This window comes from Equus asinus, chromosome 1 (genome assembly GCF_041296235.1).
Source record: "Equus asinus isolate D_3611 breed Donkey chromosome 1, EquAss-T2T_v2, whole genome shotgun sequence".
NCBI lineage: Eukaryota > Metazoa > Chordata > Mammalia > Perissodactyla > Equidae > Equus > Equus asinus.
In genome coordinates, this window is record NC_091790.1 from 91682421 (window position 1) to 91826599 (window position 144179).

Here is a 144179-nt window from a genome sequence, read left to right on the forward strand (position 1 = left end):
TTACATTGGAAAACAGTTGGGTGTTTCTTAAAAAGTTAAACATAGAGCTACCTATATGACTCCACTTCCACTCCTAGGTATCTACTCAAGAGAAATGAAAACATACATACACATAAAAACTTGTATGTGAATATCCATAGCAGTATTATTCATAATAGCCAAAAAGTGGAAAAAACCCAAATGTCCATCAACTAGAGACAACAGATAAACTAAATGTGGCATATCCATACAAAAGAATATTATTCTGCGATAAAAAGGAATGAAGTACTGATACATTCTACAACATGTATGTGCCTTGAAAGCTAAGTGAAAGAAGCCAGACACCAAAGGTCATGTACTGTATGATCCCACTTATTTGAAATGCTCAGAAAGGCAAATCTATAGAGATAGAAAGTAGATCAGTGGTTGTTGGGGCTAGGGTGGGACAAAAGAGTGAAGGAAAATAGACAGGAAGTTTCTTTTCACAGTGATGGAAATGATTTAAAATAAAATTGTGACGGTTACACAACTCTGTAAATATACCAATAATTGTGAAATTGTACACTTAAAATGAGTGAATTATATGGTACGTAAATTATATGTTGATAAAGCTTCAAGAAAACACATGATGACTAAGTGCAATGCAAGGTCCTAGATTGGGTAAAAACTTGACATAAAGAACATTATGGGGACAATAGGTGAAATATGACTATAAATCGTATATTAGATCCTAATATCCTGTCAAAGCTAAAATTTTCTGCATTTGGCTTTTGGACCATGGTATTATAAGAGAATGTCCTTGCTCTTAGGAAATATATGCTGAAGTATTATTCAGGAGTAGAAGTCATCATATTGCATGTTTGCAATGACCTCTCAAATAGTTCTGGGGGAAAAAATGTTTTTGTGATTAAAATTTGGTGAAATGTTACTAGTGGTGAATTTGGGTGAAGGGTACATGTGAGAATGTTTTTTGTATTATTCTTTCAAGTGTGCTTTAAGATTGAAATTATTTCAAAATAACTTAGAACTTTTAATGAATCTACTCATAAAAATGTTATTGTGTGGAAGTTGAAGACCCCTGAGAATAAATCCATGGACCCCAGGGGGTAAAAATTAAAAGGAATACTTTGTTGAGGTCAAGCTTCTACGTCACAGAACATAGAAGAAAAAACATGACTTTCAAAGGTTTCAAAGAATTTCAGTAGGCTCCTGTTAGCTTTGAATAGAACTAGATTTTCTCCAACATCTCAGTATAAAACTCTTAAAAAATATACCTAAAATACTTGAATGTGCTGATACTTTGGATAAGTTAGTTGCTGTTTAATGATGGAAGATGCTGGGTCTCAGACCTTGCCTGCTTCTTGTCTCTGTCTACACTTAGACAATTGGTGAAATCTCTCCTGTGATGGCAGTAAACACCATTACTCTGCCTGCTACTATCCACAAAATAAAGCCTGCCCAGACCTCTCTCCTGACCTTGAGATACATATACTAACTGCCTATTTAATAGTTCCATTTGGATGTCTAATAATAAGTATTTCTAAAACTGAAATCCTGAACAGCCCTCCCAAAACCCACTCTACCCACAGCCTTCCTCATCTCAAGTGACAGCAACCCCATCCATCGCAGAGTCTATGAAATCCTCTTGTTCTTCACACCCCACATCCAATCCACCAGTAGGGCCTGTTGGTTCTGCTTCCAACATGTCCAGATTCTCCCCACTTCTTAGTGCCTCCACTGCCAGGCCCACTCACAATGTTCAGAGAGAGGCTCATACACACATATCTAAATATTTAAAAGTGATAAATCAAACTAAAAAATCATTAAATAAAAAAAATTCTCTCCTCCTTTCTTGACAAATATGTCTTCCAAATGATATGGAAGTCCAGATTCTATAGAATTCTGGGACTCCCGGAATCTCCGTGATAGAACGTGTCGTTGGGTGTGAGTATGACAGAGGCGGCCCTGGGCCATGACCAGCTCCCCTTCCACCCTGGCTGCGTGTGCACCACGTGGACATCCCAGCCTACACAGCAAGATCCACCCACACATTGTCCAAACAGCTGCCCCTGGCCACCAGCAGTCTCAGGGAATGAACACTGCATGATCTTCCCTGCATTATAATTGTTGCTATGTAAACATTTGTTTCTCTCATTTTATTTCATATGTTGTTTGCTATAGTTTATTTGTTTCTTTTTTCCTTCTTTTTAGTCTTCTTTGAATAGATCAAAATTTCTCTGCTACTTCTGAAAGTTATATAGCTATATGTTCTTTAACTTTTTCTTTTTAAAGATTGGCACTTGAGCTAACATCTGTTGCCAGTCTTCCTTTCTTCTTCTTCTTCTCCCCAAAGCCCCCCAGTACATAGTTGTATATTCTAGTTGTAGGTCCTTTTGATCGGATATGTGGGATGCCACCTCAGCATGGCTTGATGAGCAGTGCTAGGTCCATGCCCAGGATCCGAACCAGTGAAACCCTGGGCTGCTGAAGCGGAGCATGTGAACTTAACTACTCGGTCATGGGGCCAGCCCCTATACATTCTTATTTTATTCTTTTTATATTTACATCTGATTTTCTCAGACTTACACTTAGGCTTTGATTTCCCTACCACTGTTTCAAGATTATCACTATTTATGCCTTTTCTTAGAACTGAAGAACCTTAGCATTCTCTCATGTTGTGTGTGAGTTCAGGGATTTGGGTTTTGGGTGATAGATTTGTGCTCCTAACCTTTGGAATGTGTGTACCAAGAACCCTACACTGTGGGTATGAACACCCCAAGTGCCATGACAGCCTCTAAGCTCCAGGGAAAACTTGTCAGTGCATAGGATGGGGTTCTACCCAGCTCTGACTGGGCCCCAACCTTCCATACCCAGGAAGCAGCACCTGGAAGAGGCCCCCAGCTGGCACTGTGACAAAATACTCAAGTCTATTCCCTAGAGGGGACCCACCGTATTCCCACATCCACCCCCCAAATTGGGATCCAGCCATCTTCTGTCTTCCACCTAATTTTATTAGCTTATTTTAGGAAAAGAGCTTTGCTCTGAATTCATGAACTGCTATGTGTCTCTCCTGGGATCGCCAGAGTTGGGTTGAGGGGAAAGAAGTGGCTACATTCCTTTTATATCTCTTCCACACAAACATTCTATATATTAAAGGCTGTGGCCCAAAGGGTATTGGGAATGGAACTGTTAAACAGTAACACCTCCAAACACCTACTGTCAGTGGGGAGAATTTAATGTCACTATCCAGGAAGTATTATGACAATCTTGTTTTGAGAATGCTATTTCAAAATCAGATTTACTCAAAGGAGATTAAAATGTCCACTCCCCCCGCCGTCAGTAAGATGGAGAAGATACATGGAACAAATGCCCTTGGATTACAGACACCAACATCACCACAGCAACACAGACCCATCTAGTCAGTGACGAACACAGACAGCCAAATTTTGCAGGAACACAAAGCCTTCCTGGTAATGTCGCTGACAAAGCCTACTCTAAATGGATCTTTGAGGAAGGGCAATGCAAAGACTAAGGACATCCTACAAATATTTACAAAATTTTTCAGTTTTCCTAAGTCAAGAGTTGAAACAAACCTCCCAGGTTATACATCCGTCTGGACTGGCAGGATCCTTCCAACTCCTGGAGCTACAGATTGGGAGATCCCAGCAGGCATTGCCAGATAAGCAGCACCTCTTAAAGAATGCTGTCTTTACAAAGTTACTTAGGCTGGGTGTGCCGCACATCATACACACAGTGCCAAAAACAAGCATTAATTAAAGTGGATATGCCATGCAGCATCAAAACAAAAGGTGCTGAGATGAGCAAAATAGGTCTTTATTGTGGAAGTTTGTGGAAGGTATGTACTTGTCTCTTTGTCAATTGTAAGGATGTAGAAAAATAACATAGGAAACAAAGTCTACTGCATAAATGAGAAAGCCTGTTTATGTTGTGATATGCTGTGATATTCAAATCACAGAAAAAAGTTATTAGAAATGGTCACTGCTGAGACCAGTTTGTCTCTGGAGTGACCGTGTACATTGAGGACTCTCATCTGGGTACAGTTAACAGAGAGATAATGGGCACCTGGAGTCAGACACCAGATCCAGGGTTATGCTGGAGCCAGCTCATACTGGCTGGCAAGCGCCAACTGTTAAATATGCAGGAATTTTGTAAGTCAGTCGTTAAACTCTTTACAGCTTGAAATCAGCCATGGTTGAAACATTTACACTATAGAAATCAGCAAATGCTACAAATCAAAGCTTCTTATTTTTTAAATTGAAAAGGCCCATGCTTTCACATGAACCAGTATCTTAGCAATGCTTCCACAATCTTTCTCTCTTAGAAAGAAATGAACTGTAATAAATTTAAGTGAACAATTGGAAACAATTTGGATATGGGGAAGACAGTTTGCCTTTCATCTTGTTTCAAGAACTAAAAGTACACAGTTTGATATTTTTTCACTCACTAAGACTAGATTTATCTATGCATTTTAATTAATTCCAGTAGTCTTTATATCCACAACACTTTATGATGAAACAGATCTACAAATCATCATATTTAAAAATAGTGAATTTTCATTTAATAATTCATATATATATATATAAAGCCTGTTTACACTGCTACACTGCTGTACCAGATTCTGGGAGAAGAAATGCAAAAGTTAAGAGAATTGTTACATCATGACTGCACTTCTCAAGGGATAAGAGAAAGGGAATCCATCCAGCCTGTCACCCTCAGTTTACTCAGTCTATCCAGCACACAACAAAATATCAGGAAAATTTTGGAAAGGTGCCTGGTTATGTGTTCCAGTCTATGGATCTGAGAATTCAAATTTTCTTGTTGAACTGGATTATTAATTGGACTACAAAAGATCCACATTATGCATATTTTTATAGATTATTTCAAAATTATGGTAATAATTTCAACGTAAGGATTAACTAGCCAAAGTTTGGTTTCCTATTATCTCAAAAAAACTTTCCATTCAGGGCTGGCCTGGTCGCGAAGCAGTTAAGTTCACATCCTCTGCTTCAGTGGCCTGGGGTTCCTGGTTCAGATCCTGGGTGTGGACCTATGTACTGTTTATCAAGTCATGCTGTGACAGCATCCCACATAAAAGTAGAGGAAAATGGGCACAGATGTTAGCTCAAGGCCAGTCTTCCTCAGCAAAAAGAGGAGGATTGGCAGTGGATGTTAGCTCAGGGCTAATCTTCCTCAAAAACAAAACAAAACAAAAAAAACCTTTCCATGAATCCTTGATGTGCTTTCAAAGTACATCTAATGGAGAAGGAGCAGAAAAGCAGTAGGCCAGAAAATTGCTGATTTTTATTAGAAGAGAAAGTCTGTCAGCAAACTTGCAGGAAGTACTAGTCACCTTCCTACCAGTCCAGACTCAGCAAGGAGCAGGAGGGCACTGATAGAATATACTGGAAGGCCAGGTTAGGTAATTAGGGGAAAAAAATGAGCCCAGTTAGTAGCTTCTCAGCTGACATGTGAGTCAGTGAAAGAAAGGAATATGCTGTCTTTGACTCACCTGCAGTACGCACACTGCTAAACACTAGGTTGGATTTAAGATGAACAGAAAATGTGGACACAAGAGCAAATACAGGAGTTTTCCCACTTATCTAACAAATTATCCTAGTCAGATAGACCTGGGCTTCAAAAAACCAATACTCAGAGGAAAGATGCAGCCAGTAACATAAGAGAGGAAACAAAGTGGGTTTACAGACTTTAGGCCTGAAGACCCAGATGAAGATGTTGAACAATTATCTGAGCAAGAAAGGCACACATCTTAGACTGAGTGAAGGGCATAGGGACACAGTTATAATCCAAGGGCAACTGCAAGCAGAATTAGGTTAATTATTCAAGTAATTTTATTCTCGGCAGAAATCTCTATATATCAAGTAACATCTGACAGAATGGTCCAAATTTATTCTGGGGAAGAAAAGGGTTTTTTTTTTTTCACGTTGCAAAGGAGAGATGCAGTTAAGTTACTGACGCCCAAAAGAGCAAACACAGAGGTAAAAGGGTTGTTCAGAAAACTTCCTGCTGGGCGCATTCCCCTGCATTGGCTATCACCTGCGTAGGTTACTGTGCTCTGCGGCTGATGAAGAATTCTACTTTGATCTCAAGGGTTCTGTAATTAGTTCAAACTAATCCCAAATTCTGACCTATGACAGGTTTTATCTTTAATGCTAGAGCTGCTTTGGGTTTTATCTCTCTGCTTTTTACATTTTCTTGGCTATTTTAAAGGGAAAGTTAGAAAGAACAAAAAAGATATTATTTCCTGCTCTAGTATTTCCTGGAAGCCCACTATAAATTTTATTTGTTAAGAAATAATAACCTGATTCAGGATGGCTTGGGAGTGTACTTATGTTCAGCATACAGTGTCACAGAGCAAACCAAACTGAAGTTGAGTCCCAGTTTGAAGTGAGGACCTCTCAAGTCACACTATCCTAACTTTCAGATGGTGTTAGGCTCATATACAGGCGGTTGAAGGGAGAAGGAGGTTTTGCTAATGTTACTGATCATTTCCAATCCATGAAGAAACTTACTTTTCTGTATCTTGACTGCCAAAAAACTGACCAAAAGCTCAAAATTTGCAATCTCTATAATAGAGACTGAAGGATATCGCCTTGAGGTGGAGAAGAAAGTGTTAATTCAACAAATTATTGTCAAGTACCTGTTTTGTGACAGTAATTCTGCCAGATGCCAGTTACTTAAATGAAAGAAACATATTTATCTCCTTCAAGGGACTGAGAGACTGGTGAGGGAGACACTTAAAAGGATTATTACAATATAGTCTGTGTTATTACAATACAGCTTAGTGGGAACAATGATAAACATGTACACATAATAGGAGGCTATCTACTCTGCTGTAGAGTAGTCTAGTAGTCAAGTAATTAGACATGGAGAAAATCAATTATTTAATTACTGTAACTCTGTATAGATTTAGAAAGAAAATAATAGACTTAACTTCAAAAATTTCATATACTACCAAAAGCCTCATGGGACTATGGAATACAACCCTACACAGTCTACACCTCGGGAGAAGGTCCTGAGAGAAGTGATATTTTTGTTGAGTTTAAAGTAGGAGTTGGCTGGAGAAGTGAGGGGGAAAATGGTCAGAGGGGAAAGATTAAAAAAAGTGAAGTGGTTAGAAATAGTGTGGCAAGTTGGGGACCACAAGCAGTTCTGTGTTGCTGGCTCACAAAATGAAAGGCATAGGTGGCAATGACAGGCAGGAAAGGGGTAGCAGTGAGAGCCCTGGATGCTCTGGTGAAGCTTGGACTCTCTTCTGTAGGCAATGGCATGGCATAAAAGGTTCTGAGCCAGTCACATTTTCATTTTAAGGTGAGTTCTCAGACACTAATGTGAAGAGCAGACTTAAATGGGACAAGACTTGAGACCTAGAGATTATTTTGGAAGCTGCTGAATTGTCTAGGACTATATATATATGAATCAATATGTAATGGAGCCTACTTATTTTGGATACTTGTTGCTTAGAAACCACTGCAGAGAAGGGGTGAATGCTCTGTCTTCCTTATGTGTCAGTAAGGAGGTGAAGGCACTCTGACGCTAGGATTTAGATAGATTATCCATCTGTGAGCTGGTGGATCCTGACCCCCAGAATGATGTTAGGACTTCAGGAGGAAAAAAAGGCTTTGAGCCAGATACCAAATTTTCCATAAATGCAGCAGAATTACTAGGAATTTGATAAATTGTAGAGGTAAAGAGGGGTGAAAATGTTGGTCATGAGGGTCAAGATTCTCAAAGGAGCAGAAATGTCTATGAGAATGGGCAATAAATGACCTTAAGGTGACACTGAGGATAAAAAAGGTTGACCTCATTTTTTGGCTCTGAGTATGGGAGGCATAACCTTTACTTAAGTTGGCTGCTAGGGACTCATTGTCCTTGGAGAGAGGTGGGTTTCAGTTAAGGCCAGAGTATGTCAGTTACACAAAGAGTTTTATGATGCAGAGGAGTTTGTTTACCACAATTGTGCTTCTAGAGGGAATAGTGAAAATTTCTAATTGCCTGTTTAACAAACTTTCTCTCCATCTTTACATTCTTGAGAGTAGAGATATGAATTTTTATTGTATTCCCACTGCTGAATAGAGTTCCAGACACATAGTAGGCAGTGAGTGAATATTTGCAGGATGAATGAATGGGTGAATCTGTGAATTAAAAGCAATAAGGAGATGAGACTACAGGATAGAAGAGATGTCTACAGGCTTACATTAAGAAAGGAGATCAGAAATGTGAAGCATGGTGGAGATTAATTGGGTCAATATCTTAAACAGAATTAATTTAGCACTGCTTTGGTGTGAGTAAGGAGGAGGTCCATGGAAGGAGACTTTCTCTGCAGGTGCTGAGGCACAGGCAGAGTTCTTGTTGGTTGACAATCCCTAGCTTTCCTTGAAAGCAAGAAGAATCCCAGGGTTCCAGCTTCAGTCTCTGTTCTCAGAGTCATAGTGGGGAAGGGCCGGCCAGTAAATAGGGACTTGGAGCAAAGATGAATCACAAACCACATCCCAGACAAAGGGAGGCTGGGGATCTACAAACACAATGTAGGGCACCAAGTCCAAAGGAGGATAGACTGAAAAAGGAATTTTAAGTAAAGGAAAGCAAAATTGGAATCAGTGGTTTGGGGAGCCAGGAGAGTCTCTTTTGACTAGCACCCCTTTTATAGAGGTCTATGACAATGACTGTAGATGAGGACAGAGTTATTAAAGATGCTGAGCAAGTTCAGACACAGGACAAGTGTATCTGCAATTGTTGGTCCCCTCATAACATCCCTTTTCCAGTAGATTGAGTCCTAGGTCTGGGATTCACATTGTCCGAGTCCATAATCTCTAGAAAACAATACTCTACTCTCTACTCTCTACTGATACTACAGTAAAAATGTGTTGCAGGAAAGGAGGAAGGCTACTAAAGTTAGACAAGGCCCCGGAAGTGTGAGATTCTCATTGAAGAGCCCCCAGAAGTTGTCGTCCAATTTTGGGCATGAGCAGGCATTATGTTAATTACTCAAGAAGATCCAGATGGCATGTCTGAGGACCTGAGGCCAATCAGCAGAATGCCTCTGCTGCTCCTTTTCCAGGAAAACATATAAGGAAACCACACTGGGTTGACTGTAATTGGCGGTGCTAGACTTTTTTTGCAGTAGGAGAGCTGAAACCAGAGCTGGTGGAGAATGAAGTGTTCTTGGTGGGTGAATTAGTGTGTTGTATTTGAATTATGATGTGGCAAGATAGATGGAGAAAGGGCATCACAGGTATTCTTTAGATGCCTGAGTGATAAACTCCACTGGATTTGGGGCAGAGAGATATTAAGTGACCTTGACCAGAGGAAAAATGAGGGTGCTGGTTAGGAAACAGGTATACAGAGGCAGAAGTTCTTGTTGGTAAGTGGTTCAGAAAAGACTGAAGAAATTAATAGGAAGTAGGTGAAATGGTTCAGTGGCCAAACACTCACCTTGGCAAAGAATTCCATCACTACTACTATCAGAAGAGTCATGGTCATACAAGGTGAGTAGATTGAAGACAAAATTAGAGTAGTTATTTCACAGGAGACTAGAAAATGGCAAAATCCAGGACAAAAGCTAGATCCTTACAATTAATCAAAGGGTTCTTTTGAATCTTTTGCCTCAGAATAATGGAAAACAACATATGGAAACAAAATTGTTTTTAAAAAAAGCATGCAAAAACAGAAAATAAGTTTGAATGTTAAGATACATCTTATATCTTCAATTACTTAAATCTATTTGGTCAGCAGTGTTTATGTACTAGGTGGAACTAGGCAGAGGCATGATAGAATGTCTTAAGGATTAGAGTTAAGGCACTCTTGCCTCCATATTGGTATACTAATTTTTTTTTTTTTTTGCTGAGGAAGATTTGCCCTGAGCTAACATCTGTTGCCAATCTTCCTTTTTTTGCTTGAGGAAGATTCACCCTGAGCTAACAGCTATGCCACTCTTCCTCTATTTTGTATGTGGGTAGCTGCCAGAGCACGGCCACCAACGAATAGTGTAGGTCCACAGCCAGGAACTAACCCCTGGCCGCCGAAGTGGAGCGTGCTGAACTTAACCACTAGGCCACAAGGCTGACTGCTGGTATACTTTTTAGTGGGCTGAGTTTATCGGAAATATTTCCTTCCTTCCTTCTTATTTGACTTCCACCTTTCCAACTTATGCAATTTTTTCCATAGTTGATTCATAGCTAAAAACTTTATTTATTTCATTACTTTTATCTCCAATTATTTTTCTTTTATCTGGGTTATCTCCCAACTAAGTTGCCTGACACATAAACATCAATACCATTTTATCTTGCCCACCAAAAATGTTTTGTGGAAGTGGTGAACGTGTTCAACCAGATAGAGCCTAATTAAGAACGTAAAACATCGTCTCCCCATTTATCCTATGTTATCATAATTTAATTAAAGCCATTTCACATTTTATGAGCTATGCTTACACAACATGTAAGAGTCTACTTGGCCTAACTCCTCCTATGAAAGAAATTCAAGAAAAATTTTTTGAGGTCAGCAACTCCTCTTGCCTTTCAGTTCTTAAATCAAAGTCTGAGTAAAGTTCAGGACTGCAGTCACTATAATTCAAATTCATAATTCAAAGGGAGTGAACTAAGTTCAGAGTTCAAAGAATGACTGAGGAAATATTCTAGATCCTATAGATTTCAGATTTCTGGCCATAAACTAAAAACTTTTCAGACTTCTATCCTAAGGTGCCAACTTCTGCCCTTGCAATTGTGAGAAAAAGGCAGGGGCCTTGGAAAAGTTCTCTTTTAAAAACATCCCCTCAACAACTCACACTAACTAAGGAATTCACTGAAGGGTAGATATTTTTTAAATGTTATTATCTTGCCAGTAAGTTTAACCCTGTCAGATATTCCCACCTCAATGTGAATTAATCAATTAGAAATATGTACGAGCTTTCTTTCTGCCTAACAACTGGTTGAGATCCATGAAATCAGAGAAGAGGAGCCTCTGTGGCACCCCAAGAGGACAGACATGGGTGATGGAAGGTTGAGGCCATGGAAGGGCAGCATTCAGCTCCTGAGGGGGAGGGTGAGAGTGATGGGGAAGTGGAAGAAGCGTGCAGAAAGCTGGGGGAGGGGAATGTAATTTTCTATAGTTTGCAATCCTGCTCCAAGGGCCCAGTTGGTCACATATCATAGGACACGTGTGACCTAATATGGGAGTTTGTCATTTTTCTATTGGTATAGTCCCACAATACATCTTTTTGTTGTAGTTGTTTTTTTGGTGAGGAAGATTCACCCTGAGCTAACATCTTTGCCAATCTCTCCTCTATTTTGTATGTGGGATGCCTCCACAGCATGGCTGATGAGTGGAGTACATCCATGCCTGGGATCTGAACCTGTGAATCCAGGCCACAGAAGTGGAGCATGTGGAACTTTAACCATTTGGCCACAGGACTGGCCCCCACAATCCATTGTTCAAAAACCTATGAGAGAACAAAGCTGAATTATCAAAAGCTAAAATGGCATTGAACCTGTCAGCATCCAATGGTCTCAGTGGCCTGCCTGGCTTGTGAAGTATTCTCAAACTCTCCCCCGTGAATCTCTGACTTTACATGGGACTAGGGACACTGCACATCAGCCTTCATCCTGCTGGCAAGAGGACCCCAGGCAAAAATTCAAAATACTGGAACACTGCCCTTACTACTTCTGTATTCCTGATACTTCCCTCCCTCGCCACTCGGGCAAGCTAGGCAGCTTTTGGCCTAGTACCTTCCTGTGTTTTGACCTACATTTCAGTAGTTAGTATCAACCTGGATCAGATGCAAAAGCACGTCCTGCCTGGTACCATGATGCTCACCCAGGGCTGGCCATCCATTTGTTAGCAATCATCTGATTGGCTATTCCCTGAAGCTCGGTTCTTGCCCTGGCCACCCTTGGAAAGGACATACAAACCTAGGTGAGGTAAACCATCCAGATCCTTTCTGGGCAAATATCTCACTCATTCATTCATTCATTTTGAAAACTCTAATTGAACACCAGCTTTATGCCAAGGCTGAGGGATAGAAAGATACACAGACAGTGGTCTCTACCTTGGAAGGTATCACAGCCTTTTATAAAGGCAGCGAAGATTGTAGTGACAATAACCCATATTTAGTTAGTCACTGCAATCTGATGATTCTGGAGGAGGCAGCTGGCATCTTTCCTGATGCTCCCGCACAGATGTTGAGGGCGGGGGATGGTGTGCTGATTAAGGCAAGGAAGTTAATAGAAAGGGAAGACTGCATATTCCAACATTGCTGTAAACTCCACCTCCAGTTCTCAAGACACCATGTAGAAATAGTAAAAGGCAGCCATCTACTTCTGTTGGGAGAAGGGGAGTAGAATTGCAGCTTATTTTAATAATCAGTGTTGGAAAATGGAAAAATAGAGGTTTTTGAATGCCACTGTGGCTTGCATAATTCTGAAAAAACAAAACAAAAAGTTTTGGGACAGTGTTCTGGCATGTTTCCTTAATAACAGTCTTGTTTATGAAGAGTATTTGAGATAAGGCCTAGAGCCTAGAGCAAATAAAAGGAGGAATAAACCTAATTACCTGCATGACTACTAAAACTAGTTTGTATGATGACATTGGCCAAATATATACCCTAATACTACAACACTGCTTCTATAGGAAAATTTAATTTTACCTCTATCAGTTCAAGTACAGGACTTTTTCCAGATGTGTCAATGTAAGGTAATACACTCAGGTACTCAGGCCCAATGTAGCTTCATTGAGACAGAACTCTGCGAAGGACACAGCTTCCTTGGTTCTGCCATCCATGGACACTGGGGAGTACCATGTCCAGATGCCACTGACAATGAAAAAAACTTAACATTGGTGCTCAGCACATGTCTAATTGGGCAGAGTAATACATTCGTGTCCTTTGAAATGGCTATTGTCTTTGTCCAGTGCTTTTCTAGAGGAGAAGGCTGAGTTCTGCTTGGGAAAGAACAGAGAAGGGTGGAAACTCCCGAGGGGACCAGAGCCACCTTCTCAGAGGCAGATCAGTGACCAGTTGTTGTTACTTGAGCTCATCCCTTGGAGGCTTCACTACAATGGCCTACCAAAGAATTTCTGTCAAATACATAATAACTGTCTTGAAAGGCTTCTGATAATCACACTAAACAAGCCTTTTGCAGCTTTCCAGTCATGCATTATTCCTCACTAACGGCTTATTGACTCAAAGGGATGGCATCACAAGCTACTTAATGCAATACTGATGTGAAAAGTAATTTTCTGTTTGGAGAAAAAGCTGAAAACAGATCCTTGAGTTTCTCAGTGAGTCTTGGGTTATACCATTAAGTAACCTCCTTTCTCTAGTAAAGAGAAGTAGCTCTGGGAATTACTGTTTAATCATGTTATACCCAGATTATTTACACAATGATGTAAACACTGAATTTATATGGTGCACTTAACATTTTTCAATATTTTATTATTTCAAGAACATGTTGCCTTGTATATAGCAGAATATCCATAAGCATTTGCATATTAATTGATTATTGAATCAAATTCTTAATTTACATTTTAAAAAGAAACATCCAAGTAGGTTTGCCACTGCTTTAAAAGATATAAATCAGTGTTTCTACGGCCGTGGAAAATTATAATAAAGGTTTTTGTTGTTAGTGTCGTGGAGTCAATTCTGAATCCTAGTGACACTGTGTATAGCAGAGTGGAATCCTGCCTGTCTTTTTGCGCCATCCTCTCACCATTCCATGCTATATCACACAATGCTTGGCTGCTATTCATAGGGTTTTCTTGGGCAGTTTTTTCAGAAATGGGTTGCCAGTTCCTTCTTCCTAGTCTGTCTTAGTCTGGACACTCTGCTGAAAGATGACCCTGCTGGTATATGAAACACCAGTGGCATAACTTTCAGCCTCACAGCAACATAGTTGCTACAGTATGACAACTGGGCCATGGCGGTGAGAGCACCAGATTTTAACCACTAAACCACCATAATAAAGGTGCTAGAAAATGTACTATAACATCTGTAGAGGGTATGTAGAAGGAAATGCCCCTTACAATCAAAATCTCAAAAATATCAATGCAAGGTGGAGACGGCATGACTAAACAAAGCTAACGAAGAAAAGGTATGGAGGCCAGTCAATCATACACTGACCTGCTGTGCGCACCACTGTTGGGGAACATGATTCACTCATATGACAGAGTACTGACAAAATTATTATTGTTGATGTTACTCTCATCTTTATCCACAAAACACACATCAGAGTCTATTAACAAATGGACAGATCGAACAGGGATATCCTAATTAGTACTTTTCAGTGCTTGCACAGAATTGAGGAAGGACAAGTGGCTTCAAATACAACAGAAAATATTCCATTCAATAAAAGTATCTTGAGAAAAATATTAGAGCATCGCTTTCCTGGTTTAGAATATCTTCAAGAAGAAAATTCACATCCATCTGTGATGGTTTGAAAAGAAGAGTCAGCTGGAGGAGGAAAAGAGGTTAAAGGAGTTAATCTCTTCGGGTTCCTCTGGTATTAAAATGACCCTAGTTCTTTTTTAATTGGATTTTTATTAGCGTAGCTTTCAGTGGTAACACACACCTTCCCAAGTTGTGAATAAGCACTCATACAGTAAATATCTTACTCTGCAAAGCGCTGACTCTGGTCCTTGAGAGCAGGAACACTGCCTCAATAGGTGCCCAATAGGTGTCCTGTGAATATAAACTTAGAGGCTTAGGACAGGGTCTTTTCAAAGACCTTGAAACATGGAAATTGTTTACAAAATGCATTGTCTTTGTATATGCACATTTTCAGGGGAGAGGATCAGTCTCAAAGATGACTCTAAACCCACTGCTTTAGGGAATTTTGTCAGAAACATTGTGTTCTAACTGTTTGATGGTTTCCCAAACATCATTAGCTCTTAAACCTGTATGTCTTTGCTGAGGTTGGAAGAACTTCCTAGAACCCTCCATTGTGACCTTTCCCATAAAATATACTCCAGCACCACAAGATAGATGAAAGACTCTCTCTTCTACGCTCATGCAGCATTGTGCTCATTCAGCTATCACGGGATTTACCCATTTTGTGGTGGGATTCATGCATGCTGGGTTCCTGAACAGTTCATAAGCTTCCCTGGCAGGTCCAGCCTCTTATTCCTCTCTTGTGCCCCAGCATTTGGTATAGTTTCTGTAATCGTGGCCAAATAATACAGATCAAATTGAATTGATCCAACTACTCTCCTCTTCCCTCACTTCTTCCACACACAAAACACCTTGATTTCTGATCAACTTGTCACATTCAGGACAAATTCTGGAATTCCCTGTATTTCTTTAAGTTCTTCACACAGTAATTTTTCCTCAGGCTCCCTAGTCTACTACTTAGCGTAATTTTAAGAAAATACAGAAATGGTACAGGATTAAAATGGCCACTAATCTCATATTATCACAAAAGTCAGCTTTGTGTTTACAGTCTGCTTTTCTCTCTCTCGATTATTTGGCATAACTGACTGACCAAATAAAGCACTTTGGAGTATGAAATGATGCAATAACGTTTTATCATGAAACTAGAGGTTAACACTGTAATACATTAACGTTAATGGGACAGAAGTCAGAAGATGAGGACTCTGCCAATGTTTGATACTTTATTAGTATGTAGAAACTAATTAAACTGATTGCATTATTAGCATGGTTCATTATTTCTATGTGCTTTACTCTGACACAGAGGGTGTCAAGTATAAAGTCTGATCTTAAATGGAGGCTTGCAATGACATTTACTTTCCTGACCTGCAGAGCCAAATTAAAGTTTACGTTAGTTCTCCCTTGAAGCCAAAAGAAATATAGGTTTGAGTCAAAATTGCCTTATGATTCTCATATGAGGAGCCCAGGCTGAGTTCATCAAGTCAAGGCGTGTCCCGGGGGCACTGTTCTTAAATATGGAAAACTATTTCCTTATCCAGAGTCAGGCTTCAGCCACAATGAGATTATACTGAGCATCGTAAAAGGAAGAATGGGGTTCTGGTATCTTCAAATGAGAATATCCATCTATAGTACTGCAGTTTTTTTAGTGCCTGGATGTTTGTTTCTATAAAAATAATGGAGAAACTGAGAGTGGGCAATAAACTAAGATGAGTTTAAAAATATCAGTTAGGGAAACTACCAGATAACTTGGGCCTCAGAAAATTAAGGGAGAGTCAGGCATGAAATCAAGGCCCTAAGGAACTTAGTTTCAGGAAAGAACCCAGGAATCTTTCTCAGGAGTTGTAACCACTGGGACCTGGCCAAGAATCAATCTGGCACTAAAAGTCAACTGAAGAAGTGACTCACTTGGCCGAGGGAGAACCGCTGTGTGAGACAGCATGCGCACCATGAGTGCCTTTGGCCCCAAAGAGAAGTGCATGCATCCTCACATCACTTAGTGACAGCACTGGGGGCCTCCCAGGGGAAATGCTTCAGAGGAAAGCTGCAAGAAGAATTTTGAAGTGAAGTTGAGAGGACATAGACAATGCATTGAACACAAAAAAACACATGAAGCCAGAGAACAGCAATATTTGCCTTCTCTCAGGTCAGATCACATCCCATGTTACAGTGGTCGTTCTCATTTAAGGGTTTTAAAAATCAACTTAAAAAAAAATCAACTTCAATCCCTTTTTAGGGTAACGTGACATTTGAGATGTAGAATATATGGGTTATTGAACTCAATTCAAGATTGTTTTAGAAAGTTTCTACTCTGAAGACTTCTTGATTGACAAGTTTTGGAATAAAGTTCATGTGGGGTGTATTTAAGGATTTATCAGAAACGTGATATTTTGAGATTGTTAGAAGGCAACTCTCTCCCACTCCTTGATAATAAGAGATAGGGAAATGCCTACAACAAAATGGGTGGGAATCCTCAGGACCTCTCAATCCCTGGAATCCATCCCAATGCTACTTTTACTATTGTTGCTAGCTCTATTTCTCCTGGCCCTACAGAATAAAACCATCTCTTTTTTGCCTGTGACTGCTTTCGACATTGTTAAAGATGCTTGTCAGGGTCTCTGAGCTTTCTCTTCTTCAATAAAAATACCCGTCGTAACTTCAGTATGTCCTCAAAAGATTCTGAGTCCTTCAATTGTCAAGGCTGCTTTTTTCCTGAATATGCTAGTTTATCAAGATATATTAGGCTCAGAATTTCATACAATATTCCTCAATAAATAAACATGAAAAGCATCAAAGAGCTGGTCTGACATCTGCAGAGAAGAGCAGAACCACTGTGTGTAGATATCTCTACTACTAGTCTGTGATGGGCTAACAGTTAGAGTCATGTGATTGATGCTCATGTGTTTTCTATTAAGTAAAAATCTAATTCATAATCACCAAAAATTGGAAGCTACAAAAATGTCCTCCAATAGGTGAACATTGTGAACAAACTGTGGTACATTCCTACAATGGAGTATTATTCGGCAATTAAAAAAATGAGCTATCAAGCCACAAAAAGACATGGAGGAACCTTAAATGCAAATGCTAAGTAAAAGAAGCCCATCCAAAAAGACTCCACACTATATAATTCTGGCTATATGCCATTCTAAAAAAGGTAAAACTATAGAAACAGTAACAAGATCAGTGGTTGCCAGAGACTGGGTGGAAAGAGGGCTCAACAGGTGAAGTACAGGGGTTTTTAGGGCAGTGAAACTATTGTGTGTGATACTATGATGGTGTATACATGACATAATGCAGTTGTCAAAACCATAGAACTATACAACACAAAGAGTGAACCCTAATGTAAACTATAGATGTTAGTTAATAATAATGTATCAATCTTCGTTTATTGATTGCAACCAATTCTAGATGTTAACAATAAGAAAACATCAAAAAACCCCAAAAAACCAATCCTCAAACAAAACCTAATGTACTTATCTTTTTTTATTAGAAAGGAAATTTAATTATCAATTTTCAAGCATCGTTTTCACGTCCATGTTTTTAATTTTAATTTTTTAAAATTTTTAATTATTTTTATTTTTTTATTGCAGTAACATTGGTTATAACATTATATAGCTTTCAGATGTACATCATAATATATTTTGAATTCTGTGTAGATTACATCATGTTTACCACCCGAAAACTAATTATAGTCCATCCCCTCACATGTGAACCTAATCACCCCTTTTGCCCTCCCCCTTCCCCCTTCCCCTATGGTAACCACCAATCCAATCTCTGTTGCTATGTGTTTGTTTGTCATTGTTTTTATCTTCTACTTATGAGTGAGATCATATGGTATTTGACTTTCTCCCCCTGACTTATTTCACTTACCATAATACCCTCAAGGTTCATCCATGTTGTCACAAATTGCTGGATTTCATAATTTCTTATGGCTGAGTAGTATTCCATTATGTATATATACCACATCTTCTTGATCCATTCGTCCCTTGATGGGCACCTAGGTTGCTTCCAAGTCTTCGTTATTGTGAATTACACTTCAATGAACATAAGGGTGCACGTATCTTTATGCATTTGTGTTTTCAAGTTCTTTGGATAAATACCCAGCAGTGGAATAGCTGGATCATATGGTAGCTCTATTCTTAATTTTCTGAGGACACTCCAGACTGCTTTCCATAGTGGCTGCACCAGTTTGTACTCCCACCAGCAGTGTACAAGGGTTCCCTTCTCTCCACATCCTCTCCAACACTTGTTTCCTATCTTGTTAATTATAGCCATTCTGAGCAGAGTGAGGTGATACCTCATTGTAGTTTTCACTTGCATTTCCCTGATAGCTAATGATGTTGAACATCTTTACATATGCCTGTTGGCCATCCGCGTATCTTCTTTGGAGAAATCTCTGTCCAGATCTTTTGCCCATTTTTTAATTGGATTGTTGGTTTTTTGTTGTTGCTGTTCCTAACACTTTTCATAATCTCTTCTGCAGTGTCACTTAATCCCAATATCCTGTTTTTCTATTAGCTTTTGGATCCAAGGGTAGGCTTTTTATTTAGTCTCTATTAAACTGCACTGTTCATTCACTAGTCTGATAGCTTCTGACCCTGATGTTATCACCCAACATATGCCCTTTTCTCATATAGGTACACGACTGTATGCTATCCAGAAATCTAGGGGATATGTTCTTTATTCACCTATTGGCCATAAATAACAGTGAATTAAACAATTTATTCAACAACTATTTGTTAAGTAACTTGTATGTACAGGTATTATTCTGGGTATCAGTAAATGAAATGGACAATAACCTCTGTTTGTGGAATTTATATTATTGTGTGTAGGGAGACAGACAATAAGCATAACATCATAAATGAGTTACAAAATAGCTTAGAAAATGCTAAATACTATGGGGAAAAAATAGAATGCCCTGAATTTGAGATTGGAAGGAATATGGCAGATTTGATTTAGTGTAAAAAGACTAGTCTGTGATGGGCACATGCAGAGCAAGTAGCCAATGGTGAGAGATGAGGCTGCAGGGATAGCAGGGGCCCAGATCATGCTGGACTGTGCAGGCTGAGGGGAGGCTTTGAACTTTGTGACCCATTTTCCCTCAAAGCAGAAAGCCATTTCATTGTTTCGAATAACAGAGATGAAATGAGCCTTTTGAAAAGAGAATTGACAGGAGGAAGGTAAGAGGAGTTGTGGTGAGGCAAGAACTGACAGTCCAGAAGGGCCACATGGTGGCTTGGATCAGAAGAGTGGCAGAGAAGGGGAAAGCAGTGGGGCACTATGAGGAAGAACTGACATTAGGGATAACTCCTGGTTTCTGACTTGAACAATTAGGCAGATGGGTGGAACAGTCAGTGAGACAGGCAACCCTGAACTAGGAGAAGTAGTCTGGGGCAAGCCTATTGTGTGTGAGGTGCCTCTATGACATCCACAGACTGTGGAAATGACACGTAGGTAGTTAAATCTATGGATTTGCAAATCAGACATGAGGAAGTACAGTCACATACGTTCATTCAACAAGATACGAATTTCAGTCTTTTTTTTTTACATGCCTATAGGACTATCACAAAGCCATGTTAGAGCAGATAAGGAATAGGGTTTTGTGCCACACAGACCTGAGTTGGAATCCTGCTTCCACCACCAGTGAAGTTTTCTTGAGAAGTTTATTTAACTTCTCTGAGCTTTAGCTCCCTCTTCTGCAAGTTGAGGCCATTACTTCTCTGAAGGATTTTTGTCAGGCTTGAAAAAGATAACGTATAAAAACTCCAGCAGATTGGTTTTTTGGAGATAGGAATCCTCAAGTCTCTCTCACCGTCTCTGTCCCTCCCCCCCTTCTCTATTTTTCCTTCTACAATTTCCTATTCTAACTAAGATAACTTTCAAAAAAGGAAATTTGTTCTCACATAACTTGTTCCTAGTGTACCTATATGATCTAGTTGATGACTGACATGTCTCTAAGAATCTGTTCAAGAATTTTTTAACATTGACTATAAGAACGTTGTAGATTTAAGAATGCATCATGTTTTCTTTGGTCAAGCCTTTACCCACATCTGACAGCTCCCATCTGCTACTATCCTTACACAAAATCTAAATGCTCAATAATAGCAATTTGTCATAATGTAAATCAGAGTCACTTGATTTCAATCTAGCTGCACTAGGCAGTTGGGAATTGGCAACACAGCTTTGATGGAAAGACAAGAAAGTGAGAAAAGTGAAACATTGATGGTACTATTGTGAAATGGATGATCATTTTGCTCAGCCAGGATGATAAAGAGTGACTGAGAAACTAGGATAATACTTTCAATGATACAAGGAGCAGTGTTACTTGGAATAAAAGAGAAGGCAAAGAGAAACAATGCTGCACTCAGTGGGATTTGAGTTTATTACTTCAGAGGTGAGATAATCACAGTGCTGGCTTGGCTTAGGGCGTGACCAAGAGAAGAAACTGCCTAAGTGGAACAGAGGTGAAGATTGTCAGGATATAAAAGAAGAATATTTTAAGAAAACTTATAATAAAAGATGAGTATCTCTACCAGCTACCAAAACATACTATAAAATATCATGCTTACAGCAAAGAAATACGGATGAAAAACAGAGAAACATGAGTGAAAAAGCATGGAGAGCCCAGAAATTGACAAAGTTAGTGTGGGATTATGAAACAATGCTGGACAGTGAGTAGGAAACGGCAAAAACTTAATACATGATATTGGATTCAAATTAGACAGTGTTCTAGAAAAACTAAATACATAACTGTATTCAAATAATCTCCAAATACATCAAAGAATATTAGGGAAATCATAGATGAGCTAGGAAGAAGGAAGAATTTGTTAGAACTTTAAAGTGATAATAACATTCTAAGAATTGAAGCAATATAAGATAGAAAAAAATTACAGATACAATTGCATAAAAATGTAAAATTTTTGTAAGCAAACAAAGGGTTAAAATAAAAATGCAACAGAAAATTGGTAACACATACAAGAATGCACACATATAATAAAGCAAATAATATAAACTGGTATAGCCCTAAGGGAAAGTTAAGTGGCTGTGAAAATATTCATATAATTTGGACCAGTATTCTAACACCTAGAAATTTATCCTAAGGAAATAGTTGAAAGGAGAAAAAGCTAGGTACATGGAAGTACTAAATTGCATGATTATCTGCAACTGTAAAATAATAAAACCAAACCACATATCTAACAAGAAGGGAATGGTTAAGGAAATTAGGACAGAGTAGCTTAATGACATATTTAGCTATTAAAATTGTAATTTGGAATATAATGTAATAACATGAAAAGTATTTTAAGTAATATTTGAAGGCTATGGTTACAATTATTTATATGGTTATGAACAAACACTAAAATAGTACACTGAAAACTTACCGCAATTCTTTTAGTGAGTTAGGATTATGGGTGATTTTATTTTTAATTTCATTTAAAAGCTTAAAGTATTGTATGGAAAATTCAAACAGAAGACATGTACTAGGAAGGAAATGTGAGGAAGGACTCCAGGCCTTGCTGAAACCAGATGGTAGGTCACCCTGTCTAAAAGCACAGACTACAAGAGTTCTAGGTTGGGTCTGAGGCCACAAGACCATTTCCTTAACACCTTAGTTTCCTAACCAACACTAGAGTTAATTTGTATTACTCATAGGAAGTAGGTTTACTTAGATGATAGACTTAATTACACCAGATGTGTCTCCTTCTTTATGCATTCCCCCTCCTAGTAACTACATGCCACCAGCATTTTACAGGGAATGATAATTTAGTCAACTCTAAGCCTCTTAAATGCATGAAAACTGACCTTTTCAAAGTTTTGGCTTTGTTTTTAAACTTCCTGAATCTTCCCAAAGCAAAATGGACCCATGAGGACCAACTCTATCAGTACGTCACTTTCTCTGACACCAGACAGAGCAAGATTTCTGTGTTCGTGTTCTTCATTTAAATCTGCTTCCTCCACCACACAATTTGTGGATCTTTTTGATGACGAATCATTAAAAAAGCGAGAAATGAGGAGAAACTAGACTGGAGAAGAAGGAGAAACTGTAGGGAGAACTATGAGAGGCTATTGGTCTATAACAACGCATTGGAATGAGAAGAGGAAGAGGGGATAGGGGTTTGAGGGATGCTTCCGGGGGTGATGTGGCTGTCACGAGAGAGCAGCTCTAGGGTGCAAAGGAACTGGGGACAGAAGGAAGGGACTTTGGAGAAGTGCTGCTATGGGTTTTGAATCTACCTCTTAATGTCCTTTGCAAGATGCATGCATTGATTGGAATGCCTTTTTAATTAGTTTAGTGGCTGAACTGTACTTTTATATAAGAGCTATTAATTTCAGAAAAGGAGACACACAAGGCGTAAGAATTTGAGTGCCTCTCTCCTCCTCAATGGATAAATACTGGAACATCCTAATGCCACTCTGGAGAAGAGGCCTAGGCTGTCTAGTGCCTCTCATCCTGAGAGGATAAAGTTCTTAAGAGCAGGCTCTGTTGAATGGCTCAGGGGAATTTGAGTTGAAGTTTCCCTCTGCTGGATGTTTCTGCCAAAGAAAGAAAGTGAAAGCAGACTCTTCAATATCAGAGTTAAATGATAGAAGATGCCACTAGAACAGTATGTCCATATAGAGAAAGATTGTGCCTCATAGAAATTCCTCTCTGGAGTAAGGCAATGAAAGGTAGATAAAAGGTACTTTTGCCACATTTTCACTCCCAGTTCTCTTAAGGGGTAATATTTAAATATTTATCAACTGCCTAGGGCATAGACACCAATCATTAAAACTAAACAGATATTAACCTTCAGTTGCTGGAAGGAGGAAATGAGGAGGCTAGGGTGACAGAGGCACTGCAAAGGGGTGAGTTTAAAGCAGTGACCATCTACCAACATTTGGAAATATTACAATATTTTAACAAAAGGTATGGCCATATTGGCACTTGCTGATTACCAGCCTTGGTGCTTCCTTTTCTCTCTTCTATTTTTCCCCTTGGTAGCTTCAGCCTCCTTTTGGTTCTTTCTTGGTGCTCTCTAGTTGGATGTGATTCTCTCTTTGTTCATAAGTTACTTCATATGCTTCATATCTTGCGTGAATTTGTATGTGGTGGTGACTGAGATCCTGTAGGTAGACTTGTTAGATGAGAATGAGGCCAAGTGCGCAGTGGTGCAATAACCAATGTGATAGCCTCCATTGCCACATAAACCAAGGTCAGCCCCTGTCATGGGCAGGAAGCCAGAGAGTGTCCATGGTGGCAGAATAGTGTCAATGGGGACATTTCAAATGGGAAGAAGCATTTTATATTAGTGTACAAGTTTAGGTCATCCTTTATAACCACAGCCTACTTGAATCACCAGCAGTGGGTCATCATCAATTCTAGCCCAACAATATTGAGCAAGGAAACCTATCACTCACTTTTTCCAACATGATTCAACCTAGGCAGGAAGCCCAAGTATCAAAGAATATCTCCTTCTGATTTCATACCTGGCCTGGCATGGTTGGTAATGATCTGGATGTGGGCTCCTCAATGTCATCCTCATCCACACCCAGGTTAAGTTGTTTGCCATCTCAACCACAGCCTTGTTGATTTTTGCAACCTCCTCATCCTCGGCAAATCCTTTGAAGTCATGGATGAACCTCTTGAGTATCTTCTTCCAGATGCTATTCATACATTCCTTGGTGACATCACCCTAAGCCCAAGTGAGGTTCCTGATGCAGTCATAGATGTTATAATCTTTCCAGAATTGCAGCAGTGTCTTCTCAGTTGCAGCAACAGCCTGGGCAAAGATCCTTCTCAGGTAGTAGGCCTTAAAAGCTGCTATAACTCCTTGATCCATTGGTTGGAGTTGGTGTCTGGAGGGAGAAACACTGCTTTGATATTGGGATGAAGACCACCAAAAAAAGGAGGAGGTCCAGGAGCATTATGAACACTAAGCAAAATTTTGAAAGGTATGTTATTTTCCAAACAGTACTTCTCCATTTTGCTTGCACAGCAATTCAGGAGGGCATCTTGGAAGAGGAGCTGGGTTATCTATGACTTCTCATTGCTCATGTAGTACACAGGCTGTGTGTTTACTGATATCCTTGAAGGCCTGGGATTTTCACTGTGTCAGATCACAAAGGGTTTCAATTTATAGCCTACAACCTTACCCCCAAGCAAGACTGTTTTTCTGTCCTTGAAAGCCTTGAAACCCAGCATTGACTTGGCCTTGTTATGGATGAAAGTCCTTTCAGGTACCCATTTCCAAAATAGGACAGTTTCATTCATATTGAATATTTGCTCTGGCAAGTAATTTTTCTCCACAATCAGCTTATCTAGAGTTTCCAAAAATTTTTCAGCTGCCTTCACATCAGAACTCGCAGACTCACCACTCACTTTCACATTTTGTAATGAATAATGATTCTTGAATCATTTAAACCACCCAGAACTAGCAGGAAATTCAACATTGTAGTAGAGTCCAGCCTTTTCTTTTGACATCATAAACTTTTTGCTTTGGCTGTAATCATCATGGTGCTGAGAGGGATACGCTTCTGTGTCTGGTCTTCAATCCAGGTCATTAACAGTTTCTCCATGTCTGATACAGTCTTGTTGTCTTCAATGAAGCAGATGCTTTAACAGCTTTTTGTCACTTTGCTCTTATTCTTCAAGATCATAGCTATGGTGGAATGGGACATGCCTCACTGGCAAGCAACAAGCATCCCGATTTTCCACATTTGTAGTCCTTAATCACTTTTAATTTCATTTCCAGATAAATCACTCAGTGTGGACTCTTACTGGCTACATTAGCAGTGGATTTAGTACGCTTAGGAGCCACGATGAACAAAGTAGCAAGAGATTAAATCAAGCACAAGAGAAAGGTGATGCAATCAAGAGATGCGGTAAACATGAGATGTAGGAGGCTATTGTTGGTATAACACAGCACACTGTTTTACAGCATATAGTTTTTTTTTTAAATAAGCAGAAAGTGTATACTCTAAAATAACAATGAAAGTATAGGATACTAAATACATAAACCAGTAACATGGTAGTTTATTATCATTATCAATTATTATGTATTGTACATAATTGTACGTGCTATACTTTATATGACTGGCAGTGCGGCAGGTTGTTTACAGCAGCATCACCACAAACACGTGAATGTGTTGTGCTACGATGTTACAATGGCTATGACATTTCTAAGTGATAGGAATTTTTCAGTTCCATTATAATCTTATGAGATCACCATTGTATATGTGGTCCATTATTGACCAAAATGTCATTACGTGGTCCTTGATTGCATGGTATGGTTATGTAGGACGTTGAGATTTTGGGAAGCTGAAAGAAGGGTATATGGGAACTCTCTGTAGTATTTTCGCAAATTTTGTAAGTCTGAAATTATTTAAAAATAAAAAGTTAAAAAATAAGTAATTTTTTAAAAGACTAAAACATAAACAGCACTGGAAATAAAAGTTAGCTATTGCTACACACACAATAGTTACTTAATGAAGGTGATGATAGAAATCTCCATCAACTATAGTGCTATGGAACAAGGCTGAGAAATCCAATGAGTAGCACACAGAAACTTTGTGCTCTAAAATCAAATAGCTTGACTGACTTGGAAGAAGCATTAACACTTATTCAAGGGACTACTAGTTGTTTGGCTCAACTTCAGGCTAGAATGCAGATGTGATGGCTGTAGCTTCAGTAGGTATAATATAAGAGCCACATGCTGAGAATTATGCTTCAGAAACAAAGCAAAAGGAGGTAGGACCCAGATGACATTGTGGAACTGCCACACCTGCCCCAGACTACCAAATGCAGGCTACTTTCACATGACAGAAAAATAAACTTCTATTTTGTTTAACCTATTGCTACTTGAAATCTTTCTATTTCTATTAGCAGAAGCTAATCCTACCTCTGTTGCCCTCTTGCTCTAGCTCTAAGACACAGGGTGTGACTCAATCAGAAAACTATGCCCCTCCACTCAAGGACTTCTTTCTGAGTGGCTATATACATACCACATCCTCTGACTTCACCTGTACCATTCTCTCTTTATCACCTCCATACCACAATCCTTCAAAGATCATGAGGCCAGGCTTATGGGGATGAGTACATTGCTTTCCTGGAGCTGCAACTATGGCATGCAAAGTCTTGGAACAAAGACAGGAAGAGCCTTTGCATGGTATTCAAGGCCCTTCAAGCTACTCCCACTCCATTCGCTCACACTTCCTCCTTCACTGGTCCTACCCTTGCTGATTGTGCTCCAGACCCACTGTTCAGGTGCTCCAGACCCACTGTTCAGGTGAAAGGCCACAGAGCCTTTGCACACAGTTTCCCTTGCCAGGAACATCCTCTGTTCTACCTTTTCACCTATATAACCTCCTTTATTCTTTAGGTCTCTGATTAAATATCACGTCTTCCTAAAAAAGCCTTCACTGACCTTAGAAGATGGGGTTAGATGCTGCTCTGCTGTGCTAACATCTGAACTTCATTTTACCCCTATCATGACACGTATCACATTGCATTACAAGTACTTGTTTACTTGTCTGTCTACCTCTCTAGAAAGGCATGAGGACAGTATATCCCCAGGACCTAAGAGAATATCTGGAATATAGTGTGATTTCAATAAATAGCTGATGAATGGATGAATGAGAATTTATTAAGATATATGTTGGTCACATTGATAATTTTTTGCCAGTGGTGTAATATTGGATGACCCATAACATCTCTAACCTTCTCTAAGCTGCAGATATTGTTAGCTTTTGTGAGTCCACTCACACCCCACACTGAGCCCAGCTGCAGCACTATTTCATAGCAACAAATTCCCTCAACGAATCCCCTGGGTGAATTCCCAAAGGAGGGGTTGGAATAGGAATGGGCTACATTGATTTTATTAATCTCATCCTCACTGCTTGTATCATCCACTAGAACATGTAAATCAAGTTTACGTACAGCTGTCTCCAATTAAAGCTGTAAGGGAAAAAGAAGCAAGTGTTCCACATCATAAACAGAAACAAATGGAAAATAATGATGCTTTAGAAGAGGTTGATGATTTTAACACCTCCATATCTACACTCATTTACTCAGTACAGCAAATCCTATTTAGTAAAGTAAGACCAAAAAAGTCCTATTAAAGAAGCACACAAAACATTTGCATTTGAATGAGTAAAATTCCAAAACCTCAATAGTGTAAAGAAGCAGCGGAAAAAGTTTTGGACTGGGAGCTGAGCGATCTGGGCTCCAGGCCTGGCTCTCCCATTCAGTAGCTGGGTGACTTTGTCCAACTCAGCAGGTCTGAGCTTGGGCTTCCTCTTTGGTCAATGAAATGTGGGACTAAATGATCTCTAAGATCCTAAACCAAGTCAAAATCTCTCTCACTGTTGTCTCCAGTAAATACAAATGGCAGTTTCTACACATCTTTACCCTCCTCACCTAGCCCACACCCAGGTGCGTCTGGTGGTCTTGGGAGTGGCACCTGAAGGGAAGGTTTATTCATCTATATTTTCCCAGTGCTTCTCTTAAATAGTTGACAGTGGCTGGAAAATGCTTTCAAACCTAGAAGTAACTGGGCAGAGGTGAGAGATGAGTCTCAGACTTTTATGTAAAAACCATCAAAATCTACAAACTTTATTTTTCATGCTCCATGTGGCAAAATCTTTTTTTCATGCAAACAGCATTTTAATAAATGGTCCTGCTGTATCTAAGCTAAGGGTTTCTTGCCTATTATTTCTCTCTATTCCAGACATTCTGGGCTCCTTCAAAAATGGCTGTCAGCACTATTCCATGGCAGATACTGTGTATTTCTTCATGGCACTTCTATTATTATTTCCTTAAAGTTATTTAAAGCTTTTATTGATATTTTACTTTTCAAGTTTATAAGTCCTGTGACCCTAAGTATTAACAGTTATGATTCAATGAGAATCTACCATGTGCAAGTTTCCAGATGGAAACTTTATATACAATATTATTTAACTGTCAAAATGCCCCTTTGAATGAGATATTATCTTCATTTTACAGATAAGGAAACTGAAGCTAAAATCATGTAAGTATCTTGCCCAGAGTCAAACTAGTGGTGGAGCTGAAATCTGAACCAGGTCACTCCAACACTGGCTTTCCACTCATTCCCCCTTCCTTCTGGAGGTCAGGTTCATATCTTCCACTTCTGTGGTTTTTATTCTCCAAATTCTTATACATTCTTTATATACAAGAAATATTTGCTGGCATCATTTGAGTTTATCTCAATACACTTCCCATAATTTCCATATAATCAACTTAGAGCCTTATTAATAGTGGGAAGGTCACACTTCATACAAGAGGCCTAGAGTGGCCTTAAGGTTGCTCCTGAAGAGACTTGAGGATTCAGGACTGCTACCTCTCAGCATCTGTGAACGTGTAGTGACTACTGAGCTTTAGAGAGACCAGACATGAGGTTGAAGTTATTCTGGTGAGAATGAAGATGGAGAGGAAGGAAAAGATAGGAATGATTTTAAGGAAATACATACTACTAAGCTTGATGACTGGATATGGAAAGTGGTAGGAAGTGAGCGGATCGAACAAAGAAAGACCGTATGCTTATAGTTTGGAAAAGTGGATGATGCTCATCGCAACCTTGAAATCAAGAAAATGCAAAAGGATTGGTGGTGGGGACAGAGGAGATGTGGATGAGTTGAGTGTGAGGAACTTGCAGGACAGTTAAACGGAGATGTCAAGTTTCATATGTGGCTACAAAAGTTATTCAAAAGTTTGGCTTGAAGCCTACAGTAAAGTGAAAGTTGAGGCTATGTGATTATATGAGGTTAAAAAAAGTTTGAAGGGTAATAGGAGTAGTGGATTGACTGCAGAATTTCACTACTGATTAGGAGGCTGTTGAAGAAAGTAAAAGAATCATTAAATAGCCCAAGAAGGCACAGGAAGAAAATAGAAAAAAATGCGGAAAAAGGATGTTGATGAGAATTTCAAGGAAAAAGTAGCCAAGGATATAAAATTTAAGACAGTTTAAGATTGTCTTAAACTAATTATTAGGTTAAGAAAATTGCTTTAAAATTATTGCAACAGATTACTTGACTTGTAGAAATACACAGTGAGCTAATTTGTGCAATTTCTCCATTATGTGTCATTGTTTAGTCCCTAAGAGCCCTGAATAACAGATGTTACATTGGTAGAGAAAAATGATTCCAGAAATGGGTCACGGTAGAGAGTGCTAAAGATTTGTTTTGCCTACTTTATAGTTTTCACTGACATTATGAAAATAAATCCTATTAATTTTATAAGTCAATAATATCTATTCCAAGGATTTATAATTATGAAATAAGTAAAACTACAACACTAATTTAAACCCCAGGGAAGTTTCTTATAATGAGTAATCCTCAAGAGATGAATTTGATCAAGTACTTGGTGAGTACTTTACATTGCAGAACTAGTCACTCTCCTCAGGATTTAGCTCATCACAAACTTTTCCTTTACTTTTTAAAATTTTTTAAAATAATTAATAATTTTAATAATTATTTATTTAATTATTTCTTATTTAATTATTAAATCAATTATTTATTTAATTATTAATTATAATAAAAATAATAAATAATTAAATAATTTTAAAATTAAAAAATTTTTAATTTTTTTCTGACTTTGCTAATTTAGAAGCATTCCAAAAATTGATCAGGATGCAGTAAGCATTACCAACATTGACCTTATCATAGTGGAAATGACCTCATTATCACTCTTGCGCCAAAAGCAATCCAGGACAGACTGTGATCTTGGTTTGAGATGAACAAAACAGTCTGAGAATAAAAAAGAGACACTTGGAACATGTCCCCAAAGAATCCCAATCTGTTCCTCTTACAAAAATGATCAAAAAATTTGATTCCAACACCAAAGATTGCACCACTGATTTAAGAGACAGCACAAGTGAAACTGATGGTTAGAATTTTATAAATGAAGTTGTAGACAGCATTAAGTTAGCATGAGTATGTATTTAAAAGCAATGGAAGAATCCCTAATAGCTGGAGTCACATTTGTGATGCCTTGCCCCTGTATCTTCTACTGTCAGTTACATTGCTGCAATAAATTTAGACACCTATCCACCCAGCAAGACATAATATAAATAAGATGAAATTTCAAGTAAATAGGGCCTTTCCTTCTAAATTTCAGTTCCTCTTTACTTAGTTACTTCATCATTACTCATATTATTCTTTCAGTCATTCAACAAACATTTTTTGATTATCTTTCTATGTGCCCAGAACTATTCTAGTGGCAAACAAGACAGAAAATGTCATTGCCTCTATGGTGCTTACATTTTAGTGAGGAGACAAAACCAATGGCCCTGGGTGCTTATGTCCTCCTGCTTTTGGTAGCTTAGCAGAGCTTGTCAGGGAGATCTGAGTTACTTTAACAGGACAGGCTAATTACTAGTTGTCATATTCTGGAGTATCCTCCTTTCCAACAAGGGCATTTCCCCAACCAGGGAACTTATGTAGCCTGGTGGATGCTTCTTGACCCTGCCTCCGTCCCCAAAATACACATCATAAATATATAGAACATCCTGGGGGATTGCCCTTCTTTATTGTACCCTCGCCATAGGACATGCAGACTATCCACACCTCGCTCAAGCTCTAATAAAACAAGAATTAGGAAGATTGTACACGCTCTACTACTTCTCTGAATGAATGTTTTTCTCCAATCAACTCTGTATCTGAACTGCATGGTGTTACAACAAACCAAAAAATAAAGACAATTTCTGATACTGGTAAGTGCTATGAAAGAAACCAAACAGTGCCATGGGATAGAGAGGGACTGAGGCTGGGTGAGGACCACTTTAGTTAGGACAGCCAGAAAGGACCTTTCTGAGGAGACAGAAATAGAATCAAAGCAAGAATGATAAAAAGGAGGCAGCAAAGCAAAGAAAGAACATTCAAGCACAGGAACAGCAAGAGTGGCCAGGTGGATGAAAGGAAGAGTTTGAAATATTTGTGGGACAGTGAGAAATCCAGACCACAGTGATTGAGGGGAGGAGCATTAGGGGTGACTTCAGAGAAGTGATCAGGGGACCTGTAAGGAGATTCCATTTTGTTCTAACCACAATAAGATGCCACAGGAGAAGTTCAAACAAAAGATTAATATAAACTGATAAGCATATTTAAAAGTTTAACTCGTGGGTGTGGAGGAGAATGGCACACACGGACATGATGGAGGCAGGGAAAGCACTCAGGAGTGATCCAGGTGAGAAGGGAAGGGCGGAGGGGCACAGATGTTAGTTTACAGGACTTGTGGGTGAATCGTGACTGGATAGGAGAGGAAGGAAAAAGAAGAATAGATGATTCCGGGGTAGAGATTGTAGTCCTTTTAATAACTGGTACACATGATTACTCAAAATCATGTAAAAGGAACCACAGAGTAAACTAGGAGGCAACAGGAAATGAAGATTAATACAGACTGGAGGGTCCACTGTCAACAGGAGTCAGAAGGCGGTGCTGAAATAGTCCTGGGGCTTGCTGACGCCCCGCGCTGGCTGTAGGCAGCAGCCATCCGGGACGTCCTGGGGAGTCCAGCGAGCTGCTGCTCACTGCAAACAGGCCGCAGTCTTCTCAAACCGAGTTTAACAAAGGGGTCCGTAATAAAGGCTGTGAGCAGCAAGCCCACAGGGCCAGAGTCTCCAGCTGAGTGGACGGTCTGCCACTAGAATTTCCCTCAGAAAGTGGGAAATAATCACCAGATTCCACGTAAAGCACACAGGAGAAATGGGAGCAGCACCCCCCCCCCCAAGCCCTGTGTGCCGGCCTTCCCTCACCTGCTCTCTGCCAGGCCTCCGAAAGAGGGCCGGGGAATGGCCAGTTTCCCCTGGCGTCTGAAGAACAGACCAAAGCTTCCACAGGTTACCGAGGAGCCTGTGGACTACCGCCGGGGGTCGGCGCTGGCCCCCGGCCCGCAGCGCTGCCCCTTCAGCACCGGGCGCCAAGCCGAGGGACGCCCGCGCCGGGAGCCTCGTCACCTCCCTCCTGTTCCAAGGACTGCGGCCGCCCCACTCTTTCCCCTGATCCTCCGAGCAGTACGGTCAGGTTCCTGTCTGAGCTTTCCCCATCCCCGCGGCCCAGATTTCGGTCTGCCCTCAGGGTGAAAGTCATCACCAGGGCCCTCACCCAGCCCCTTCTCTCCCCTGACTTTCTCTGCCCTCCCGAATGGACTTCACTGCCCTCTGGAAAGGACTTTCGCTGCCCTCCAGAATCGGCCTGCTCGCTTCTCTCCACTGGGTCCTCACGTGGTTGTTTTATATGTGGAGTCCAGAGGTTAGAGTTAGCTTCAGGAAAGTTCCATGATAGGAACTACCTTATTACTGACAACGTTCTAAACAGAAAATTCTGAATCAGATAGTTTCAAGAAATGTATTCTTTTCCTTTTCATTCTTTACTTTTGATAGAATGAATGCTTCTTGGTGTTCACTAATAATCTGGTTATAGTCTCCTTTTTGGAAAACCTAGTTGGTTCCTACACTAAAAAGTGTTCCTGGACCGACAACCAAACAATCCCACTGCATTTCCCACGTCGCAGTCGCCTGTGATCGCATTTCTGCTTCTGCACTGCCCTCTAACGGTGACTGTGAAATACAAACAAAAGGACTATATGGAAATGTAAAACACGATTTCCAGAGGTAAGGCACATTTCTCAGCTCCATTGGCGAGTAACAAGTTCTAATAGACATATCTCCCTAATCTCCCTAATAACAAAATATCTTACTGACTGTGAACTATTTACCATTTTGACTTTTGCTAACAATAGGAAAAAAAGCTTAAAAAGAAAAACTTAAAAAGCTTTTGAGATGTTTAAAGTATCTGTGGCATAGTTACTGACTGTAGACAACAATCAAGTATATTAGACAAGAGTCCTGAAAGCATCTGGAAAAGGACAATAACTTGCCCTGAAGGATGAAAGGCTGTCAGGTGAACGTGGGAGAGGGAGAGGGAGGGGGAGAGGGAGGGGGAGGGGGAGGAGGAGGGGGAGAGGAATACACATATGCTTTTTGAAGTACCATTGCCATCTTGTGTCTGTTTTAGATATTTCTGATAATACACAAACCCTTGTTTCTTTTAGCACTTCTAAATGTTCTCTAATAAAAGAAATTCGAAAACATGTTTCAAGGTTCAAACAGGAAAACAGGAATTTTTAAAAAACAACTGTATTGAGGTATGATTTACACTCAATAAAATGCACCCGTTTAATCAGTTCAGTGAGTTTTGAAAATGTATACACACAGGCAGCCACAATCACAATCAAAGATGTGTAACATTTCCATCACCACCCAAAGGGACTCTTGTGCCCCAGGCAACCACTGATCTGCTATCACTATTGTCAATTTGACTTTCTTAGAATTTCATATAAATGAAATTATATAGAATGTTCTCTTTTGTGCCCATGTTCAAGTGTTTTTTGTTTAACATAACATTTTTGAGATCTATTCATGTTGTTGCATCTATTAGTAGTTCAATCATTTTTTCTCATGAGTACTATTCCTTTGTATGAATATACCCCAATTTATTTACCCATTCTCCTGTTGATGGACATTTGGATTGTTTCCAGTTTTTAATTAGTATGAATAAGTTTGCCATGAACATATGTGTATAAGTGTGTACAAACGTTCTCATTTATCTTGGTAAATACCTAGAAGCAGACTGCTGTGGGTCTTAGGGTAAGTAGATGTTTAACTTTATAAAAAGCAGCCTAAGTATTTTCTAAAATGGTCATACCATTTTATATTCCCACAGCAATCAATGAGAGTTCTAGTCGAGCCATATCTGTTAATATTTGGTGTTGACATTCTTTTTAATTTTATCCATTCTGGTGGGTGTGTAGTAGGGGCTCATGATGATTTTAACTTGCATTTTCCTCTTAACTAATAATGTTGAGCATCTTTTCATGTGTTTATTGGTCATCATATATATTCTTTTGTTGAATGTTTAACTTGCTTCCTTACCTTTATAAAATTGGGCTGTCTTCTAATTACTGAGTTACAAGGTTCTTTATATATGCTCTACGTGGGTCTTTTGCCAGATATATGTATTATTAGTATATTTTCCTAGACTGTGCCTTGCCTTTCTCTATTCTTAAGAGTCCTTTGAAGAGTAAACATTTTTAATTTTTATGAAGTCTAAATCATCAATATTTTTTATAGGTATAGCTTTATGTTACCTGTCAAATTTTTGCCTATAGTGAGATCACAAAAATTTTCTGTTTTCTCCTAGAAGTTTTATGGTTTTAATTTTTACGTTTCAGTCGATGGTCCGTTTTGTGTTAATTTTAGTGTATTATATGAGGGTAGTACTGAGGTTTATTTTTTTCCATATGATATCTAATTGTACCAGCACCATTTGGTAAAAAGACCATCCTTTCCCCATTGAATTACCTTGGTGCCTTTCTTGAGTATCAATTGATCATATTTGTGTGGGCCTATTTCTGGCCTTCCGGTTTTGTTCCATTTATCTATTTATCAAAACTTAGACTGGATCTCTTCAAGATGCTGTCATAGGCAGAATCTGAACCCACCTCCTCCCACAAACACAACCAGGTTACAACTATTCTTGGAAAAGTTACCCCAGAGAGAGAACTGAAAACTGGATAAAAAGAACCCCCACAACAAGTGAAGGTCCTGACTGAGGCAGAAGAGGCAGAAATTACTTCTGGAGAGAAAAAAGCCACCTTCGCAAGTGGTGGAGCTTCAGATCCAGCCAGGCGGGAGCCACCCTAAGGTATGCAGCCTTCCCTGGAGAAGTGGTGACCTGAGCTAGGGCACGTTACTGCTATTAGCATCCTTCAGACTCAACACAACTGAGACAAGTGTCATACTATCTGGCTTTGCTGGCTACTAATACAGTGGGGAATATCCCCCAGAAAAGCTATTGACATAAGCAGAGTAAAGCCAGCTCTTAAAGGGCCCACACACAAATCCACCAGTCTCAGAGAGCAACCAAAAATCACCAGAAAGGTGCACAGGCCTTTGGTGAAAAGAGACTCACCCGGTAGGCTCTGAGTGCATCTTGGTGAGAGGTGAGACCTCTCCAGAGACTGAGACATTGGTGACAGCCATTGTTGAGACCTAGTACCGGTGTGCTGACACAGATGCCGACAGACATCATTGGAGTTCTTCCCCTGGCCTGTTAGCCCAGGAGTCTGTCACACACACTAGAGCACAGATTTAATCCAGCTCATCCAGGGCAGGAAGCCCACCCTAGGGACTGGCTCCACCCAACAGCAAGCCCTTGGAAAACTTTTCAGCCTGCAGAGACTGAGTGCCTGGATCCTCTACAGGCAGGCAAGTGTGCCCATCTCTGTGGGCCAGGGCCTGTGTGAAGACCAGGTGAACTGTGAGGGTGTGTTGGTGGAGAGGTGGGGGGCCTCTGCAGTGGGATGACTGGGTATGCTCAGGGGGTTGGCAAGTGTGCATGGGCCAGGACTGTGTGGACCTGTGGGGGGTGGGGCTTATCTGTGGCAGAAAAGCTGTGTTTCAGAAACAGCCAAAAAGGAGATCAGCCCTACCTTCCAAAGCCTGAAACAACTGTGCATTCCTATGCCTGGGGCCAGCCCCACTCAGCTGCAATCCTAAGAGAGCTGACAGTACTCTTGCAGGCCTGAGGCCTACAGCAACTGTAAGCCTATGAGACTAGCAACCAGCTACACTGGGTGCCTACTCATTTAACAGGAAAACTGTAATAGGAGTATGCTATTAGACCTTGCAGCTAATCATGCTGGGGCTCCCCAAATCTGATTTACAAACAGCTGGCCAGGGAGGGAAAGCCTAGACTCCCTGGGTGCCTGCGGTAAGAGCAACCCTGCTGCAGCAGAAGGACAAGAGTAGCCCACACAGGGGTCACTCCTGGATTATTTGGACTGGTGATGGAGGGAAGCACACTGCTGGGCCTCAAAAGGCATATCTTACATAAGGCTACTTCTCCAAGAACAGGAGACATAGTTGAGTCACCTAATACATAGATATAAGCACAGAGAAAGAGGCATAATGAGGAGGCAAAGAAAGACATTCCAAGCAAGGGAACAGGAAAAAACCAGAAAAAGAACTAAATGAAACAGACAGAAGCAATCTACCTAACAAAGAGTTCAAACAAAAACTCATAATGATGCTCATTGATATTGGGAGAAGAATGGATGAACACAGTGAGAATGTTAACAAAGAATTGGAAAATATGAAAAAGAACCAATCAGAAATGAAGAATACAATACTGGAAATGAAAAATTCACTAGAGGGACTCAATAGCAGAGTAGATGATACAGAAGAATGGATCAGTGAACTGGATGAAAGACTAGAGGAAATCACCCAAGCTGAAGAGAAAAAGAAAAAAGAATTAGACAGAATGAGAACAGTCTAAGGGAACTCTGGGACAATATCAAGCACACTAACATTCATATTATAGATGTCCCAGAAGGAGAGGAGAGAGACAAAGGGGCAGAGAATCTACTTGAAGAAATAATAGCTGAAAACTTTCTTAAGGAAGGAAATAGACATCCAAATACAGGAAGCACAGAGAGCAGCAAACAAGATAAGCCCAAAGAGGCCCATGGCAAGACACATTATAATTAAAATGTCCAAAATTAACGATAAAGAGAGAATCCTAAAAGCAGCAAGAGAAAGGAAATAAGTGATATACAAAGGAAAGCCCATAAGGCTATCAGTAGACTTCTCAGTGGAAACCCTACAGAATAGAAGGGAGTGGCATGACTTATTTAAATTGCTGAAAGGAAAAAACATAAAGCCAAGAATACTCTATCCAGCAAGGTTATCATTTAGAATGGAAGGAAAGATACAGTTCTCCACACAAGCAAAAATTAAAGGAGTTTATCACCAGTTCTACAAGAAATGCTGAAGGGACTGTTTAAGTGGGAAAGAGAAGACCACAAATAGGGATAAGAAAATTATGGAAAAAAAAAACCAAAAACAGGCTATAAAATGACTGGTAAAGGGAAAATTATAGTAAAGGTAGCAGATCAATCACCTATGAAGCTATTATAAAGATTAAAAGACAAAAGTACTAAAACTACCTACTCCAATGATAAGAGAGCAATGGATAGACACACACAAAATAATATATTAGATATGATTGGAAAAACATATAATGTGGGAGGAGGGGAGTAAAAGAGTAGAGCTTTTAGAAAGAGGTCTAACTAAAGAGACTATCAACTCAATATAGATTGCTCTATACATAGAATATTATACATGAACCTCATGATAATCACAAACCAGAAACTTCTTATAAATAAACAAATAAGTAAGAAGGAAGAAATCAAACATATTACTAAAGAAAGCCATCAGACCACAAGGGAAGAGAGCAAAAGAAGAAGAAAGGTACAGAGGAGGACTACTAAAACACCCAGAAAAAAAGTAACAAAACAGAAATAAATACATTTTTATCAATAGCTACTTTAAATGTCAATGGACTAAATGTCCAATCAAAAAGCATAGTATGGCCGATTGGATAAAAAAACAAAATCCGTATATAAGTGAGGAGGGGGCGGAGCAAAATGGCGGGGTGAGCTGACCGGGGATTCTCTCCCCTCCAAAATACAACAAAAGATTGGAAGAACTGAATTTCAGAGAACAAAAATAATGCCAGCTCGTTAGAGACCTACAATACCAAGAAGGCGGAGATCATAAACCTTGCTTACACCCTCAGAGGCGCTGGAACGGTAGGAGAGAACATCGCTCCCTCCCCTAGAGTCTGCGATCACTGTGCAGTGGGTCGGGAAGGAGCGGGGGAGGGCCGCGCAACCGGGGGATCATCCAGGACTCCTGCCGCTGATTCAGTGGAGACCCGCTGACGGGGGGAAAGCTTCCATCCGTGGGGACCCCATAAATCAAGGGCCTTGGGAGACCAGAGAACAGAACTGATCTGAACCCAGACTGGCGCGTGTAACAGCCCCACCCCCCCAGCAAAGCCAGTGGGCGCAGCCATCTTGCCCCAAGGCGGAGAGCTCATAACACGCCGCTCTCGACCCCCATCTAGTGGCAACAGGCTGTAACTGCAACTGAATTCTACCATCATGAGAAAAAACCACTCCTCTACCATCCAGCAATTTATAAAAGCCCCAGACCAGAAGGAAAACAATAAAAACACAGAATTAAGTCCTGAGGACTTGGAATTAGGTAAACTAAGTGATAATGAATTCAGAGCAGCTATAATCAAAAAACTCAATGAGGTAGAGAGAAAGATAGAGAAACAAGCCGAGTTCTGGAGTTACTTCACAAAAGAGATTGAAATCATAAAGAAGAATCAAACATAATTACTTGAGATGAAAAACACAATGGACCAGATAAAACAGAATACGGATTCCCTGAATGCCCGTGTAGACAATCTAGAGGAGCAAATCAGCATAATCGAGGACAGACAGGCTGAATGGCGCCAGACAGAGGAAGAAAGAGAACTAAGAATTAAAAAAAATGAGGAAAATCTCCGAGAGATAATGGATTCAATGAGGAGTAAGAACATAAGGATCATAGGAATTCCTGAGAATATGGAAAAGGAAAATGGAGCAGAAAGTATGCTTAACGAAATTATTGAAGAGAACTTCCCAAATCTAGGGATCAACAGAGAAATGTGTGCAGAGGAGGGTTTTAGATCTAGATTTGTCAATGTAAAAAGACCTACTGCAAGGCACATAGTAGTAAAGTTGGCAAATAGGAATGATAAGGAGAGAATACTCAGGGAAGTAAGGAAAAAAAAGAGAATAACCTATAAAGGAGCCCCTATCAGACTGTCAGCAGATTTCTCTACAGAAATCCTACAAGCTAGGAGAGAATGGAGTGATATATTCAAAGCTTTAAAGGATAAGAACCTTCAGCCAAGAATACTCTATCCAGCAAGAATTTCCTTCAGATATGAGGGAGAAATTAAATCTTTTCCAGACAAACAAAAGTTAAGGGAATTTGTAACTAAAAGCCCTCCATTACAAGAAATCCTCAAGAAGGCTCTCATACTTGAAAAGAGAAAAAAGGGAGAAAGGGGACACAAGACACAGACTAGGGAGACCGATGGATAGAACCAGAACAGGATAGCAAATATTCAATTATAGCATTAGGGTAAAGGTAAGGAAACTACCAAAACAAGGATGATCTTAGCACTCTAACTACAAATGAATAAGACGACTTGGAATAAAAAATGAAAATAATTATTTAGGAGGGGAAGAGCAAAGGGTCTAAATCAGTATTGGTCAAGTAGCTAAGAGACCACCAGAGAATAGACTATATTATACACGAGATTCTAAATACAAACTTCAAGGTAGACACTAAAATAAAATACAGAACAGAGTCACAAATCATAAATAAGGAAAAATCTAAGAAACCCAGCATAAGAAATTGCAGTATTAAATGGGTAGTCTAAAGCACACAGGAAAAGAAACACAGGAAAACAAGATAATGAGTGACAGATTGACAGCATTAAGGCCACATGCATCAATAATCACTCTCAATGTGAACGGATTGAACTCTCCAATAAAAAGACACAGAGTGGCAAAATGGATTAAAGAACAAAATCCAACAATTTGTTGCCTCCAGGAAACACACCTCAGCCCCAACGACAAACACAGACTCAGGGTGAAGGGGTGGAGGACAATACTTCAAGCAAATAGCAAGGAAAAAAAGGCAGGTGTTGCAATTCTCATATCAGACCAAGTGGATCTCAAAATAAGACAGGTAAAGAGAGACACAGAGGGACAATATATAATGATCAAAGGGACACTTCATCAAGAAGAAATAATGCTTATAAATATCTATGCACCAACACAGGAGCACCAAGATTCATAAAGCAACTATTAAAAGACCTGAAGGAAGATGTTAATAACAACACAATAATAGTAGGGGACCTCAACACCCCACTCACATCAAGGGACAGATCATCCAAACAGAAAATCAACAAGGAAATAGTGGAGCTGAATGAAAAACTAAAACAATTGGACTTAATAGACATATATAGATCACTCCACCCTGAAGGAGCTGAATACACATTCTTCTCAAGTGCACATGGAACATTCTCTAGGATAGACCATATGTTGGGAAACAAGGCAAGCCTCTACAAATTTAAAAAAATTGAAATAATAACAAGCATCTTCTCAGATCATAGTGCTATAAGGCTAGAAATTAATTACAAGAAAAAAGCTGAGAAAGGCACAAGGATGTGGAGACTAAACAACACACTAATGAACAAGCAATGGATCATTGAAGAAATTAAAGAAGAAATAAAAAAATACCTGGAAACAAATGAAAATGATAGCATGCCATACCAACTCATATGGGATACAGCAAAAGCTGTATTAAGAGGAAAATTCATCGCAATACAGGCACATCTTAACAAACAAGAAAAATCCCAAATAGGCAACCTTAAAGCACACCTAACTGAACTAGAGAAAAAAGAACAAATGAAGCCCCAAGTCAACAGAAGGAGAGAAATAATAAAAATCAGAGGAGAAATAAATACTATTGAAACGAAAAAGGCAGTAGAAAGGATCAATGAAACAAAGAACTGGTTTTTTGAGAAGATAAATAAAATTGACAAACCACTAGCCAGACTTACAAAGAAAAAAAGGGAGAAAGCTCAAATAAACAAAATCAGAAATGAGCGAGGAGAAATAACAACAGACTCTGCAGAAATACAACAGATTATAAGAGAATACTACAAAAAACTATATGCCAACAGAATGGATAACCTAGAGGAAATGGATAAATTCTTGGACTCCTACAATCTCCCAAAGCTCACTCAAGAAGAGGCAGACAATTTGAACAGACCAATCACAAGGAAAGAGAATGAAACAGCAATCAAAAACACCCCAAAGAATAAAACCCCAGGACCAGATGGCTTTCCTGGGGAATTCTACCAAACTTTCAGAGAGGATTTAATACCTATCCTTTTCAAGCTATTCCAAAAAATTAGGGAAGATGGAACACTTCCTAACACATTCTATGAGGCCAACATCACGCTGATACCAAAACCTGACAAGGACACCACAAAAAAAGAGAACTACAGGCCAATATCACTGATGAACATAGATGCAAAAATTCTAAACAAAATTTTGGCAACCAGAATTCAGCAATTCATCAAAAGAATCATACATCAGGATCAGGTGGGATTCATACCAGGGACACAGGGATGGTTCAACATCCGCAAATCAATCAACGTGATACACCACATCAACAAACTGAGGAATAAAAACCACATGATCATCTCAATATATGCAGAGAAGGCATTTGACAAGATCCAACAGCCATTTATGATAAAAACTCTGAACAAATTGGGCACAGAAGGAAACTACCTCAACATAATAAAGGCCATATATGACAAACCCATAGCCAACATCATACTCAATGGGCAAAAACTGAACCCCATCCCCCTGAAAACAGGAACAAGACAAGGATGCCCTCTATCACCACTCTTATTTAACATAGTACTGGAGGTCCTGGCCAGAGCAATCAGGCAAGAAAAAGGAATAAAAGGAATCCAAATAGGGAGGGAAGAAGTGAAACTCTCACTGTTTGCAGACGACATGATCTTATATATAGAAAACCCCAAAGAATCCATTGGAAAACTGTTAGAAGTAATCAACAACTACAGCAAAGTTGCAGGGTATAAAATCAATTTGCATAAATCAGTAGCATTTCTATACTCCAGTAATGAACCAACAGAAAAAGAACTCAAGAACACAATACCATTCACAATCGCAACAAAAAGAATAAAATTCCTTGGGGTAAATTTAACTAAGGAAGTGAAGGACCTACATAATGAAAATTACAAGGCCTTTCTGAGAGAATTGGATGACGACATAAGGAGATGGAAAGACATTCCATGTACATGGATTGGAAGAATAAACATAGTTAAAATGTCCGTTCTACCTAAAGCAATCTAAAGATTCAACACCATCCCAATCAGAATCCCAATGACATTCTTTACAGAATTAGAACAAAGAATCCTAAAATTCATATGGGGCAACAAAAGACCCCGAATTTCTAAAGCAATCCTGAGAACAAAAGAACAAAACGGGAGGCATCACAATCCCTGACTTCAAAACATACTACAAAGCTACAGTAATCAAAACAGCATGGTACTGGTACAAAAAAGGTGCACAGATAAATGGAACAGAATTGAAAGCCCAGAAATAAAACCACGCATCTATGGACAGCTTATCTTTGACAAAGGAGCTGAGGGCATACAATGGAGAAAAGAAAGTCTTTTCACCAAATGGTGCTGGGAAAACTGGAAAGCCACATGTAAAAGAATGAAAATTGACCATTCTTTTTCACCATTCACCAAAATAAACTCAAAATGGATTAAAGACCTAAAGGTGAGACCTAAAACCATAAGGCTTCTGGAAGAAAACGTAGGCAGTACACTCTTTGACATCAGTATTAAAAGGATCTTTTCTGACACCATGCCTTCTCAGAGAAGGGAAACAATAGAAAGAATAAACAAACGGGACTTCATCAGATTAAAGAGCTTCTTCAAGGCAAATGAAAACAGGATTGAATCAAAAAAACAACCTACTAACTGCGAAAAAATATTTGCAAGTCATATATCTGACAAAGGCTTAATATCCGTAATATATAAAGAACTCTCGCAACTCAACAACAAAACATCAAACAACCCGATCAAAAAATGGGCTGGAGACATGAACAGACATTTCTCCAAAGAAGATATACAGATGGCCAATAGGCACATGAAAAGATGCTCATCATCGCTGATCATCAGGGAAATGCAAATCAAAACTACACTAAGATATCACCTTACACCCGTCAGAATGACAAAAATATCTAAAACTAATAGCAACAAATGTTGGAGAGGTTGAGGAGAAAAAGGAACCCTCATACACTGCTGGTGGGAATGCAAACTGGTGCAGCCACTATTGAAAACAGTATGGAGATTCCTCAAAAAATTAAAACTAGAACTACCATACGATCCAGCCATCCCACTACTGGGTATTTATCCAAAGAGCTTGAAGTCAGCAAATTGAAGAGGAGGGGAAGCTTCCTAACTCATTTTACAAAGTCAATATTATCCTGATACCAAAACCAGACAAAGACAACATGCAAAAAAGGAAATTTCAGACCAATATCATTGATGAACATCAATGCAAAAATCCTCAACAGAGGGGCTGGCCCTGTGGCCGAGTGGTTAAATTCGTGTGCTCCGCTGCAGGCAGCCCAGTGTTTCATTGGTTCAAATCCTGGGTGCGGACATGGCACTGCTCATCAAACCACGCTGAGGCAGCATCCCACATGCCACAACTAGAAGGACACACAATGAAGAACATACAACTATGTACCAGGGGGCTTTGGCGAGAAAAAGGAAAAAAATAAAACCTTAAAAAAAATCCTCAACAGAATACTAGCAAATTGAACACAATACATTAAAAAGATCATACACCATGATCAAGTGAGATTTATTCCAATGATGCAGGGATGGTTCAACATGCGCAAATCAATCAACAAAATGAAGAATAAAGATCACAAAATCAGTTCAATAGCTGCAGAGAAAGCATTTGACCAGATATAGCATCCATTTACGAGAAAAACTAAATAAAATGGGGAGAAAGGGAAAACACCTCAACATAATAAAGGCCATATGTGACAAACTCACAGCTAATATCATTCTCAATGGAGAAAAACTGAAAGCAATCACTCTAAGAACAGGAACCAGACAAGGATGCCCACTTTCACCACTCTTACTTAACATAGTATTGGAAGTCCTAGCCAGAGAAATCAGACAAGAAAAAGAAATAAAAGGGATCTAAATTGTAAAAGAAGTGAAACTGTCACAATTTGTAATCGACATGATTTTATATAGAGAACACTCTAAAGAATCCACTAAAAGACTTTTAGAAATAATAAATGAATACAGTAAAGTTGCAGGATCAAAATCAACATACAAAAATCAGTTGTGTTTCTAATGCTAACAACAAAGTAGCAGAAAGAGAAATTAAGAATAAAATCCCATTTACAATACTTAAAATGTCCATATTTCCTAAAGCAATCTATAGATTTAGTGCAATCCCTATCAAAGTTCCAACATTTTTCACAGAAATAGAACAAAGAATCCTAAAATTTATATGGAACAATAAAAGTCCTCAAGTACCCAAAGGAATCCTGAGGAAAAAGAACAATGCTGGAGGTATCACACTCCCTGATTTCAAAATATACTACAAAGCTATAGTAACAAAAACAGCATGGTAGTGGCACAAAAACAGACAAGCAGAGCAATGGAACAGAATCGAGAGCCCAGAAATAAACCCACACATCTATGGACAGCTAATTTTCAACAAGGAAGCCAAGAGCATACAATGGAGAAAGGAAAATCTCTTCAATAAATGCGTTGTGAAAACTGGACAGCCACATGCAAAAGAATGAAAATAGGCCATCATCTTACACTGTGCACAAAACTCAACTCAAAATGGATTAAAGACTTGAATGTAAGGCCTGAAACCATGATACTTCTAGAAGAAAACATATGCAGCATGCTCTTTGACATCAGTCTTAGCAGCATACTTTCAAGTACCATGCCTGACCGGGCAAGTGAAACAAAAGAAAAAATAAACAAATGGACTACATCAGACTAAAAAGCTTCTGCACAGCAAAGGAAACCATCAACAAAAAGAAAAGACAATCTAACAATTGGGACAAGATATTTGCAAACCATATATCAGATAAGGGGTTAATATCCAAAATATACAAAGACCTCATACGTCTCAAGAACAACCAACAACCCAATTAAAAAGTGGGCAAAAGATCTAAGAGAGATTTCTCCAAAGAGGATATATGGATGGCCAACAGGTATATGAAAACATGTTCAACATCATCAACTATCAGGAAAATGCAAATAAAAACTGCAATGAGATATCACCTCACTCCAGTCAGAATGGCTATAATTAACAAGACAGGAAATAGCAAGTGTTGGAGAGGATGTGGAGAGAAGGGAACACTGCTGGTGGGAGTGCAAACTAGTGCAGCTACTATGGAAAACAGTATGGAGTTTCCTCAGAAAATAAAGACTAGATCTACCATATGATCCAGCTATTCCACTGCTGGGCATTTATCCAAAGAACCTGAAAACACAAATGCATAAAGACACATGCACACCTATGTTCATGGCAGCATTATTCACAATAGACAAGACTTGGAAGTAACCTAGGTGCCCATCAAAGGACAACTGGATAAAGAAGGTGTGGTATATATACACAATGGAATACTACTTAGCCATAAGAAATGATGAAATCTGGCCATTTGTGACATAATGGATGGACCTTGAGGGTACTATGCTAAGTGAAATAAGTCATAGCGAAAAAGTCAAATACAATATGATCTCACACATAAATAGAAGATAAAAATAACAACAAACATATAGCAACAAAGATTGGATTGGTAGTTACCAGAGGGGAAGGGCAGAGGGAGGAGGGCGAAAAGGGTAATTAGGCACATGTGTGTGGTGATGGATTGTAAGTAGTCTTTGGGTGGTGAACATGATGTAATCTACACAGAATTCGAAATATATTGCGATGACACCTGAAAGTTATATAATGTTATAATCCAATGTTACTGCAATTAAAAAAAAAAGAAAAAAAGAGAAAGCTAAATATATATTTACTATATGACCCAACCATTCTACTTCTAGGAAATTGAGGGAAATGAAAACACATGTCCACACAAAGTCTACTTCATGAGTGTTCACTGTAGCTTTATCTGTAGTAGTCAAAAGCTCAGACGGGGTGGGGGGTATCCCATTAGCTTATGAATAAATAAGCAATGTGTGAAATATCCAAAAAAAAAAACCTTAGACCAAAATGACACTGTCTTGCTTGCTAAGTCTTAAGGTCCTCCAAGTTTGTCCTCATTTTTAAATTATTTTGGCTATTCTAGGACCTCTGCATTTCCTTACAAATTTTAGGATCAGCTTGTCAAGTTCTACAAAATAGCTAGCTGGAATTTCAATTGGGGTTGGCATTCCATCTATTAATTTGGGGAGAATTAACATCTTAACAATCTTGAGTCTTCTAATCAACGAACATAATATTTTTTATGTCTAATTTTTATCAACAATTTTTTGTAGTTTTCAGTGTATAAGTTTTGAAAATATTTTGTTAAATTTATGCTTAAATATTTCATGATTCTGATGCTAATATATAAATATAATAGTACTTAAAAGTTTTCATTTTTCTAATCTTTCATTATTACTATATAGGAATACAAATGATTTTGTATATTGACTTTGCATACTGTGGCCTTCCAAATTCTCTCATGAGCTCTAACATAATTTTTGGATATTCCTTGGGAATTTCTACACACACAGTCACGTCATTTGCAAATAAAACAAATTAACATTTTTCTTTCCAAAACAAAAAATGCCTTTTACTTCTGTCTTGCTTTTTGTACTGGCTAGTTTGCTAAGGACTTGTACAAAGCTGATGGGAATGGAGCCATATTCTTGATCTTAGGGAAAATGAATTCAGTCTTTTCTCATTAAGTATGATTTTAGCTGTACATTTTTTTAAAAACTGCCCTTTATCAGTTCCCTGTTATTCCTACTTTGATGAAAGATTCTTTTAATGAATGCAGGTTAAATTTTCTCAAATGCACTTTTTCTTTTCCTGAAGCACAAAACATGTTTTCTCCTCCTTTATTCTGTTACTGTTGAATTACATTGATTTTTTTATTTAAAGCCAACCTGGCACTCCTGAGAAAAGAATTCCATTTTGTCATAATATACTATGCTTATTAAACACAGTTAGATTTGATTTTCTAATAGTTCATTAATGACTTTTGCATCTAAGCTCATGAGAGATATTGCTGTGCAATTTTCTTTAAAGTATTTTTCTGGTTTGGGTATCAGAGTGATGTTAGCTTCAAAAATTGAATGGGAAAGGGCTCTGTCTTCTCTATTTTCTGAAACAGTTTGTGCAAATTATTATTATTATAGTCTTTGTTAAAATGTTTGCTAAAATTCACCAGTGAAGACATTTGGACCTGGAGTTTTCCTTGTAGGAAGATTTTTAATTATGAATTCAATTTCTGTGATTTTCTATCAATAATTTTTATCTTGCAAAGAATTTGTCCATTGCTTCTAAGTTATCAAATTTAATGGCATAAATTTGTTTATACTATTCTCTTGTTATCCTTTTAATGTTTGGATTGTAGTGATGTCTTTTCTTTCATTCTTGATATTGGAAATCTGTATTTTCTTTTTTCTTATCAGTTTAGCTATAGATTTGTCAATTTTATTGATTTTCCAAAGAATCCTTTTACTTTCATTGATTTATCTCTATTATCTATTTCAAGGGGCAACAACATTTTCCATAAAGGGCCAGATAATATATATTTTAGGTTTGCAGGCTATACGAGCTCTAAGGCAGTACTAGAGAATAAGTAAACGAAAGAGTGGGACTATGTTCTAATAAAACTTTATTTACAAAAACAAGTGTTGAGCCAGACTTTGCCTGTGAGCTATCGTTTGCTGACACTTGGTCTATTAATTTCAATTCATATTTATTTTTTGCTTCCTTTTACTTATTTTGGAGTTAATATTCTCTTATTCTCTAATTTCTAAGGTAGAAATCTTAATCCTCTGGTTTTGAAGACTATTTCCGATGTATATAGAATTCTATGTTCACTCTCACATAAATACACCAGTAGTTTAAAGATGTGATTCCACCCTTTATTGTTTCAGAAGACAGGCTTGCTCTTGGTCTTTGTTCCTGTGTACATGTGTTATTTTTTCCTTTGACTATTTTTAAAGTGATCTTTTTATTACTGATTCTTAAGAATTTGATTATGATAATGATATACCTCACTGTGATTTTTTCTTCAGCTTTTTTTTTTAAGCTAATTAGATGTGCATGTTAGTTTATAATCAAATTTGGAAATTTGGTGCTCAGTGATGTTACATTGGTACTTTGAAATCAGCAACAGTGGGAGTATTTACATCATGAAAATTGGCCAATGCTCTCTTTCCCATGGAGCCAGTTGTTCAAATTTACTGCCAATAGGTCACTAAAGTTTGGTTCATTTATGTTCAATCTTTTGTTCTCTCTGTTCTACTATGGTAGTTTCTGTTGCTGTGTTCAAATGCATTGATATTCTAAAGTTCTCATTGGATGTTATCCCTATACTCTGAATTCTTATTTAAGACACTGTATTTCTCAGCTCCAGAAGTTCTGTTTATTTCTTGTTAAAATATTTTCCCTTGATCTTTTCATGATACATTTCTTTGAATCCTTGACCATGTTTTTAATGATTATTTTAAAGTGACTCACTGTTAACTCCCTCATATCTGTTATTTCTTCATCTCTTTCTAGTGACTGATTTTTCTCCTGGTTATGAGTCACATTTTTCTGCATGTTTAGTAATTCCAAGTTTGTAGCCTTGATTGATTCTTCTCTGCCTCCCTTTCTCCCAGTCTTTACTCTATGGCTAATTTAGACCTATTATTAAGGTATCACCCTTCTGAGGTTCCTACTAAATGTTCCATATAGTCAACAAAGATTCTCCATTTTGGCTGGTCAGAACTTGTATGTCTCCTAGGTCTTGTGTGCTCTAGGAATTTTTCATCTTAGAGCACCTGGTCATTGTTAGCCCAGCCTTGTGGACTTTTACCTTACATCAGCACAGCTTAGTTTTCATCGACAGACTCAAGGAGAACTCTGCAGAACTCTAGAGCTCTTTCTCCATCTAGCTCCCACCTCTATGCTATTCCGCCTTAGAAATTCCAGCCATCTCAGACTTCCGGATTTCTTCTTGAACTCAAGACAACTATTTTCTGCATGGGATCCTTCTCCCAATCTTGTAGCTTTGCTTTAGAAATACCTTTCAGGCAGAATGGTGGGGTGATTTTCAGACTCGCTTTACTTCTTTTACCCTCCCCTTGAGGACCAAAGTCTTGCACTTCCAGTGTCTGAAAAAGTTATTTCATATATTTTGTACAGTTTTCTGTCTCTCTCTCTCTCTTTTCTTTTAATATTGAGAGGACAAGACTTTTTCTAGTTTCTCCATCATGGCTGGAAACTGAAGTCCTTGTACACTCTTGATCAAACCAATGATCTTCCTTCATCTAGGATATTCCAACCCCTCTGACAGAGATCTTGATAGCAATATCGGTCTTAGGTGAGATGAATTATGAACAAGAGAAAGGGAGGAGATATTAAAATCCACTGAATCAACACCAGCTATAACTGAGGAAACTGGATATTGCAACTAGATGGTCCTCTTGTAGAGTGAATAAATTATGTCCTTCCTTGGTTCTTAGGCTAGAATGAACTAAAGTGAGGGCTGGGTATTAAATTTCCCATTTCTTAAAACAGCTAGAAAGTAACCATCTGGGGTGTCATTACAGGGTGGTAGAGACAAAGAGATAAAATGGAAAAAGAATTCTGCTGTAGGAGTTAGGAAGCTTGGCTGAAAAGCTCAGACTTTACATTTATTTTCCTCACTTGCTTCCATTCCTGTGTGCAAAAATAGGCAACTGAACTCTTTGCCCTGTAAGAATCCTCTGGCTTGGCCATTTTTACTACTGTTTGGTTTTCTCTCTATTATTCTTAGCATTATCCCATACTAATTGATGTAATATCAGTAGACTAGAAGAGTTATCTTCTTAAAGATGAAATTACTCCTATTGCATCAATTAGTAGAGAACAGATGCTAAGAGCAGGGCAGGGAAAGTCAGTGGAAGATAAAACAGGATATATCAAAGAGCTTCCTGTAATAGTGTAGAGATCTCTGAATTTTTACTTAAAGAAAATTTCTGGGTTAAAATGAGCACAAGATAGCAGGGCCAGAAATTTTAATCTCCTATGTTCTTATTAAAATAGCAATGATTGTGGGGCCAGCCTGGTGGCATAGTGGTTAAGTTTGTGCACTCTGCTTTGGTGGCCAGGGGTTTGCAGGTTCAGATGCCAGGTAAGAACCTATGCACCACTCATCAAGCCATGCTATGGCGGCATCCCACATACAAAATAGAGGAAGACTGGCACAGATGTTAGCTCAGGGACAATCTACCTCAAGCAAACACAGGAAGATTGGCAAGAGATGTTAGCTCAGGGCCAATCTTCCTCACCAAGAAAAAAAAAAAAGAAAATAGCAATGATTGTGAAGTAAAATAGGAGCCCAGAATTTACCTCTTCCAACATCTAATGTAATGAACAATAATTATTAGCAGCAGCAAAAATTTCAAGAGCAAGAACAAAATAAGGAAAAGCATACAACTTCAGGCCATAAACTTCAATAAGTAGTGAAAAAAAAAATTCTGGCATGGCTTGGCACAGTTCCCTAACCTTGACTCTAAGCTCTAGAAAAAGAGTGAATGAAATATTGAGTTTCCATAAATATTTCTTACTTGGAAGAAAAGTAGTCTGAGGGATTGAACAGGAAGCTCAGATAAAATTCCTAAAGAAATCTTCAAGAGTAGAAGCCTCTACAGCAAGATGCTGAACAGAGGCAGGAGAGATGTCAGACCTGTGCAGAACTGGAAGAATAGTCTGAGACTAAGGGTTTTCCCCACAAGGAGACAGTGCACTTGGGCCAAGCAAATATTAGGATAGGGCACTGGGTTCGATTTCAGAGAAGAAAACAGAATCCATATCCTTAAGTGAAGGACACACAGCTGGAGCTAGGCCTATGCCATTCCTATGTCCTCAGTCTACAGAGAAGGGAACAGAAGCAACACAGCTTCCAAGCCACAGTTCTAAGGAGACAGATAGGACCCTGAAGAAGTATGAAGGACACTGAGAACTCAGCTGCACTACAGAGAGCAAAGGGAAAGTGCAGCAGCGTAGTCTATGTTCTGCATATGCAAGATGAGAAGAAATGATGTAATTCTATTCTCATTTTGTGTTTTAAAATTTTTATAATACTTTTTAAAAGATTGTTTAAATTTAAATTATGCAAACATACTACTGAAAGATAAATACATAGGGAGATGACAACAGCATAAAGAAGACTGATACAGAACCTAAGAGTAGGAATCTCAAAGAAACAGAAGGAAATGCCACAAGTACTTTCTGAGACAGAAGAACCTTAATAAGGACATGAACTCAATAAAATGATTTATCATCAGTGAAATAATTTAAAAAACAGAATTAAATAAAAAAGAAAACTGTACTAGTGAAGAAAAAATTGAGGACCAAAGTAATATCAGAGAATGAATTAGAAATGGCAAGAAACAGCATAGACAGAGTTAAAAACTGAAATAAATAAAGCACAAAAAGGCTTGAGCTAATACCAGTGAATAGAAGAATAAGCAAGGTAAAACTTGAAAATATATAATAGATATATATATGTATAATAGAGTAAAAACAAAGACAAGCTAACAAAAGGAATCTCCTTAAAGAGATACGTTAGCAGATCAAACAGAAAACTTATTACAAGATGTAAGAACACAAAACTTCCCTGAAGAATCAATCAGCCTATGTAAAAAATTATACAGAATATCAGTTTTTGTTGAGGCAGATCGTATTTGCCATTGAATTTCAGGGGTAGAGAAGGAATTCTTTAACCTCATAGAGGGGACAAAATAAGATGGAAAAATTTCAAGCTAGACACTTAGTGCTAGGATATAATGGAGTAATTATTTCAGCCAAATTTTAAAGAAAAAGGTAACCCCCAATTTTATACTCATCCAAATCACTAGAATATACAGGCATACCTTGGAGATACTGTGTGTTCTGTTCCAGACCACCACAATAAGGTGAATATCACAATAAAGCTAGTCACATGAATCTTTTGGTTTCCCAGTGCATATAAAAGTTATGTTCACACTACACTGTAGTCTATTAAGTGTGCAATAGAATCATGCCTAAAAAAAAGTACATATATTAATTAAAAATATTTTATTGCTAAAAACCGCTAACCTTCAGCAAGTTGTAATCTTTTTGCTAGTGGAGGGTCTTGTAAAAAATGCAATGTATCTGCGAAGCACAACAAAACAAGGTATGCCTGTAAAGACCAGCATACCCAAACATGCATGAACTCAGAAAATATAGTGTCCATAAGAACCTTTTAAAAAAAGAAAACTACCTGATAATGAAATTATTCAAGAAATACTTTTAAAGACAAAGTTTAGGAACTGTGATCTCTTTCTCTAATCTAAGTTTTCACAAAGCTCTATACCTGTCTTCCTAAAAGGTTAATTCTATATTGCAAAAATGGAAAACATTTCATGATTTTTATACTTCTATGAGATTACCGTATGTCCAAAAATTATACTTGCTTGAACTTTTCTTTCTTTTACAAACAAGAAGAAAAAAGGCAATAAAACCTTGCCCAATGAAAGTATCACGGACTGGATGACTTAAACAGAAATTTCATTTTCTCACAATTCTGGAGGCTAGAAGTGTGAGATCAAGATGTCAGTAGGGTTAGTTTCTTCGGAGGCCTCTCTCCTTAAGTTGTAGATGACCATCTTCACGTCATCTTCCTTCTGCACTTATCTGTGTCCAGATTTCCTCTTCTTATAAGAACACCGGTCACATTGAAATAGGGCCCACCCTAATGAACTCATTTTAACTAATTTACTTCTTTAAAGACCCTATCTCCAAATACAATCACATTCTGAGGTACTGGGAGCTAGCACTTTAACATGTGAATTTTGGGGAGACACAATTCAGCTGATAACATTCTCCAGGCCTCAATGTAAAGAAAGTGTGATTGGATCTCATCATGTTCCATTATTTAAGCCCCAGGGAATGTAATATAGGGGCCAGAACTTCTTGCTTTCTTTAAATAAGTCAACTGGTTATAACTAGGTTTGTGGTCAAACTCATCTGTGTCCATTTTGTCTTGGGAGAGGGGCTATAGTTCTCAGAATCTTACAAAAAATGGCTGTCTGTCAGTAGAGGGAGAGTTAAAGGAGTCTCAATATTGCCTAATGTTGTTTTATATAGAGCATAAAGAAAACAGTGGAACAACTAATTAGTTTCTTTCCATCTCCTGGAGTCTTGTCATTTATTTTTAATTTTTACTAATAAACTTTATTTTTGAGTAATTTTAGGTTTACAGAAAAATTGAATATAAAGTATAGAAAACTAAAATACCTTCCCCTTACTCCCTCTGCGGTTTCCCCTATTATTAAGATTTTGTACTAGTGTACATTTGTGCCCAATATTAATTTGTAACCAATCTTTCTAAATGTTAATTTGTAACCAATATTAACACATTATTGACTAAATTACGTAATTTACATTAGGGTTCACTCTTTGTATAGTTCTACACGTTTTGACAAATGTATATTGTCATATATCCACCATCGCAATATTATACAGAATAGTTTCATTGCACTAAAAATCCTCTGTGCTCTACCTATTCGTCCCTCCCTCCCTCCCATGAGGTCCCTGGGAACCACTAATCATTTTAGAGTCTCTAGTTTCGTCTTTTGCAAAATGTCATATAGTTGGAATCATACAGCATGTAGCCTTTTCACATTGGCTTCTTTCACTTAGCAATACGCATTTAAGCTCCTTCCATGTCTTTTCATGGTTTGATAGCTCATTTCTTTTTATCATTAAATAATATTCCACTGTATGGATATATCAGTTTGTTTATCTATTCATCTATTAAAAGACATCTTAGATGCCTCTACATCTTGGCAATTATAAATATAGCTGCTATAAACATCTCTGTGCGAGTTTTTCTGTGAACACAAATTTTCAACTCATTTGGGTAAATACCAAGGAACATGACTGCTGGCTATTATAGTGAGATTATGTTTAGCTTTGTAAGAAATTGCCAAACTGTTCTCCAAAGTGATTGTACCATTTTACATTCCTACTAGCAATGGATGAAAGTTCCTGTTGCTCAACATCATCTTCAGCACCTGGTATTGTCAGTGCTTTGGATTTTAGCCATTCTAATCAGTATCCAGCAGTATCGCATTGTTTTAACTTGCAATTTCCTGATGATATGTAATATTGAGCACCCTCTCATACACTTATTTGTATATCTTCTTTGGTGAGGTATCTGTTCAGTTTTTTTGCCTATTTTTTAATCATTTTTTGAGTTTTAAGAGTTCCTGGTATATTTTGGATACAAGCCCTTTATCAGAGATGTGTTCTGCAAATATTCTCTCCCAGTCTGTGGCTTGTCTTTTCACTCTCTTAACAACGTTTTTTGTAGAACAGAAATTTTTGATCTTAATGAAGTCATACTTATTTTTTCTTTCACGAGTCATGCTATTGGTTTTCTATCTAAAAACCCCTCACCTAATCCAAGGTCACCTTGGTTTTCTCTTGTTATTTCCTAGAAGTTTTATAGTTTTACATTTTACATTTAGGTCTATGATCCATTGTGAGTTAATTTTTGTAAAAGGTGTAAAGTCTGTGTCCAGATTCATTTTTTACATGCAGATGTCCAGTTGTTCCAGTACTGTTTGTTGAAAAGGCTATCTGTGCTCCATTGAATTGCCACTGCTCCTTTGTCAAAGAGCAGTTGACTGTATTTGTGCGAGTCTACTTCTGGGTTCTCTAGTCTGCTCAATTGATCTATTTGTCTATTCTTTCACCCTATCACCTTGTCTTACTGCAGATTTGCAGTAAGTGTTGAAGCCCAGTATTGCCAGTTCTCTAGCTTTATTTTTCTTCAATATTGTGTTGGCTAGTCTTTTGTTTTCCCATCAACTTTATAACCAGTTTGTTGATATCCAAAATAATTTGCTTGGATTTTAATAGGAATTGTGTTGAATATCAAGGTGGGAATAACGCATATCTTGACAATATTGAGTCTTCCTATCTACAAACATGAAATATCTCTCCATTTATTTAGATCTTCTTTGGGTTCTTTCATCAACTTGTAGTTTTCCTAATACAGATCTTGTACATATTTTGTTAAATTTATACCTGTCAGCCTGATTCCCTCTTTTCCTCCCTCTCTCTTTTTTGGATCCTAATAAAGATGGTACTGTATTTTTTATTTTTTATTTTTATTTATTTATTATTCCAATTTTTCATTGCTTGTATCTAGGAAAAAAATTGACTTTTACATGTTAATTTTGTATCTTGCAATCTTGCTATAATTGGTTATTAGTTCCAGGAGACTTTTTTGTTGATTCTTTGGGATTTTCTACATAGACAATCATGTCATCTCTGAAGAACGACAATGTTTTTATTTTTGTCTCAATTTATATGCCTTCCCCTCAACCCTTTTCTTATTTTATGACATTAGCTAAGACTTCTAGTATCATGGTGAATAACAGTGGGGTGGGGGGCTCTTAGAATTTTTACTTTATTGTTTTAAAACAGTTAAAGTGGGCTTCATCAAGAGAAACATCCCTCATTTAGGAAATATTCCAAAACACTAACAGAAATTGGTAGGGAGAGGAGTAAGGAGGGAGGAAGCATGTTAATTGTCTCATCATAGTAGGGTGCCAATTTTACTGTCTAAAATGAAAATTTTTAGAACGTATATTTTACAATAACTCCAACCTCAATGTTTTTCACAATTTCTTTAACCTAAGATTATAATTAACAAGCAATATTGCATTGGTAGATCTACAGTTTTGATGAGAGACTAGGTTCCATCATCATTTGTTCTTGTCAAGGCCACTTCACAGGCAGTGTTGTGTTGTTCTTATATGAGAAGTACATGTCTGATCTCTCTTTTGTGATGTCATCAGGCATTAATAAGCATTGTCTAGACCATGGCTTGGCAAACTATGGCCTGTGGGCCAAATCTGATCCTCTGTTATTGTAAATAATGTCTTACTGGAACACAGTCACATCCACTGATTTACATATTTCCTATGGCTGCTTTTGCACGACAACAGCAGAGCTACAACAGCAGACACTTTAAGAACTCCAACCCTAAAATATTTACTTTCTGGCCCTTTACCGAAAATGTTTGTTCACTTGACTTGTAGCCTAACCCATTAATTTATTACAAAATTGTAATATTCTAACAAAATAGTCATACTTTTTGTAATATTCTATTGCAAAATGGTAATATCATTTTATTGCTGTTATTAACTGGAATAATTTTATAAAAAGAAGTTTCCCCTCATCAATGACTTTGGTCAGATAGGATAGGAAAAATCAGGATAAATGCTTCTTACCCTTTTTATTTGCCAGTTTTCAAAATAATTACATGCTTCCTTTATATTTTCCAAAGGTGACTGAAAAGTTTTTAGGTATAAATTTCAATACCTAAAACTTCCTCCTAAGTTTTTTAAAAATGCAGACTTCTAATTCCTAAACCTCCAGATATTCTGATTCAGTGGGTTAGAAAGCAGGAACCTGCGTTTTTAACACATACTCCATATACTGTACTTCAGGTCGTCCACATATACAGCAGTGTTCATAATAGATACCTTGCCTTAGTTTTAAGAGTCACTTTTAAATTCTAACTAGACTGGGGTGTGTTTGAACAATTCTTCATCTCTAGGATTTCAGCCCATGTGTCACCTGCTTAGAGTCCTATAGTGACCATCTAAGAGAATTCTGTCTTTATCCCACCATCTTTTTTTCCTTCTCTCTTCAAAACACCCTATTTGCCATATAGCATTTTTATTAACTTGTACTTTCTTTTCTTGTTTGTCCCCCGCCCTACACTGTAAATTCCCTTACTAGACCATAATAAGCTCCAAGAGGGTCTGACACGTCTGACCTAGTCACAGCACCTAGTAAAGTGTTACACGCAGTAGGCATTCCATAAATGATTTTTGAAAGAATGGTTCATTCTAAAAGCATAACATCACACGTTGACAAGCTCGCCAGTTATCATCAAACGTCTGGGTTCACAATACTCTCAGCAAAATACATAGATAACACATACGTTATACCCACTTTCCCAAACCAAACCTATAATACACAAAATGACGGCCTTAATTCCACGATATCCTCAAGAGTGACGCCGGAGGAAGACCAGGTCTGGGGGTGGGGATATTATTTCGCGTTAGATCGGTCAAAATACCATTATACCGTCTATAAGCTCCATTTTGACCAATAAAATTAAAGACATACAGAAAATGTGGACAGGCAGGAGGCACACGACCCAAGGCGAACCGCAGGAAACAGAAACTTTACAAGACAGAACATCCCACCAATGGAATCTCCGTAGCGGAGATTTACTTAGGTTTAAGAGGGCAGGTCCCGCAAGGCCCCAGGGCCTCTCACTGTGGACGTAAACAAGGCGAGGCGGGCTGGGAGTCACTGGACACTCTGCCGAGGGACCACAGCACAAGCAACCCTCAAGCTGTAGAAGGCTAAGCGCACAACAGGTCGCGCCTCCCCTCCCATCTCAGCTCACCTCTTCCGGGAAGCGCGCCCTAGACGCACGTCGAGCTGCGCCTGCGCACTGAGATCTCCGCGTAAGGACCAATGAATGGAGGAGTGGGCGGGTGGTAGGCCCGAGATTCGGTTTCCGGTTCCGGGGGACCTCTGCCTGTCTGCGCCTGTGCTACGTGTCTCTGGAGTCCGCGGAGTTGGCGAGCCGGTGAGGTGCTGGGTCGGGTGCACATGGGGCGAAACTTTTGTGACTTAAGGAGGTGACGGGAGTGGCGAGCCAGTCTTCCCGGTCAGCTCCCGCGGGGCCAGTGAGCGAGACCCTCGTTCGGGTCTGAGACCAGGTCTGGCCGTCCCGGCCGGCTGCCCACTTTCCCGCACAGCCTGGTGTGGAAGCAGAGACCCGGGACAGCTGCCTCGAGGTCCCGGGGAAGAGGACTTCTACGGCCTGTGATCCTTCTGGGCCCAGATCTCTGGCCTAAGGATCGGCCACCTCTCTGTGAACCCTTACTTTCTCGGGGGCTTCCGGGTTCTTCTGTCCGGTAATCAGAGCTGGGGCCTGCCGCCCAGGGTCACCTCGGGTTCGCTCTGGGGTGGTATGTAGTCCTGTCTTGGAAGAGCTGTATTCAGCCCTGGCCCTGCTACCACTCCTGTGACGTGAAGTGGGATGATTGGTCTAGAATCTAGATAAGAGATCATAGTGGGTTATCAGATCCCCTCCCCTGACACTGAGGGCGGTGTTTTGTATATTGTGCATTTTTTTCTGGAGACAAGGTCCTTAGCTTTAATCATGACCTCTATAAATTTAAGCCCACTGGATTTGAAGAACAAAGTTAAGTGAAATATTGAGAAGACAGGCATTAGTATGTTTTTCGAGGAACCCAGTATACTTGGCCCAGAATGTTTATAGAATTTCTAGTATACTTTAAGTATTTCATATAGATTATTCCAACTGCCATGTAAGTAAGGAAACTGGGGCTTAGAGAGGTTACAGTTCATAGACAGATTTGGACTACCACAATGGCATTCATTCGTTGATTCAACAAAAGTTTATTGTATCTATGTGCCTGGCCACCGGTCGAAACACTACAGATACAGCAAAATACAAGTAATAAACTGGCGTCATTAACTCTCATACCAATGGCCCTCAAAGCTAAGATTGGATGACATTTCTTTTGGGTAATAGATTCCTCAAAAGAGCTTATATGATAAAATATATAGTTCTGTTTCCTTAAAAGGTGTGTCCAAATCTAACAGTTTGGAGTTTAGCTAATAGCTTCTCAGACTCTGGATCTTGGTTTAGTCAATCTTTGTGGTTTTGAAAATTTCATAGTTACATCTATCCCACATAAATACACTCTTTTTATAAAAATGTTGTGTACCCATGGTTTAGAACAATCAAATTGAAATCCATATTTACCTCTACTCTAGACTCTTTTTTTGGTTAGGAAGATTGGCCCTGAGCTAACATGTGTTGCCAATCTTCCTCTTTTTGCTTGACGAGGATTGTCCCTGAGCTAACATCCATGCCGGTCTTCCTCTATTTTGTATATATGGTGCCACCACAGCGTGGCTTGACAAGCGGTGTATAGGTCTCTGCCTGGGATTTGAACCGGCAAACCCCAGGCCGCCAAAGCAGAGCATGTGAACTTAACCACTATGCCTCGGGGCTGGCCCTTTTACTCTAGACTCTTGCAGCACCATAGTTGGCTCTCACTGCACTAGACACTCGTTTCTGGGAAGTTGAAAATAAAATATAGAAAATATTTGTTGGATCCCAACATTGTTGGTTCTTTAACAAGAACGATGAGAGGACTGTAGAGTGGGTAAGGAATGGAGGTGTTGTTAATTGCTTAGCTTTTTAATAGCAATAGCTCTTTTATATTTAAGAGCATATGTCCTTTGTCATTGGTGACAACATGGCTAAGACCTGTGTTTTTCTTACTGCCTTTGATCTGATGCTTTGCAGGAGTTCACAAAAATAATATCAATTTAGGCTTAGAGCTTGTATTTGTTTTGTTTTGTTTTTATGATGTGGAATTACCTGTATCGGGCATGAATTCGTGACTGGTCTCAATACATTTTGATGTAACTGAGCAAGTTCTTACTATATGATAAGTAATACTAAGGAGTATCTTTTTCCATTTCTGTTTTTTTGAACAGGTGTCATGGATCAGGTAATGCAGTTTGTTGAGCCAAGTCGGCAGTTTGTGAAGGACTCGATTCGGCTGGTTAAAAGATGCACCAAACCTGATAGAAAAGGTAATACCTTTAAAATGAGAGAAAAAATTAAATCTGCATTTTCTAAGCCTTTTATTTGATTAATATTTTCCTGCTTAGTAACCATTGCATTACTTTCATCAATATTTTTATTGGTTTATTTTGCTTTATTGCTTTTAAACAGTCACTTCTTTCTAAATTTTGTACACTTTATAAATGTTTTTGTTTATGTATTTTAAGTGGTATAAGATTACTTATTACAGCCTTCTTTTCCATGTTACATTGGCTTTAGTCATATTTAATGACTTTAGAGTTTTTACTATCTAGTCTTTTGGAGTCCTTCCTCCTCTGCTACTACTCCCCTTCTCCTTCCCCAAACAAAACCTTAATGTGAAATCATAGTTGTTGCCAACCTAGGAATTTTAACTTCTTTGTTTTGGAAGATTTGCCCTGAGTTAATATCTGTTGCCAGTCTTCCTCTTTTTTTTTTGTATGTGAGCTGCCACCACAGCATGGCTACTGACAGACAAGTGGCGTGGGTCCGCACCCAGGAGCCAAACCCTGGCCACTGAAACAAAGTGTGGTGAACTTGGCCACTGAGGCCGGACCAAATTTAATTTCTTATTTATCATGATTTGTGTGTTAAAAGGTGCACCAGAACTTGCCTACTTTTATTCATTGACTGCTGCCTGAGTTAGGAGCTGGAAATAGAGAATAGAGAATATAATATGATATATTGTTTTGTATATAGCGTAATATATAAAAATATATAATGGGGGCTGGCACCATGACTGAGTAGTTGGGTTCATGTGCTCTGCTGCAGCGGACCAGGGTTTTGCCGATTCTGGTCCTGGGTGCAGACATGGCACCACTTGTCAGGCCACATTGAGGCGGCGTCCTGCATGCCACAACTAGAGGGACCTGCAACTAAGGTATACAATGGGGGAATTTGGGGAGATAAAGCAGGAAAAAAAAAGATTGACAACAGTTGTTAACTCAGGTACCAATCTTTAAAAAAAAAAATGTATATATATATATATGTGTGTGTGTGTGTGTATATATATATATATATAAAACAGAGAATAGTCCTTGCTCATATGGAGCTTAAAATCTTTCAGGGAAGACTGTCATAAGCAGTAGCAGTTATCAGTTTTACTTACTGCTGTAGTAAGTATTATGAAAGAGACAGAAGGAGGTTTGACAGCACATAATAGGACTAACCAAGTCAGGAGGGCAGGGAGAGCTTCCCTGAGGAAACAGAAACATTACCAGAGACTGAAACATTTACATAAAATTCTGCTCAACTCAATTTGATTTTTCACGCCTTAGTTTTGGCTTCATTATAATACCAAAGACAGTAGACCTATAGTTTATAAGAAACTTATGTTTTGTGCTTTTATGATCAATATTTTTAGCAAAATTTTTAAGACAAATACTGTATATTTCTTCTATCTATATTTTCGTTTCTTTTTGGTATTCTGGTCATTTTCTAAGAAGATAAAATATTTTGCTGCTTGTTGATGGATTCACTAGCATGAGCATGCACTTTATTTCTGTGTCTCCTTAAATATCAGTAAAATAGGAAAATTTAAAAATCTGTCAATTTACTTACTATCTATAGTGTCATATTTTGTTTTTGAAATGTAAACCAGTAAGTTTATTTATGTCACTGCTAGTTTTTCCCCTATAATTGCAATGACAGTGCCAAAAATAATGTAAATTTTGTGTTTTTAAATTCAGAATTCCAGAAGATTGCCATGGCAACAGCAATAGGATTTGCTATAATGGGATTCATTGGATTTTTTGTGAAATTGATCCATATTCCTATTAATAACATCATTGTGTAAGTAAACCTTTTGAAATAGTATCTAGGATGGAATGAAAATTGAAACCATTTTAGTTGATAGTTTGCTATCTGGTTAATATGCAGATATGTCTCTTGACTCTAATGCTGCTAAAGTCTACTCATAATTTCTGATAACTGATAATTCAAAGTGATTTTATATTTTACACAATCTTTGTAGCAACTCTGTGAGATAGGCACTATTTTCTTTAATAAATAAAATTTTAAAGGGTCAAGGAAGTGAGTTAAAGGTATTCAGTATGTGACAAAGCAAGTATCAGTGACAGAACCAATATTCAAATCCAAGTTATCTTTATACGGTATATTAATATGTTCATTTTTAAAGTGCAGAGGAAATGCTCCCCATCTGAAAACCACTATAGTGATAGAGTTCAAACTCTGGATCAGATCGCTTAGGTTCAAATCTTTTTTCTTGCTACTTAATAGCTGTCTTAGCTTTGGGCAATTTGCTTAGCTTCTCTGTGCCCAGTTTATTCAGTAAGAATAATAGTTCTTACTTGGGGTATAGTAAAGATTAATAACTTAAGCATGAAAAACTAAAAAAATAATTTGCGTAAGAACTTAAATTGAAGTTGTTGTTCCTGTAATGAGCTATTGTACTAAAGGGAGGATATCTTAACCTTTAGGCATATTAGAGAGGAGGAGAAAAGACTGAGAAACTCTAGGATTACTTTATGCTTTCCTAAATGCTTTTGCTTTTTGATTGATTATGTTATTGGGACACCTTATGGCAATGAGCAAGTAGAGTAGTCTTAAGCAGTTTGGTTTGATATAAAGACTTAGTATGAGTTGCAGTACTCATTTGCTCTGTGATTTTGTGTTCATTTAATCTCTGAGCCTTACCTGTCATTTGGAGGCAGTAATATCTATTAGGTTCAATTTATGAGATGAGGCGGTTTGAAGCAGTTATTTAGAAATGCTTTGTAAACTATAAATCTCTTAAACACCAGGTTTTTTACTATGCATGCTGGTGGAAGTTGTCTTTTAAATGACAAATGACTGAATGAGTACTGTCTGATGGATTTCTTAAGTTGGTTATCATAGTTGTTAAGCAGAAGTGCCACAAAGGGATATCTTAGGATCATAAAAAAGGATCAAGTCTCTTAAATCTCTGTCAGGTCAGAAATTTCTATTATATTATCAGTGAGAAATAGCAACTCTGGAACCGTGGAATTATAGAGAGAATCCTGAAGTAGAATTAGGAAACCTGAGACTCTCTGTCTCTGGGCTATAGTTGCCTAATCAGTAAACAGGAGAGATGGGATGGAGTTTCTGTGAAGTCCCTTCTTTTCCGTACAGCTCAGTGCATCTGCTCTTCTTGCTTCCCATTCTATTGTCAGACAGGTTTAACTGATATGAAACTTGTTTCCTGTAACACCCTTCATTGTTCTTGGTTTTACTCTTGGGAACAACATATAAGTCTCTTTCTTTCATTATTTTGGTGTATGACCGCTTTTCACATTTTTCCTCAGCCTTCACTTAGCACTATATTTTTAACTCTCTCTCACCGGATGTTACTGTCTGCCTTGGCTCATTGATGTGATCTGTCTTTCACATTAAATTATGAGTTCTGAGGCAAATCTGTTTTTATATATATATTCTCTGTGTGTGTGTATATGTATATATTCTATACATGCACAGACTACACACACACTACAAAATCTAGTCCAATGTACCCCTTAAAATCACTGAATAAGTATTTGTTGACTTAAGTGAATGACTTCAAGTTCTGTACCTTTTTCTGCTGGTCTTGATACTAATAATAATCTCACTAACATTTGTTGAGCACTTAATGTGTGCCCTGGACTGTTCCTGCTTTATGTGAGTCGACTCATTTAATCCTCATGACCATTCTGTGAAGTTAGCACTGTTATTGTAGTCATGTGTCGCTTAATGATGGGGATACATTCTGAGAAATGCATCGTTAGGCGATTTCATCGTTATGTGAGTATCATAGAGTGTACTTACATAGACCTAGATGGTATAGCCTACTCCACACCTAGGCTATGTGTACTAACCTTATGGGACCACTGTTGTATGTACAGTCCATCATTGACTGAAACGTCCTTATGCAGTGCATGACTATTTCCATTTTATAGATGAAGAAATTGAGACATGGAGAGTAAGTAATTACTCAAGTTTCTTGGCCGGTAAGTGGTAGAACAGCATATAAAACCCAGGCTGACTGGCATAGGAGCCTATATTCTTAACTGTTGTATACCCATCTCTCATTCTGGCTCAGTTTGAGAACACTCCCCATTCAGAGTCACATTCTTCACTTCACAGTCCAGTTTGCATTTCATTAGCCCTCCTAAAACCCAGTATTTAGAATCAAATGCCTACTCCAGGTGTTTTATTGCTATCGGCTAAAATCCTCAGTTTCTCACAAATAACTGCTACAATAAATGTCCTTTAGCCTTTGTTTAAACAGTTGGGATGGTTTGTTTTTAGCCTAAGAATGGAACATTATTCTTGTTAAATTACTTTTTGCTAGATTCCCTTATGGAAGGCTTTTGAGTTTTTAATCTATCCAACATTATTATTTATCCTAATTTTTTATTAGAATATTTTTTATTTCATTATGTAAGTTGTGGCCTAAAGTACTGTTTAGGACAAGGCACTCTTAGCACATCCTTTTTGGATTGAGATCCAGTAGTCCAGTTGTTCCCAGCAGGTTTTTGAAACAAATATTAAGAATTCACTTTCTGTTAATTCTGCTTTCCATAGCAAACACCCAACCTTACCGGCAGAGATTGTTCAACTGTGCCTTTTAGAAGCTAGTTGCTTAGAAAACTTTTCTTCCAGTAACAAAATTGTTTCAATGTTTAAGGATTTAAAAATCTATCTTTAGATAGTTTTTACATTAAAATGAAGGCCAAATAAAACATTTTGTGAGAAAAACTATCAGAAAACTTACTCTTTTCATGACATGTCATGATAGCTGTAAAACTGAAAGAAATGTTTTTTTCCTGCTTCAAAGAGGATAAATCACTATTTAAATCAGTTTGAGATGATAGCAAATGAAATAAAACCAGAAGCTTCTCCATCATTAGGCTGAATTATCACTTTTTTTCCTTGTGATAAAAGTTTTTCCTCTTCTATACAATTATGGTAGTCAAAATTAATATCCATAGCATTTAAATTAAAGGAGTTTTATTGTTGTGGATATTTTAGTTACAGCAATACAATTTAATAACATAAGCTCTTAAAATACTTAGCATTAAAGTATATGTTCAGGAGTTTTACTTTCTTCTAGTAATGGAATTATTCTTTAACATCACAGTTCTAAATGTATATTTCAGTATACGATTTTAATGTTTATGCTTTAGAAACTTAGAAACTTCTGTAGAAAAGGTGATTTTTGTTTTCATTATGATTAAGCCAGGTTTTTGAGTGATTCCAGTAAGATATAGTGGTTAAGAACTATTATGCTAGTTAGCATTCTTTATTTTCAACTGGTGATTGTACATCAAATTGAAAAACTTCTCAACTAACCATTCCATTATGTAATTCATATTTTTCATCTTATTCAGAAAGACATGATGTTAGACTGTTAAAAACGTTTCCCAACTGGGGATTCTGAGTTTTTAAGATAAGTCTGTTCTAGCAGCCAGATCATCTCTAAGGATGTTTTCAGTTCCAAGATTTTAAAGTTCAGTTTCTTCTCTTTTATGCTGTCTCGGGGTAGTGTAGGTGTGGTTCTCTAATAACTGGTTTTGGTTCCATAAAATTACAGCATATTTCATTTCAAATTATTATTATTAAAATCTTATATACACTTAAAATTGACCATTTTTCTTTCTTTTACAGTGGTGGCTGAATACCTTTTTAGAAGAGCATTTTTCATCTTGGGGATTGGTGAATAAGTGAGGATTTGCAAAGCTCATGGAGTGAAAATTTGCCTATATATTTTGTGGTTTTCTTTAATTTTTTTCTTCCAAGATGTTTTCTGTTTCTAAATTAAAATAATTTCAGAATAAACGAACTTCTCTTTTTTCTATCACAGATATTTATCAAAGTTTAATGATAGGAAATAGAGTTCTTTTCCCTCCTTTATTTTCTTCCTTCCTTCCATCCTTCATATTTTGGTTTATAGGAGAAGTTAAAGAGCATGGTGAGATACTGTACTTTCTGAGTACCTTTATCAGTTAAACATTTTCCTGTCATGGAAGAAGAAGCAGAGCAAGTAAAGGATGGTAAAGGCAGTGAAAGATCGAGTTTGAGGGGAGGATAGGAGTTTTGTCCTAAAGCTCTCAAACTGTAAACAGGTAGTCAGAGCTCCTAGAGAAGTTTAGGCGCTACTGGAAATAGCTTCCTGAGAGCCACGGTTAAAACTTCAAGGTGAGAGGTCTTCTTCAGATGAACTGATTAGTCCCACTGTCATGAACAGTGGAGTTCTGAATTTTGTAAAGAATTAACTGGTAATTTAATGTGAGATAAAAAGGGGCCTTATCATCTTACCCCTTTTAAAAAAGTAGTAATAGCCAAGTGAGTCAATTTATTCTCCTTAATAAAACTATTTTATTAATCTGTTCATTGAGAGTTTAGTTATTGAACTTTATTTCCCAAGTTCTAGTATATTTCTGAAAATTACTTAGCATACATTTGGTAAATGCCCTCTGATTCTTAGTGAGTAAGGTAGGCAGGTGTCTAAACGGTATGGTTGGCAATATTCCTTGGTTTTGGGATCCATGGTGCAGAGAGCAAAGTCTATTTTCATAGTGATGGTAACATTTTCTGCCTATTTTTGAAATGCTGATAGCTTTCCAGTCTTGCATGACTTAGTGTCTTCGAGGAAATAGAAATATGGTTTTGGCCATCTCGAATCTTAAGCAGACCATATAGCCAAATTTTACAGATATTTAGCTCCTTATAGGCTGAAATTTGTGCATATGTGTATGTGTATATGTATATACAAACATGTACGTATACACACTTGTACACACGTGCATATATATGCATGTATAAAGTACTTGTAGAAATTATTCTAAAATGTAGACTTGGCTTTGCTTCTGGCAAAGTGTATATTTTCTTGTAAGGATAAAATGATTCTGAGCATTAATATTTTCTTGGTGGAAGATAATTATGAATCCCTCTTTATAGCGCACATTTGGGCTGCTCATTTTTTATTTTACTGAATTACTGATACTTGACACACAGGTAGGTAAGGTATTCTTCAAATATTTTGCATTTATACATGTAAAATGATGGCTGACCAACAACTGTGGTGATAGCAGAATAACCTTCACACTCAACAACTGAGTTCTTAAATGGGAAAAAATAGATTTTTCTTATTAACCATACTCCCTATCTAAGAGCTAATGTATTTGTGTCGTAAAACAGTGCTTGTTAAACTTCAGCAAGTATAAGAATCATCTGCGGGAGTTCCTTAAAACGTGGGTCCTTGAGTCCTACCCCCAGAGATTCTGATTCAGGAGGTCTGGGTGGGCCTGAGAATTTGCATGTCTGTCTCCCTGCCGATGGCCGCTGATATATGGACCACACTTGAAGCAGCAAGGTTTTAAAGTTATTATTACTTTTCTGTTGTCTAAATGCCTATAACAAAAAATACTAATGCCCTTTTTATAGCAGTTCTGCAATTTCCATGAACCCCTATACTTTCTTTTAAGCAAGGGCTTGGCCACCTGGTCCACTAGACTAAAATCTACTCTAATAACAAAAAAAATCAACAGAACGACACTTCAGGGAGGGAGATAGTAATGATACAGACAGGATGACAGAGTCTTGATGGGAAAGGGTAGGAAACAAAGCCTGGTTCCTATTCCACTTGCTTTGTTACTGCTGGAAAGCAATGCTTTACTCCAAAATCTGCTCCTCTTGGGACATTTGTCTCCCATTTGTTAGGAAAGTTCTGCCTGGAGGGAGAGGTATTTAATCTGAGTGCAGGAGGCACCATGGTGTTTTGTGTTTTAAGTGAGCACTTTATGTCAGAAGGCTCCTGCTTAAAATGAGCTGAGTTCTACCTCTTAAGTACACACTGGTCATAATTTTGTGCTCTAGAAGAAGTCTCTTCTGGGTTTGTTTCCAGATTCCTTGGATTCAGTTGTCTCATTTGCCAAGGCTTATTCTACTTCTAACCTTGCTCACTGCATAACCACTCTTATAGTCGTGTATGTGCAGATCTCCCGCACAATTTTTGAGCTCCCACTAGACCTTGTTTTTTTTAATCAACCTTGCTTGTAGCACTATTTTGTAGGTTTTTAATAAGACACCTAGAAAAGACTCCTGCAGTCTTTCTTCCGTGACTTAGTAAAGCCCATGAAAATAGAACATCAGACAATTCACTAATTACGATTTAATAAAAATATATTTGCATTCTCCTCCACCAAACACTTGTTGAATTTCTAAATGAATAGTATCACAAATGTTGACTGACTAGTAGAGATTGGAGCATGTGCTTTATAGGATTAATGATACTTATATATAAGGTTTTATAGTTTTAAAATTATTCCCTCTCTGTTGATCCTCAGAATAACTCTGAAATAAATAATGTAGATATTGTAGTCTTCAAAATATACCCTCAATTCTTATCCCTCCACTGTCATCACACCATCCCACTTGGGTGTTCCGTTTAGGTTGTACACTATATATATGAGTGCATAAACAATATATTATTTTGCTTGTTTTTGAGCTTCATATAAATGGAAGCATGCTGTTTGTATTTTTCTGTGACTTGCCTATTTCACTGAAAATGGAATTTTTGAGATTTGTAAATCTTGACACATAGCTGTAGTCCATTCATTTTCACTGCTGTGTAATATTCCATTGTAAAATTATTCCACAGCTTGCTTGCTCCTTTTACTATTGATGGATATTTGGGTTGTTTCTAGGTTTTTTTTGCTGTTATGAATAACACTGCTAAGAACGTGGTTGTACAAGTCCTCCAGTGTACCTGTACAAGTGTTTCTGTTGGTCTCATACTTAAGTATGAGTAAAATTAGAGACTTAAAGTGTGTCCGTGCTTAACTTTAGTAATGCCTGTCATTTTCTGAAGACATTGTGCCGACTCCTACCCCCACCAGATGGACAAGAGACTTTCCTGCTCCATATCCTCCGGTATTGTGTCGTGCATATCTTCTGTCTGTGGCAGACATTTTCATTTTTTTATGGTATCTTTGGGTATTCTTAATGATAGGACATAATTCTTAATGGTAATATCTCTGAATATATTGACAATTTCGCTTAACATTTGTACCTTTTGTGTCTGTTTATTGTTATTATTAATATTGTTGGAGTCATAGAGGGTTCTCCAGTCTCATCTTCACATATCACTTCTTTCCAAATTTTCCCAGACTCACCCTAGTATTTGTCAGAAATATGAATTCTGGGGCCCCAGCTTTCATCTACTAAATCAGAATCTGTAGGTATTGGGCCTGGGATTCTGTTCTTTTTGACAATGCTCTTATATGGTATTAACATTGGTCAAGATTGAGAAACACTGCCCAGCCCACACAGCTCATCCTTCCAGCTGAAACCCAGAGCTGGAGGTTGTATTGCAATACAGTACAAGTTGTACTATGACTTCTGTAGTAGATAAAATGTGTGACTGGGTAGGTATGACTCTCACGTAACTACTCAATAACATGGACGGCCACATCTAAATAGGGGCACCTCTAAAGTACTTATGACTGTACAATTATCACACTGAGTTTATTAAATGCTCAGCTCAGGTAAACATGTAGAGGGTGGTGGAGGTCAGTAAAATAAAAATCTTTGAAATTCAGGTTCATTTTTAAGGCAGCCACCAATGCATTATCTATTTTTCCTGTCTATGAGGAATTAATTCTAACTGAAAGTCATGCCCTGCCGACTTAAAAAAACAAATCTATTTTACTTTGTATTTCAATCCTAAAGGACCTGAAGATCAAATAGACGTCAAAATATATCTCCTTTGTGACGATTACAAATCCTGGAGAATCGCTCACAGATGAATGTAGGCCTCTGAGGTTGTAGTTAATAAAATGAGGATGATTAGGATAGGAGTAGATTTTGTAGGATAATCAGGAGTTTGGTTTTGGGCATGTTAGTTTGAGATGCTTATTAGAGAGTCAAGTATAGATACAGAGTAGGCAGTTGGATATACTAGTCTGATGTTTCCAGGAGATGCTCAGGCTAGACATATGTAAATTTGGAAATCATCAGGGTAAAGATGTTTTTGAAGCCTTGGGAGGGATTAGATCATCAAAGTAGTGAGTGCGACAAGAGAAGAAAAGTCCACCAATAGAGTCCAGGGGAACTGCAATGTTCCAAGAAATCAGAAAAGGAAAATCCAGTGAGATAGGAAGAAAACTTGGGCATTGTGGAGTTGTGGGACCAAGTGAAGAAAAGTGCTCAAGGGGTAAGTGATCAACTGAGTCAAATTCTGATGGGAGGTTAAATAAGATAAAGACCAAGATTGGACAAATTTAGCAATGTGGGGAGTATTTGTGACCTTGATAAGAGTAGTTTTAGTGTAATGTTGGGATAAAAGCCTGAATAGAGTGGGTTCAAAAACACTGAGGGGCTAGGAATATAAGAAAACTGCAGACAACTACTCTTTTGAGACTTCGGTGAAGGGTGGTGGTTGTAATGGTGGTAGGGTCAAGAGAGGGTTTGTTTAAGATGAGAGAAACAAGAATGTTTTTATGGTGATAGGAATGGTCCAGGAGAGAAGGGAAAAAAATTATAATACAGGAGTGAGAAGAGATGGTATCTACTGCCCAAGCAGTGCCAGTGGCTCATCCTTTCTAATAAAAGGAAAGAGTGAGTATAAAATTCAAGTTTTTCCAAGTGCAGAGATGAAGGAAAAAATAGATGAGTCGAAGGTGCATGTCAGAGAGTGACGTAGTAATGTACCGTGGAAATTTAAGCTGGGTAAGAAATAGAAGAGCTAGGTGAGGGGCAAAGGATTGTGTGTCCCAGTGGTTGAAAGTTTGTTGAAATTGAGGTGCTAAAGGGAATGAACTAGAAAGATAGGAGTTTGTGATTGAATAGTAATTTGCTTGAATTCAAATTCTCAGAGTTGTAGTTATTCATAATGGCCAGTTATAACATTGGAAAGACCATGGGAATCAGTAAGAAAGGTAGAGTGAAGACTCAGATCCTTGGAGATGAGAAAGTCAAGCAACTGGGCAGTAAATATGTTGGAAAGATTACCTTTGTGAGTATTAAGATCACTAAGAATTACAGCAGAAATTGGAGTGGAGAGAGTGACAGCAAGCCTGGAACTAAAATCTTCCAGGAATGAGGTGGGAGGGAAGAATGGCTCAAGAGTTTGTAGATGATACTGTTAAGAAGGGCAGTGAGTGGGACTGATTGATGGTATGAGTTTGAAAGCTGAAGAGTGGAATTTTGAGATGATTGATCTCAAAGCTGCATGGAGGAACAGGAGTATACCTACCCCATCTCCAGTCCCAGTGTTAAGAGTGGGATGGGAGAAGGAAAGAAATCGGCCATGGACAGGGCTGCAGGCTAAATAGTGTTGGAACAGCGTAAGGTTGAAGGAAATATTGTGAGATAAGAAAATGTTGGGGATTTGCTGATAACTGACCATGGATTCCAGATGTCAGAATGTAAGCGTTTCAGAGTTAAGGAAGGGTGAGAGATGGAATCAGAAAAAGAGAAATACAGACAGAACCTCATGGTGATTAGAGAGCAGTTTTTAAGGGATGGTCAGAGAGTTTTGGTCTTTGGAAGTAAGTAGGGATAAAGAGCTTGATGAGTTTTGCCCTTATTTTCTAGAGAGAGGTGGCAAGGCAATAGGAATTGGATAGGGAAGGAGGAGGGGTTTTGCAAAGAGCAGGCAGAGTTCTGAGACTTCTCTTCACTCTTCTGGGTGGGGGGCGGGGGGGGCGCTACAGAGCAGAGCTTTTCAAACTTTCGTATAAGATGAATCACCTGAGGATCTTGCTAAAATGCAGATTCTGATTCAGGAAGTGTGGGATGAGGAGATTTTGCATTTCTAACAGATTGCAGAAGACATTAATGCTACTTTGAGGAGCAAGGATAGAGGATGGAGAAGGAGTAATCTTATCAAGAGCCCATTGACTCTTGCAGTTAGAGGCATTTATTAGAGTATTAATAATAAAATTTTTGTGGTTATTTGTGTATATGTGGTGGGAATGAGAGAGATTCCATTGAGAACATTGTATTGGGGATGAACCTTTTAAGGTGCATTAAATTTTGGAAAGCAGAGACTAGAGGTACGGTAGGTGTCTTAAAGGATTTATAAGTGTTTTGATGTTCAAAGTTTCCTGGATTTAGCACTTTGCTTCGAGGGAAGTATTATAACAAGAAAATATCTAGAAATATTCATCACTATGCTTTCTATACCTGATCACTTGAAAGTTACTTTTGTCCTAGTCAGAGACAGCACATTCTCTGTAGGAGAAGGAATTAATATGAAGAGACTAAAAAGAGCTATACAAAGTCAAAGTTCAAGTTTGTTGGGTTTTTTTTAACTTATAAAATAGGCTTTTTGAGAATCAAAGGTAAATCTTGAGGAAAGGCAGGCACAGAGTATATGACATTACAATCAAACCAGAGGGAGAGTAGGAACATAGAGGAAGATCACTATACATCTTCACCTGGCCTCGGATTTGGGAAGCAGCAGGTAAATCCTAGAGGAGTTGGATGGGGGCCATGGAGGGAGGAGATCTGACCTGGTGGGAGGAAGGGGGTGGAATGAGGCTCCCTACCAGACAGAGGCCAGCACTTCTTGACCCACACCAGGGAACCACCTAGGGAGAGCTCAACCAATATCTGCAGACCATTTCATTGCCTTTGGAGGAAACAGCACAAACTGCTCTAGAAGAAAAGTTGCATAGTTCTTTGCCTACTCTTGTGGGTTGCATGCTTCTATTTACTGAATATAGTTTTGTTTTAAAGGAAAATACATTGCTTCTTTTCATGATTTGGTAGTGTAACTTTAATTGAGTTTGAGCTTCAGAATTGCTGTGTGTGTATGTGCACGTGTGCACACGCATGCATACACACGCACATACAGTGTATAGCTGCCAGGTTCTCGGTTAATAATTAAGTCAAGAAAAAAAGTTTTTTGGGTGTAGCAAGAGAAGAAAAGTCCAATGATAGAGTAGTGGGGAATTGGAATGTTTTTAAGTCAGAGAGAAAAGGAGCATCCAGTACCGTGACACTATCTGGATAAAGGAAAGAACATTTGTACTATCCTTCATTGTTCTTCCAGTTATTTAGTGTTACATAGATATAGCTTCCATGTCTACTATTCAAACCAGTAGAAAAGTGTCAGCGTACTATTGGACTAATAGTAAAAGTTTTCAGTAGTAATGAAAAATTGTCCACACTTTGAAACCCATCGCTTAAGAGCCATCTGAATTTAATTTATGTCATGTTTTCTCAAGATGCTACAATATTTTTACATTTATCTTAAACTCATTTTAAATCTATATTTAGAGTTTTATTTCTCCCCTCTGTAGTATGTGCAGATGAAGACGTTTATTACAGCATTTATTTGCTATTTACTTAATAACCAGGTTCACTTATTGTGACCTTTACTAGATAAAAAGGAAGTAGAGTATCAATAGATTTCTTTCATCAATAGGCTATAATTACCTAGGTGATGATTTATAAAAGAATAATGTCAGAAGAACTGTTGGAAGAGCTATTTTAATACTAAAAGTTTTATGCAAACAAGTTCACACAGAATGTAGGGACATCATTAACATGTGCTTAACAGTGAGTAGAAGCCCTATTTCCTCCTCTTTTCTCTTATTTCATGCTTAAGCAATCACCAACATAAATGATACAGATGATAAATGTAGTCTATTTCCACAAGATCAAATAAAGAATGTTAAGGTTAGAGAAAAAGTTCCTTGTTTTTTACAACCTTTGCAGAAATACAGCAGTCACCAAGAGCAGAGCTGAGACATGCTGTATGTTCAGGCCGAGCCTCTGTCTAAGTTGCTCTCTTCCACACCTGGCACATCTTTTGGACAGTTCTTTTGCAATGCATGGAAATGGCTTTATTGCCCTTATCTGGACCTTCATAAAATAAAAATTACTGTGCTATAATACAAAATGTATTATTTCATGTTTGTAATAAGTTAACAATTTTGAATTTCCATTTTCTCTAACACTTACAGTCAGAAGTTATGAAATGCCAAAAGCATGAAAAGTTAGAATCTTCACGGTGATTATTGCTGATGCCTTTGTTTGACATCAGTTCTGGAATGGTATCATTTATTTTAAAATGCTAGATTTCACTAAAGAGCTGAACTCATTTGAATGTGGAAAGAAAGCCTTTGATAAGTTTCCTCAGCCAGAAATCTATAGGTTATATTCTTCTACTTCCACTGTATAGAACTGAGAGGTGGTGTACATGTAATAAAACTAACCTCAAATTCAGCAAATCTTTTCTGAAACCAGTTGGCAAAGTCAAAATAATTAAGTGCTCACCTTTCAAACCAAGAGACCAGTCTCCAAATACCAATATATCTGAGTTTTAGAAGCAATTTTTAAAACTGTCAAAATTTCTTAATTCAATTAAAATTTTTTCTTTTAGTCATGTCATCTTAAAGACAGTAATTTGCTTTCTGGAATTTTTCCTTAAAAATTATAATTTTTAGATGAGTCCAGTTCTCCATTGTCTCTTTCAATGGCATATTCAGTTACTGATTTTTAGCTGTGTCTCAATTATTTATTGTTATGTAATAAGCCATCCCCAAATTTGATCACCTAAACAGCAACAATTTATTATTTCTCACAGTTTCTTGGGTTGGCTAGACTCAGTTGGACGATTATCCTGCTGATCTTGTTTAAGGTCTCATGTATATGCATTCAGCTGAAAGCTTGGTGCGGGCTGGAATCCAAGGTGTCTTCTCTTTCTACAAGGCTTCTCTCCTTGTGGTCTCAATTATTTAGTACTGTAGTCTGGACTTTCTTACATCCAAATGGCTGAGCTTCAAGATAAGAGTAAAAGTTGCAATCCTCTTCAGGCATAGACTTGAAAGTCCTTGGAAGTCCATCACTTCCACTGATTGCTATTGGACAAGGCAAGTCACAGGACCAGCCTAGATTCAAGGGAGGAAAAATAGATTATATTTGTTAATAGGGTGAGAGTCATACTTGTACAGGAATAGAAAAACTGAATGGCTGCTTTCATTAACACTGTCCACTACTCTAGAGTGGTAATACTTATTTATTTCTCAGTTGTCAAACATTTACTGAGCCCCGGGAAACAAGATGGAGATAGAGTCCATAAATTGACAAGGTTCCTGTCTTTGTGATACTTACAGTGTTGTAGAGAAGATTTACAATTAAACAAGTACACAGCGCTTGCATTTCTGGGAACATGGCAGATTAAATAACAGGCAAAATGTGAACTATATTTTAATAAATTTTTGAAAGTATCCAGGAACTATCAAGTGACATAAAAAGGATATTCATTTAAAGCATGCTAAGTGTGCAAAGTGATGCTACAGTGGCTTATGAAGACATCAGACAGGATATACGCTTTAAAGTCTAGAGGCTGGGGTTTGAATATGTACACAGATAGGAAAGGTGGAGGTGGAAAATGAGACTGCTGCATCTTTCATGTGATAGGTCTAAAATTTCCAGGCAAACAGTCCAGTGAAATATTGACGCTCTAAACCTGATCAACCAAGGGGCATGGAGTCAATAATTAGTGAGTAGAGGAAACCAAAGCTGAAAAATTAACACAAAAACTGGTTATATCCATAAAAATCCTTGGGGCATCAGGCAGAAATTAACACAAATCTTCTCTGTAAGGACACCTCAGATATATTGGGTAGAGTGTGTCCACAATGAAAACAGTTCTCAAAACTTGACCTCACACTAAAACATTAGACATCATAGGTGGTAGTTCCTAAGGCTGCTCACCAACATTTCTGGGTTTTCCTCATTTAGGTACTCAGTATTAATGCATTTCTCCATCTCCTTGAATGCCATGTGACTTGATTTGGCTGATGAAATGTGAGTGGAAATTGCATGTGTCATTTCTTGCTGGGAGGATTTAAGAACTTGTATGCTATTCTTTCTAATTCTCTTGTTCTGCCATGGTGATTGATTGTGGAAGCATATGTTGGTAATGAAGATGCAATCTTGAGCCCTCATATGGAGCACATCTGCATCTTAATGGATATGAGTTTTTAAAACATTTAAATTTGGACATTATTTGTTTCCATGGTACAACTTAGCATATCATAATTAATAAACCACACAAAGAAATTATCCATTTTAAAGGAGTGTTAACAAACAATCCAAAATATGGTACTTAAAGAACTTCAAATAAAAGACAATCTGAACAATCAACTAAGTGTGATATTAATTAGTTTATTTTAAAATATAAATTATTGGGAGCAGACCCCGTGGCCGAGTGGTTAAGCTCGCGCACTCTGCTTCATTGGCCCAGGGTTTCACTGGTTCAGATCCTGGGCGCAGACATGGCACCACTCATCAGGCTGGTTGAGGCAGCGTCACACGTGCCACAGCTAGCAGGACCCACAACTAAAATATACAACTATGTACTGGGGGGATTTGGGAAGAAAAAGCAGAAAGAAAAAAGAAGATTGGCAGCAGTTGTTAGCTCAGGTGCCAATCTAAAAAAAAAAAAATAAAATATATAAATTATTTTTAAATAATTGTAAATGTAAAAGAAGGAATAGACATAATCAAAGAAAGAAACAACATAAAAAACACAGATTTGAAAAATACTCAATAGAATTTCTATAAATGCAAAAATATAGTTATTTAAATTAAAAACTCAGACATTCAAACGAAATCACCAGGTGTGTCTGGAAACAAGATCAAATGACTGACAACCAAGAGGTATGTCAGACAATAAAAATAAAACCACAAGTGATTCAGACATTAAGCTTATCAAATAAAGACTTGACAGTAACTATGGTTAATTTCTTGTCAGTGTGGAGTGATGGGCATTTCTGAAGGCAGCTACGACAGGAACTCCAGACAGGAGTAAGTGAAAGCCTTCCCACGAGAAGCAGAAATGTGAGTTGGAGCAACTATTAACCAACACAAAGATCAGCTTCCACCGTATACTGACAGCATGGAAGGAGGCAGCAAGCAGACTCATGCTCTAAGACATCTAAGTGCTGTACTTACCAAACTAAAATCATCAACGTGATCTGTAATTATTCCAGTAGTGAGCTACATTAAGATCCTGGTGAAGAAGGGCATTGTGTTCATGATAGTCTTTGAACATCAAAGGGTCTTCTGAAGCTCAGTTAAACATTCAGACTCACAAGATTACCATAGGCCACTCCTGGCAATATAATCACTTCGAAAGGTATAGGACAGGAAACAGCATTCCATCAGTATGGCAATGACTGTTTCTCTTCTGTGGTATTCCTTGCGATAGCCCACAAAGTCACCTGGTAAGTATGTTTTTGTTGTCAGGTGCAAAGAGATGAGACACTCATTGGTTGAGCTGAGTGAGCCTGTGGCTTGAAAACCTCATCGTGCACAGGAGCCAAAATCTTTTGTAATATTTGCATAGGCATACTTCTAGGGTATGTGAGAGAGATACCCACTTACAAGAATCACTACTCCCAGTGGTAGTGACTAGGAATACTCAACTAAATAGATGATTTCCTAAGTATTTCTAATTCTTCTAGTCCAGATGCATCTCAATAACTAAGTTTTAACATAAGCAGTGTTACCTAGGAACTAGTTGGCATTCTACCTTTATCATGCCTCCAGGGAAGGTCAAATTCTTATGCAGAAAGGAGAAGAATCTGTTCACCTTTATTTATGTTACTTCAAAATATCCAACTATTTACTATCCGTGGGCCACAAGAAGGAAACAAGGTGACTCCAAACTAGATTACAGATGGGAAATTCTGAAATTCAATGAAACTCAAAATAATATTGACAGTAAAACTTAATATATGCAACCCAGAAGTGAAGCTGCAAATTTTAACTAAAATATAGATGCATAAATTCCTTAACTAGTAAACTGAAGACAGCATTGTTTTCCAAGAATGGAATTACTATGACCAACTAGGGATAGGAGAATAGTTTAATATTAGAAAACCAATGAATACAGTTTATTATTAGATCAAAAGAAAACAATGTGCATAATTTTCTCATATTCAATACCCATTCTTGAAAAAAATTGGTACAAAATTGTCATGGTAAAGAATATATGTCTCTTTTAAGATAACATATTTAATAGTGGGAAACATCATGACACTTTCAACAGAGTCAAGAACAAGTCAAAGACAGTCTTCATCTCTTCCATTATTTTATAATTATTGTAGAATTTCTGGAATTCCATAAATTGAGAAACAGAAATATGTGTTATTCCAAAAAGAACAGACAAATCACATTATTTGGCTCATATCCAAATGGCAATCACAAGAGAATCAGGTGAAAAACCATACTAATAATAGAAATGAGTAAATTTACAAGATTAAACTGTCTATAAATGAAGAACATCAATAGTTTTTCTATGTATAAGATAATCAACTAGGAAATATAAAACAAAACAAGAACTCATTCACAGTAGGGATAGAAATATAGAATACTGATTAATCAGAGAATAACTGTTATAACAAAAAAATAGTATCTCAGTTGTTGAACAACTGAAAGTTTTCTCTCTCCCATCATAATGCAAATGAGTTCTGTCAGACAGTCTTCCTCATAATGGTTCATGGTGGTCCAAATTCCTTCCCTCTAGGAGTTTTGCCATCTTCAAGGGCCTTGGAGTCTTCCATGGGATCTTCTGCCTCCATCCAGGAGACAACAGAAGGAGAGTGGAAGACTGTGGATTACTTTCATTCACATTCTACTGACCAGAATCCAGTTTCACGGTCCCACTTTACATAAGGGATTGGGAAATATACTTTACTCTGCGACCACGAAGATGAGGAAAAATATGGATAATGGTGAGCATCGGTATTCTTTGCCACAAATATCTAGGAAGAAGATAAGTTAGAAGAAAACTATGAAACTGGACATACATAGATTCAAGAAAGGTTATTTAATGAGAAGCGTCGTGATCTTGGATGAGAAGACCCAATATTGTAAAGATGTATTTTTTCTTCACTAATATAAAATTTCAATGCAGTTCTAGTAAGAATACAAATGGGAAATTGTTTCAAAATATAAAAAATTATCCTAAACGTCACCAGCAAAAATGTTTTGGAAAGGTAAGCAGAGATACTTTCTATTTATTTATTTATTTATTCATTCATTTATTTATTTATTTGTTTATTTTTGAGGAAGATTAGCCCTGAGCTAACATCTGCCACCAGTCCTCTTCCTTTTGCTGAGGAAGATTGGCCCTGAGCTAACATCCATGCCCATCTTCCTTTACTTTATATGTGGTACATCTGCCACAGCATGACTTGCTAAGCAATGTGCAGGTCCATACCCAGGATCTGAACTGGCAAACCTTGGGCCACTGAAGCAGAACAAGTGAACTTAACCACTATGCCATTGGGCCAGCCCCAACATATTTGTAAAAAGCAAGAACAATGAGAGTATAGTTCACCTTTTGGGCCAAAAACGTAGCATAGGGGTAAATATAATTAAACATTATATGGTTTTCTAGGTATTTATAATGCAGGAATAGAAGGATAAATGCAGCCATATGGATAGCATTAAAACTTATTCTAATCACTAGATGATAGACAAGGCATAACAAAGAGTAAGAAAAAGATTATTTAATAATTATTTTATGATAATTGTTTGAAAAAGTGTGTATTTTTTCCTACCATATACACAAACACAAAACCACATACTTTAAAACAATCTACAACCCAAGGTCCAAATCCAGCTCATCACCTGATTTTGTAAATAAGGTTTTATTGGTTCATGGCCACCCCGATTTGTTTACGTAATGCCTGAGGGGCTGCTTTCCCAGGCAGAACTGTCACAGACACCCTATGGCTCACAAAGCCTAAAATAAGTATTATCTGGTTCTTTATCAAAAAAGTTTGCTGAACCCTGGACTAAAACAATTAAAATAATTGAAAGAAATGTAGATGAATGTTTATTTGATTTGGAGTAGGAGTTTCTCAGTGTAACAGCTAAGTAAGAAACCACAAAGGCAGTGTGGTATATATTGGACTTATTAATTTATTCAACAAATACACAATGTTCTAAGTCAATGAAAAACTGGCAAACTTGGTTGCAAAGATGGTCAAAAGAATTCCTCCCATCCTATATTCATGCCTCCATGACTTTGCTGCTCCTGCCATCAAACGATGGAGTCTATTTCCCCTCCCCTTGAATCTAGAGTGGCTCTGTGACTTGCTTTGAACAGAGAATGTGGTGAAAGTGATGTTTTGTCACTTCTGAGCCTGGACCTCAAGAGGCTGTGCAGTTTTCACTCCAATACTGGAATACTTGCAGCACTGCCCCTTACACACAAGCCCAGGTCAGCACCTTGAGGATGAGAGACCCAGTGGAGAATGTAAGTCCAGCTGTCCCAGACATTTCAGCCGTCTTAGCTAAGGCCCTCATGTGAGTGAGGCCATTTGGGACCTCAGCTAATCCTCAACTGACTACAAAGTAGAGGGAGCCCAGTTCTAGCTGAGCACTCTTCCATACCCGAATTCCTGATCCATAGGTCTAGGAATAAATACATAGTGTTGTTTTAAATCACTAAGATTGAGAGGTGATATATTTACAGATAATTGACACAAAAAAGTTGTGATACACGTGACAAGCAAAGGACAAGTCTTCTTAGTTAAGAATATTAACATAATAGTAGTTTTCCTTTTTGTTTTCATTGATAATTGCTTCTGATTCTTACCTAGCATTTCCAGTTTGGGCCTAGATGAAATGCCCTCAAATTGCTTATCTTTTCTTCCATCTTTTTAATTAGTGGTAATGGTAGTTGTGGGGGCAGTCTCACATTCTTCATTAAATTCAGTTTTGACACATAGAGGTTCATTGGTTACAGTTTCCCCGTCAATCTGTCATTGAATTTTTTCCCTAGTGTACCTCCCAGTTTTACAAACAGAAGTATAACATAAATGTAGCGAAGTATATTCTTCTTAAGTATATAGTTCGATGAATTTTTACACATGGATTCACCCATGTAAACAACACCCAGATCAAGATATAGAACTTTTCCAGTATAGTATCTTTTAGAGACAGCTTTTCCTCTGCATTCTAAGTATATATATATATTGTGCCTGTTTTTTGGTATGTGTGACAAAATTGACCTGCATTTTGTGTGTGTTTTCTTTGTAGTCATCTGTATTACTCTGGGTTCTCCAAAGAAACAGAACCAATGGTGTGCATATATTCTAATATCTTTATCCCTATCTATCTATGTGTAGGGTCACCCTTGCCGGGCACTAACCGATGTGCCCTATAACAACCATGTGTCCTTCTGGCCTCCTTGGACAGGACGTCAACAATCTAGTATTGTAACTGTTTCTCTCAAAGAACATCACGTCTTGGAACACAGAGCCCTTCCACATGAGCTACTGATCCTTGGAATGCTGGCCTTGCAAGGATGGTTCCTCTTGACAAGCACGTAGCCTTCTGTTCCCCTGCCAATATAAGCAACCCCCTCTCTGTTCAGCGTAGCAAGTGCAGGTGTATAACTCTGTCCAGCCAGCCACCACTGTACACTCCCCATAAGTAAGACCCAATAATCCCTTATGTCTTGTATGCCATCTCCAGGTCTTTTCTTCAGTCTCTCCACAGCCTATCCAGCACTGCTGTGCAACTGGGCCTGCGGCCAGACATATGTATATATGTATATATGTATGTAAGTATGTATCTGTCTATCTATCTGTCTGTCCATCTATCATCTATATATCTATCCAGAGAAGGAGAGAGAAAGATTTACTATAAGGAATTGGCTTACATGATAATTATGGAGGCTAAGAAGTCCCAAGGTCTTCAGTTGGCAAGCGGGAGACTCAGGGGAGCTGATGGAATAGTTTCAGTTCCAGTCCAAAGCTCTGAGAACCTGGAGAGCTCATGGTGTAAATTCCACTCTGAGTCTGAGTCCAAAGGGAGGAGAAAACAGATGTCCAGCTCAAAGACAGGCAGGCAGAAACAGAACTTTCTTTTTTTTTTTTTTTTATTAAGGTTATGATAGTTAACAACCTTGTGAAATTACAGTTGTACATCATTATTAGTCATGTTGTAGGTACACCAATTCACCCCTAGTGCCCTCCCCCCACCCCCCTTTACCCTGGTAACCACCGATCAGTTCTCTTTGTCCATATGTAAACTACCACCTATGAGTGGAGTCAGACAGAGTTCGTCTTTCTCTGTCTGGCTTATTTCACTCAACATAATACCCTCAAGGTCTATCCATGTTGTTGTGAATGGAATGACTTTGTCCTTTTTTATGGCCGAGTAGTATTCCATTGTCTATATATACCATACCTTCTTTATCCAATCATCAGTTGCTGGGAACTTAGGTGGTTCCATGACTTAGCTATTGTGAATAAAGCTGTGATGAACATAGGGGTGCATGGGACTTTTGGAATTGCTGATTTCAGGTTCTTAGGATAGATATCCAGTAGTGGGATGGCTGGGTCATAAGGTATTTCTATTCTTAACTTTTTGAGGAATCTCCATACTGTTTTCCATAGTGGCTGCACCAGTTTGCATTCCCACCAACAGTGTATGAGGGTTCCTTTTTCTCCACAGCCTCTCCAACATTTGTCACTCTTGGTTTTGGATATTTTTGCCATTCTAACAGGTGTAAGGTGATATCTTAGTGTAGTTTTGATTTGCATTTCCCTAATGATCAGTGATGATGAGCATCTTTTCATGTGTCTGTTGGCCATCCGTATATCTTCTTTGGAGAAATGTCTGTTCATGTCGCCTGCCCATTTTGTGATTGGGTTGTTTGATTTTTTATTGTTGAGTTGTGTAAGTACTTTGTATATTATGGAGATTAACCCTTTGTCGGATAAGTAACTTGTAAATATTTTTTCCCAATTAGTGGGCTGTTTTTTTTGTTTCAATCCTGTTTTCCCTTGCCTTGAAGAAGCTCTTTAGTCTGATGAAGTCCCATTTGTTTATTCTTTCTATTGTTTCCCTCACGTGAGGGGTTATGGTGTCTGAAAAGATTCTTTTGAAGCTGATGTCAAAGAGTGTACTGCCGATATTCTCTTCTAGAAGACTTATTGTTTCAGGCCTAATCTTTAGGTCTTTGATCCATGTTGAGTTTATTTTACTAAATGGTGAAAAAGAATGGTCGATTTTCATTCTTTTACATGTGGCTTTCCAGTTTTCCCAGCACCATTTGTTGAAAAGACTTTTTTTTCTCCATTGTATGCCCTCAGCTCCTTTGTCAAACATAAGCAGTCCATAGATGTGTGGTTTTATTTCTGGGCTTTCAATTCTGTTCCATTGATCTGTGCACCTGTTTTTGTACCAGTACCATGCTGTTTTGATTACTGTAGCTTTGTAGTATGTTTTGAAGTCAGGGATTGTGATGCCTCCCGTTTTGTTCTTTTGTTCTCAGGATTGCTTTAGAAATTCGGGGTCTTTTGTTGCCCCATATGAATTTTAGGATTCTTTGTTCTAATTCTGTAAAGAATGTCATTGGGATTCTGATTGGGATGGTGTTGAATCTTTAGATTGCTTTAGGTAGAACGGACATTTTAACTATGTTTATTCTTCCAATCCATGTACATGGAATGTCTTTCCATCTCCTTATGTCGTCATCCAATTCTCTCAGAAAGGCCTTGTAATTTTCATTATGTAGGTCCTTCACTTCCTTAGTTAAATTTACCCCAAGGAATTTTATTCTTTTTGTTGCGATTGTGAATGGTATTGTGTTCTTGAGTTCTTTTTCTGTTGGTTCATTACTGGAGTATAGAAATGCTACTGATTTATGCAAATTGATTTTATACCCTGCAACTTTGCTGTAGTTGTTGATTACTTCTAACAGTTTTCCAATGGATTCTTTGGGGTTTTCTATATATAAGATCATGTCGTCTGCAAACAGTGAGAGTTTCACTTCTTCCCTCCCTATTTGGATTCCTTTTGTTCCTTTTTCTTGCCTGATTGCTCTGGCCAGGACCTCCAGTACTATGTTAAATAAGAGTGGTGATAGAGGGCATCCTTGTCTTGTTCCTGTTTTCAGGGGGATGGGGTTCAGTTTTTGCCCATTGAGTATGATGTTGGCTATGGGTTTGTCATATATGGCCTTTATTATGTTGAGGTAGTTTCCTTCTATGCCCAATTTGTTCAGAGTTTTTATCATAAATGGCTGTTGGATCTTGTCAAATGCCTTCTCTGCATATATTGAGATGATCATGTGGTTTTTATTCCTCAGTTTGTTGATGTGGTGTATCACGTTGATTGATTTGCGGATGTTGAACCATCCCTGTGTCCCTGGTATGAATCCCACCTGATCCTGATGTATGATTCTTTTGATGAATTGCTGAATTCTGGTTGCCAAAATTTTGTTTAGAATTTTTGCATCTATGTTCATGAGTGATATTGGCCTGTAGTTCTCTTTTTTTGTGGTGTCCTTGTCAGGTTTTGGTATCAGCGTGATGTTGGCCTCATAGAATGTGTTAGGAAGTGTTCCATCTTCCCTAATTTTTTGGAATAGCTTGAAAAGGATAGGTATTAAATCCTCTCTGAAAGTTTGGTAGAATTCCCCAGGAAAGCCATGTGGTCCTGGGGTTTTATTCTTTGGGATGCTTTTGATTGCTGTTTCATTCTCTTTCCTTGTGATTGGTCTGTTCAAATTGTCTGCCTCTTCTTGAGTGAGCTTTGGGAGATTGTAGGAATCCAGGAATTTATCCATTTCCTCTAGGTTATCCATTCTGTTGGCATATAGTTTTTTGTAGTATTCTCTTATAATCTGTTGTATTTCTGCAGAGTCTGTTGTTATTTCTCCTCGCTCATTTCTGATTTTGTTTATTTGAGCTTTCTCCCTTTTTTTCTTTGTAAGTCTGGCTAGTGGTTTGTCAATTTTATTTATCTTCTCAAAAAACCAGTTCTTTGTTTCATTGATCCTTTCTACTGCCTTTTTCATTTCAATAGTATTTATTTCTCCTCTGATTTTTATTATTTCTCTCCTTCTGTTGACTTGGGGCTTCATTTGTTCTTTTTTCTCTAGTTCAGTTAGGTGTGCTTTAAGGTTGCCTATTTGGGATTTTTCTTGTTTGTTAAGATGTGCCTGTATTGCGATGAATTTTCCTCTTAATACAGCTTTTGCTGTATCCCATATGAGTTGGTATGGCATGCTATCATTTTCATTTGTTTCCAGGTATTTTTTTATTTCTTCTTTAATTTCTTCAATGATCCATTGCTTGTTCATTAGTGTGTTGTTTAGTCTCCACATCTTTGTGCCTTTCTCAGCTTTTTTCTTGTAATTAATTTCTAGCCTTATAGCACTATGATCTTAGAAGATGCTTGTTATTATTTCAATTTTTTTAAATTTGTAGAGGCTTGCCTTGTTTCCCAACATATGGTCTATCCTAGAGAATGTTCCATGTGCACTTGAGAAGAATGTGTATTCAGCTCCTTCAGGGTGGAGTGATCTATATATGTCTATTAAGTCCAATTGTTTTAGTTTTTCATTCAGCTCCACTATTTCCTTGTTGATTTTCTGTTTGGATGATCTGTCCCTTGATGTGAGTGGGGTGTTGAGGTCCCCTACTATTATTGTGTTGTTATTAACATCTTCCTTCAGGTCTTTTAATAGTTGCTTTATGAATCTTGGTGCTCCTGTGTTGGTGCATAGATATTTATAAGCATTATTTCTTCTTGATGAAGTGTCCCTTTGATCATTATATATTGTCCCTCTGTGTCTCTCTTTACCTGTCTTATTTTGAGATCCACTTGGTCTGATATGAGAATTGCAACACCTGCCTTTTTTTCCTTGCTATTTGCTTGAAGTATTGTCCTCCACCCCTTCACCCTGAGTCTGTGTTTGTCGTTGGGGCTGAGGTGTGTTTCCTGGAGGCAACAAATTGTTGGATCTTGTTCTTTAATCCATTTTCCCACTCTGTGTCTTTTTATTGGAGAGTTCAATCCGTTCACATTGAGAGTGATTATTGATGTATGTGGACTTAATGCTGTCAATCTGTCGCTCATTATCTTGTTTTCCTGTGTTTCTTTTCCTGTGTGCTTTAGACTACCCATTTAATACTGCAATTTCTTATGCTGGGTTTCTTAGATTTTTCCTTATCTATGATTTGTGACTCTGTTCTGTACTTTATTTTAGTGTCTACCTTGAAGTTTGTATTTAGAATCTCGTGTATAATATAGTCTATTCTCTGGTGGTCTCTTACTTACTCGACCAATACTGATTTAGACCCTTTGCTCTTCCCCTCCTAAATAATTATTTTCATTTTTTATTCCAACTCGTCTTATTAATTTGTAGTTAGAGTGCTAAGATCGTCCTTGTTTTGGTAGTTTCCTTATTTTTACCCTAATGCTATAGTTGAATATTTGCTATCCTGTTCTGGTTCTATCCATCGGTCTCCCTAGTCTGTGTCTTGTGTCCCCTTTCTCCCTTTTTTCTCTTTTCAAGTATGAGAGCCTTCTTGAGGATTTCGTGTAATGGAGGGCTTTTAGTTACAAATTCCCTTAACTTTTGTTTGTCTGGAAAAGATTTAATTTCTCCCTCATATCTGAAGGAAATTCTTGCTGGATAGAGTATTCTTGGCTGAAGGTTTTTATCCTTTAAAGCTTTGAATATATCACTCCATTCTCTCCTAGCTTGTAGGGTTTCTGTAGAGAAATCCGCTGACAGTCTGATAGAGGCTCCTTTATAGGTTATTCTCTTTTGTTTTCTTACTTCCCTGAGTATTCTTTCCTTATCATTCCTATTTGCCAACTTTATATTATGTGCAGTGCAGTGGGTCTTTTTACATTGACAAATCTAGGAGATCTAAAACCCTCCTCTACACACATTTCTCCATTGATCCCTAGATTTGGGAAATTCTCTTCAATAATTTCAGTAAGCACACTTTCTGCTCCATTTTCCTTTTCCATATTCTCAGGAATTCCTATGATCCTTATGTTCTTACTCCTCATTGAATCCATTATCTCTCGGAGATTTTCCTCATTTTTTTTAATTCTTAGTTCTCTTTCTTCCTCTGTCTGGCGCCATTCAGCCTGTCTGTCCTCGATTATGCTGATTTGCTCCTCTAGATTGTCTACACGGGCATTCAGGGAATCCGTATTCTGTTTTATCTGGTCCATTGTGTTTTTCATCTCAAGTAATTCTGTTTGATTCCTCTTTATGATTTCAATTTCTTTTGTGAAGTAACTCCAGAACTCGGCTTGTTTCTCTATCTTTCTCTCTACCTCATTGAGTTTTTTGATTATAGCTGCTCTGAATTCATTATCACTTAGTTTACCTAATTCCAAGTCCTCAGGACTTAATTCTGTGTTTTTATTGTTTTCCTTCTGGTCTGGGGCTTTTATAAATTGCTGGATTGTAGAGGAGCGGGTTTTTCTCATGGTGGTAGAATTCAGTTGCAGTTACAGCCTGTCGCCACTAGATGGGGGTCGAGAGCGGCGTGTTAGCTCTCTGCCTTCAGGGCAAGATGGCTGCGCCCACTGGCTTTGTTAGGGGGGAGGGGCTGTTACTCACACACGCTGGTCTGGGTTCAGATCAGTTCTGTTCTCTGTTCTCCCAAGGCCCTTGATTTATAGGGTCCCCGCGGACGGAAGCTTTCCCCCCGTCAGCGGGTCTCCACTGAATCAGCGGCAGGAGTCCTGGATGATCCCCCGGTCACGCGGCCCCTCCCCTGCTCCTTCCCAACCCGTGCCGCAGCGATCGCAGACTCTAGGGGAGGGAGCGATGTTCTCTCATACCGTTCCAGCGCCTCCGAAGGGGTAAAGCTAGGTTTATGATCTCTGCCTTCTTGGTATTGTAGGTCTCTAATGAGCTGGCATTATGTTTATTCTCTGAAATTCAGTTCTTCCAATCTTTTGTTGTATTTTGGAGGGGAGAGAATCCAGGGTCAGCTCACCCCACCATTTTGCTCCGCCCCTTCTCCAGTATTTTCCCTTTTTGTTGACTTTTGCTAGTTTCACTACCATATGCGTTGGGGTTGGTCTTCTTGGGTTAATAAAGTTTGGAGATCTATTGGCTTCTGTCACATGAAGTTCCATCTCTCTTCCAAAGTTTGGAAAGTTCTCAGCTATTATTTCTTTGAACAGGCCTTCTGCCCCCTTCTCCTTCTCTTCTCCCTCTGGTATACCTATAATCCTTATGTCACATCTCCTAATTGAGTCAGATAATTCTCGGAGAGTTTCTTCATTTCTTTTTAGTCTTAGTTCTCTCTCCTCCTCTGTCTGCAGCATTTCTATATTCCTATCCTCCAAATTGCTAATTCTGTCCTCCATATTATCGACCCTACTATTCAGAGAGTCCAGATTTTTCTTAATCTCCTCCATTGTCTTCATCTCCAGTATTTCTAATTGGTTCTTCTTTATAGTGTCAAGCTCTTTTGTGACATAGCTCCTGAACTCATTGAGTTGTCCATCTGAATTCTCTTTTAACTCATTGAGTTTTTTAATAATGGTAGTTTTGAAATCATAGTCATTTAGGTTATAGATTTCATTGTCTTTGGGATTGTTTTCTGGGTGTTTATCATTTTCCTTCTGTTCTGGAGATTTAATATATTTTTTCATACTGCTTGATGGTGTGGATTTGTGCCTTCACATAGAGATAGAGTTTAGTCACTGATTCCATTTGTTGTGACTGATGTGGGGGAGGGGGCAGCTGTTTAGACTGCACCAACCAGGAACCCTGTCAGCTGTTACTGACTGGAACTTGACCCCTCCTCGTAGTCACAGTGGTCTTGTGAGGTCCCTCATCAGTTGTGGGGGCAATCAGAAGGGGGCCTCAGGCTGCTGGTGCCTACTGTTGCAGCCCACTTAGACGCGCTCCTGCCTTGTGGTCTGCAGTGGTGTTGTGGGCTTTCCCAGCAGCCAGTAGCAGGATCACCTATAATTGCCGCTTTGTCCCTAACAGAGCCCACAAGATCACACTTGTCCACTATAGGTCCCAGCAGAGCTATGGGTATCTTCTGCAGTCTGTCGTTAGCTACAAAAGTAGTTGTGCTACTTTTGCCCCAGGGCCTTCCTGCCTTGTGATTGCCAGTCGGGACCTCTCCACTAGTGCTGTGCAGAGGCTTTTGCTGAGGCTGCTGTAGGAACCTGGAGTTCCCCCCTGGGCTACATAGCCATTTCACTGGAGCTCCACTCTGCCCCACTCCACTCTCACGGGATCTCTGGGAGCCCCTTGCCTCGTCTGGGACACAGCCAGAGTCTTTGGGCCTGGTGGTGGCTGGTAAGCTGCTGCCTTGTGGGGAATTCTGCTCTAGGGAGCTTCCTAGTGTTCTGAATGCTGGGCGGGCCTCCCTGCCAATGGCGAGCAGAGGCCCTCCCTGCTGGGGGGGTGTGGGACCCTGGAGCATCCCCCCAGGCTGCAGAGCCGGGAGCTGGAGCTCCAACCATGTCCCCAAGCACGTCCATGGGAAGTCTGGTCGCCCCCTGCACCAACCCGTGCACCGGAGACCGTGTGCCCAGCAGCAGCTGGTGGTCTGGAGCCATGCCAGGGAATCCGCTCACTGGGAGCTTCCCTTTGTTCTAGATTCTGGGCAGGGCTTCCCTGCTAATGGCGAGCAGAGGCTTTCCCTGCTGGGGAGTTGCGGGACCCCAGAGCCTCCCCCTGGGCCGCAGAACCAGGCACTGGAGCTCCAACCCTGTCCCCAAGCACGTCCATGGGAAGTCCAGGTGCCCCCTGCACCGACCTGTGCACCGGAGACCATGGGCCTAGCAGCAGCAGGCGGTCTGGTGCCATGCTGGGGAATCCGCTCGCTGGGAGCTTTCTTTTATTCTGGTTTCTGGGTGAGGCCTCCCTGCTAATGGCGAGTGGAGGCCTTCCCTGCCAGTGGATGTGGGACCTGGGGATTCCCCCTGGGCTTAGGTCTAATCGCAGGGGGCTTGGGTAGGGCTGTTGTCACCTGTTTCCACCGTCACTCCACTGGTGAGTGCACACTCCCGCCCTTGGTGTGTGGTGATGCTATGGGGGAATCTGCTGGAAGAGAGCCTCTTGCAGGAACTAGGCTGTCCAGGGGTCGGGGGTTGGGTGTCGGGGGTCAGAGAATTTTCACCTATTTCCACCTCCTCCCGGGGGGTGAAGTCCATCTGCCTTCCGATGTATAGTAGCACGAGTCTCTTAGGCGTCTTGAGATGCTGTCTGGATATCCTTTGTTAATCAGTGAATGTCCAATTAGTTATAGATTCAATGGGGGAGAGACAAAGAAGACCACTCACTCTGCCATCTTGGTCCCGCCCCACGTTACGGACCCAGAACTCTTTCTTTACTCAGTCTTTTTTTCTATTCAAGTCTTCAGTGAATTGGGTGAGGCCCACTCACATTGGGAGGGCAATATGCTTTACTCAGTCTACTGATTCAAATGTTAATCTCATCCAGAAAGTCTCTCACAGACACACCCAGAGATAGTGTTTAACCAAATATCTGGGCATCCCTTGGCCAGGTCAAGTTAACACATAAAATTAACCATCACATCATCATTGAACACAGATAGAATAAGTGATAAAATTTGGGAGGTGACCATAAAACCAACCCTTTGTCTGGTGATGTCTAGGGGCCTTCCTAAGTTAATTTCAGGCAGAGTGGGCTGAGAATGGGGCATACAAACCCAAACATCACATCATAAACAACATGGCCTAGGAATTAATGAAGACAAGCTACATGAGAGGGTCAGTGGAAATCTAGCTGGGAGCTATGGGAGGATGTACCTTTTTCTGTTATAACTCAGCCCCTTAAATGTATTAAAAAATCAGCATTTGAAGAGAAGGCCAAAACCACATGGTATAATTCTGGCCATATTGTTAAAATAATGCCAGAAGCATAGAAATGAAATGATTAGAGCTTGCTTTTGGAAACAGAACAATGTGTAACCAATATAAGGTTGGAAAGATTTCTCTAAAATAGATATCAAGTGTATCCCTTATTTAAGTCATAGTAACTTACATTCTTCATATTTTTTGTTGACCACATTGTGTTATTAAAACTCCATATTTGTGGTTAGTTCACAGAATTTCTCTTATAAATTTTTCTCACTTTGAATGCAGCTGCACACGTCTTTAGTCAAAATAGCTCATATTCATATATTTTTTCATCTTAACTGAATTGCTCTGTCATCGTTGTGGAAAAAATATTGATTTACAGGTCTTATTAACTGTCTATTAATGTTTATTGGATAATGCACCATCATCTTTGCCTTGCTTGATGAATATCTGCTCTCCTGCTTGTTCCATGTGATTTACTTCTCTTTCTTAGTGCAGCTGGCAGTACATAATTAGCATTTTATATAATATAGGAGTTTCTTCACTAGAATTCAGGAGAGTCTCACTTGGTGCAGGGAAGTTCTGACAATAATTTTCTGCTACTGTTTTGTGACAGCATGGGGAACTTGAAGAGATTGTACATTTTAAATCCAATGCCCTGTGAATGACCTTGAAGGTCATTCATATTCCTAGGCCCCATTGATAGTGGAGCAGTTTGTGTGGAGCACAAAGGTGGTCAGGCTGAGGTGCTCACTGATCAGAGCTCAGCAGGTCAAGCCTTGGGGGCCTTGGCACGGAGCTGTACCAGCTTTTCTAATCCATCAACTCAGGGAGGCCATCTGCGTGCTTTCAAGAGTCTTACATGTGCTCCATGTTTTAATTTAATATATTTTTTCAACTAGCAAGTTATATGGCATAGTAATAAAGACATGGACTTTGGAGAGGAAAACATGCATATTTGAATTGTGGTTTTGCCGTTTATCACCAATTTGATTCTTGTTAATTTAGGATACACTATTTTTACATCAATTTTTTTCTTCCTAAAATGATGCACTTTTAATTACAAAAATTATTCATGCTCATGGAAAATGAATAAATACACCAAAAAGGGCAAAAAAACCTCTCAGAATTCCACTATAGAGGGATAAATACAGTTAAGCTTGGTGTGCATACTTTCAATATTTTTTCTTTGCCTACACATAAACATATAATTGTTTTAAGATTAGAATCAGAATATGTATGCATTTACTTGCTTAAATTGTAAATATTTTAATTCAACCTCCTTTTTATTGACTGCATCTTAGGAATGTACCACAATTTATTTCATTAATCAACTATTTCACATATGTGCATATATATATGCATACATTTAAGATTTTTGCCTGCTAAAGATATTTTTCCAAATTGCTTTCTCCAAATTTATGTCCATAACTGTCACATATGAGTAGTATGTAAAAAATACTTACTGTTGCATATTATTATCCTTTAAACAATGTATGACTTTTTGATACATAAAAATTACATTTTTTGGTTGCTGTAATTTGCTTTTCGTTGATTAATAATAAAATTGAACTTGTTTTCATTTGTTTATTTGCACTTGTATTTCTTATTTTATGAATTCATGATTTTGACTTTTCCCTATGTTTCCATTCTTAAAAATGTATTTTTCTTATTGGTTTGTAAGAGTTCTTTATATATTAAAAGAATGTTAACCTTTTATATGTCCTGTCTTTTAGGCGATTCTAAATCAAAGATTAGAGGAGACTGCTTTCTTTTAATTTATGCATCGATTGTCTGTAACAGGCAGAGAGGGTTCAAGAGGGTGACATTAGTCAGAAAGGTTTTTTTTAAGTCCCCTTTACTTTCTGGACAAATAGTATTAATGATTGGGTGCAATCTGCATGGGATTTACAGTTTTGTGTTAACAAGGTGTATTTCTTTGTTTTGTTTCCTACATCCATGCAGAATAGGACCCTACATCTGCCTTAGGAGATGAGGACAAGAATAAGGTTGGTCCATTGTAAATCTTTCTGAACACAATCTCCTCACTGCTTTTTCCTGGGTGAAGAACTCACCTCCTTTAGTATGTGAGATGAATCCCTGTGATGGCATCCAATTACAGCTTTTCCTTTTTCACTGGGGTACAAAGTTGCATTTTCTTTATATTCTAATAGAAACAATGGAGCATGCATGAAAACATTTTCATGATATGAAAATCAGAGCAAGCTATGATTGTTTTTATCTCATACTTTAGTTCTTTCTGTTTGTTACAATTTATATGCTAGTCTTGTGGGGCCCAATGTTATCCTGATATCAGTTTTCCAAGTTGTTTTTCCTGAATGAAGGAAGGACATATTTTTCATATGGCAAATGACCAAAAATTTTTCATGCTAAGGCAAGATTTCTCTAGGTTCTCTGGCACAGTAAGTTGCAAATAAATTTTTTTAGTATGTATTTGCCTTTTCATTTTGGTTACAGCATATTTTTCCAAAACTTTATTGTTAATATTTTCAAACATCCAGAAACATTGAACTAATACAATGAATATTTATATAGTCTTTATGTATCTTCGTGAATTGTAAACCATTATTCCTATTTGGCATGTTCTCTATATATTTCTCTAAAGCATTAGAAAGTAAATTGCAGATATCATAATATATCACCCCTAAATCCTTCAATATGTATCTGTAAGAATATTGAATTTTCTACGTAACCCTGTATACCATTGCTTCAATTCATAAAATTCACAATCCTATATTACCTAATATCCAGTTCAAATATGATGTGTTTTTGACATATATATTCACATTCTTAAATCATCAAAGCTATCAATCTTTTCCTTTGAGCTTTTTTCCTTGATAATATGCTTTAAAATAACTTCTCTACTTCAAGAACTAAAAATGTTTTGTTATACTTATGTATATTTTTATCCTATGTGATCTTTTTCTCATTTGCATTTCTAATGTATCTAGAATTCACTTGGATGATTTGGTTCTAAGGTAAAAATAAAATTTTATTTTTTCCATGCTGTTAGATGATTATCTCAGCACAGTTGATCAATCGTTCCCTCACTGATTAAAAGTGACACCTTCCTACTTGACAGGAAGCCATTATGTACTTGGTCTGTTTCACTGCCTGTCTATTCTTGTGCTAGTGATGCTCAGTTACAAGTACTACAGTTTGTTCTGAGTTTTAAGATCAGATATTCTATACTAGATAGATATTAGATATCCATATACTCATTCCATAAATCCTTGGGTTTTTCTATCTGTATTCGTCTTGCTGCCTCCTGTCTGGTTTTGTCATCATTTTACTTAGTGACTGGGCTTCCTTAAATACAAATGTCAGTAACATCCACTGTGCATAAAATGTCAGAAACACCTCGTTCATTGTGAGAACTAAAATTACCCATACAGATTTACAAAATGCCACCTAGGAGTCCTGTTTGAGACCACTTAGTTTAAGCATCATTTCATTAAGAAATGTCTCAAGATTACTAAGTATACTATTATCACATAAAGCACATTTGAACTCCCTTAAAAAAATATTTATGTTGTTCATTAGCGCGTACTACATGCAGCACCTGTCACTTGGTGTGCGCTTAATAAATATTTGTTAAGTGGTTAAGGAATAGAATAACCAGAAATAAATGGTATTGGAAAAATACAATGGCATCACAAGTCTATACTAACTAAAGATAAGAAATGTGAGAGCTATATAAATCACGTAAAATTATTACTAAAAACATAAAAGAACAGACGAATAAATTGAGAGAAACAAATAGTTTATGGCTGAAAATATCAACCATTATAAATTAGACACCGCTATCATTGGATCTAAATGATTTATTGGTTTAATGCAATTTGAAGCTTAAGTCCCATCTGCTGAGGAAGACTGGCCCTGAGCTAACATCCGTGCCCATCTTCCTGTACTTTATATGTGGGATACCAGCCACAGCATGACTTGACAAGTGGTATGTGTTCTGCACCCAGAATCCAACTGGTGAACCCCGGGCCGCTGAAGTGGAATGTGCAAACTTAACTGCAGCACCACCAGGCTGACCCCTCAGATATTTTTTTACTTCTTCTTTGACCCATTGGTTGTTCAGGAGCATGTTGTTTAATCCTCACATATTTTTGAGTTTTCCAGCTTTCTTCTTGTAATTGATTTGTTAGTTTCATATCATTGCAGTTGGAAAAGCTGCTTGATATAATTTCAATCTTCTTAAATTTATTAGGACTTGTTTTGTGGTCTAACATATTTTCTATCCTGGACGATATTCTACATGAACTTGAGAAGAATGTATATTCGGCTGCTATTGGATGGAATATTCTCTATATGTCTGTTAGGCCATCTAATCTAATGTGTAGAGTAAGTCCAATACTTCTTTACTGATTTTCTGTCTTGATAACCTGTCCATTATTGAAAGTGGGGTATTGAAATCTCCTACCTTTATGGTAGTATTGTTTATTTCTCTCTTTGGATCTGTTAATATTTGCTTTATATATTTAGGTGCTCTGATGTTGGATCATAAATATCTATAATTGTTATGTCCTCTTGATGAATTGACCCCTTTATCATTATATAATGTCCTTCTTTGTCTATTGTTACAGTTTTTGGCTTAAAGTCTATTTTGTCTGATGTAAGTATAACTAACCCTGCTCTCTTTTGGCTTCCATTTGCGTGGAACGTCTTCCATCCCTTTGCTTTCAATCTCTGTAACCTTAAAGCTGAAGTGAGTCTCTTGTATGCACCATAGAATTGGGTCTTGTTTTTTAACCCATTCAGCCCCTTTATGTCTTTTGATTGAAGAATTTAGTCCATTTATATGTAAAATATTTATTGATAAGTATGGACTTACAGTTGCCATTTTGTTTATTGTTTTCTGTCTGTTTTATAACTCCTTTGTTTCTATGTTTCTCTCTTCCTTTGTGATTTGATGATTTTCTGTAGTGATATGGTAAGATTCTTTTCTCTTTGTCTTCTGTATCTACTCTAGATTTTTGCTGTGTGCTTTCCATGAGGCTTACATAAAATATCTTATAACGGTCTATTTTAAGCTGATAATAACAATTTCAAACACATACAAATGCTCTACATTTTTACACTCTTTTCCTGACTTTTTTATTTTTGATGTCACAACTTACATGTTTTATACATATATATGCATTAACAAGTTATTGTTTTTATAGTTGTTTTTAATACTTTTGTGTTTTAACCTTTATACTAGAGTTATGATTGAATTACCCACTACCATATAATATTTGGGTATTCTAAATTTAACTGTATACTTATTTTTACCAGTGAATTTATACTTTCCTATGTTTCCATGTTACAAATTAGCATCCTTTTGTTTCAGCTTGAAGGACTCCTTTTAATACTTCTTGTAAGGCCAGTCTAGTGGTAATGAATTTCTTCATCTTCTGTTTATCTGGGAAACTCTTTATCTCTCCTTTCATTCTGAAGGACAACTTTGCCTGGTGGAGTATTCTTGGCTGGCGATTTTTTTCTTTCAGCAATTTCAATATACTATCCCACTGTTCTCTGCCTGCAAGAATTCTGCTTAAAAATCTGCTGATGTTCTTATAGGAGGGTGGGCAGCAGTTGGGACAGTATGCAGTCAAATCTCCCTTGGCAGGGAGAATCTTGGAGATGACATTTTTGCCTGCTCCCTCTGTCCTGAGCCTGAGGATGATAGGTACAGAAAATGCTTGGGTGTCCATTTGAAAACTGCTTTGTTTGTTGCTTGTTTAATATGTTTCTGTGGAACTCTTGAATGCTGAGTCCCTTAGCTATCAGAACTAGGTGATTTGAGGACCTGTCCCTCAGGTGGAATTCATAAAAGTTGAGGCACTAGATGTGTGGACAAGCTCCTTCTAGGGAGATGCTGGTGTCTTGGTTTTATTGTTGGAGTTAGTCAGAGGGAGAAGTTAGGGGAAGGGTCACTGACTCTTTCAGGATCTGTGGAATATTGCAGTCAGCATCTAGATTTGTGCTTATTAGTACCTGGATCCTCAGGTAGCAGCTTGTAAAGTATGTAGTCAAACCCCTTCCAGGGAAAGACTGGGAGATGGGCATTTTTGCCTGCTCCCTCTGCACTGAGCCCTGGAGGAGAGCCACAGAGAGTGCTCTGTGCCTCTTAACAACCGCTTCTTTGCTATAGTGCTGTGGGACTCATAAATGCAAGCCCATTGACTATGAGAGCTTGGTGATTTGGGGGCCCATCCCTAAGGTGGCAGCCTTAAATCCTGGGGCACTAGATGTGTGGTCAAAACCCTTTGCTCCTCAGAGAGAAGCTGGGAGTTGGGGGTTCCCTCCCAATTGTATGGTGCTTTGCCAGTGTTGGGGTTTATGGTGAGAGTATCTCAGCCTTTCCTACTTATTTCAATGTATTTTCTCAGTTTTTCAATGTGTGGGGGTCACTCAACTAGTTTCTGAATTTCTCTGCTCTAGAACTGCTCCAGTTGTAGCTGTATATTTGGTGGATCTGTGGGAGGAAGGACATTCAGGAGCCTCCTATGCTGCCATTTTGGGGATGCCCTACTGTATCATTTTTATAACTATAATTAATATTACTTTTACAATTAGGGACAAACCCCCTAACAAATGTTGCTATTAAATTCTTCAAAGACTTCTCATAGTTTCAAGAGAAAGTCAAAGTGTCTTAGATAATCTACGAGACCCACATGATGTAGTCCTTAACTACTCTTACTCCTATGTTTCATTGTTCTTGTCAGTGTTGGGAGGCAGTATAGACCAAGTTTTGGCTTCACATTGTCTCAGATTCCAGTCCCAGTACTACTACTTGGTAACCATATGACTTTAGAAAAGTGGCTCAACCTCTCTCAGACTCATTTTCCTCATCAATAAAAGGAATATAATATAATAGTATCTATATCTTGTGCCTTGACATGGATCTGAGCCTTTGATTTTCGTATTGGATATAGGGCCTAGCTTTGACCTGGATTTGGAACTAGAATTTGAACCTTGTGCCTTGACTTGGACCTTGATATTGCAACCAGCATTGGATATTTTCAATAAACCTCAGACTTTGTTTTGACTTGGACACTGGACCTGGAAAAATCTAGATACAACATTGAAGTCCAATGTCCAGGTCTAAATTCTAGGTGTAAGGTCCAGGTCCATTGCCAATGTCCAGTGTTAAGTTGTAGGTCCATGTCCAAGGTCTAAATCCATAGTCCAAGTTTGAGATTCAGTTCCAAGGTTCAAGTACAAGATCTAAGGTTTGTGTGTAAGGCCCATGTCCAGGTCCAGGTCAAAGGTCCATGTCCAAGGTATAAGTCAAGGAACACATTCTATGTCAAGTGCAATGAATTGGAAAAACCCAGGACCAAGGTCCAGGTTCAGGATGCATGTTCAACTCATATCACCAGATCCAATGTCCCTGTCAAAGGTCAGGTCTGTATCTGGGCCATAATTCCAGGTCTGAGGTCCAGGTGTGAGTTTAGAGGTTAATATCCAAGGTCCAGTTCAAAGGTACAGGTTGAGGTCCAGGTCCCTGGTCCAGATCCAACGTCAAGAGCCAAGGATCAAGAAGTTCAAGGTCAAGAGCCAAGATCCTTGTTCCATGATCTAGGTATAGTATTGAGGGCCAGGTACAAGTTCTCTGTCTAGATCCAGGTTGTGATCTTCATCTCTGTTTCTAGCACAGAGATCCTAAAACTCTTGGAATTTCTAGTGATGAGAGCAATAAAGGTGTCTTTTTTGTTTTAATGAGGAGACAATTGGAAAGAACCTAAAGATGGAGGCTGGTTGCCACTGAAGACAATAATGTGATTAGAGGGTTGGAACTTTCAGTTGTAACCTCCAGGGAGGTAAGAGGGGTTAGAGATTGAGTTCAGTCACCAATAGCCAATAATTTAATCAATCATGTCTATGTATGAAGCCTCCGTAAAAACCCAAAAAGATGGGGCTTGGAAACATTCCAGGTTGGTGAATACGTGGAGATTTAGGGAGAGTGGTGTGCTCTGAGAGAGAATGGAAGCTCTACACTCTTTCCCCATACCTTGTCCTATGAATCTTTTCATCTTGTTGTTGATTTGTATTCTTTAACATCCTTTTAAATAAACCAGTAATCTAGTGAGTAAATGCGTTCCCTAAGTTCTGTAAGCCACTCCAGTAAATTAACTGAACCCAAGGAGGGGGTTGGAGGAACCTCTGATTTATAGCTAGTTGGTCATAAGTACAGGTAACAACCTGGACTTATGATTGGCATCCTGAGTTGGAGGAGGTCATTGGAATTTCCAGTCTGTAGCCACTCATTCAGGAGCACAGGTAACAACCTGGGTTTGTAATTGGTGTCTGAAGTAGAGGGTTGTCTTGTGGAACTGAACTCTTAATCTGTGGGATCTGATTCTATCTCTGATTCAATCTCTTTTAGAATTGAGTTGAACTGTAGGACACCCACCTGTTGGAGAATTGCTTGGTGATGTGGGAGAAAAAAAACCCCTTTACACATTGAAATTGAGTTCAGAACCTAAATATATGTCAAAGGTTTAGGTATGATGTCCAGGTTTAGTATTTGTGTAAAGCAGTATTTGTAAAAGGGTACTCAGATTTGCACATTGCTCTCAAGAGAAACTACCTATTTAGAGTTGGAGCAAATTATGATGAATCTAGACAGTATTTGTGAACAAGATCCCAGAGTCACATGTTGTTCTTAAAAATACCTTCTTATTTTGCGTCAGAGCACGTTATAATGAATCCAAAGCATATTTGTGTAAATGAGCCCATAATCACACATTAATCTCAAATATACCTTCTTAATATTAGTCCAGCCAAATTAAGATATCAAAGCAGTTTTTGTGAAAACAAGCAATGTAAGTATAAGCAAGTTCAATAGCATACATTGTTCTTTAAAGTTCTTAGTAGAAGTTAGAGGAAATCTAGATGAAATTGGAGTATATAAAGAAGCATTGTAAGAAGAAATCAAAATCAGAATCAGACATTCCTTTATAAAGAAAATTCCTGCCTAGTAGAAGACTCTGAGATGAAAGTAGGATTTATGTGAGAAAAATAGCTCACAAACACACATTCATCTCAACTGTACTATTTTACTGTGGGTTAGAGTAACTTAAGATGAATCAAAGCAGTATCTATGAAATCTATGAAAACAATAATATATGTGTAAACACACTAAATATCATACATTGTTCTTCCAAGTATGTTCTTGTTATGGATTAGATGAAATCTAGTGGGTATTAATAAGATGTTGGTAAACAAGCTTAGAATCAGACATGACTCTAAAATTCCTTTGTGCCTGTTAGAAAGGCGTTATATGGGCAGAAAAGTCAGAAACACACCTTTGTCTCAAAAGCATTTTTTTAACTGTTAGAGCAAGGTAAGATGAATCTGAGCAGCTTTGGTGGAAAGACCTAGTATAATGGTAAATAAGCTTAGTCTCTGACCCTCTTTTCTAAAGTAACTTCTTACTGTCTGTTGGAATAAACTCAAGATTCATATGAGAAAAACAAAGCTCAGAAACACACATGCTTCTCAATTACACTTTCTTCTTGTGAGTTAGAACAAATTCAACTGAACCTGAGCAGTATGCATGAAAATAAGCTTAGATTTACACATTGTTCTCACCACTACCTTCATATAGTGAGTTAGAGAAAATCTAGAAGGAAATAGTGTGCATGTGTACAAATCAGCATTATAAAAGAAATCAGGCTCAGAATCAGACATTGACCTCTCAAATAGATTCTTATTGAATGTTAGAATACATTAAGGTTAAAATAAGCTGTATCTGAACAAAGACCACACATTCTGAGAATCACATATTCTAGTCAACTTTCTTTTTTTTTGCTGAGGAAGATTAGCCCAGAGCTAACATCTGTGCCAATCTTCCTCTGTTTTGTATACGGGTTGCCACTACAGCATGGCCTCTGCCAAGTGGTGTAGGTCCATGAATGGGAGCTGAACCCAGGCTGCCAAAGCTGAGTGCACTAAACTTAACCACTAGACCACAGACCCAGCCCTCAACTGCACTTTCGTTGACCTGCGAAGCTCTAATCTGAACTTTTAACCTTGGCCATAGACAATGAGCATGGAAATGAACATTAAACATAGATCTTGAACATGCATTTATCTAGTTGCTTGGACTTGAGCTTAGAACTGGACTTTGGACCTGGACATGAATCTTGACTTTTGAACTACATCCTGGACCTTTTACCTAACCTGTGGACCTGAATCTTGAATCCAAGCTTTGGTCTTATACCTTAAACCTGGAATTTGGATCTGGATCTGGCCCTTGAATCTGGACAATGGACCTGGACATAATACCTCAACCCAAAACATAGATGTCAAGAGACTTGGAACTGACTTTGGACCATTTCTTTGGTCATGGAACTAAACTTTCAACTAGAATCCTGGATCTTTACTTCTACCTTTATCTTATGTCTTAGACCTCGTTCAGGACATGATCTTGGCCCTGATACTAGGATCTTGCTCTTGATCCTCAACTAAGATTGTGAGCCTCAAACTTGGACCAGGATCTTAGACCTTGACCTTGACCTGGTCCTAGATTTGAGCCTGGATCTCTGACATGGATTTGGTCTGGACCTTGGACATTGGACTTGTACCTTGGACCTAGATGTCTAAACTCAGATATGGACCTCAGACCTTGAACTCAAGTCTGGATGTGAAATAATCTTTGATATGGTCATTGGAACTGAACCTCAGACCCTGATTTGTCAAGTTCCTTGTACCTTCCCTTAGGCCTGAAACTTAGGCCTGTACTAGACTTAGCTATTGGACGTAAACTTAGACTAGGAGCTGGACCTTAGACCTCAACTTTGGATTCTCTGCACTAGGCCTACCTTTGGATCTGACCTATGAACCTGGAGCTATATTTGGACCTTGAACATCAATGTTGAAGCTTATACTTGAACTTTGGACTTGATGTCAAACCAGGACTTGGACATTTGACTTGGGCTTCTAATCTTGGACCTAAACCTTTGAACTTAACCTCTGTTCTGGATATGGATATAAATATGACCTTGAGCATTGATTTTGAACCTGTATCTTAGATCTAGACCAGGACCTTGGACCTAGATCTGGATCTGGACATTAGAAGGAGACTTTAGACCCTCTACCTGGACGTTGTAACTGGACCTCTGAACTCAGATTTGGACCTCAGATCTGTACTTCTGACCTGGATCTAAACATGACTATGGACACGAATCTTGGATTTGGATTTCAGACCCAAATGTAGATCTTAGACTGGATTTTGGACTTTGCACCTGGACTTTGATAATGGAATTCAGATGGCATTCCTAGACCTCAGACCTAGAGATTGTTCTTAGATACAGATCTCAGAGATCTAGAACTGAACTCACATATAAATATTATCCCTTATACCTGGACCTGTGTCTCTGACATGGACCAAGACTTGGACAATGGAACTTACACTTTGGCCTCAGATTTCAATCTGGACCATGGACCACGACTTTGACTTCGGACCTGGATATAGGACATCAACCTTGGGCCTGGATTTGTCCAGGACTTTGGGCTTGATCTTTAACATAGTCATTGGTCATGGACTTGGACCTTGGACCTAGACCTCTAAAGTCTATGTTGGATCTTCCTAGATCTGGGCATAAGTTTGGACCTAGAACTTGCACCTGGACCTCTATCCTTGATCTATACTGTGGACTTGAACTTTGAATTAGCACTAGATGTTAAACATGAATTTGTAATTGATTTGACCTGGTCTTTAGATCTTGACTAAGACCTGGACTTTGGAACTATTCCTAGGACCATGGTGGTGAACTTTGTAACTAGACTTTGTACCAGGGACTCAGATCTGGACCTTAGACCTGGAGCTGGACCTAATCTTGGCCATGGATGTTAGACACAAAACTTGGACCTGAAACTTTTCTGTTTCTTGTATACAACCTGAAACCTGAAACCTGAAACCTGGACCCATACCTTGCATTTGGACATTGGGCTTAAAACTAGACCTGGACTTAGCCTTTGGACCTGGACTTTAGACCTTTGCACCACAACTTGGCCAACAGGAAAGAAAAAATTTACTAGCTATATTATATAATAAAAAGATTAAAAAGGTGCTGATTGGCTTTTGTGTCTCTACAGCGTAGATTCTAAATTAACTTTAACATCAGCTGAAATGCTCCAACCAGTAAACCTTCATGGCCTTAATCTATACTGGGCTCAAATTACAGTTATACCTGGAGGGATCTCACTAAATTTAAATAAGTTATCCTATAACTGGGGATCTCACTATATTTAAATAAGATATACCCTGTACTCTTAAAGGAGTTTCAAACATAAAATAGAAGGAACATATGTATGCCTCACCTTAACAATTAGAACTATTGCCTCGCTAAATTCCCCATGGTCATAGTTCCATTTGCCCTAAAATATCCTAGAATGTATGGATGCTCTGACCTAATGAATAATAAATTAAAATTAAATTAAGGCTTGGGCACTTAAAATTGCCTTGACAAAATGGGATCCTGTGGATTTGTCCCAATCTATTATAATTGCTAATACAGCCCCAAAAGAATTAAAACAGGACTTCCAAGGATCAAAACCTATTATATGAGGCCTATTGAGGCCCAATTTAGCCTGTTCTTAAACCTGGAAAGAGTGAATGATACCTCACAATGAATTATTTAATGCCATGGTCCCATTCATTAAGGTCTCCAATATCCAGTATTGTTGAAATTATTGACTCCATCCAATCAGCAACTGGCATTTCTTTGCAGATATAGATTTGGCTAATATGTTCTGTTCAGTGCCTATTTCAACAGTCTCTCAGAATTAATTTGCCTTTACCTTTGAAGGGACACAATGCACCTTAACCTGGCCACCCATGGGGTACCTCAACAGCCCTGTCATCACACAGTTCTTGCAGGAATAATCTTAACCACATCCAACTTTCTCTAGAAACATAGGTATGACATTGCATTGATGACATTCTCCTTGAGGAGATTCATTTGGCACATTCATTCAGAACATACAAACATTCATGAAACTATCACGAGAAAGGAATGTCCCACACATAGCACAAGGCCCCACCACCTCAGCAAAATTTCTGGGCATTATTTGGTCTGTTGAGGCCACTCCATCCCTGACACTGTTAAGAAACAACTATTGACTCTATAAGCACCTACAACATTAAAAAACTTGGCGTTTTTTAGGACTTTTTGGGTTTTTGGGGCAACATTTTCCTCATTTACAATTTTACTTAAGACCGTTTACTCTGTTACTTGCTCAGTCACTCACTTAGAATGAGGCCTCCTACAATAAAAGGCCCTAGAATCTGTCCAAATTGCAATATAATAGCACTTCCATTAGTGCTCCCACAGACTCTTTTATTGTAAAGTCTTCAGTAATCTCCTTTTCTGCCTTCTGGAGTCTGTGAACCACCCAGGATGACCAAAAGTTGCCCATGGGCTTCTGCCCTCCTAGGCTCTGTGTTACATACTAGCAGCATGAAATTGCTGGCTGCATATTAGGTCCTCCTGGAGACGGAGTCTCTCCACCCATAGCTGTCATTATGCTTTGTGTCTTGGAGGCAGCAGCCAGCAGGTTTGGCATGACCACTGAAACCTTGCTAAAATAAAAAGGATATTTTAAGGATAAAGAGAGACCTGGGCCATCTGCCATATCCCCTTTGGGCCAATTTCAACTTCTAAGGTCTACATCCAAGACGTAGCTAAAGGTCCAGGTCCAACATCCATGAAAAAGTGGATGTTGGTCCAGGTCCAACATCCATGAAAAGTCTAATGATAAGACTGAAGTTCAGGTCTGAGGTAAGAGGGCTTATTCCAATATCCAGCATCAAAGTCCAGGCCCAGTGCAGAGGTTCAAGCTTTAGATCAAAAATCCTAGTCTAAGATTCATGTCCCAAGTACAGTTCCAAAACCAAGTTCCATAGCCAAGGTCAGGTGCAGTGAATTGGACAAATCATGTCACAAGGACTAGGTCCAGTGTCCATATCCACTCACTACCTATCTACTCACTAACTGCATCCTGCCCCAAACCCACTCAATATTTATCTACTTACTATTCACACCCTGCCTCACATGCACTCAAAAACTACACTTCATGTCATACAAACTGACAACCTAACCGCTCACTATCCACAATGCACTCCACATCCACTCCTTACCTACTCACCTCTAACCCCCTTAACCACTCACTCAAGAGTTAAAGAGTTAGAGGTAGTTACCTTCTAACCATACACACTCATTGTCTACTTCCCACCCCATACCCACTCTCTACCTACCACCCTCTCCACATCCCTTCACACCTAATCCCTGCCCCATACCCACTTATTAACTACCCTTCCCCAGGCACACTATCCATGCCCATACCACTTTACCTGTCACCACTCCACACCTACTCACTCCTTACTGTCAGCCCCACACCCACTTGCTACCCACTTGCTATCTCCATACCCACTTACTACCTATCCATTCACTATCTAACCTCTGTCCTATAGCTACTCATTACCAAGCCATTTACTACTCCCCACCCCATGCTCACTCACTAGCCCCCAACCTCACACACTCAGTACTTATTCCTCACTCTACACCCACTTACTATCAACCCCCACTCCATACCCATTCACTACTGGTGAATATAAACATTATAAACACACATTACCTACTCCCTGCTCCATACTCATCCACAGTTTATCCTAAGTTCCCTATGGATAATTATTTGTTTATTCGATCATTCTATCTCTCCCTCTCTCTCTCTCTCTCTGTCCATCTTTCTATCTGTCTATCTGTCTATCTCTCTATCCATCCATCCATTCTTCTTAATTAGCAGGTTAACAAAGAGCTAGGAAAGGCCAATTTGACTTTCTTAGCTACTCACCATCTTGAACTGGAACCCTTATCTTATACTCATTTAATTCAAACTACTTGTGACTGAACTGTGGAAACTTTTGCATTCTGGAGAGTTTGTGTCTCACACCCCAGAAATGCTCTCTTGCTTCTCTTGTCCGAAGTGGTTCTCATGCACACATGCAGCATGTGGGCAGAGCCACACTTTTATGATTTGTTGGAGATTCACATGTGTGACATATAGTGGCCACAAGTCATCAATAGTAAGAAGCTTTAATAATCCCACGTTGAAAATTATGTAATATTAGAAAACGTCCTTATGTCATGTGATGAACTATGTTAAAAACAAATGATTGAAAAAACTTGTTTGAATTATTGGTTATTTCTTTACTCTGTCCTAAGAAACGTTGTTGAAGTGAGTTATTAAGAAGCATTCAGAGGCCAGAGATAAATGATACGGGGGTGGAAGAACCCAGGCAGTCTTTCTGTCTCTCCCCAGGAATTGAAGTTGTTTTGAGGTCAAATATCTCGACCCAGACATTAAAAATAGATTTTATTTTAGTTCTTTTTTCCAGGCTAACTATTATAGAATAAATTATTGATTTCCCATTTATTTCTTTCCTGAAGTCTCTTCTGGACCACAGCAAATACAATTTAGACAACTTAAGATGATCCAAACTATTAGACTACAATTTATCAGGAAAATTGTCTCCTGTAAAAGTCTTCTTTATTCACTCCTTCTTCCTCACAGATTGTTCAGTGCTGAGTCAGTGAGAGGCTGCTTTTTGAACACCATTCGTATAAAAAGGTATGCCTTTGAGAGGGCCTCAAACCATTTTATTCCTGACTCCCATGCAGCTGTTTCTCTGCAAGAGATAGTATAATCTTTTAGGTTCAGTTAGCCTTTAGTTTTTATTTATGTAAGCTAGAACCTAGAGTGCATAACTATAGACTCACAATTTACAAGAATGGGTCCCAAGTCCCTTATACGTATCAATAGATTTTATAAAATTAGCTTTATTTAAACGATATGGTCATTTTCAGAAGAATTTTCCAGAGAAAATTCCAATCATAGTGATTTATATCAAAAGTATAAAACAACAGGGGCTGGCCTGATTGCATAATGGTTAAGTTTACCTGCTCTGTTTCAGTGACTCGGGGTTTGAGGGTTAGGATCCCGGGAGCAGATCTATACACAGCTCATCAAGCCATGCTGTGGCAGCATCTCACATACAAAAAATAGAGGAAGATTGGCACAGATGTTAGTTCAGGGCCAATCTTCCTCACCAAAAAGAGTATAAAACAAGAGCTGAAATATTCTTTTCAAGTTAAGGGGAATTGGTTTCTTTACAAGTGTTTTAAATAACATGACATAAGCCCTCAAATTTGACAAAACAGTCCAGAGTTGGTTGCTTTATCCTTTACCTGTTTGAAATCTCTTTGTGTGTCCAATAGTTTTGTGATTCAGAGATTCACTCATCCACTTCATAATTCATTCACAACACATCTGCTCCAAGATTTTGTCCTTGAGTCTCAATAAGCATCATCACTCCAGGTGTCCCATAGGTCTTCAACTATTCACCCACCTAATATACATTGATTAAAAGCTAAAAACATTACCTTTTCATTTTTTGAATAGTGGTATTGCAAAAAAAACCTATAGCACACAATTTCACATAATGTGTGCCTACAATTATTTTTGGTCCACAATCTATAAAGAATAAACAGTTATGCAAATTTCTGTAAATATATACTTCCAAATCACATGAATTGTTGATTTATTTAAAAATGACTATTAAAGCAATATATATTTTTTTTGGTGAGGAAGATTGGCCCTAAGCTAACATCTGTTGCCAATCTTCCTCTTTTTCTTTTTTTGCCTGAGGAAGATTGTCCCTGAGCTAACATCTGTGCCAATCTTCCTCTATCGTTTTGAGATGCTGCCACAGCATGGCTTGACAAATGATGTGCAGGTCTGCGCCCGGGATCTGAACCTGTGAACCCTGGGCTGCCGAAGTGGAGCACGTGAACTTAACCACTACACCACCAGGCTGGCGTATAAAGCAATATTTTTAATTGACTTAACAAGGTGCCAAGATAACAAAGAGTAAATTATAAGAGTAAATTTACCTTAGAAAATTAGAATTTTCTTGGCTGTAGGGTGGACAAACTTCTTGATTTTCCTGGAACTGAGGGTTTTGCTAGGATCTTGCATTTTCAATGCTAAAATCAGGATGGTTAGTTTGCCATTTCCTCCACTATTGTCTTCTCCCACCTGCTGGGCATTGTCTTGACAGAACTAGTTCTCAAATCAGTGCTGACCAAAGTGGTGACTAAATCAGTGTCCTCAATGCATTCACCCAGTGGGACCTGAACTTAATGTTGCTGACTACAGACCTGCGTTTATGTGCTGGGGATTAGCTCTAGACATCTACATAGCTTGTGTCACAGCAGTGTTCATGTTTTCCTTTGCCCTATTTGTCTAATGACTATATTCGATTCTAATTTGACTCTAACCTTTATGACTGGACTTAAGTTTTGGTTTACCTACTTAACAAGCTAGTTCCCTGCAGGGAGTAGAATAAAGCTGTTAACTCTACTTAGCTTGTGCAGGCTTTAAAATCTGTATAATTCCTGCAAACAATCCTGCCAGTTAAAAGTCTATACCTCCTCCCTGGACCTCTCCTCTACAAGCTGTGGGCTAAGGTCTTGCTCTGAGTGCACCAATCCTAGAAGCCAGGTGACTATTTCTGTGTGTCTTCCCAATTAGTTCTGACTCCTTGAATTTCTTCTTCTACCCAATTTGCCTAATTGAATCTCTTCCTCTACCTCAGTGGTTCTCAAACTTTAATGGACATAAGAATCTCCTAGAGAGCCTTTAACACACTGTTTTCTGAGCTCCATCCCCAGAGATTCTGATTCAATAAGTGATGGAAGGGCCCGTGAATTTGCATTTCTAACAAGCTCACAAGTAAAACTGATGCTCTTGGTTCAGGGACGCAGTTTGAGAACCAGTGTTTTGAATCAAACACTATCTAGAGGGAAGACCTCCCTGATGCCTGGTTAGGTTTCTTCCAAACCTCTATCAAGCCTGGTTCCCACATCTTGTCCTTCTCTTCAGCTCGTTTTAGCCAGTGAGGTGCCGGTACACCACACAGCTCAAATAAAACTTTGCAGAAAGGCTGGAATAACTGACATTGATGCTGACACTCTCCTTTTATAATATCCTTTCACTTCACATATCATAGAGCCTATTTCAAATTTTACCTTTAGTTTACTCTTTAAAAAGGGTGCATGGTTTTTCAGATTAAGTCAGCACCTGAAATAGATTTAAATTCATTCTATGTTCCTGCCTGTTTCGTCAATGCATTTTTACTGAATCCAACAAGTAAAGTAGGACAAAATGTAGAAATTTGCCCCAAGTAGCTTCCAGCTACTTACACACTCTTGACTGCCTGAGTGGGTTGAGTTTGAAGGTAATAAAATGGATATAAATAAGTCTTCTGAATTCTTTTTATTTCCCTTCTCAATTTGAATTGTCATCAGAGTATGTAAGAGATAAAGAAAAAAGTAGTGTAAAGCTAACATTATGAAATGGAGGCATGCATTACTAAAACAAAATCTCATTATTTTATTGGTTATATTGTCAGCTATGGGGAATTTTAGTCAGGATCTCATCAGCAGTCAAAGACAGGAAATAGCAATGAAGCTTGCTGAGGTAGAATTTCTTGTGTTTCTTCCTGAGGACAGATAAATAGGGAATTTGATGACTTGGGGCTTTTCTTTTATGGTTCATATAGTGGGAAATGTATATATAGAAGAGATGAAAAAAGGTTTAAAATTAGATAAAGGGTGATTTATTCACTGAATCATATTTTTGATGCAAACCCCCCAAAATTCCTAAATAGCTCTTAGGCCAAAGAAGACATAAAAGAATATAATCGTAGGTTACCGAGAAAATGAAATTAATGATTTGGTCAACCTCTGAAGCCTAAAATGTTTCATTTTGTTTGTTTGGTTTTTGTATTTTAAGTCTATTTTTACAGCAGTTTTAGATTCACAGCAAAATTGAGAAGGTACAGAGATTTCCCATATACCCTCTCCTGGACATCGGCATAGTCTCCGCCATTATCAACATCCCCCACCAGGGTGGTACATTTGTCGCGATTGATAAACATACAACCTAACAACACGTCATTATCACCCAAAGTCTAGAGTTTACATTAGGGTTGACTCTTGGTGTTGGACATTCTATGTCTTTTGACAAATGTATAATAAGGTATATCCACCATTATAGTATCAAAAATGCTTCTGTGTTCTGACTATTCATCTTTCTCTCCCACCAACCCCTGATAACGACTCATATTTTTACTGTCTCCATAGTTTTGCCTTTTCCAGAATGTCAGATAGTTGGAATCATACAGTATGTAGCCTTTTCAGATTGGCTTCTTTCACTTAGTAATATGCATTTGTGTTCCTCCATGTCTTTTCATGGCTTGATAGCTCATTTGTTTTTAGTGCCAAACAATATTCCATTGTCTAGATATATCACAGTTTATCCATTCACTTACTGAAGGACATGTTGGTTGCCTCCAGTTTTCACAATTATAAATAAAGCTGATATTAACAGGCTTGTGCAGGTTTTTCTGAGGATATAAGTTTTCAATTACTTGGGTAAATACCAAGATCTATTGGATCACATGGTAAGATCAAGTTTAGTTTTGTAAGAAACTGCCAAACTGTCTTTCAAAGTTGCAGTACCATTTTGCATTCCCACTAGCAATGAATGAGAGTTCCTGTAGCTCCATATCCTTGTCAGGACTTGATGTTGTCAGTGTTTTGGATTTTAGCCATTCTGATATGTGTATAATGGTAGCTGCTTGTTTTAATTTGTATTTCCCTGATGGCATATGAGGTGGAGCACCTTTTCATATGCTTATTTGCCGTTTGTATATCTTCTCTGGTGAGGTATCTGTTAATGACTTTATCCTATTTTCAATCAATTTTTTTGTTTTTTAGTGTTGAATTTTAAGAATTCTTTGCAGATTTTAGATAACGGTCCTTTATCAGATGTGTCTTTGCAAATATTTTCTTCCAGTCTGTGACTTTCTTTTTATTCTCTTGACAGAGTCTTTTGCAGAGCCAATTTTTTTATTTTAATGAAGTCCTGCTTATCAATTATTTCTTTCATAAATATGCCTTTGGTATTGTATGTAAAAGTCATCACCAAACTCAAGATCAAGTAGATTTTCTATGTTATCTTCTAGGAGTTTTATAGTTTTGCATTTTACATTTAGGTATGTGGTTCATTTTGAGTTAATTTTTCAGAAGGGTGTAAAGTCTATGTCTAGATTCATTTTTCTTTATGTGGATGTCTAGTTCTTCCAGAACTATTTGTTGAAAAGACCATCTTTGCTCTCTTACATTGCCTTTGCTCCATTGTCAAATACCAGTTGACTATATTTATGTGGGTCTATTTACGGGCTCTCTATTCTATCCCATTGATCTATTTGTCTACTCTTTTGCCAATATCACATTGTCTTGATCACTGTAGCTTATAGTAAGTCTTGAAGCCGGGTAATGTCAGTCTGCTGACTTTGTTCTTCTCCTTCATTACTGTGTGGCTATTCTGGGTCTTTTGCTCTCCATATAAGCTTTAGAATCAATTTTTTGATCTCCACAAAGATAACTTGCTGAGATTTTGATTGGGATTGTGTTAAATCTACAGATCAAGGTAGGAAGAACTAACATTTTGACAGTATTGTATCTTCCTGTCTGTGAACTTAATATATCTCTCCATTTATTTAGTTCTTTGATTTCATTAATCAGAGTTTTGTAGTTTTCCTCATATAGATCTTGTACATATTTTGTTAGATTTATACCTGAGTATTTCATTTTGGGGGTGCTAATGTAAATGGTATTATGTTTTCAATTTCAAATTCCACTTGTTCATTTCCTGATATATCGGTATGTGATTGACTTTTGTATATTAACCCTGTTTATGGCAATCTTGCTATACTTGCTTATTAGTTCCAGGAGTTTTTGTTGATTCTTTTGGATTTTCTACATAGATGATCATGTTATCTGTGGACAAAGAAGGTTTTATTTCTTCCTTCCCAATCAGTATACTTTTGCTTTTAAACAGAGAGATGAAATAAATGAACCAAGTATTCAATTCAATTCAATAAGTTAGAATAGATAAGGAGATTCTGGTTAAGATGGCATATTAAGTTCATGCTTTGGTGCCTTCCAAATACTCTACCCCTCCCCTAAAAAAAAAGATAAAATATTAAAAAAAGACAAAGAAGCAATGTTGATAGCAGAGGTTGCTGGACTGTGGCTGTGGGTATAGCACTGTGGAGGAAGAGGAGTGAGCACCTCTTGGGTAAAGATTCTGGAGCCAGGATGACAACTGAAGCGAAGTGAGGGCTGAGCCTTCTTGCTCGTGAAAGAAGACGGAAAAAAGAAAAGAAATCAAGTCTCCCTTATAGAAGGCTTTGGCTTGGAAAACAGACCAGAACAAACAACTGGACACAGGCATGACTTCATGTCCACACCTGAACCAAACTGCCCACTGGCTCAACAGCATTGACCTAAGATCATTGTTCAAACAGCATTGTCCCCAGTGTGAATACAGACTATGAGTCTTAAAACTGCCTGTTTCTCAGCTGGTATTTGGTAGATTAGGTGGAGGCAGCACAAAAATCTCTGCATTTAGGGAAGAGGTAAACAGAGAGAACAAGAAGGAGAAAACGAAAACAAAACAAAACCCAAAAGAACAACATAAAAGCTTCCCTAAACACAAGCTTGCAACATATATAAAACATATAAAATATTTAATGATAAAAAGACGTAAGACAAAATCAAGAAATGAGATATTAAATTTACTGCAGATAAAATTATTGATCAGTTTGACAAATATTTGCAATAATTACATTTGACCTGAAAAGATATAGAAAGGAAAGCATCTATAGAAATGTGAACAATATGTTAAAAAAGCAGAAAATCTAAAAAGAGCAAGATATAAAGAATCAATTAAAACCTTGGGAACAAAACTGTTTAAAAAAGGTAGATGGGAGGGCTTTTAGATTAGACACAACTGAATAGGGAAATAGTGAAGTAGAATCTAGTACTAAGAAATTTTCTGAGAGTGCAACTCAAAAAGCTAGAACAAAAATCGAAAGTAGTAGTATAATATATTGTAAATATAAACATATATTTTATATATTTATATAATGTATAATTAATATGTAAATATAAAAACAAATTAATATATAAATATATTATAAATATAAGAAATAGTATCAGGACCTGGAAAATGGGCCTGGAAAAAGACTCTACCACATATATTTAATGAGAGTTCTACCATAAGTGAAGAGAAGCCATGATGAAGACAGTATTTTAAGAGATAACTTTTGTCATTGAAATGTGTAAACAAACAAAACTATTTGAGACCTGAGTTAATGAGAACAATCTAAGCTGTCCAGGCTGGATAAATAAAAACACACTGCAGAATATTAAGGATATAAAGAAAATCTAAATGCATCCTAAGGGAAGAGACCAATAATCTACAAAGGGATGAACATATTGACAGCAACAGTAGGCACTGGTAAGTAGGGATAATATTTTCAAAGTGCTGATATAGCTAATTTAACCTGTATGCTGGACAAGCCCAACTGGAAGAATGACATAACTGCAAACTTAATTGGTCTCCCATTCTCCCTTTAAAATATTTTCAGTGGAGGAAATACATTTCCTCCACTGAAAATGAGCAGGCCCATGATGTTTCTGAGCACTTTGGGGTTAATAAAAGGTTTTATTGACACTTTAAGATACAAAACACTTTTTCACGTCAGTACCTAGACTGTCCAGTCCAATTCCATAGTAAAATCTCCTAATTTAATTCAAAATTATGCCACTCTCCCTCCTTTCAGCTGAGGTTTCTGAAGAGGAGACCACGGAGGGAAACAGGAAAATTTCACTGCACTTATTCAGAGCTGGTTCTGCACTTTCTGGGCCTGAGTAATGTTTGGAGTTGGCTCTGATTTTCACGGAACTGACCTTCATACCTTCTGATGTTCTCTTTCCTGCAGCTGCCTTTACCCTCTGTCCTCTGTCCTCTGAGAACTCAATGGTCCACATTCAGCTTCTGGCGCTGAGTCCCCACTGCCCACTGAACCTCAGAGGACTTATGCCAGCACTCTCAGAGTGTAGCCCACATTTGGCCCATGGATAATGTTCATGCTTCCCTTTGACCTGACAACTCTGAGGTGCTGGCTGATCCTACTCTGGTCACCTCTCTCTCAGCTCTTCTGTCAGCAGTTAACCTGCTGTCTCTAGCCCTTCAGATTTCACAGGCAGGATTCAGAAGCCAGCCTGGTGTGTCCACTGTACTTCACAGACTACACACTAAGCTCTCTACATCATCCAATTGGAGCTCGATAGTAGGAGTTGGCACCACTCCTGCCTACTACCATTGCCCTGGGTAAGGATAGCAGACACAGCATAACTCCTCTCCACTGTTTTTCATAGGATAGCTAAAAGGTTGTTCAACCACTATTGAACCATTTCCTGTGAAAATGTATACACCTTAGAGGGTTGTCAGTCTTAGAACTCATTTTTGTATCTTGGTGCCTTGAATTTTCCTACTGAATATCCTATTATACCAACAAAATTATCATTTGAAATAATTTAGAAATTTTTAGATATAAGAAGACTAAGAGACTTGACAACTGCCAAAACATATTGATATGTCTTTCAGCAAGAAGAAAAAATAGAAAAATGAACTTGGAGGGAAAGTACAGATGTAATATATATAAAAATTAATTATGAAAGTATATTTAATTAACCACTACATTTATTTTTATTTTTTGTTTTGTCAAAGTTAGACAGCCACATAATTTAAAGAGTCAAATAATTCTATAGAACATGTTTTTTATTTTATTTTTTATGTTTTTGAGGAAGATCAACCCTGAGCTAACCTCTGCCACCCCTCCTCCTCTTTTTGCTGAGGAATACTGGCCCTGAGCTAACATCCATGCCCATCTTTCTCTACTTTATATGTGGGACACCTTCCACAGGATGGCTTGATAAGGGGTGCATAGGTCCACGCCTAGATCTGAACTGGCGAACCCCAGGCTGCCGAAGCAGAGCGCATGAACTTAACCCATACACCACTGGGGGACCCCTAGAGCATGTTTTTAAAAAACCCAACAGTTCCCATCCCCTCCACCTCCCAGGCTCTCTCTTGTTGATTTTATCCAGTCTCATTATTTAAAAAAAAAAAAAGTATATTCTATGAACTTAAAAATTAAAATTTCCGGTGTAGACCATTTTCTTGAACTCCAGGCATATATATCCAGCTGCCTACTTGAGCATCGTACTTGGGTATCTATTACATTAATAGAGTCACAACTGAACTCTTGACTTTTCTCTCTAAATTTGCATCTTGCCCCATATTCCTCACATCTATAAAAGAAAACTTCAGGCTACCAGATGATTAGACTCAAAATAAAAATCTGCTATCTTTAAAAAAATTCTACAGCAAATCCATCAGCAAATCCTGTTGGCTCTATCCTTGAAATATTCCCAGAATCTCTCCATTACCATCACATCCCACAGATCTCACTCCTCCACTCTGGGTTTCTCACTCTGGTCCACTCACACTAGCCTCTTTTCTGTGCCTCAAGCCTTCCCTGCACTAGCCCACGTTAGTCTCTGCTGTTCCCTTAGCCTGAAAACTTCTTCCATCTGCATAGCTTCCTGGCTGCCTTCATCCTGCCTGCAGGCCCTCTGCTTAACCCACATCTTATCAGTCAGCCTTTTCATGACCACTATATGCAAAGGGTCACTTCACTTGGCACCAATCATTTTCTTTCTTCTCTCTTTCATTTTCATTCAGTATCTATCACCATGTCATGCTCTCTCTTGCTAATATTCTCTCTCTGTCCCCTTGTCTCCATCTCTGTCTCTCTCTCTACACATACACACACTTATTTTGTTCATTTATTTTTGCTTATTAGGTTATGAAATGTCTTCTCTCCCTAGAATGTAAGTTCCACAAGAGCAGAGACTTTATTTTACTCCTGTGCCTAGAATAATTCTTGCCATGTAATAGGGATTCAATACATTCATTTTTTGGTCTTGAGGTATAAAATACATACATGTCTGGTAGCCTTGCCAGCAGTATGGCCCGCCTATATGCCATTCCTGCAGCACTCATACTCTGCACAAAGTCAGACCCAGATGTCCTAAGTGGATATGGGTCTCACTCTTGATTTTGGAGGCCTACTGGAAAGATAACTATCCAGGAGACAGCAACAGTAGAATATGGATCAATAAAGAAAAGGCAAGCAGAAAGACAGACAAAAAGCAATGTGAGGACTAGTTTGGCTGCAGTGCCGTGATGATCTTGCATGTTTCCACATAGGTCACATAGGGAAGGGTTAGCCGTGATCTGACCCAAGACTATAAAAGACACTGTGATCACCCTGGAACACAGGGAGATGAACAACCTTGTGAGCAGCTGCCAGAGGTAGTTGCTTATCTCCCTCGCTATCTCACAGGAGGCTGCCAGGAGGCTGTCTCTCCGGTGTCAGTAAAGCACTGGACGTCCTCTATATGCCACAGTGGGTACAGCTGCAGGCTATAAAACTACGTGGCTACAGTTAGAATTGGCTTCTCAGAAGCTGACCGACCCACCACCCATGCTGCATGTCATCTGGACCTTCTGGCTCAGTGTCACCCTGTGGGACTAGGACCTGGGGAACTGACACTGTACTATTTGGCATTTGCTGTAAGTCATAAGCCATGTGAATCCACTGGGGTTTGGTGTCTCCTTACAGACTGAATCTATGGGAGTATGGCAGGCAGACCTATCAGATATAAGTAGTGATACTTGTTCTGCTTCTCCCCTTGTGACTGCTTGGGGACTGCTTGACTACTTGGCAGTACCATGTGTCTGTGGAAGAAACATAATCTCCAGAAGCAGTTCTGATAAGCACGTTGGACGACTTACTAAACCACTCTGAGCCTTAAGTCTCTCTTTTGCTAAGTGGGGATTATAATACCTATTTTTCAGAGTGGCTGTGACAACAGCATGAGATGCTAAATTCTCGGGATTTATTGATAATATCAAAGTCCCATATGTGGAAGTAGGGAGTCAAATCATGTGAGATTGTCTTGTGCCAAAAAATTTTCCTAAAAGGCTGTAAAATTTAAAGTTAGCCATGATAATCTTGTTTCATGATAATCACATCCCTTGGATGTTTTTTCATTTTTACACTATAGTTTTTGCTATTAAGTAAGTGAAGATACTCAGCTGTTGCTCTAATTTTCAGTTGTGGTTATTATTTGGGATCATATTTTCTCATGTTTTGTTTACTGTTTGTAAACCTCTATAGAGTTGTGTGTGTGAAATATTTTAATCTTTTTTTGCAGATATCTAATGAGATGTTAATATAAAAATCAACTAAAATGCAGAGTTAAATTTTGAAAAATATGATTATTTCCCAATTGTAATATTTTTAAAAATATTTTTCTAGTTTGTTGCTTTTTATTTTTTTTCTCCTTCTGTAGGTTGTAAATATTTTATATTCAAATATGTTTGTTTATCCTGCTGTGATCTCTTATATTGCTTCAAAGCTGAGATTGTTCTCATGATACAGATCTGATAAATATTCTACTATATTACTTGTAGATTTTCTTTTTAGATTTTTAAAGTTTTACTTTTTGTTTGATCTGGAAGTTATTTTGTTTAGATTTACCTTAAATATTTTTACAAAATTGCTAGGCACTACAAATAATATCTTATTAAATGATATTTCAATGTATACTTGGTCTTGACATACTATTAATCAAATCATACATTTTAATATAAAGTTACACTAGTTATTCTCTCTCCACTTTTTTTGTTGTTGATACTGAGATTGAAGACTTACTTATTGTTGGTTCACTGTACTTATTTGATCTATGTTTTTGTCAAATAACTAATTTTAAAAAATTAAGTTCATTGCTTTTTATCACAATTATAAAATCAATAGATTCTCATTTATAAGATGTGTAAAAAATAAGAAAAGTAAAAATAAAACTCACTCATAATCTAGACATTTTAACATTTGTTATATTTCATTTCAATTTTTATTGTATATAACTTTTAGTTTATAAAGTTCCATCATGTATAAAATTGGGATAATACTTGAGCCTACTCATAGAATTGTAAGGATTACATTAAATTAAATCTATGAAGCGTTGAACATTGTGTTCAACATATAGTATTTAATCAATAATTATTTTTTATTTATATGGTTGTGCAATTTTGTAATTTGTTTCACTTACTATGATACAATTCACTTAATATGATACTGAATTTCCCTATTCAGTTATAAATATTTTTAAGGAAAGATTTTAAACACAATTTTGACTGAGTGTATAATATGCCTACTGTATGTGAATATGCACATATGTGTATGTTTGTGTGTGTCATTCAACCCACCACTTTCCTCTTATGCATTTTGTTTTTCTCTGGTAGTTTGCATTGTGAGAAAGCTGTATCTGTTTAAGAATTGGGTGCTCAGTATAGAAATCTAGAGCTAAAGTTGTTCAATCAGTGATTAGGAATGATAAGTAAGTGTGTATATACGTATACGTGTATATGCACACACATGTACACATATATACTGCATATCTATACTTTGAAAAGGCCTCATTCTGAATTATACTCCAGTTCAAACATTTTAAAGTCCCAGATTCATTTCAGTTTGTCCATAGAGCGTATTTACTTTACTAATTTTATACTGTTTTTCTTTTTTGCTACTATCTGAGACTGGGCATTTTCCCATGTGCTTGTTGATTATATTATGAAGTAGTAGAAAGAAAACTTATAAAGTATGAATCACTAATTTAAGTCCTTTATCTATTTATCTAATTTCTTTCATCATTTCGTGGTTTCTAAATATAGCAAGTTCTTCTGTCTCCAAGTGTCAAATAAGGTTCTATTCAATTTCCTTTTGTAATTTTTCTATGCTATCCTTGTATTTTCTTCATTATTAAAGTGCTATTGGAGAAATCTGGTAATAGCTGATATGTGAAAAGATGCAAAAATAAAAATAACCATATATTCCAATAATAACAATAAATATGGTGATTTTTTCAAAAGGTTTCTGTTCAGCTTTTCTTTGCATCCTTGAGATTTTTGTTATTTTATGCATTGTTAATATAGTACAAATGTATTTAATTTCATAAAAATTATTTGTAAATCCCATTATTTGTTACAAAGTATGTTATCACATAGATGTATTATAATTACTTTAACCCTTATTGAGATTTAAATATTTAATTTCTCACAATTTTTCCTTTTGCAAATAATGATATGAGTATCTTTTTATTGGTAACATTTCTAATAACTTCCATTGTGAAATATATTTAAACGTGTAATTACTTGGTAAAATTTTGAGATTTATAAGGCTTTTGAAACATAAGGCAAGCTGTTTTTAGGACTTGGTCCGTGTCAGCATTCATTTATTGTGTTTGGTCTTTGCTGGGCCACTTTCAATCCGGCATCTCATGTTTTTTAATTCTGGAAAAGGTGGTACAAGTTTATTTATTTAAAATTATACATAATTGTAGACAAGGAAAAAGTGAGGGAACATAGAGTTCTTGGAATAGAGCTCCATGAATTTACATTAACCCACTGATGTGCTAGTCCATTTTAACAACTGGCTTTCTGGATAAGAAAACAATATGCGTCATATATGTAAGTAATTTGTTATATATTTTACTGATATAAAGGATACGTAGCATTAATTTACAAATAATAGTAAACTATACAATATTCTTTATTGTAAATTCCAAATAGTCAATTGATTCTCACATAAGGCTTTCACTGATAATTGCCCAACTTTTGTATCTGTAACCAATTTATGGTTGCAATTGACGAGTGAGTATAGCTCTGACATGAATGTTGGTTGATGTTTTCATTTGTGTTGACAAGTAAGACAAAAGTGAAACCATGAAGACATGTTGAATTTCACTCCTTTGTCAGAGGGCTTCTTTGCTGAATTGAATAATAGTTTTTAAACACTGGAAGAACATTTCTTAATACTTTTTATGCTATTCACAAAACAGCAGCTACAGATATGGCACAATTTTAAGCTTAATCTTCATTATTAACATTTTGCTCATCAATTTATGAAGTTAGACAATAAAAATACAATGAATCAAGCTCTTAATTGAAGCATTTGCTAATTTCCATGTTGTAAATACTTCCACCAAAGCCAATTTAGACTACTAATGTGATATCAGTGAGTGGGAAACTGGAGAGAAATGCACTGGAGCACACCGTTGTATCATATTTCTATCATAAAATACAATAGACATAACCTCAGAAGTATAACAATAATAAAATGTAGTAATAATTAGGAAGTGATGAATTTTGAGTGTTTATTATCTTTTAAGCATAATGTATTTAATTGTAAGTTTATATAATTCAATTTTTAATAAAAGCTGCATTTACCTACTAGCATGCAATATTCCTGAAAATCTAAACCATATAAAATGTAAAATCATGTAAAATGTAAATGTAAACCACAAAAATGACCCATTATGAGGCAGCTCTGGCATACCACTGCTTAACCCCAAATATAATGAAAACTTTATCTGTAGATAGTTCAAGTAAGTGCTAATGTCTTATCATAAAAAACAGCAGGACATCATTTCACCTGTTCCCACCACTTAGACCTGATCCCAAGGAGGGATCAGATTCAACTCTTAAAGCTGATTCCACTAGTATATCTCTACATAAAAAAAGAGAAAAGACCTTATTCTCTTTCTTGACTTATTCACATTGAACATAGTGTATTGACTTCCTGCATTATTCTCCTCCAATCCATATCACTGTTAATAGTTACATTATAATTTGTGGTTAAGTCAACACAAGTATTTATAATATAAAAATGTACTTTTGAATCATGTGGTTAATATTTCTTTTTTCTTATAAAATTCTTAATATAGTCTTGGTATTAATACCCCTCATTTCTGTTTGATTTCTCTATCTATTTATTTCTTTCTATATAATTTTCTTCCACATATAGCAATGTCTTTGCTCTAGCATATTAGTAGTATTTTTTGTGTGCTTAATAATATCAGCTCTATTTTATTTTATTTTTCTTGTAGACTTCTGTGTTCTTTTTCTATTGCTGTGTAACAAGTCGTCACAAATTTTGTGCCTTATAACCACCACGTTTATTATCTCATAGTTTCTGTGGGTCAGGAGTAGAGTTGTGGTTTAGCTGGTCCTCCTTTTAGGGGTTCCCAGGTTGCAATCAAGGTGGGGGTTGGGCTGTATTCCTTTCTAGAGCAACGGCTGCTCTTCTAAGCTCATGTGGTTGTTGGTAGAATTCAGTTATGTAAGTGTATGTTTTACTGTGATATTCTCTCTTTGATATGTCTTTTAAAAAATAATTTCATTTGGTTTTTAGCCAAACTTGTATTATCATTCTAGAGGCTTCCTTTACAGTGCTCCTAATTCGTTTTTCTTACTTAACATTTTACTATCTCATCTATCAGTTTTTGGAGGTATCCTTCATCCGTCGTATTACCTATGTAGCAATTAATGATCTTATTCTACTTTCCCCTCTCTCTCCCATTTTTAGTGGCATTCTTTCTACTCTGTTAGGACATATTATATTAACATACTATTCTTCTACCTAGAAGACTTAATCTCCCTTCCTGTTTCCTCTTTGCCTTCACTATCATGCTTCCAAAATGCACTGCACCTTTTCTGGGTAGCTGGTTCTCCCACAGAAGCTCTGTTTCTTCATGGCTGCCATTCTAGCTCCACCCACTTTCAGGCTTTTCTCTGTAGATTTATCAAGTCCTGACCAGTGTGCAGCATTTTGGCATTTAACGTAGGACTTTCTCTTTATGGCATGACTTGTTCTCTTCTCTACATCCCTCATGCTTCTGTACGCTTTTACAAAGTCTCTCGTCACCCCTGCCCTGCTCTTCACACTCAAAGTCTTGGTGTTGGTAGAAGCTTTGTTGGAATGTGGAATTTGGTTGAAAAGTATGGCAGTCTCTTCTTCCTGGTAATGGCCAAGGTACAGCTCCTGTGTGCATTTAATTGCTCATGTGTGGGAGGGTGTGCGGGAAGATTTGAAATCAGGCAGCTGCCATTTTCTTACAGATCTGAAAGTTGAGTAAATAAGGCAGACTACCCATCTTATTAGTCTTCTTGCTATATGCTCACATGGCAGAGAGAGAGAAAGGGGCCTCTCTCTTCTTATAAGGGCACTAATCTTATCACAGGAACTCCACTCTCATGACCTCATCTAAATCTAATTATCCCTGCACCTCCTAGTACCATTACAGTGTGGGGTTATGGCTTCAACATAGGAGTTTAGCGGGGTGCAAACATGTAGTCCATAGCACCCTTTTACTGAATTTTTTGTTCTATCATGTTTTCAATTTTAAATAGCTTTACCTTGTTTTTTACTTTTATCACAGCATCTGATTCTTCTTCCATGCTTATTGCGTATTTTTGTATCTCTCAGGGTTGTTATCACTTTTTAGAAATTTTCCCCTCAATCCCTGAGTTGTTTCTGTTTTTCTGCTTTTCTGTTTTGGTCTCTAGCTATCAAATCCTAATTCAAACCATAATCATTTCTTGCCTGGATTATGGCACTCACCTCTGTATCAATCATGGTCCAGTCAGGAAAATCATAACTACTCTACGTATTTCAAATAGAGGGACTTTTATACAGGAAATCACTTACATAATGATGGCGGAACTGAGAAGGTGAATGGGATTGTGGGGAAACATTCTGAGGGCTGGAGGTACAATTGAGTGAGATGATATTTCAGACTCTGAAAACCAGTGTTGTACAGAAAACTCTAGAATCATGTGGGGTCTGCACAGTGGGTTCTGGCACCAAAGAGAAGTTGCTGCCTGAAACAGAAAGAGGGAGAGAAAGACCTAGCCTCTCCCTCAGCCTGTCCCCCCATCTTTCCCAGAGCATTTCCTGGCTTTCTTTGGAAGTGACCTCAATTTTCAGTGCCTGAAGGCATTTTCTCTGGGGCTCCTTGGTATCTTCAGAGAGAAGCCTCAATGTGGTGCCTAGAGTGGGGAGGGGTAGAGATGGAGTGGGCAGGAGAGGGTGGCAAACTCCTGGCTGGTTGAGATTCCTATAGTTCCATTTGTGAACTTCCTATAATTCCTGCCACTTTCATGGATTTGGAGTGTTTCCAGATGATAACCCTTGGACCCCTACCTTACTGCACAGGGAGGGACCTTGGTCTCCAGTTGCTCTATACCCAGACTCCAGTCAGCTCCTTTCTCGGTCTCCTTGTCATCACCATGTTTGTGTTCCTGTTGCCTACCTTGGGGCTTCTGTGGGAGGAGAGTGGCTGTGCTCTTTTAATCAGTCCCCTCAGCAGGGACTTAGCTGTGGACCATTCCTGGATCACCTCGGTTGCTATCACAGATCCACCCACTTTTGGTTTTCAAAATATTATTTGAAACCTCTTGCCTACTGTTCTTCTCTTCTCTTGTAATTTTTGCCTTTGTGGGTTAAGGTCTTGTAAAAAATCCTTTATTGTTGTTTAAGCAGACTTTCGGGAGAGAGAAAAGAAAAATGTATGTGTTCTGCCCCATTAACCAAAATTCTCCTGATTCTTTTTTATTATAAAGACCCAGGGCTGATACAAGTGGGAATAAACACTTTCACAATCAAATTTTATTTCACTTTGTCTCTGTCTTTTTGTTGTTCGGCATGTTTGTGTAACTTCCAAATCCTCAATGAAAAGTGAAAACAAAACAAAGAAATGAACAGAAGGAAAATGAGCATTGACATGACTAGGAGAGGTAGGAATCCTTCCTTTATTGCTGTATCTAGGATGAGAGTTCCCCCAGCTCTCCTTAGATCTGCTCCTTAAAGGAGCAAGGCAGACAACAGGGCATGCATCATTGCACAGGAAACCCTTTCCCTGTATTGCTCCCCCACAGTCACAAAAGCGGGGGTGATGGGTGTCCTGACTCTATCTTTACAAAACCTGCATAATTTATTGAATTGGAAACCCAGAGGCTTATCTCTCTCTGGTATTGCTCCCAAAGGATTCAATTCTAAAAAGCAGTCAGCAAAAATTATGACTGTTCCCCCAAAACAGTTCTGCAGAATGAATAAATATTCTTGAAATGCAGAACTGAGAGGAGAGAAAATAAACCAATCAGCCAAATAAACAATACAAACCATTTGCCTTAAAGCTGCCTCACCCATTTTGTGAGCTGATGATGAAGAGATTGCCTTGAATTTTATTTCTTATATATGTTGCATAAATTAGGAGGAGGGAGAGTAATCCATAGTGTACTTGGCATCACTCCAAACTTTTCTCCAAAACACACAGAAAAAGAAATTCTAAAAAAACAAGCAAGTAAAGTCATCAATAGTTCAACTACTCAGAAAATTACTGTTAGTATTTTTTATTTGTTTCTTTTCTCTTTTGCTCTTGCTTCACCATAGCACTCTTTCAGTGTATAAACAAAAACATGAGTGTGCATGCACCCATGTACTCACACACACACACACACACACACATACAGTCAGACCCACACAGATTTTCCTGTCTCCCCAGCACGTAGAATAGTGCCTTCTCCAAACAAAGAAAAAGAGTTAGAAGGGGAGGTGGGTCAGGAGTTCTAGCATCAGTTGTGTGCTGTGCCTGGATGCCCTCGTCTTCAGCACAATTTACAAGACCATTTTCCTACCTCTTTCACAGTACGTGTTCTAGAAGTAAAGGGCTTCTGGTAGGCTGCCCTCATGGCTATTTCAGCACATTGAGAATTTTCTCATAAAATGTAGAGCTTCAAAACAGAAGGAGGAGATTTTCTTCTTCTCTCTGTTCTTCACAAGAACCATCTTGGCCCCTTTACACATTTGCTCATCCTTCTCTAATAACTTTTGAGTTGTTATGATTGAGATCTTCCTAAAATATTTTTGAGTTATTTAATTCTTAGCCTGTGCCAAGCCAGACACACAACTAATATTCTGGTCTTGCTCTAAAATAAGAAGCTGAGTTACATCTATATAAAAAGTGAAATGCAATTGATTCTTCTTAATACAATTTAATATCTCAGGCACACAATTTCAGGTGGAATTTGACTTTTCTCATGCACAAACTTACGATTCAATGGGCCTGTGTTAGACACACACACACACACACATACATACACATACATATATGTATTTACTATTTTTAATGTTTCATGAACCAGTCAACCTGGTTCATGTACAATTATAAATGTATTTAATGTATTTCTCAATATGAAAAATCTTGATCTATAGCATAATTTTTAATATCATAGTATTCAATGTCAATGAATGTATCATAATTTATTTGGGCTATTTTCTATTATTGGAAACATAGTTTGTTTCATTTTTATTTTTTGCAAGGATAAATAGTATTGCTATGATCAGTCTTCTACAAACATCTTTTAAAATATCTCCAATTATTTTCTTTAAAACATTAACAAAAGTGAAAATGTAACAAAGGATTCTGGAAAGATGGTGGAGTAGGAAGCACCAGGAATCTGTCTCCCCATCTACAGAGCAATTACACTGGCAGAATCTGTCTGATGTAACTATTTTGGAATTATGGAGTCTATTGAAGGCTTAAAACTTCCAGGGGAGGATTTGCATGGTAAAGTGCAGTTAACCTTAGTCAATTTCAGCTCTTAGCAGAGTAGCAGTTACCCATTCTCCATTCCCAGCCTTGTGACAGGCAGCTGTACACGTGTTTCTGAAGGAGCTTGCACACAACTTGCAGGAGCCAGGGTTCACAAACAGGACCCTGTACTCCAAAAGTCAGAGATCATTGCTCTAATTGCTGATTGCTGCTTCTGATCACAGAGGTGCAGACAAAGGGGCAGGAAGTCATTATTGTTGCATCTCCCCCCAGTGTGGCAAGCCCCTTCTTCTCTTACTAAAGTGACTTCCAGGAGATTTAAAGGGCCAGCACCATTCCCCCTGATCATTTTTCTCTTTTCTTTCCTTTTGAGAGCCACACATTAAAGACTAGGACTTTCAAGAGTAACTGTATATATGAGGAAAATTAGAAAGTGACTGCACATGCCCAGAGAAAGGCTCAGAAAAGACCTGAGAATGCCTTAAGTTTACACCTCAGACAGATCCTCAGCATAGAGACACCCAACAGAAATCATAAAAATGAAGGCAATAGCAAAAAGCAGCAAACCTGGGTTAGGGGAAGATTCTGATTTCCAGAGTTATCAAATTATTAGATTCAAATGTCCAGTTTTCAAAAAATCACAAGGTATACAAAGAAACAGAAAAGTATGGCTCATTCAAAGGAAGATATAAATCAACAGAAATGGTCCTTGAAAAAGACCTGATGGTACATCTACTAGACAAAGACCTCATAACAATCATCTTAAAGATGCTCAAAGAACTAAAGGAAGATATGGAGAAGTCATCAAAATGATGTATGAACAAAATGAGGATATCAATAAAGAGATAGGAAACCTAGAAGAAACCAAAACCAAAATCTGGAACTGAAAAGTATAATAACTAACATGAAAATTTCATAGGGGGACTTAGTGGAAGATTTGAGCAGGCAGAAGAAAGAGTCAGTGAACTTGAAGATAAGAGAATTTATTGAGTCTGAGGAACAGAAAGAAAAAAGATTGAAGAAAAGTGAATAGAGCCTAAAGAACTGTGGGGCACCATCAAGGAGACCAACATAGACACTGTGGGAGTCTCAGAAGAAAAGAGAAAGGGGAAGAGAGAGTATTTGAAGAAATAATGGCTGAAAAAGTCCTGAATTTGATGAAAGACATGAATATAAACATCCAAGAAACTCAACAAACTCTAAACAAGGTGAATCAAAGAGATCCATACTCAGACACATTATAATCAAACTTTCAAAAGACAAGCACAAAGAGAGACTTGAAAGCAGAAAGAGAGAAAAGAATCATTACATGCAAGTGATCATCAACAAGTTTACCAGCAGATTTTTCATCAGAAACTTTTGAGGCAAGAAGCAACTGGACCAATATATTCAAAGTTCAAAGAGCAAAGAACTGTCAACTAAGAATCCTATCCTATATCTGACAAAATGGTCTTTCAAAAATTGAAAGAGGGGCTGGCCCAGTGGTATACTGGTTAAATTGGTATGCTATGCTTTTGCAGCTTAGGATTCACAGGTTTGGATCCTGGGCACAGACCTAGTGCTGCTAATCAAGCCATGCTGTGGTAGCATCTTACATAAAATAGAGGGAGATTGGCACAGGTGTTATCTCAGCAACAATCTTCCTCAAGCAGAAAGAGGAAGATTGGCAACAGATCTTAGCTCAGGGCCAATTTTCCTCAGCAAAAAAAAAAAAAAAAAAAAAAAAATTGAAAGAGAAATTAAGACATTCCCAGAAAAATGAAACCTGAGGGAGTTTGTGACCACTAGACCTGCCCTGCAAGAAATGCTCAAGGGAGTTCTGCAAGGTGAAGTGAAAGGACACTAGACAGTAACTTAAAGCCATATGGAGAAATAAAGATTTCAAAAAGCTTAATATGTGAGAAATTATAAAAGCCAGCATTATTGTGACAATGGTTTGTAACTATACTTTTTGTTTTCTACATGATTTAAGAGACCAAGACATTTAAAGAAAAAAATTATTAGTCTAAAAGGTATTATTATTATAACTTTTTGCAGAAATAGAAAAATCCATCCTAAAATTCATATGGAATCTCAAGAGACCTTGAATAGCTAAAACAATTTTGAAAATGAAGAATGAAACTGTAGGACTCATACTTCGTGATTTCTAAACTTACTACAAATCTACAGCGATCAAAACAGTGTGGTACTAGCGTAAAGACAGACATATAGAACAATGAATAGAATCAAGAGTCCAGAAATAAACCCTCACATAGATGGTCAAATGATTTTTGACAAGTGTGACAAGACTATTCAATGGGGAAAAGATCAATATTTTCAGTTTTTCCAATTGGATATCTACAGGCAAAAGAATAAAATGAGACCCATACCTAACCCCATCTACAAAAATGAACTCAAAATGAATCAAGACCTAAGTGTAAGATTTGGAACAATAAAACTCTCAGAATAAGATAAAAGCTTCAGGACATTAGATTTGGCAATGATTTCTTGGATATGATAACAAAGGCACCGGTAACAAATGAAAAAATACACAAGTTGAATTTATTGAAAATTTTAAAGTGTTGTCATCAAAAGACACTATCAACAGAGTAAAAAGGCAACTCACAGAATGGGAAAAAATACTTGCAAATTATGATTTTGATGAGGGATTAATATCCAGAATATATAGAGAACTTCTAAAACTCAACACCAAAAAAGAAACAACCTGATTCAAAATTGGGTAAAGGACTTTAATAGACATTTCTCCAAAGAAGTATGCAAATAACCAATAATAACATGAAAAGATGCTCAACATCATTAATCATTGGGGAAATGCAAGTCAAAACTACAATGAAATGCAATCTCATGCCTACTAGGATGGCTACCATCAAAAAGCCAGAAAAAAGTGTCAAAACAAGATATGGAGAAATCGGAACCCTTTTGCATTATTTGTGGGTATGTAAAATGGCATAGCTACTGTGGAAAACAGTATGGCAGTTCCCAAAAATATTAAAAATGGAACTTATGGATGAAGTAGCAATTTCTTTTCTGGATATATACCCAAAAGAATGGAAAGCAGGGTCTCAAAGAGATATTTGTTCATAGTAGCATTATTCACGATAGCTAAAATGTAGAAGCAACCCAAGTGTCCACTGACGGATGAATGGGTAAGCAAAATGTGGTGTATACATACAATAGAATATTATTTAGCCTTAAAAAGGAAGGTAGTTCTGACACATGTTGCAACATGGATGAACCTTAAGAATATTATGCTAAGTGAGATAAGCCAGCCACAAAAAGACAAATGGTGTATGATTCCACTTGTATAAGGTACCTGGAGTAATCAAATTCATAGTGATAGAAAGTAGAATGGTAGTTGCTAGGGGCTGGGGGGAAGAGGAATGAGGAGCTATTGTGTAATGATTATAGAATTTCAATTTTATAAGATGAAGAGAGTTATGGAGATGGGTGGTAGCAATGGTTGCAAAATATTATTTAATCTATTTACTGCCACTGAATGTATTCTTAAAAATGGTTAAGATGGGAAATTTTATGTTATACGTATCTTACCACAATAAAAAAATTGGAGGAAAAAGTGAAATTGCTGGGTCAAAACATATGCATGCTGTCAAATTGGTGATGTTTATTATCAGATTGACTTCCAGAAAGTTTGCATCTATCGACTAACTGGAAAGATTGTTTGTCCTTTAGATGACTGATATACTAGAGTACCTCTCTCATGTGATTCTTCTTATCCACTCTTTAATTATGTTCCCTGGAGACCCATAAAACACTGTGACCTTCACAAAGATAGATATGATTATGAAAGTGTTTGGAGTGGAGCATATCTCTAACTTAGATTGGGGAGGGGAGTGCCTTCACGCTATCCTGGTTGGCTATGGATTCTAGTGAAATTAAAATGGTCTCTGGCGTCAGGATGTATGGGAACATGCTGGGAGGGCAGAGGCCAAGTCACTGACCTACCTGAGGCAGGAGATGTGAAAAGTAAACTTGGACACTACAGTAGACAGTGGAGCCAGTGTGGCTATCATAATGGCCTGACCCACAGAGATCTCTGGAGTTCTACTTGCCTTTTCATTCCTGATTAATATTTGTTGCATTTGAATCATTTGTTTTCAATTTTGCTAATTATTATACCATTAGCACAGGGAGAGTATCCAGTAACCCAGGCAACCATGAGTGGTGCTGAGGCAGTTTAGTCTTAGCCCCAACGTTTTCTCCACTTGATGGAATGTTCCTGGTTCATCTTCTCATCATAAAAAGATTGTAAATATTCCATTTGCCTCTTCATGCCTATCTTGTATATTCTTCTTGCATTTTACTAATTAAGCATAGCTTCCTAAATTCACTAATCTTATGTATTGCTTCTGTAAACACAATATACAGAATGCTTCCAAACACATAATTATTCTGTTATAGAATATAGACTATTCCAATTTTCTTTTTCATAGTTTAACTTTACTCTTTAATACATATTGAAATGAACTTATTTTTTTCTAATTACTTAATCAGTAATCCAATTACCATGTATTAAATAATTCCTATTTTTCCCATGGATCTGAAATACCAACGCTGTCTAAGTTATCATGTGCTTAGATATTTTTCTGTATTTTCTCTTCAAATTCATTGAAGTTTCAGTCTATTTTGATAATGATATTATACTTTTAAATGTATTGTAACTGTATATTATGATATCTGGCAAAGAAAGTGGTTCTTAATATGCTTCCTTCTGCAATTTGTGTGTGTGTGAGGAGACAATTTGATAATTTTTTCTACATTATGTTCTTCGAGATAAACCTTAGCTTCATTTTGCTGAGTTATAAAAAGTGTCTATTTGACGTTTTGTATAGAGCTACTTGAAATTTAAAAATAAATTTTGAAAAAATTGGTTTCTTTACAATATTGCATTCTCCCTCTCTTCTCCACTTCTGCCACAGTACAAACATAGTATGCCTCTTAATTTATATGATTTAAAAAAGTATTTCTAAATCATCTTTGTTATTTTCTTCACTTAAGCTTCACTGAATCTTCATTCTTAAGCTTATTTATAAATATTTTATATTCTTGTTTCAATATTTAATACTAAAATCAAATACAAATGACTACTTACTGTGCACTAGGTAGTCTCAAATCCCTCACATACATTATTTCATTTATTCTTTCAAAATGACTTATGATGTAGGTCTTATCATTATCCCTTTTTTGCAGACAAATAAATCGAAGTCTAAATAATCTGAATAATTTTCTCAAATTCACACAATGTCTTCTTTACTACATGAAAGAATCTGAAAATTTAAAGAGGAAAAGAACTACCTGAGGGTCTGTTTAAAATTGTTTAAAATTTCAGACTCCTTGGCCTATGTTCTGACATTTTGAGTTAGGAATTCTTGGAGGGTTCAGGGCAGGCTACCCCAAGATGAGTCACTCTGGTAGGCAGACTCTTTCGAGCTGAAGACAATAAAGGCTCAGACTCAGCAAGAACATTTGACCTTTCCCCCCAACTGCCTTAAGATTTAAAATAAAGGCCTGTCTCCAGCACAGGCCATCACCATAGATAACTTTGGGTTCCAGTAGACTGGGAAGATCCTTGCTAAGCCTACTCTTACCAGTGTTCTATTTACCAAACAATTGCTTTTCCATTTCCATGTGGGTTTCCTTCCTCCCCTTTGAAGATCCAAACCACTACCCCAAATGTCCTCCTTGTCTGTAGCTGGAGATACTTAAACAGTTAGCCTCGGCCAGTTTGCCTGAGCCTCTCCCATGTATACATGTTATAAAGCTTTGTTTAATTTTCTCCTGTTATTCTGTCTCATGTGAATTTAATTCATTGTCTGGCCAGGAAAACCCAGAGTGGGTAGAGGAAATGTCTTCCTCCCCTACAAGGGGTCTCAGGAAACTGTACATTTCCTACCCCATGCTGGTGTGGGTGACGTGTGACCTACACCTTGAAAAACACTGCACTGAGCTGTGGAGAATGTGAATGACATCTTTTTCTATTCTATTTTCTTACTGGCTATTTTGCTAGAATATTAATGGGAAATCAATTGATGTCTGTGTATTTATTTTATGTCTTGCCACCATCTAAACCATAATATTACATACAAAAATGGTTTTTACTTTATCCTTTTGGGATAATGAGAAAGATGATCATAGCACCTGGAATAGTGCCTCAAAAACTACTAAATGAATGAATTACCTGAAAATAGTGTAAAGTGCCTCTCTTTGATGGTGATTATATTTACACTGAGCAAGTATTTTCTATTTACCTAGAATTTCCAGAATAATACTCACTAAGAATATCAGTAGTGGGAAGAGGAAATGTATGTATTTATATTGTCAAGTTTGTTCTTTTTTGCCCCTGCTTCTTAACATTCATCATAGACAAACAAAAGACAATAAAGATGTGAATTCTGACAGGATATAATTATTTTCCTAAATAGCAATTGAGCTATTATCCATTATTTTCTGAATATAATTAAGTTTTGTAAATATTTTTGTATTCTTAGTCTAAATATTTTTAAAGAGCAGATCTTAAAATTTACTTGACTGCTTAAAATTAAAGCAGCAGTCTCTATAAAGTAATTTGATAAAACAAATCATGAAATACTCAAATATGAGCTAAGAAAAAAAGAGAAATATAGTTTAAAAGATTTGTTTTAAAATCCCTCCTAAGGTGTAGCTCCTATGGCCAACGCCCTTAATTTCCCACTAAAATACATAAACTCACCACACTAAAAATTAAGAAACAGAAAGATTGTTTTCAGAACTTGGGAAGAATCTCAGCTGCATAAAATCTATAGGGTCGATTTCTATATGCTTTACATGAAACCTATAGCAACATGGAGGTCACTGGTGAAAGACAGGAGGACATAAATCTTATTGCACTGGATTTTGGAGATAATAGGAAGAGAGAAATTGGAAAAGACAAGTGTTTGATAGAGATAACTCTCTTGAGTAGATTTGCTGTAAAGGAGAGCTGAGAAAACAGGCAGCACCTGGAGGGCACAGAGGCATCAAAAGAAGGATGTATTTGGATGGGAGAAGTAACAAAATGTTTGCCAAATGATAGGAGTGACCCAGCAGGGTGGGAAAAACAATTGATGCAAGGAAGCCAGAGACAGCAAGAGAGAATAAACAAAAGGGAAGGAGGGGGCCGGTCTGGTGGTGCAGCGGTTCAGTGCGCACCTTCTACTTTGGTGGCCCAGGGTTTGCCGGTTTGGATCCCCGGTGCGGACATGGCACTGCTTGTCAAGCCATGCTGTGGCAGGTGTCCCACATATAACGTAGAGGAAGGTGGGCACAGATGTTGGCTCAGGGCCAGTCTTCCTCAGCAAAAAGAGGAGGATTGGCAGCAGATGTTAGCTCAGGGCTAATCATCGTTAAAAAAAAGGGGGCGGGGGATGAGATTTGATGAACAAGTTGAGATATTGGCCTCAACATTTCATCCATAGTAATCAGAGAGGATGAAAGGACTCTGCAGGCACAGATTCAGGTAGAGGATAAATGGGAAGAAGGGAGCTATGGATATCTTTCCTTAATTGCTTCTGTTATCTCAGTAGAACAAAATCAGGTGATTAGCTTAGAAAGATGATAGGAGGAAGGAGTGGGAGGCATGAAGAGAGAGAGAGAAAAAATAGGAGTAGTCAGCCAGGAGAGTGAGAATGAGTGGTTTGAAGACTCGCTTGGGGCAGTGGTAATGAATTTAAAGGAGAAAGGTCAGTGTAATAATATGCTTTCCCATCCAACTCAATGGCATGGCTTTAAGTGCAGGGTAGGATTATCAAAGTAATGATGACATTAAAATATATATACATGCATAGAGATGCTTCTCCCCTCCTCTAGCCTCTCAGGCTACTGCCTCTTGTTCTTTCCAAATCCACATCACAAAAGATCCTGGAAATGAGCTGGCACTTACCCCTCTTCAGTGGATGAAAAGTAGGCGTATGCCAAGTGGAAATGGGAGAGGAAAGGAGTGGAGATGCACAGGTAAAAAGTCCTGTTCCTTTCACAAATGAAAGGATGAAAGAAACCTCAGAAGAGGCAGAAAGCATTAAAAGCAAATATGAAATGGGGTAAACTTGCTGCATACAAAATCTAAGGGAAAGCCTATTTCAAATAGGTCTAAAACTGAACTGGCCTCTTGTCAAATCACCGTCACCAATGCAACAAGACTATTTTAGGTGATAGTATTTAAGTATATTTACACAAATGTAAACATCTCAGTATGTACATTCAACTTGAATCCACAATTGGGGATATAAAATACTGTCAAAAAGTATGTCAATAACTTATTGCTAAAATTTTTACTGACCCTATAAAATCTCCATACCCCTTGCCTCCTTTTTGTGATTTTCTAAAGAGTGAATTTGGTGTATTAAACATTCTGAATAACCAAACAAATCTAAGCTATTCTTTCTGGGTAAATATCTCAATTAGTAAGGAATGCTAATCATTATGCCAAACAGTCTCAAAGATATCCAAAGGCTTAGAGGTAATGGCATTCTGTTTCAAGAAGAGCCGAAGACGGGTCTCTGTGGCACAGCCATTCAGAGGGTCAGCTGGTAGAGCATCTGCCATCCTCAGCACACCTGGTGCAGTCACCTGGGTGTGCTCACCTAGCTGCTAGAGGGGGTACGGGCTTGGAAGATTGTGTGGGGAGACCTTTCACAGGCCAGCTTGGAAGAAACATCCCACCTTTTGCCCTACCACCACTCTTCACTGCAAGGGAGCCTGGCAGCTGTGACTAGCTGTGTGCTCAAGAAGAGGAAAGGAGTTGGAGCAGCAGTTCGCAGCAGTCTCTACCATAATGTCATTGCTTATGGTGAGACAGACCTGTTTTATATGCTTTAAATTTAATTCAAGTTTTTGAGTTACCTCCCTGATACACTTGCCAAAAATGCTGTATGACTGTTGGCTTCCTCCTTTTGATTTTATTCCTTGAGGGTGGATTCTGTCTGAAGATCAAGAGACTTATGAATGTAAACTACCTCATGAGAGACACCAGCCTTTGGATCCCTTAGTCACATCTGTCCTCCAGTAGGCTTTTGGGTCAGAATAGCTGGCTGGTTTTCCAAAGGGAGGAAGCTTAATTTAAAAATAAAAATTCAACAGCCTGGCCTGTGGTGTAGTGGTTACGTTTGGCACCACTTCGGTGGCCGCTGGATTCAGATCCCAGGCCTGGACTTACACCACTTGACAGCCACCCCACATATAAAGTACAGGGAGATTGGCACAGATGTTAGCTCAGCAAAAATAAATAAATAAATTAATTAAATACATAAATATTCAAGAACAAGTACCGGATTTGAGAATTGCAGCAGGTAGGGTAAATTTAAAAGTTCCAGTGCTCATTTTAATTCCTCAGTCTACTCCTGGATCAGTGAGGTGAATAGAGCCTCCATCTTGGGCAATAAAATGACAATCGCTTGTAAAAAAATCATGGCTACTTCTTCACTTTGTATGTAATTGCATATTTTTGATTCTCAGGTATAGCTTGCTAAAGATGTGCATACATGTATTTCAAAGAGATTTCAAATTCTCCAAGTTATATACAAAGTATAAACCTTACAGGTACAGATCTAGGAAAACAAGCAAACAAAATTCCTTGGTGTTTCAATTCTAAAATGTTAAGCAAAACCTGTGTAACTAACCAAATGCAGACAGAGAGAAAACAACAAAGCCTTTAATGCAATTTCACACACACTTGCTGAGCTCCTCCTCCATCAGCAGGGGAGGCTGAATGAGCTCCTTGTTCATTTGTTTGTGTTTTGTAACCTTCCCCAGTTTATGTTTTGGGTTTAATTTCAGCTTCTCTTTACAAGAAATGTGTTGTTTTCTAATCTTCTTTGCACTTGAACATATTTTATTATTGCCAGCTGACTTGCTAGGACCAAAAAAAAGGAACAGTGCCCTCCAAGTGGGCCTGAACTTTGTTGTTTTATTGAATGCTGCTGTTCTGATTCATAGCAAGAGCAATGAGAGGTCTAGAGGAGGGAAGCGACAACACTCGCATGTCAGAAAGCTTTATGCCTCTTCAAAAAATAGCAACATTTTCCCTTTGTTATAACTATTGCAAACTCCATGTGGGAAATTTACAAAATATAGTTTTAAATTTACTACCTAGAGATAGACATTGCTAAGTCATAGAGGTTTTCATTTCAGTGCTTTATAAAATTAGATCATTCTGCAGATAGAGTTTTGTGTCCTGATTTTTTTTTTTTACCCTTGTTGTTCTTGTATGTGTAGATCTATCCAGCCTGAACAGTTGCTAAAAGGCTTGGATGAACTGTCTTCACAAGTCTGGATTGCAAGGCAGGTTAATAGGCAGCATTCCCTCAGTACAGATTTTAGCGTGGAGCATACATTTGATGAGAGCTAAATAAGGAGTAGCTGTTGTTATTGCTGAGGTGCAATCTTCTCCTACTCTAGCCTGGTTCTTTGACATATTGGGCAGATAAAGTCCTTGAAAAACTCCAATGCCTGGTGGAGATTCTTAGACATCATTCTGTTCTGACTGGTAGCACTTGGCTTATAGGGACCACATCTCCCAAGATACAATGTGTCATTTTCAGTCCTCACCCCACGGGAGTGCTTCACGAGTGTGCAACCTGTGTGAGGCAAAGGGCCACACCCTCAAAAGCATCCCACTCTCAGAAGGGTCTTGAATGCTCTGCTGCTGCCATCTTGAAATTGTTAAACATTATATTTCTGAATTTGTATTACTTGTAAGTGAAGTCTGATGGGAAGTCCGATGCGTGTGAGAAGAGGAGATATGCACAATTTGTGCGTCTGTCATTCCTTTCCCCCACAATCAGATGTAGCATAGAGATTCCCTGGGAGCACAGAATTCCTGTGGACCCACCATGCTGAGACTTCAGCAGGACTCATAGTGTGTTACAAGGTAAGGTGTTACCTCCATGTCAAAGTAAGCAGGGTGCTGACAGTCTGGAGAGGTCACATTTTCTGTCTGAACTAGAACTTGCATTCTGAGAACAACCAGGGAGACCGTTCTTGTTCTTGTTACTTTCCAATAGTAGCCAACCACTTATGCTGAAAATGGTGACATAGAAGCAAATGGAAAAATAGGACACCCCTAGTTCCTCTTCCTTCAGTTCTTCCTTATGAGCAAGATGATGGAAGAAAGTGTTGGTAGAACATTCATAAGTGAGGAGAAGAAGTAAAGATACAAATCTGTGGATCTTGGCCGTTGAAGTGTTCTATGTTGCTTTTTTTTTGATAGTTGCTTTTTCCAATTAAGCTGCTTTCCAATTAAGCACAAACAAAGCACGGTTTTCATTTTAAGCCATGAGTAGTGGTCGGGTCTCACGGTCACACTGGGCTCTCTGTTTGGGGCCAGTTGTGCCCTCTGTAACAGCCACTATTTTGGACACAGCACTTACAGAGACACTGTACTCCCAAAGAAATGTGGTGGGAGCCCTTAATTGCAAGAGAACTGCATTTCTTAGCCTCCTTTCATCTCTGTGGCCATTTTGCTTACAAGTCTTGCTGGATACCTGCCTGGTCCAGCTCTAGATTTTAATAATTGTAATATTTCCAGTGTGGGGTCTGGAGAACCAGGCACTTTCCTGATTAAAGGCTCTATTATATAATCCTCGTAACTTGTATTTTACTTACCTTCCCATCTTCTTTATTTATAAGGACAAAACTCAGAATCTCCCTGGAGATGTATACTTTATTATATGCTAGGGCATCTAAAGCATTTTAAGTGAATAAAATGATACACTCAAATCTTCATCCTCTTTAAGGTTTTTTTGATGCTACCTTATTGAGGTGCTGCAGAAAAGTTAATTTGGTCTCTAATGATTGATATACAGACTGTACAGAAACATGCACAGTGCAAAAATATAGTTGAAGAGGTGCATTTATTTAATTTCTTTCATTATTCAAGCCACAGCCAAATGTGTACAGCAGATGCTTGGTACATCTTTGTTCAGAGATGCCATTCTTCAATAGTTACTGCACCTTTTTAAACAACTTAAAAATGTACAACTTGTAATCTATGCACTGGAAGAGTTTGGCTCTGTGTGTGTGTGTGTGTGTGCACTCGTGCATGTGCATTCTCTAAGAACAGGGTTCTCTTTTGGTGAATTCCAGTTCTTATTTGTACAGCCAGCTTTTAAAGAAAATTGCTCTACTATTAGAAGTGATTAATCTCCCCCCACCTTTTCTATCATCAGAGAATTTAATTAACATGGTGTGCTCCTTCCTTTGAGAGATTAGCAATTAAAATAGTTCTAACTCTCCTCATCAACACACACCTGAGAAATTAAAATAGATGCCTGTTCTTAATTGTTGCTGCTTGTGCTGGCTCTTTGTATGATGACCTTCAACAAGTTTTCTTTTCATATATTTGCATTCATCTTAAGAGTCATTTCACACCATTTTCTGAGGTTTTCAGAGACACCAGATCCTAAACTTTAGTGAAGTCATCACCCAGTGAGTTAATATAAATGTTCTCCTACTGATGTATTTGTACTCAGAAGCTACAAAGAACATTTATTTCTCAAGCAAAGATATGTGTTTAAAACAATGCAGAGCTAAATTTTAGATCAGTGCTTGCTGCCTTAGGCACTGAATAAGCCAGGCAAAAGAAAAATAGAAAAATAAGTCCTTTTGCCTTGTCTTCTTCCCTTGCTGAATGGTTTTTTTGTTATTATTATGGAATCCTGGCTCCTAGGATGGCCAAATGCTTGTTGCAGCTGCTGCTTGTAGTGTGGTTGCTACCTTCCATCCAGTTCTGAGAAGTGATTCTTAAAAATAGGAAGCCTTTCTTACTTGTATGTTAATAATTTACTATTTAACAAAATCTTTGGGCTGCCAATGAGAATGCTCCCATTTAAAATTAATCCTCTCAGAGGTATATAGCCCTATGATGACAGGGGCTGAATGATGGGTAGGTGGCTACTGGGAGTTTCCCCATGGGTGATGAATTCAAGGGATGGGTGGTGAGGCACATCATTGAGGATAGAACAGAGCATCAATAAGACATCTCTAAAGTTATACTACAACTCTATACCTCTTGAATTAGCTCTTTGCTTGAATATTAATTTCCTGTTTGACATCTCCACTTGGAAGTCTCAAAGGTTAGACTCAGTGTATCCTAAAATGAAACTATGATTTTCCCATCCAAGGCTACTGTATGCAAACACAGTGTTCCCTGTCTCAGAGTGGCACCATCTCCTACCCAATCATAAAAGCCAGAAACCTTGAAGTATCTTCCCCATCTCTTCAACTGGCTAACTCCTTATCTCTCAGGTCCTAGCTTAATGCTTTAGATCCCGTATTGACTTCAAAGTTATGTCTGTCCTTTTGCTTACTTACATTGTCCTGTACTTTTACCCATATCATTTATTAAGTTAATCAATTATTCTTTAAGTGGGCGATTATTTGTGTATCTGTCTCTCCTATATTAGAATGTAAATACCACAAGATCAGGGACTGAAACAATTTTTCCACCATTGCATTTTCAGCTCCCTTTCCTTTCTTAGTACCTAACATTTAGCAGGCACTCAGGAAATGTTTGTAGTATGAATAACCAACATGCTATGACTATTAGTGAGGTGTGAGCATCAGAAAGATTCCTCAGTGTAACCACCGCTCCTTCTGCCTACCTTGCAACACACAAATGCATTGACAATATTTATTCTACCAGTACTGTTGAAAAGTACCTTTCTTGATATCTAAATGACTTCTTGAGACTACAAAATTCTCATTCCTATCTTAATTTTATTTGCTTTATTGTATATCACCTGTAAGCTTCTAGCAGGACAAGACTAGAGGAACTCATTTGTGATTATTATAAACAGTGTGGCCACGATTGTCAGAGCTCTCTGTTACTGTTTTTTTCATCTTCCAGGAAACACAGATAAATGACCTCCCAGCGCTCTTGCAGTGAATTGGGTGTTGACTGTATTCTGGCCAATGGATGTGGAGGATGTGATGTCAGTACTTCCAGGCTGCACATACCAAGTTCTTTCTCCTCCAATGCCAAGCTTGGAGGCTGCATGTGGCATACGGAGATACCACAGACAGAAGGAGCCTGGGTCCTTGTGTCACTGCTTGGAGGAAAACCAGCCAACTCTGATTGGACTGTCATGTGAAGGAGAAAGAAACATTTACTGTAGTAAGCCACTGAAATTTGAGAATTGGTGCAGCAATTAAACTGTCAGGACTAATATAAAAAATTAATACTTCAAAAGACTGTAGTAACAAAAATATGATGTCTGACATCCACTTAGAGTCAGGTGGCAAGGAAGTTGCTGATTTAGGTATTACAGGGGAAGTATTTAGTAAAATTTTTACCTGCAATATCTTTGGAGGTAGATTGTGAGCCTCATAATTTGGCAACTCCAGCAAAAGCAGTTGGGGAAAAATCAAAGTGTTAACGTATGTTTGCTACAATTGGCTGTGTTGGCATGCTATTAAAAAAAGAGAAAAACTCAGGAGAAAACTGGCTAGTTTGCAAGGAGAAAATCCAGAAATTTGGCGCTGTGAAGGGTTGAAAATTTCAACTCCTTCTGGAACAGAAACAATAGGAAATAAGATATTGAAATAAAAGCCTTTGAGCTAGAAAGCCATATTATGACGCAGCCAAATGGCAGTGATCAGGGTAAGGAATGTTCTCATTTAAGCCAATATAGGCAAGGGCATGAGAAAGCAAAAAAAAAAAAAAAGGAGATTTTCAAACTTTGTGTATGAAAATGCTTGGGATGTGGTTACAGCCATATGGAACAGCCATCTCTTTGGAAGCAAATAGATCAGAAGTCTTGTAAGTTTTTGAAGAAATTATATTGCCAAAGAAACTACAAATCTAGTCTAAAAAGTCTTTGACTGGGTCATAAGCAGAAGGTGGAATTCAAAACTGTGTAGGTTCTATGAAGGAATACTCCCAATACCCAATTCAGATGATGGAGCCTAGTGAAAAAAGGAAGAACTCTCAGAGAGAAGCACCAGAGTCTGACCAGGGATCCCCCCAAACCCAGGCAGAGGAGCTTGACAATGCCTGTTCTGCAAGGTCCAAGTGTCCTTGTGGATCAGTGACTGGTGTCTTTGTTCTTTTTCCAAATGGCAGTGTTTATTGCAATTATCCTGTCCTTGCATATTGAGTGAGAGGAGAGGGATCACTTGTCTCTCTAGTTTCTAGGTTTTGGCACCAAGAGCAGGCACAGCAGGCCTGATGGAGTGGAATTCTCCGGAGGCCTCGGCCCTTGAATTGGTTGCAGCAACTGGTGGACCTCTGGCAATCTCCCTGGGGAGGACCTGAGAGTCTTCTATGCATGGGAAGAATAGTGTTCAGGAGCCTGAGGGGTCTGGCCAAGGCAGCTGTTGTTCTGCAGTACTGTTTTTGTCTTCTTCCTGGGTACACAGCTAAACACACATCCCAACATCTTTGCTCTAGTGGGATAATGTCACTGCTGGTTAATGGCACAGCCCACATAATCTCTCACTCACCCTTGATCACTCCTTTTTTCCCATAGGTGGTGAACTTGGAGGCCACATTTTGGAGGTGGTACAAAGAAGGAAGGAGCCTAGGTCACTAAATCATTTCTTGGAGTGTTTCATGACCTGCTATGGATGAGTGAGAGTGAGAAATAAACATGTTGTTTCAAGACACTAATTTTGAACTTTTCTGTTTCAGAAATTAGCCTAAGTGAACAGATCAGTGGACCTGTTAACCTGTTTAGTTGACAATTGTGGCAGATGTGTCACAATCTTGGTCACAGGCTTAGATAGACCAGAGTCCCAGCACAGCTGATCATCAGATCTCATTTGCGTGGGAGGGCTGCTGATAACTGGGACAGTGTGAAACCTCTCACTGCCCTGTGCAGTCTGCAGATTGAACACGTCTTGTGTTCGATTTCTTTCCTCAGTTGCCTCCTCACTACCTGCCGATCACAGTTATCCTCCCATCCAGTTCAGGTACAATCTTTTTCATGGAAAAGGCTCTCATCTCCACCTGCAGACCACATGTGCAGCTCTTACAGCCCAGCACCGTTGGTTAATGTTTAATTTGTTGAGGACAGCAGGTGGCACTATTGCAGAGTGGTTGGAACAGGAGTCCCAGGATGGAGCTCCCTCATGAATTCCCGCTTGCAGCCCTCACCAGCTCTGTGTTCTTGGGCAGAGATTCTCTTTGCCCGAATTCTCATGTGGAAAACTGGCTGTGGGAAAAATCACATCATACATGCTGAGTGCCCTGCCCTGGCAAATACGGAGCCCTCAGAAAGCTTAGCTCTTCTCTTTCATCCTCCTTTCCATATTCATACTTGAGGACAGCCCTAGAGAGTCTTGGTAGAACAAGCTCGCTATAAGTTCTCAGACCCTGGCCTTTGGGGTCACCAGCTCTGCAGCCCTGGACACTGTGCTGAGCCTCCTGAAATCTGTTTCCTCGATTGTAAATGGAATATAATGCCCACTCTCACATGGCGGGGAGGGTCTGAGCATTCAGCACATATTTATGGAGTGTCTGTTAGGTCCAGATGCAGCCCTGAGACCTTTACTTCCCTCCCTCCCTCCTTCCAAGACTCCATCTAAGTCACTCTAACTTTACCTCTTCTGTACAGCTTTCTAACCAGTCTCTCTGCTTCTGCTTTTACCTCCTTCCAACCTGTTTCCACACTGTAGTCAGTGACCTTTTTAAAATGCAAATTGATTATGTTACTCTTGGGTTTAAACCCTTTTATAATATCTTCCGGTTGCCGTTAGAATAAAATGGAATATATAGTAGTTCTACAGGGGTCGTATGATTTGGTCCTAACATGCATTTTCAACGTCACATTCTCACACTTCCTTTATTTCACTCTCTACATTTCTGAGGGTTATTTTTTTTTCCGCTTCTGAAAATCTCCAGGTTCTTCCTGCTTCAAGGCGATGTCTAGACTTAGAATGTCTTGCCCTCATAATTAACTCTATTTCAGTGTGAGGTCCCAGCTTGACTTGGCCTCCCCTCACCCTTAACCCCATCTCAGCATCCAAACTAAGTTAGACCCCTGAGCTTCACTGCAATCCATTCTGCTCGTGAACCAGGTTTGTTTTTGCCTGCCACCCAGAAAGTCGAACACTGAGGCAGTGAGATTGTAGCAGAGAGAGAGTTGACTCACAAGGCAGCTGATGCGGGGTCGGTGAGCCGAGGAGTCGAAAGAAAGATTTCTTAGACTCTTAAGATCTGGCAGTAGTGCTCTTTTATTTAGAGAATAGTGTAGCATGGGGACAGGACCCATGGGCAGTCAGAGCTTCTGCTGCTGCTGCTTCTGCTGCCCCTGCTGGCATGGGGACAGGGCCCATGGGCAGGCAGAGCTGGTGCATGGGGACAGGACCCACGGGCAGTCAGAGCTCCTGCTGCTGCCCCGAGTTGAGGGTTAGGGCTAAATTTAAGGCATAGGTATATGATTCATCTCTTTACAAGACAAAAGAAAGAACATGAAAAAAAGTTAAAATGGTATCAGTGCAGGTGGGGTCTGGTCATTGGGTGATCCCATGACTTTTAGACAAGAATCAAATCGGATTAAGTAAAGGTTAGAAAGGTTAGACGCCACCACCCTAAGCCAGTTACATGAGATTGCCAGACAGCAACCAACTTAAGTTCTTGCCTTCCCCATTAAGAGCTTCTAGGGACAAAGTCATCTCTTCTCTTCTTTCACAAGTGCAAATGTCTCTCAAAAGGGCAAGCAAAATTCCAGTCCTCGGAGCCTGCTTCTCATCTGTAGTTTTAAAAGTAACCAGCCTAAAAATCCTCATCATAAACCGTTTTAAAATTAAGCAGCCTAAAAGTCCTCATCAGCAGCCACATGAGGAAATGAGAGCATGAGCCTCAAATTCACTTCCCTGAAAACAGGGACTCAGGGCTATTTATGGGATAGAGAGCAAGCTGGTCTGAAATGTGGAGGTAGGTGATTGGAGATGAGGAGAGGTGAGGTAATTGATGATCTGTGCAAGTGTAGTCAGACTCCAAGCCTCCTCACAGGACCCCATATTCACAAAATGATGGCATTTCCATGATCTGAGGGTGGAGTTTTTAGCCACTTGATGTCAAAAGGTTGCCTATGGGACATCTGTGTGGGTTGAGTTGGTGGTCTCAACTGGCCTGAAGTGGACAAGGAGTTCTAATTCCTGAAAAACAGGTCACACACCCATTACCATGGAGACCCAGGCTCAAGGGAGATGTTATCTATAGGAACCTAGTGGGAGTCAGACAGCATATTGCCTAAACAGCTCAGTTAACAGTGGGCAGGTTAAACAGCTAAAAGCTATAATAAGTAATTGCAAAAAGGAAAAAACTTTAGTACCTAGACACTTAATCATCAATGGCTGTTTGCCAGTTTCAATTTTCTCCTCTGCAGCGAGTACCTTACTTGTCATTATTTTTTCGAGTCTGTCTTCCCTGCTGGGTGATAAACCTTGGGGGCCCAGGGTTGTGATTGTCCTCACTCACTGCTGTGTCTCCAGTGCTTCCTGCATCCAGGTGCTCAATCCCTATTTACAGAGTGAATTTATAAGGTCAAGGTCAAGGTAAGCACATGGCTTCTTGCTGAAAACACATGATGGCTTCCAACTGCCCTACGGGTACAGGAATATTCCTGGCCCCTCCTGCAAGGACTTAAGAGAGCAGGCCTCCCAGGCCTGCACCTCACATTGGCAGGGGGTGAAGGGCAGGAGTGAAGAGAAGGCTCCCACCGCCCCCAGATCTGCCCTTTTCAGAGAGGGGCATAGACAGCCTCACAGCCAGTCTGCATGTCCAGACTCGTCTGCATGTCCAGACTCGTCCACATTGCCACCCTCCTGCCCTCCCCCTCGCCACTTGGTGTTTGGGACAGAAAAGGGAAGAGATCTGTAAAGCCTCTAGAAGCAAGCTTGGACTGTTTGGATCAGAAATTCCCAAATCCAGGGGCCAGAGCATGTTCTAGAAGGATGGCCACAGGGTTGGGCACCTTGCTTTGGCATCTGTTGGGTATAGCTGGAGTTAACCAGAGCAGGACTCCCGGTCTGCCTCCTCAACTTCACCCCAAACCTTCTCTCCTCCCTGTTGAGAGCCAGCCACACGGTCTGGACTCCTAAGCCCTCCCACCCTGGGGCATCTGCATTTTCTGTTGTCTTGAGACATCTCAGAGTTCAGTCATTCAGGTCCCTGGATAGGTGTCACCAAGAGACTCTCCACTGCCCTATACATCCCAGGGCCAGTCCTTACCC

General features: G+C 38.4%; 1 protein-coding gene and 2 long non-coding RNA genes across 3 annotated transcripts; 2 read left to right on the forward strand and 1 right to left on the reverse strand.

Annotated features, from left to right (window-relative positions):
* Positions 1-13416: 13416 nt before the first annotated feature.
* On the reverse strand, positions 13417-57595 carry LOC106829700 (uncharacterized). The gene is made up of 4 exons (XR_011497807.1): positions 57420-57595; positions 16298-16433; positions 14620-14686; positions 13417-14458 (listed from the first exon to the last, which is right to left on the reverse strand). It is a non-coding gene; the product is annotated as an uncharacterized lncRNA (long non-coding RNA).
* Positions 57455-65637, forward strand: SEC61G (SEC61 translocon subunit gamma). Its single transcript, XM_014838962.3, has 4 exons — positions 57455-57783; positions 59736-59834; positions 61533-61635; positions 65467-65637. The coding sequence occupies exons 2-4, from the start codon at positions 59741-59743 to the stop codon at positions 65474-65476; spliced, it is 207 nt and encodes a 68-aa protein (XP_014694448.1). The 5' UTR covers positions 57455-57783; positions 59736-59740; the 3' UTR covers positions 65477-65637.
* Positions 65638-75486: 9849 nt separating this feature from the next.
* LOC139041834 (uncharacterized) lies at positions 75487-78488 on the forward strand. Its single transcript, XR_011497830.1, has 3 exons — positions 75487-75624; positions 76574-76659; positions 78350-78488. It is a non-coding gene; the product is annotated as an uncharacterized lncRNA (long non-coding RNA).
* The last annotated feature ends 65691 nt before the right edge of the window (positions 78489-144179 follow it).

Coding starts and splice junctions, on each gene's coding strand:
- SEC61G (XM_014838962.3), top strand. CDS start 59,741: ATGGATCAGGTAATGCAGTTTGTTGAGCCAAGTCGGCAGTTTGTGAAG. Junction 59,835..61,532: donor CACCAAACCTGATAGAAAAG/GTAATACCTTTA, acceptor TTTTAAATTCAG/AATTCCAGAAGATTGCCATG.